This window comes from Hetaerina americana, unplaced genomic scaffold, assembly GCF_022747635.1.
Source record: "Hetaerina americana unplaced genomic scaffold, ioHetAmer1.1.p SCAF_7, whole genome shotgun sequence".
In the NCBI taxonomy this organism is placed as follows: Eukaryota; Metazoa; Arthropoda; class Insecta; order Odonata; family Calopterygidae; genus Hetaerina; species Hetaerina americana.
Genome location: NW_027287316.1, coordinates 46,637,242 through 46,781,420, shown reverse-complemented (window position 1 = coordinate 46,781,420; position 144,179 = coordinate 46,637,242). Strand labels below are relative to the sequence as shown.

The 144,179-nt window shown below is 36.8% G+C and overlaps 5 protein-coding genes across 9 annotated transcripts; 3 read left to right on the top strand and 2 right to left on the bottom strand.

Moving 5' to 3' along the window:
- The first annotated feature begins 47,700 nt into the window (after positions 1-47,700).
- RIOK1 (RIO kinase 1) lies at positions 47,701-70,874 on the top strand. The gene is made up of 9 exons (XM_071595535.1): positions 47,701-47,840; positions 47,914-48,300; positions 48,369-48,620; positions 50,278-50,464; positions 56,094-56,212; positions 64,261-64,364; positions 65,981-66,186; positions 67,388-67,645; positions 69,923-70,874. The coding sequence occupies exons 1-9, from the start codon at positions 47,785-47,787 to the stop codon at positions 70,031-70,033; spliced, it is 1,680 nt and encodes a 559-aa protein (XP_071451636.1). The 5' UTR covers positions 47,701-47,784; the 3' UTR covers positions 70,034-70,874.
- A 7,013-nt stretch (positions 70,875-77,887) lies between these two features.
- On the bottom strand, positions 77,888-80,184 carry Uev1A (Ubiquitin-conjugating enzyme variant 1A). The gene is made up of 4 exons (XM_071595823.1): positions 80,152-80,184; positions 79,592-79,734; positions 79,374-79,499; positions 77,888-79,150 (listed from the first exon to the last, which is right to left on the bottom strand). Exons 1-4 carry the CDS (start codon positions 80,174-80,176, stop codon positions 79,010-79,012), a joined length of 435 nt encoding a protein of 144 aa, XP_071451924.1. The 5' UTR covers positions 80,177-80,184; the 3' UTR covers positions 77,888-79,009.
- Positions 80,185-80,255: 71 nt separating this feature from the next.
- On the top strand, positions 80,256-96,724 carry Art7 (arginine methyltransferase 7). Of its 4 annotated transcripts, none has more exons than XM_071595815.1 (11): positions 80,257-80,571; positions 80,661-80,809; positions 80,889-81,038; positions 81,131-81,352; positions 81,547-81,782; positions 83,514-83,725; positions 85,580-85,727; positions 87,634-88,018; positions 88,880-89,116; positions 89,352-89,509; positions 96,135-96,724. In XM_071595815.1, exons 2-11 carry the CDS (start codon positions 80,684-80,686, stop codon positions 96,379-96,381), a joined length of 2,121 nt encoding a protein of 706 aa, XP_071451916.1. In that variant the 5' UTR covers positions 80,257-80,571; positions 80,661-80,683; the 3' UTR covers positions 96,382-96,724. The 4 variants fall into 4 exon arrangements, with proteins under 4 accessions (XP_071451918.1, XP_071451917.1, XP_071451916.1 ...); XM_071595814.1 differs by having other exon boundaries at positions 80,647-80,809; XM_071595817.1 differs by having other exon boundaries at positions 80,256-80,809; positions 80,895-81,038; positions 96,135-96,662.
- A 279-nt stretch (positions 96,725-97,003) lies between these two features.
- Positions 97,004-115,964, bottom strand: LOC139696926 (E3 ubiquitin-protein ligase RNF8-like). The gene is made up of 11 exons (XM_071595819.1): positions 115,686-115,964; positions 115,493-115,606; positions 115,029-115,207; positions 114,745-114,937; positions 112,605-112,724; positions 111,988-112,144; positions 111,221-111,477; positions 109,085-109,289; positions 108,686-108,824; positions 102,396-102,493; positions 97,004-97,804 (listed from the first exon to the last, which is right to left on the bottom strand). Exons 1-11 carry the CDS (start codon positions 115,764-115,766, stop codon positions 97,746-97,748), a joined length of 1,602 nt encoding a protein of 533 aa, XP_071451920.1. The 5' UTR covers positions 115,767-115,964; the 3' UTR covers positions 97,004-97,745.
- A 65-nt stretch (positions 115,965-116,029) lies between these two features.
- On the top strand, positions 116,030-137,606 carry LOC139696927 (alanyl-tRNA editing protein Aarsd1-B). Of its 2 annotated transcripts, XM_071595822.1 has the most exons (12): positions 116,030-116,074; positions 116,154-116,286; positions 116,545-116,673; positions 118,777-118,936; positions 122,079-122,171; positions 123,589-123,719; positions 127,085-127,350; positions 128,249-128,315; positions 131,017-131,108; positions 131,386-131,440; positions 135,293-135,387; positions 137,298-137,606. In XM_071595822.1, the coding sequence occupies exons 2-12, from the start codon at positions 116,248-116,250 to the stop codon at positions 137,440-137,442; spliced, it is 1,272 nt and encodes a 423-aa protein (XP_071451923.1). In that variant the 5' UTR covers positions 116,030-116,074; positions 116,154-116,247; the 3' UTR covers positions 137,443-137,606. The 2 variants fall into 2 exon arrangements, with proteins under 2 accessions (XP_071451923.1, XP_071451922.1); XM_071595821.1 differs by having other exon boundaries at positions 116,036-116,286.
- The last annotated feature ends 6,573 nt before the right edge of the window (positions 137,607-144,179 follow it).

Sequence of the window (144,179 nt, the reverse complement as noted above, 5' to 3'; positions counted from 1 at the left end):
GCGGCAAGTAAGTTAACTGCCAAACTATTTGGTAGTCCGTTTCTTGAAATCAATTTACGAGTCCTCCGCAAGTAGCCGTAAATAAAATTTGACTCTTAAATTGGCATTTTGTGATATGTAGTGGCATGATGTGTGGTAGATGTACTATTTTAATCAGAAGATTCCGCATGTTCCATAAAAACAAGACCCTATGACATTGAGAAACGGGCTACAGGGATCTCATAGCTCCACCGAGATAAAACCCCATTGTCATAATTCAATAAGCGTGATCACGACGTAGCATGTTGGTGAGCCTGTACATAGTATGTGTCTCCCGTTCAGGCTGCCCAAACCATTGGGAATAACCTTAATGTTAATTGCATGTATTGTAAAGAATTCCTTTAATTCAAATTCTGAGTAATGAAGAATGCTGAAGAATTGTTTTTTATCTCCAATCCTTGTGTCTGGCTGGCGTTTCACTTTTCAGAGTGCGAGAATTTGGTAACTATAATCGAATTACGATAATAGTTTGCTAGAAAACCACAGATCTTGCCATGACCAGAACTAACCGCAACGTTCTGATATTTTTTTCACAGTTTTGATTTAATTATCTTAGATTTTCCATAATTGTTCGATATAATTTCTCAAGGGAAACATTCATAATATTCAAACCATAACCTCAACCTCATTTATTTCCATTGCTTGTCAGCCGGCAACTGGGTTTTTCTAATGCCAACATATTGTCGTGTGGTGGCTCGCTGTTATTCTAAAAAAACTCTAAGCGATTTAAATTATCCAGGTAACAGGAAAATTCCTTTATTAAAGTCGCATTACAGTGATCCAAAGAGAATTAGCTTTAGAAAATGATAATGGGCCATTAAAGCTACATGAATAATATATTTGATTTTAAAATGAGTGGCTAATAAAATTGAATCACTTATGATAAATGCTCTGTGATGAGTTTTTCAATGAAGAGTCCAAGCAGAAAATGTTTGTATATACTTGGTAGGGTTGAGTCCTTAAAGTATTTTTATAGAAGTGTAATTAACTGCTATATATGGGCCCCCACATTCGTCAAATATTCTGGAAAGTAAAGAGATATCTGCGATTTATATCTGCGAAAATTTTTGGTAAAACCTATTTCGTTAAAAATATCCCTCTAATTCCTGAACGCCTACACTGGGGGTTTTTAAGAAATCAGAATGTCAATTAGAGAATTTATAGTCTATATAGTATACTCGCATATGAGATTCGTTCAGTTATTTGTGGGCCAGCTTATATTAACCAATCGGATCAAGAGCGTAAACTTATCGAAGTGTATGTAAGAGCTAGTGCATTTCTGGATTATTTTTTACCCTGAGTAATATATTATAGCAAAGTCCTGAAAGTTACCCACTCCGAATCCAATCCTTTAGACCCCTTTTCGATTCCCACAAAATATATGATTGCTTTTCTATCTGTGGTAATATTTGTGCATCGTGGCTTGGCTTGCAGTGCACGATATGACTCTAGATTTAGGACATTCTTGAAATTAATTTCGTTATAATAAAAATTTTTCCATAAAATTTATTTAAAATATTTTAACATCGAACCACAAATTATTTTTTCGAACGAACTCTTGCCATAATTCACCCTCATGATACAGTTAACATGAGTAATGCCTTCCTCTTGCGTGAGGCTCTTTCGTTGAAATCAGCATGTTCTTTTGGCTTGAGCACTTACATGAAAACGATTACAATTAGTCAGTTTGAGGCATGGTCGCCCACTATTTAGCGATCAGCTCCATAATCGGAAAGTGTTTGGATACGTACGAGTGGCTCATATTAACAGAAAACTCATATCAATTTCGTCGTACTTTTATATTGTCTACTCTAGACTGCTTTTATTGATGAGAAACTCCCACGAACTCGCTTTAGATTTGAAACAAGATTTCCTGTATCATTTGGTAGGTGAATGATATTGGACTAATCAAAATAACATTTTGAATTGCGGCATTATGAATTGTCACCTCCAACGTTCCGGTAATGTTAGGCTAGGATTCTGTTAATTAACTGTTCAATATTCAACCGTAACGATGGTGGCAAGTGTTTTTCACTTTTTTAAATTATTCAATATAGATGCACAAATTTCTGAATAGCGAAGTGAAAAGTAATGAAAATTACTTGAAAGCCTATTGGTTTAAACATATAACAAGGGATAAAAGTCACATGATAGATACAGTTGTAAGCTACTGCGGAATTTGGGTACTGATCTGCTCCTCCATCCGGTATATTTCAATCGCTGAACTTTAACCTACCAAAGAGTATTACGTTGGTTTGGTAAATTATTTGATTGCTGTCGAGAAAAAATATACTTTGGACAAGCAGGAGAGTGCTTCCATTAAAAGAAATTACATAGTGATAATGCTTGTTTAAAGTCAAAGGGATATTCGGTGATCATGTATTTGCGCTGCCTTATTTTTTTTACACAGAAATAAGGTATTTATTTCTGGTCATTGAAAAGGTCAGATCCAATATGGAATGCATCGTAAAAACGCCAACCTAAATTCTTGCGTATCCTTTCTCCAAACGAGGTTATTCTCGGTAGCCGTCGAGTACCGTAGCAGCTAATAAAATCGTTGGCTTGATCTCTGCGTAAAGAGTTTTGAGATTTTAATTCCCCTTCCGAAACGGGATAAGTAGTATAGGCAACTTTCCACGCTAAGATTCTGGAATGCTTGGGTGGAGGAGTGTATGGTGGTCACTACCATCTTCTATCCGCTGATCTTAATGTTCCGTGAACTTCACTACGGGGTTCAGGAAACGTGTATTGTCACATCATTGCAAGTGCTAATTGATTAATTTTACTGCTTAATTAACGTCAAGTTATACGTGATCTGTTTCATTTAATTATATAGATACATGGAAAGTATTGGGTTTCATCTAAATTTTGTGAAGTCTGGCAGTAGTTACCATTTCAGTGTTTGAGGACAGACTTCAGTGCGACTTTCTCTGCGAAAATAGGTATATATGTACTTGCTTGAGAATTGATCAAGTATAAAAATATATGAGAGTTGCAAACTTGATTGCTTTTTCTGTCTGCAGAGAATTTATTCAGCTTATTTTTAGATATCATTCGAACTCCTGTCCATAAATATGTAACCACGCGCTTCCCTGGCACAATTTCGATGCTAGATTGTCGGAGCATAGGTCGTGTACAACTGGCTTAAAATATCAACCTTGGAACTTCTGTCCGCCATCTATTTTTGTCTCTCGCTCATGAATACTCATTATTTAATGAAATGGTACGTCAACCGCAGAACTGCGAGCTTTTCCTTCCTTTGGAGGATTTGGAATTTGAAAACAAGAACGTTGAAATGACGTAAGGCGAAAGCAATTCCACTCCTATTCAAACCTTGTGAGATTCTTCAAACTCCTTGTTAACGGACACTATTATTCACTTCGGCTATGTCGAGAGACGTCACATGCTGTCGCAGATCCCCATGACAGGAGTGTCACATAGTAAATCATTCATGAGCTCCAGCTATGCAAACGAAAGTGATGGCATCATGCAATGATTTCATGCCTAAAGTGAGATTCGAAGCGTTGCCTAATGAGGAAGAGAACTTTCAGTCATTCCCCGGTTGAACTGGTTATACGCGTTTAAGGGAGATCATGGGAAAAAAAATTACCTGTCCACACCGATGAAAGCCTTAATCTGATGACACCCAAACGATTTCATCCTATTACTCCTTTTCCCATCGAAGAAAATTGACCCACTGCGCTTGGCAAAGAATCCATCGTGGAATCTTTCACAGAGATGAAAATATCGCTCCTCACAAAATAATTGGTTTGATCGACAAGTATTTGGGTGAAAAAAATATAATTTTTCGTTTTCCTTCTTAACTGTGGCCAGACAATATGTGTGTAAATACTCATTCTCGTTATTTAACTTTTTAACGCAATCACTTTTGATGCAGTACCCATTATGAAGGGTGCCCTAACTTTCCTTGGATTGAAAAATATGGTGCATGTTTTACTCACCCATTCAGATTAAATGAGCCGTGAAAAATATGCGTTTTAGTGTGCCGTAATCATCGATGCCCGTGCACATGTTTCTTCGAAATAATAGAGAAACGAGTTCAGATTGTAACAGAAATGAAAGGGGAGTAGGTACGTATGTCTACTGTCGACATTACCGAATCGAACTCGGCCTAATTTTCATTTCCCTGTTACGTAAGCTCTCATTCACCATGGGCCGCCCACGCCCATTCCACCAGTGTAATCGGATTTTAATTATATTTTTATCACTACAGGAAAGGCGACGGCTTATCTCTGTCAGTGATGAAAATGGAATGGTAGTTTCTATTAAATAAATAAATGCTGATAGTTCAGGCAGTTCTATCAGCGTAAAATCTATTTAAAATGTTATAATTAAACCTATGTATGCATGTAGGCGTACAATGTACAGTCCATGTATGCTATACAAGTATGTCACCTTACGTTTTGGGGAAAAATTTATTTCCTTTGACCTACATTTCCCTTACCCTCGTCCTACATTGACCTCAAAAGATGTGTTAGCCTTAAGTATATCCTGAATAAACATACATTCCAATATTAAGGGAATCATTTAAACGTAAAAATGTTGCACTGAATTAAGTTAAAGGTAGAAACTAAAAATGTTTTGGCCACAGTGTTTTAACCATCAACAAATAGAAAATAAACGCACGGGATACAAAAAGTGCTGCCAGATATGATAAAATGAAAATATGAAATTGTGCATAGAGGTAAAAAATTTACGAGAATAAAATGCTATCGGTGTAAGAAAAGAAATAATTGGCGTTATTAGAAGGTATAAACTAAGTGAATACCGAAAAAATTCAGTTAAAAGACATGCTAGATGTTTGAATCGAGATTCAATACGAAATAACGTAAGAGAGAAGGAATAAAAAGTCATACCATGACATATTTGTAAGAGGCAAGGGTGAAGATAGTTCATTTATATTCGTGAACCACTCATCGGAGTAAATTCCTCTCGTATATTACTTGCGTCTGTATTCGGATTGCCGCCATATATCAATCTTTTACTGGTGAGTATTGACGATGTTTCCAAGGATTTATTGTGAGTAGAATGAATATAGGGACTAGTATTCCTTCAAGGAAAATATTAATCTAAGAATTTACTCAATCAAACTTCATATCAGGTATTAGCTATGACTACGCGAATACTTACTTTTGAAAAATATGCATCGTTTTATCAAAAAGGAGGTCGGTCCGATATAGTATGTATGAGAGAGGATGGAGCTCACCTCTTGTCTAGTTCAATGACATCATAAAACTATGCTAACAGTGGAGAGTACACTTTCCCGCTGCTTTCACCTGTTCTCGATTGAATTAATTAAAGGTATTGATGCTAAATATTGGAATATGAGGATTAGATCTGGTTGGCTCGACAATAATGAGCATTTAAACATCTACGATTTCTTAACTTACTTTTTTTTCGTTTTTGGAACGGAAATATCTGTAAATCATATTTTCTTATTGATTGACCACAAAATTCTGTTAGCTGAATTGGTGTGGTTGGTATCAATTATAATAAACTCCGATTAAATTAAACTAGATAAAGTAAAGGCTGGACAAGTTTGGCCTAAAGTTAACACATTCAGGATTCGGCTACAATCCGTGAACTCCTCTCCACAAGCGTCTTTTGTGGTCCGATCTAAAAACCAGGGTGACCATTTAGTAGGATATTTGACATGAAAATCTGGAAAAGGAGGTATACAGGACTCGAGAATTATCGATTAGGACGATGTTACTTTTACTTGTGAGATCAGTTCGTGTTTGCCGTAGGTCATCATCACTCGTGAGAGTCTTGGCAAACACCGAAGTTGGACCGACTTCGGTGATAAACATGGCAAGTGAGACAATGAGGGAAGATTCAAAGAAAAACGGCTTGCCAGAATCGAATCACTCGGGAGAAAAATCAGGAAGAAAAGATGACATGTGCATCGAAAAAAATGCGGAATCGGAAAACATGAAGTGAGTGTTCACTCCAAAAACCCTTTCGAGGGTGTGTTACACTCCACTCCGTGAACCGACCACTTCTCTCTGGTTTCCTAATTTTCTTTCCCACTTTCCCAAAATTCATAAATAATTCAATAATATTTCCCCAGTTTATTTTCAATGTTCACTACTCTCCGAACATGCCGCAAGATTTTTTAAAACCCACATTCCTCGATTCAAATTAAATATTTCTTAATAGAATATAACTGTCCTTTTAAATCTTATCCCCACTCCTCTTACCTATGAGCTCCACTCTGAGAAAGGACTCGAAGGAATTTAGCAAGAAGCAAGATACCTGAATGGAGATTTACGATCCTTAGGCCGAGAAAAGTGATGGTCCATAACCTTTAATGGTTCCTCACTATATCATCGGTCTACATTACGCCAATCGTTTCCAAAGTGTCTGCATGGCTTTCCCCCCTTAGCTTTCCCCTCCCCTTTTAAAGAATAAAAGGTCAAGGTACTTACTCTGGCCTCAAGGGCGGATGGTGACCTCAAGAAGTGGCCGAGTCTCACTGGAATTTTGAATGGAGTTCAATGTTGTCAGTTGATTGAGATGTATACTAGAGGAGCGAATTCGAAATGTTTATTACTTTTGGTTTCCCATATTTCCCAGGGTCTAGGGTTAAAATATTATGGACGTATTTTTAAGGACAAATATTCTTATAAATTCTTAGCGATTTCATTCGGCTTTAAAATTTTCTTCTCCACTGATCGATGGTTTGGATTACATGTGTGGTCATTGAGTGCCGAGCGCCGCCCGCATCGTTGTAGGTTTACGTCACGTGCAATATGGACAGTGCATTCTAATATCAGAGGAATTTATAATTCGGTTTCTTCAGAAGTAATCAATTTCGCTTTTTATTCGCCATTGCTTAATAGAAATTTATTTTCAAAATATTTTTATTCTTATTGTTCGGAAATTTGGTACTTAGAATTTGAACTTGAGCTTGTTGAAAGCTGGCAATTCATCATATTGTTTCAGAAACTTGATCTTTCAGGAAAGAATTGAAGCTTTGATTGAAGGCCTGTGAGACTAAATCCGAACTGAAAAGGATGAGAAGGGTTAAAATGGTTACGGGAAGTTGATGTTGAAATGTAGAGGATGACGAAGTGGGTGTAGGGGTGGGTAGGCATCCTACTGCCTATTGGCAACTAGCGGGATTTTGAAAGATGTGATAAAATGAGCAGTTTTCGGTAATCAGAGGAGAGTAAGAAAGTGAATACGCATTTTGGACTCAGGAAAATAGTCGGCACCTGCGTATAAGAATCTCGCGGATTAATGGAATTAATGGAAAGGATTAATGTGGGGTAAATTGTGTATATATTGTGCTGGAGCGCATCAGAAAATGCCCACGTGTTATTGTAAACATTGCAAATTGCCTGTGCAGTGTAGAAGTGGGACGCAGATAGTCGGCAAACATCCTGCTGAGGAACATTCTAACGCTGATTACCTCCTGGAAGACCCGAGGAGTGTCTGAAGTCCAAGTACGCGCTTCAGCAGTGGAATGCTCTTCTGTGATGGATCCCTGAGTCTTCTCTCACCATTCGTTGCCACTGCTACTATCATTCATTAGTGTTTCCAATCCCAAGATGGGTAGCTGCGGCCGTTTAGTCTTATCTACAGGTATTCTCTCCCATGACGCTCCATTCTTTCCTATTCCACGTTAATAAATTTACTCCTTGATATTTCTCTAATCTTTGTCATAATTTATTTTAAGTGTTTGTCTCTTGGTGTTGCTCTCATAGGGTTCTCACCAATTTCCATAAAAATAAATAGATTTAAGATGCCATATTTTCCACAAATGATAAGGAGACAGAAGAACATTGTCCAACCGCGGTGGGTGTAAAAAATATTCGGTTCCAACTTAGTCTTGTGTGTATTAACCCCCTGCCACACACCCTAGCGGTGGCATTCATGGTACTGAGATATCTAAAAAGAACTAAAATGTCTCTTAGATTTATTACATATTCAATGCCTTATAATTTTTCCAGTCTGTTTCATCTTCCCCATATGTTATTCCGAAACGTCTTACCAGAGAATTTCATAAAGATGTATTTCCGCCCCAAATCACCTTACTAATTCAAAGCAATGTGTACCATTTTTAATAGCTCTTCATAAAGGTAGAAAAAAAGTTTCATAAACATTGGTAAGTTAGTGAAATGATAATTTGATGCAATGCATCCAAATTCAAGTTAAATTAATGGACTTGTAAACATTCAGTGATAGTATTGGCCTCCTCATGCATGAAATAATAAACGTATGCAATATTTTTCACGGCACTGCAAGATATTTATTTAAGCTTAAGTGTAATACCTTGAGAGATGAGAAATTATAGGTTTCCGTCGATCCCAGGTTTGCTGTTGAAGCTATATTTCAATCCTAATCCTTCATTCGCCTGTTACCTACCATACCGGGAGCTTGACAACGTGACTGCCTTCTCGTTTTGACCATGCGTTTCAGTCTCTTGCTTGCCGAAACGTTGTTGACCTTTATTGTGTCGTCGGAAAGTATCAGTCGGATTTCTCACTTTTCTTCCTTCGGATCTGAGAATGCCCATGAGACTAAAGAAACGTTTTTTTTTACCCCCCTCGGCTACCGGCGCGCTTGCGCGACCGTGAGAGGGGTTTTTCTTGAATCATTTTCTTCCAATGATAAGTCTGCTTTCATTTTGTGTCCGTGAGGCCCAGATCTGCGACCCGACGGCACTGAAAAAGATGAAGGTGGGTGTGATAATGGATGGCGTGTGCATAGTGCGCGTGCGCGGATTGTGTCGGGTGGGGAGTGTTCGGAATTCAGTTGAAGTTTCCAAGGAAAGCAAGGAATTTGATCATTTCTCTGAGGGATTCAGAAGCTTTGGAGGACTGGTCCTTCAAGTATTCAAGTGTGCTTTCGAGGCAACCCCTAAGTTGGATCGAACTTCAATACACCGTGTGATAAATCACTCTTTGCTGGAGCCTCCGTAGCTTAAACACCTGCGACCATCTAGTTATTTACAGAAATGTATTAAACACTGCCGGAATCTTGAAATAATCTTGAACCTTGGGATATGTATTTGTAATCTTCTGATACTAAGAAACTTAAATAGTGGGCGTGGGTTCATATGAATGAAAAAAAAAACGTTTGACGCCAGTTCATTTTAAATTGGTGCAGAATGGACTGGTCTGTCGTCTTTATTTTAGAGCTCTAACAACGATCACAATATGTGTTTTCAGGACAGTGAATCATGTCTCATCCATAGACTTGTAAGATAATGCGATATCATGCTGATAAAGGGAAATATTTGTAGAGCATTTGTGGTTCGAGCGCGTGGCGGTGCCGAGGTGTCTAGTGCCGACCTAATCGTCATAAGCGCACACTATGCTCTTGAAATCGGTAGTTGTTTATTGAGCCTACTTCGCGTATGACCTAATAAGGTCTAAGGAGAACTTAATATCGAAATGTTCTTGGTGAATTTCACAACAGAAGAGCTAACTAGCTAGCTTTTGTCGTTTTACTTAGCAGATTCGTAATAGCAATGGGCTCCCGTCCCCGCTCCCGCCTCCAAAGTGAGTCGTAAAATATACATGATAGAAAGTTGAAAATAATATCAAAAGTGAAAATGTTAACTTTAATATTTGCATTTCTACGACACATTGCGGATTATTCGAATCTGACGCTTTCTCCTTGAATCATTTGAAGTATGTCATTTCAGGACTTTAGTAACTATTATCATCATTCTATGCTTAGATATTTTTTCAAAATGTATATTATTTAACCGTTTTCATTACTCTTTCTTTATGAATTTGATTGCTTACTGTTTCCCAAAAATGGTTCGCTTGGTAAGTAAACGCACGGCAATTTCACTATGGCTTTGGAAATGGTGCTAAAATCATTATGTTCTAGGGGACGTGTCAATGAAAATAGCATTAACCACAAAATAACTTTCAGCATAAATGATTATAATGACAAGCATGCGATTTCTGTGGATACTTCGATCTTTCCGCCAGGTCGCTGTTTCTTGCATTCTCTTGAGCGTTGCAGCGTAGATGACGAAATAATCAAACCAACCTGCAAGGCCACTGGGGAGCTACGACATTTTTATCATCACTGCATACGTTGCATAAAGTAATCTTTCACCTGTGCGCTGGGGTTGGTGTATGATGATGGAACAGCCGGATATCGCCTTCGAAGTATTTAATTTTTCGTTTCTTGGGAATAATTTATCAGTGTTGATGTGCTCATGAGTGCTGAAGATTATAGCTGTATGATTTTCAAATAGATTGCTGGCAAGTTAGATTTTTAAGACCGCCGTTGTCTTATCTCAGTAAATTATGTGGATTAATGACCTTAAACATTGTTTAGTCCACTTGCATGTTCATTCATTCCCGCGATTAATTTTAATTGAAATATAATGCGTCATATTTTTGGGTGAAAATCGACTTTTCAAAACAGTAATAATTTTAATGGTTTATAATCTGGATCTTAAATCTAAATTTAAATGGTATGTTATTATTTTTAAGAAAATATAGAATAGAGCACTTAGCGTCGATGAACTGATGTCGATGTGCCCAGTCCCCTCGATGTTTGGCCCAGTTACCACTCGAACTCTGTCGTAAATTCAGTTAAAACTTTTATGCAAAATTGATTATAATTTAATGTTTTGAAATTTATTGATGCCAAAGACTAGTTTAGTTTATCTTTCGTTTAAATTTTCAAGTGGTTTTTCAGCAACATCTTTCAAATTTCAAACAATATACCTCTCCTACTATTTCTGTGAACCATTCCCATAAATCTCTGGGCTTCGTTTCTGTTTCCGCGTCACGTTTAGAACGAAATTATCTCTTCGATCATCGCGAACAGTTAATGGCGCACTATATTCTTATTTCACGTGCTATCTATTTATATCACGTCCCGCCACTCGAAACGGTTGAGACCACGCCACGGTTCGGTGCGCTCTTTTTATGTTTGGCAGTACTACCTCTTGATGCATAAGGCCGCGTTTGGCCCCCAACTCAATCCTTCAAGGAGGGAGAGCGATGAAATACACGGTGTGAAACTGTCTGGTCGCCCGGAAGCGGGTAAATGATACCGTATTTCGGGGCGCAGGAGACGTCCTTGGGGAGCATAAGCACACCGATTTCTTTTTCTCCATCACAGCGTTGAAATTCGATGGGAAATTCTTTTCTTTCCCACCCAATGCCGCATGCAATCAGTACGCATGAGTATAAATTAGCTATATTTTTTAATTGGAAATCTATCAAGGTGTATCATTACAACTTAGAGGGGTCAATTTCTTGAAGCTGCAAACCTTTGCAGTTCGCTTATATATGTAAAGTTTTATAACAACAATATAACTGTTATAACACTTGTGACGTCTACTTTTCACCTTAATTGTGATTTTAATATTTAATTCACGATTGTTTTAGAGTACTTATAAACTTTAGGCGTGGACCCCGGATAATTAGAGGAATAAGATGCTGGGAAACTGTCTTTCGCGTAAATTGCGACATTTCAAATTTTCCTATCCGATCATTGGTAAAGCCATTTCTGATTGAATGTAATGCCAAATAAAAATGTCTGACCAATCATCTTGACCAGGTATTATGGCTTGTTTCCCAGAAAAAAATTTCACCTCACTCGCAACCATAGTACTGTACTTGCAAATTGAGTAAGATTTAAAATAAAAAACATTCTGTCGTTCGCGGCGATTTTTTCCTGTGAATAGTAATCGTAGTTTATGTAATTTGTCCTTCATCAGCACCTTTACACTGCTGATTTCTCCGTGACAATGCCCTGATTCGCAAGGCTAATTATTGATTTTGAGTGAATAGAGCAAAGTTATGTATCATTAAACGAATAGCTATTAACGATTTAAATTGGCTACCGTATGCGTTATAACTCTTTGTGATGCGTGCAGTGACCAATTAAAATTCATTTAAGTTTACGTGAAACACTTCGAATTGGATTGCAGCCTTTGAAACTTGTTTCATGAAAGCGAAACGCTACACCCACGGAGGAAAGCCCTGCATGTTAGTGAAACTGTCCGCTGTTGAAATCATTTGCTCGATCCCTATGAAATTAATTCATTTAACCGAGTCCTAATTTAATTTTCTCACATATTGAGGCGTGGGCTTTAATTAATTCTCCGTAAGAACTTATGCTACACTCACCGGTGGTCATACCTTTTCCTTCTTGGTGAAAGTCCGGCTAATTGAAATATTTGAGACCCAATAAGAATTAACAAGGAAACTCCTGTCCCTTAAACTTTCGTCTGCATACTGCTTTTCTCCAACCTGCCGGGATTTTTGGAATTTTTACTCAAATGTTCTTTCTTTTAGGTGAATTTCCCGGGGATATACTTATGAACGCAAAACTTTTAGTTTGTTTTATTCGAGTGTATTTATCAACTGGAATCCTACGCTCGAGGGCACAGGCTGGGATTAATCAACGGGAGGGCGAATGCTGTTGGGCCATCTACCTTCAAGATGTCAGATATCTCAATGATCCTGTTCCCATAACTTACGTTAGCTGTAACAAGCCATTAGCTTTTTGAGCAGTAGCTAACAATTAATGATACACGTATGTTCGAAAACTTATTTTGAAGCTCTTTGAGGGTACAGTATATTTCAATTCAACCATCGAGACAGTATAGTTGCCGTAGTGAACTAATTGCCAACTAAAACATAATAAACATAATAACCGATGTAATAATTAATGCTTTATTTCAATTAGGTGGGAAATTATGCCATCCAAGACTTATCCATCGATTTTTTCTGAATGGAATTAATTCTTTATCCTTCCTTAACTAACGAATTCAGGTCGTATTGTACTCTTCGTCGAAATTTGGGGTGATTGCGACCCGGCACATGCGCAGTCCGATGTAAGGGAACCGATGCCCCATCCCATTTAGCTACCCCTTTAAAAATACGATTTGTAGTAGTAGTAGTAGAAGTATTTAGGGAAAGCGACCGACAGCTGAGGTCATTTGCGCCATTGGGGATGGACAGGAAAGGATGAAGGGTCGAGAGAAACCCGGCGTCGGCATTAGCCTGTTCTTTCCGCAGCTTAACATCCCATCCGACGGACGACGTACCCACTGAAAGTGCCCTCCACAAAGCACCTCAAGTAGGGGTCGAGATACCACTGAAAAATATTCAACACCGCCGGGATTTGAACCCGGGCCCTCTGGATGGAAAGCCAGTACGATAACCATCGCAAAATCTCGATCATCAATACGATTTGTCTTTTTGAGCAAATCCTACTTGATGAACATCACAGTTTCAGGTTTAACTTTATGGAATTCCTTCATTATGAGCGTACAATGAAGAAAAAAATCGAGAAACTTTACACTTCCACAGTAACGATGTAATATTTCACGACCATGGTCTTGAAATATTAAATCGTTATTGTGGAAGTGAAAATTTTCTCTATTTTTTACCCTCATAAATCCAACTTGCCTGAATATTTAAAAAATATACGGCACCTTCGAATTCAATCTGAATGATATGCCGCGAAGACTATCAATATGGGAGCCCCGCCCCAAAGGCCGTATTCTACTCCGCATAAATGTCAACGGGCTACTAGACTTGCCCTCCTATAACAAAATAGAACCTACTTTATTCCACTTTCTCTGGCTCTAATATATTTAGAAATTTTCGGACACCATGCGGACTCTTGTGGACTCAAGAGATCTCGTCCACCGCCCGCCGAGTTTCGCTCCTACCTAACCAATGCTCAGGGAATTTAATTTTCTTTCATCACCATTGTAAGTACCCAACAGTACTATTATTTGCATAGATTATGCATCACAATTTACTATCATGATTAGCCGATTCGCCAATTGCAACGGGAAATGAAATGAAGACTACTGCAAAATATTTCCCCCCACTCCTCTCTTCTGTCAAGAGTAAATTATTTAGATGTTTCTGTGTTTAGGATGAAGCATCTTGAAATGCTAATAGTTTTTGGGGTAACTAGTTGGAATCGCTTCGTTCGTTTTAGTATAAATGAAAAAAAAACTCTTTAGATACTATTTCCAATCCCCTCCCATCATTTTTTCTTTTTTCAATTTCCATCCCTCAAGACATTTTGATAAATAAGATTGTGCGATTTACCTGCTGATTTCTCGAGTCGACAAAAGCCGCGTCAAGAGTCAAAATATTTCATTTTACCAAGCTGCGGGTTGTGTTTTTTTTCGTTTGAACGCTAAGAGAATTTGACGCCACGAAATCCGTAGTAACCCTTCAATTATCGCTCCCGAAAGGTGCAAAGAAGCAAATGGGACTGGGAGTCATGGAAAGCGTAAGGTGAGCTCGGTCGGCGGGAGCCCTTGTTGCATTCCATGGCCTCCACCCAATAATTAATTGCAAGGAAAGGACGATAAGCAACGGTATCCAAGGAGAAAGAAACACTCGCAAGAAAGCCTGTGGACACGACTCGCAATCTATTCGCCTGCCGTGTAACCTTCACTCACATCCAGCGCGGGATTTTTGCTGTATTTATTTTATTATTTGATTGCTAGTCCTCACTTTTTCTGTGTCGAGTTTTCACCGGCGCTGTATTTGATGGCGTCACACAAGGAAGCGGGAGAATGAGGAGATCTGTTAGCTACAAAATTTCTTGGGATGGCAGATTTTATCGTGAAGTTGTCGCCCGAGTAACAGGTGTTTCCCTTGGCAACAAGATCGTTGGCAAATTATTGGTTTTAGCTGCTCGGTCTGGAAGCCGAGTAGACAAGGAATCGTACTGCTCCACGTTCCACTGTTCGTTCCCATTGCCCAGGACTTCACAACTGCGCTGTATCATGAGGATCAATGATCATCTTAGTGGAAGACATTGAAATGTGATGGTGCGTTCATGGAAAGACGGCTGGGATTGGTTGTTTCGGAAGACTTGAGAGTTAATTCTATAAAAATAGCTTGAATATGGCTCATTGTTTCACGAAACATGCTTAAATTTGACATGATCGATTATTAAATGAGGTCGAAATAATTCTTATCAATGGCAATTTGATAGCTAGTTTCTGGAGTGTCATCTCCTCATGTACGGCGTTCGCCCGAAAACTACAAATTGAAAAGATTGCGATCACATTCTATGCTGGCATAATTCGAGCAACTATGTTGTTATCTTCTCAGTGGAGAAGTACTCCGTTAATGTCCCGTTTTATGTGATCCCCGGTTTCTCAACTCGCGGCGCTCGCGGCGATCGAGATTGGTTCGTAGCTCACCGGGCAATGCGAAGTTCGCGCGTTCGAATCCCGCTTCTAGCGTGGTGGTTACCTTGTAATTCAATGAACTTTTTCCGAGTTGAGATTGACGGTAAATGAGACCTCAAAGCAGTCGGAGCACCTTACAAAAAACCATCCGTCCGGATCGGAGTTGTAAAACTTCCCTCTTGCCTTCCCTTGGACTTTCCGGACCCACGCACGCATGTGTGCAGACCAATCCACCTGATGCTCATACTACATTGATCAAAAAGTTCCCGGAATAACCACCGTGTGGCGCTCCCATCGTTCCGATTTGAGTTCTGTTTTTTTTGTTAAATTGGTACATCTGTTGTTGATATTCCCTTTAAATCTTAGTGTCATAACTTGACATTTGCAAAAGTTACGGTCGGTTTTCGGTATTTCCTCCGCTATTTCTCTGATGGTTAATTTGCGGTTATTGACCAACATTTCTTTTACTTTATCAATTTTTTCACCGACTTTCGATGTCGATGGTCTGCCACTGCGTTCATCATCTTCGATTGACTCACGACCACTTCTGAACCGCTCGTGCCACTGGTAAACGACCGTTTTTTTTAGAGAATCGTTGCCGAAACACTTTTCCAACATTTCCAACGTCCGTGCGCCACTAAATCCGTTTTTTACGCAAAATTTAATACAAGTTCGTTGTTGCAAATTTAAATCCATTTCTGCAATTGTAAAAAATCGCCAACACACACAGAGATAGATGTACTCTTGGCTACGTAACTTTTGCAAATGTCAAGTTATGACACTAAGATTTAAAGGGAATATCAACAACAGATGTACCAATTTAACAAAAAAAACAGAACTCAAATCGGAACGATGGGAGCGCCACGCGGTGGTTATTCCGGGAACTTTTTGATCAAGGTAGTATTCTCCTCCTTGACCTCGCTCCAATCGCATTCTTCCGTCGTTATTTTGGGGAAGGATGAATAAAATTGATTTTTTCACGAAATGGGACCGTGGTGAGTTGGCCTTCTCTTTTTTCCCCATCCTCTTAGGCTCCTTGCATATTTTTGATTCCCTAAAACGCGAGGTAACCTCCTTCCTTCGGTTCGTTCTCCTGGTTCATTCTAACGTCCAATGTCTTGGAATCCGCATTTCCTCCAATGATTAAAAGTCGTAGATGAATTTTCTGGTGGCAAGAGGTTTGATTTATTAATTAATTGAAGGTAAACCCTGGAAACTATAATACAATTCTCTGGTTTTCAATTGAACTTGTAAAATGTACTATATTTTGCAATAGGCAGTTCAAAAATTACTTTTATATTAAAATATTTGCTTTGAATAGTGAGTTTTTTAATTGAAAATATGCCCATGTGAAATACATTAGTCGAATGAAAGTATTATTTTAGTTTTGATTGAACACATGATTAGACCGTACTATTCCTATTCAATTGAAATCTCACTTAGGAGACATCAGTATGATTTTCGCGCCACTCTAAAAATCATTCGGTGCCATGATGGGAAAAAAGTGATCCAAGTCGAAATTTAGATATAACTTTTTAGTCTCCAATCAGCTGAGAAAAATTTCCTCAAATAAAATATAGTAGTGCAAAAGATGGATTTATTTTTATCATTCTTTCTCTCCCTAATGTAAGAAGGGACCATTAGGTCTCAATTTCGACCAAATAAAGACCTCTATCTATCTATCTAACGCATTCTCCTGTCTTGTATTTCAACTTCATGAACTGATATAACTTAGAATTCAATCAGCATTTGCAGAATTGTGCGCAAAAAATGTTAGTATAGCAATATGTGCCCATCATAATTTACTAGTGACGAATTAAACGTTATTAATGATATTTTATATTTATTAAGTTATTTTTTTTATAATATCTGTGTGATTTCTTCTCCGAGAGATGAAGAAGCTGTTTCGACGTGAGATTTCACGCGTGTAACTATACTTTCGTTCAATTAACTTGAGAGATGTTTCCAAAGCTAATTCTCATGAAAAATATAATCCGTAATGGTTCCTTCGTGATTTTTATTTTTTCCAGATCATTGAAAAACGTATTGCTTTCAATTCATCTGATAATGGAAGCTTCAAAAACTTCCCCAAGTGCTTTCTCGCATGAGTGCTATTTGACGCGCTGGTGAAGGAAACGCCGACGAAACACAAACCTAAAGGAACCTCAGGCCTTTTAACACATATAGTATGATGTAAAAAAAACGAGTTCTTCAGCGAAACAAATTTATTTTATGGACTAGGCAAGCGATAAAAATCCTGTTTGAAAAATTATATTATCATATTCCCCCCCTAACTTAGCGTCTACGAGGCCGAATCCACGTACTACTTAATGGGACGAATCTTCCGATTCGAGCAGTAAATAACTGAATTGACTAAGAACGCTTTCCTTCTCGATAGGTCAAGGTTTCCCGTCAACTTTGTCAGGTTGCCATTCAAAAAATAAAAATAATTTTTCGTGCATAATTATGATGGGGAGGAGGCGACCAGATAGTGGATCAGTGCCAGGATAATCACACGTTCATCACGAATTTTTGGAAACGGAAAGTTGTTTCCACAAAAAGAGTCCAGCAATTGGGAAATCGCGGAGAATTTTAGCGAGGAGAAACTTTCCGTGCACGGGGAAAAAAAGAAGGGAAGAGGAGAGGCAAAATATCGTTGGTTAGAAGGATACAAAGTATTTACTTATTCTTTTATGCTATATGTTTTATTTGGAGGCATGAATTCTAAACATAGACGTTTACTTCAGTTGCGCGGTTGTCTTTTTTCGGTCAAAAGATAAGGTGGGCCTCTTAGAAAGCCACTGGCCAAAGTTCCCAGTGTTGATGCTCTGTAGCAGTTAATAAAAACTTGCCCGCACTATTCTCCCTTGTAGTTCCATTATATGTATCGATCGCTATGTACGTTTATCTATTTGAAAACGATTTTTCAGTGCTCATTGCCCTTGGAGTTTGTCCTGTTTAGCAATTAGGCTATATGCGTCGCTTTTTTGGGAGGCATCGAGATATTTAATCATGAAAACTAATAATTGCGAGCTATATTGATGCCGTGTATTATTATTGATACAACAGAGTGACCACCCTTTTGGGATGAAGTCGGGTATTGGTCAATTTATTCAAAAATTTGAAAAAAATGGGCGATTTTTTAAAAAAAGTCTGGAATGCTATATTCGAATCGGGAATTCTCGTTGAGGGCAATGTTTCGTCAAGTTACGAGATCTTTTCTTGCTTGTCGTAGGCCTTATATTGTAAGTACGCAATAAAGCTTTATCACAAACCGAAATTATGGCCATACCTACAACAGAGATACATACTAGTGCCACGTGAATGATGAGGAATAATGATTCACGTAAAAAAGAGTCGATGATATTCCGATAACTTCGGAGGAAAATCGTAAAAAAAGGACGGGATGTTATTAGGGAAAACGGAAAAAATTTCGGGAATGTAATCCATGAAAGGAGTCGCCACTCTATTTAAGCTTGACATTGGTTAGATGTAATTTGGTACACTTCTTGTGAACCACGATTCAAATACTTGTGCTAATGAATCATTTCCCCGACATGAAAACCTCGAAATATAAAGCCATCGAATAATGATTTGGAAGTAATCGATCAAGTGTCCTCGAGTCGCCCCCTCTCATTATCGCAGTTGTGACGCGCGAGGGATTGCGTTCAGGGTCGCAACGTAATTTAATATTTTCATTCGGTGGGAAATTTTTGGGGGATAGACTTCCTTATGTGCGAAACGGACCTCGCCCATTCCGCCCAAAGTTCTTGACGCGTGCCAGCAGCGCCTTTGAAATACATTTCAATATCGAATAATTAGTCATGCTCGCTTGCAGCATGTGAATTGTTTCACCCTTTCCCTCCTTGAAAAAAAATCAGGCCTTGCCCCCGTTTCAGGGCCGTGTGCCACTCCTGGAAAAACGAAAATGCCCTTTGGAAGGAATCCAATCGAAATTTAAACCGTCCCGCCCCGGGAAGCGGACACCGGACTTGTAAATTGATCCGCACGTGTGTTGGAGGGGGTGCTCTTGAATGCGGAAGTGGAAGCAATAATGAAGATCAACAAATAAATAAATAAAAGACGCACTCTTGTAGTTCGTGGTGAGAAAAGTTTCGAAATCGCTCGAAGAGCATAGCAGCACTGCGGCGCTGCGCCAAAATGAAGTTGAGAAAGAAACTCCCTCCAGTTGGTGGGCTTGAGAGAAGGGGGAAGGGAAAAAGGACTTGAAAAACGATGGAGACCCAATTTCCTCCAGAACGAAAAGGTGGATAGGCCTTTCGCATGGAGACGGAGGAATTCGAGACGTTCTTAATGGCATCTGAAAGTGTCGCAATCTTCTTAAAGCAGTCGCCGGCTACAAATTCCTTTCGCTGCCCAAAACGCCGAAAGGGTGGACACTTAAACGTGGCTTTGGATCCATCACCGCTTGTTACTAAGTTGTTTATGCAAATGGGTTTCTATTTTTCGTTGGACAGTTATTTTTAAGACAAGGAGCAAGTGACGTGCCATCCTTCTAATGGAATTAAAAGAAACATACATATTGAATTATTTATATATATTATATGCAAACACACACACATACACACATATATATATGTTATATATATATATATATATATATATATATATAATATATATTACACACACACATATATATATATGTATATGTATATATATATATATGTATATATTATGTAATCAACCCGAAGTTCGGTGTAGTTGGTGATGGTAGAGTTCACCCCGAACGAAGCCCTATACAGCGTGTGAAGTTCACACATTAGGGTAGGGGGGCCAGTTCCTTTCCCTGTGCCGGTTATGGTTTCTCAGGAAGATCTGGTACCCGAAAAATCACTTTAGCTTGGGTGGAGCTGCAGGTGCCCAGGAAATCGAAGCCGGGACCCTCCGGTTAGCAGTCCAACGCTCTACCCCCTGGACTACCGCGACCCACTATATATATATATATATATATATATATATATATATATATATATATATATATATATATATGAAGGGAGAGAGAGCCAGAAATTAAAGAACAATTAAGAAACTGTTGCTGACTAACGTTAGAAATCGTTATGTAATAACAGGAAGTTGAAGAACGCTGTGTCGAAGGACCACGAAAAACCGGCCACCCACACGACCCATTCGTGAGTATGCTGATAGATATCAGTGCCGAAGGGAAAATGACGTTTAAATGGGGGGGAAATGTCCTATCGCCTTGTCTACTACAACGCTCCCAAGAAATTTATCTATGGTTTTAATTAACGAATGAAGATAAAATATTCTCCTGCCCTTCAATTATTCAAATAAAAAGTAATTATATTCGATTATTTCAGGCTTAACTTTGTGGAAGTCCATTATCACTGAAGTAAAAAGGCAATACATCTCTCCACAAAATATTTTATTAGATACGATTAGTTTCAACGCATCGGCGTCATCCTCAGGTACGATGCGTAGGATGACGCCGATGCGTTGAAACTTGTTGTGCCTAATAAAACATTTGGTGGAAGGATACATTGTTTTTTACTTCGGTAAAAAGAAATTGGTGACTTCAGAGCGAGGAACTATCACAGGAAAGGACTTTCTTGGAACAGGATATAATCACAGATATTTATTTGCTGTTGTTGCTATGTTATCGGTATCACTACCATTACGAAGTTTCCTCTCTGACAGAGTTAATAATCACGGATCTTCCGACTTAGTCCCAAGGATTCGTGGTACCACTGATCGTAGCGTATCTTGCAATGCTTGATTCCATTGTGAAAAAAATTAGAAGAAGGGGGAAAGAAGGCTTTGGGATTTTCCTGAAGAATGCTGTGAGTAAAGTCTCCGCTGGTCTTCTGCCAAATTAAGAACTATGTTGCCGTCGCTTCATTGGCCGGCTCTGCCATCTTTCTCAGAGTGGGTCAATATCGGGATTAAAGGCTGAGGGTATATCGTATAGCACCGACATGGTAGATTTTGGCCCGATAACACCCTAAAGACGATGCCACAGTTGGGCATTGAAATGTCGGCGGATGGTAACCTGACCTAGTTTAGGACCCGCGAAGACATCACTCAAAATGGCGACAGTTTTTTGTTATCCTTGCGATTATAACGATATAATGCGAACGTTGTAAATATCTTAAAACTTTGTGAGATGTGTGTAAGTCATTTTACCTAAGACGAACTGAGCCAATCCAAATATTCATAAATGATAATTATGAAGTGCGAAACACTGTAAGAAAGCCAGAATGACAATCTTAATCAGTTCAGAGTTCTGTTTGATAGAGCTTGCCTTGTACTTGCAATAAGCCCCACGGCGTGTAAAATTCTCTTAGCATGGGTGTCAGTTCCTTTGCCTATGTCACCTGCGGTTTCCCTGGTAGATAGGATACCTAAAATCACACAAGGTGCTCAGAGTTGTCAGAATTTGAACCCTGGCCTTCCGATCGCTGACCCAACGTTCCATTCAATAAGCTAACGCGACCTCCGTAATGTGGACAAATTTACCGAAGTAAATACTTGGCTGAAAACGCATCATCTGAGAAAGGGTAATAGAAAGGTTTTGGCAAAATAAAATTCGCTACTGTTGGTATATACTGAGAATTCTGAAATTTATATGGAAAACTTTCGAAAGTAAATCAACTTCATTAACGAAAACCAGCTTCGACCGCTGATCATCTCTTGAAAATATATGCTACATCAGTTGGTTGGCGTGGAAGTCATCTCACCGTATCACTTCAAGCTCATTAGTTCATTGGCCAAACCACATAGCGTATTTTGCCGAAACTTAATTACGTATGAGGTTTCCAGCGGCTATAATTAGTTGTCGCACCTCCTCGCGATGGGCGGCTGGTACCCTTGTTGTCCGCGCAACCCTCCCCACGCGCAGCAGCGTAAACAGGTGTGTGACCGATTGCTCGCTTTAGTTTTATTTCCGCGGTTTAATGACTGCGTTTCTCGCATGACCAGACAAAAGGTTTCGCTGCGGCATTCTGGGGCACGTCCTCGGCGACAGTATTCGGACCGAAAGAGCTACGTCGGGAGGCGTCCTTGTACTGCCCCGAGACGAGTCTGGTTTGCCCGGTGGGTCCGCTTTTCGAGGTGTTATGGGTGGGGAGTTCGGGCATTGAAGGAGGTGGGGGTTGGGAAAACCATCGCGCCCACAGAAAGGTCCCCACTCAAGGGTCCTCGCCCACCGAAGCACGTTGGTCCCCACGGATAATATTTCGCCGGTCCCTTCCCGACCCGATCCCCCGACCTCGGCCTACTTCAGGAGAGAATGAAGGGCGACAGTTTAATTAATTTTCGCCGAATCCAAAAAAGTTAAAGGAATCAAATGGGGTTGGTTCTGAGGGGGGGGGGAGGGTCCATCGATCCGTTCGCTTGGGCGCCCCTGGACGGCGCTTGTTGCACTCGCAAGCCGCAGCTCGGGTTGTTGGGCAATAGCGGCCGCTGCGCGAGAGGCGACGGACTAGATTCCAGAGACTGGATGAATTACAAGCAGTCGTGACCAAATTGCTTTAGCGACACGAACCCCCGCGCCTTCCTTGGGCGTCAGCTTCCTTTAACGTTGCATCTAAATTTCCTTAATTCTTAACTCCTAAGTGTCGTTTGTATCGTCGTCGTAATTGAGTGTTTTTTGTAGCTGTCCTGTTCAAATTTCTTTGACAAAAATTAGGAACATGTAGTCGACTTCTCCCAGTCTCCCCATTTTACTCTTTCTCGAGAAATACGATATTATTTGTAGTAGTTCTACTTTCTATTTCTCTAGCCTTTCGGCTTCTTTTAACCAAATTTCCACTTAATTTTAGAGGACTGGATTAAACACCGCAGCAGCTCCTTGGATGGAAGATTTTAGTAGGAAACAAGTACAAGTAGAAGACAAGAATCTCTCTCTCATTTTTGGTGGTGATGATCATAGAATTACTTACCCTGAAATATACCTTGCAATACTATCACTGCAATTATCAAGATGTCTAAGTTATGAGTATTTTTGGAAGATATCATTGAATTTTGAAGACACTGAAAAATACAAAAAATAATTCGTAGAGGGATAAGTTATTATGGTCTTCTTTCCTTGAAATTTACTCGTTAAAATATTTAAGGACATTTTTATTGTCCAATTATCTACAATTCGAAAAAATAAATAGTTCATTTTATTTTTCTTTCACTTTTTTTATTATTTCCTCTAGTGTTATAGATCAGAGGGAAGATTTAGACAGTCTCTGAAAACTATTACACCACCTAATCTCGCGATTCACTTACTCACCACGTAAAATTTAGACTTTAAATACTTGCTCCTCCAGATCCTGGCTGTTTAAACCTTCTTATTATCCCTCAAAATGCCTATATTTTTTTATTTGTCTCCATTTACTCAGAGTAGTAATTCTATCACATCCTGCTATATCCCACTAAGATTTAAAGATGCCTCATTCTTGTATATCCCCTATTTTGTATCTTTCGTGATGTATTCACCAACGTCATCTCTCCCTTAACTTTCCCTAACATGTCTTCGTTTGCCTTCGTCTCGTTTCATCTTCTTATTTTCTTCCTTCTTCGACGCTTTTTCTGAAATATTCTTTCTGGAAGAGTAACATTTATGAACCCTGCGCTCATCATGAAACCATGACTAAGATTCATATCATATGTCTTTTCTTTGCACTGCTTGTGTGCTTACATTCTATCCATCCTTTTTGACATTGTTTGTGATAACGCAATTCTTCTCCTAGTGTTTATTCGGCTATGACAATTTTTCCCACCCGCTATGTTGCCCGAAATCAGGAATCCTACTCTCATTTATGTCCTCCTACACACTGTGATGTCACAGTCTTCTAACTTAACCTTCCAATATTCGGAGAACTACATCACTTCCGTTTTAATAATAATTTATTTTTATACCAAAGCTCTGTTTGTGTTACACGCCCAAAGATGACTGAAATTCCGTTGCTAATTGACCGTTAAGAAGTTTTAAATTGAGATCGGATAGCATCTAAAAATTAGGTAAAAAATACTTTTTTTATCTTTCTTGATGGAAAATGCATGTTTTCTTTTATGAAGTACTGTTTGAAATACATTAGGATTCGAAGAGAAATTAGTAAAAATATAAAATTACACTGAACCGAGAAAATAGGAATAATAATAAAAATTAATAAATCACTACAAAAATACATAAATAACTCTTCATTATTCTCGCAGAATAAGCCTTACGGTATAGGACAATGGACAAACCGAACAATTAAGATTATAATTTAAAATCACCATTTTATATTTATAGTATCTTTTTTAAGCTGATTCGGAATCAATCCAAGTTGTGGTAGTTTCATTTGTGATACTGCTGTGAGAACATTGGCCTCAAAAACAGGACACTTCCGGACCGTCCAAGAATCTAAGTGTTTGAAGCCAACATTTTCGAGACCGTGCTGGTATTCTTCCTTTCCCCTCCTAGAAAACGAACAGTGAACCTTAACTTTGTGGCACGTTTTTTCTTTCCTTTTCTTGACGGAACACGCTACATATCATGCTGATCAGCCCGAGAGTTGGAGCCAATAACACGAAGACACCCGTCCTTCTGGGCTCCAGGCACGTCCGGGACGTGTCCGAGGGATTTCTAAAAAAAACTACCTTCTCTGCATCGAACAATCTAATCCCGTCTAAAATCCAACGGGAACACCATAGCAATTCAATGTTTGCCTCGTGGATGGCATTTGCACTGGTTTTTAACCCCTCCTTCTGACTTTCGTCTCAAATTATCTATCTCAGGGTACTCCTAAACCTTTTGATTAGCTTATATAATTAATGCATGGACAAATTGTTAGCGCTTTCCCAAAATACCGATCTTTGAAAAACATAATTTAATCTATGAATGAAGAATTCTGAAAGTTTAACTTGTTCTCATATCATTCAGTAGTGAGTGCTATTATAGTATAAATCGTTTATAGTAAGTAGACGTAAAACTAAAAACGCAAATCCCAGTGGTTTTATTTGTTAAAAATAAATCAATGTCTCAACAGAAATCAATCCTTTGAAATGATATAAAAATTCAATTTTAATAGAAAAAATAATATTCAAATTTCAAAGTCCGATTAGGCTTCGAAAAATACAAAAGTTAAAGCTTGAATTGGCATTGCAAAAATCTTTGCTCGGGAAATATTTAACTAGCTAGTGGTTGTGTTGTAAACTTATTTTATATATTTATATTTCTCATGGATCTTAGTGGTTAAATTTAAATAATTAATGATTGGATAAACTGTTATTCTTGCGAACTATTAAAAGTAGAAGTATGGCCCTATTTGTGTAAGAACCCTCAAAAACAGGAGACTATGTAAGACTGTGAAATGTGTCAAGGGAAAAAGAATTATTCGCGGATGGTGAAATTAGTATAAGGGCGTAAGTTTGCTAAAATAAGTTCAAATCAGGCTCATGTAACTTTCCCAAGTTCTTAAGAGTACGGCGTGATGAATGTATATGAGCGGTCCATTTTCAACTCTGACGACGGACACGAAATAGTCAAAAAGTGCTCAGCATGGAAGCATATAATAACCAATTCTATACGGTATAAAACATTACATTTCCAACTGCCGAGGTGTGAATTGTAAGAAACGTCTGCGGATTTGTTTTTACGATCTTGCTTCAAGAGCGTTCGCCTTATCTTCTTGCCGAAAAAAGTGAATGAAACCCGAGAAAAAGATATATATATATATATATATATATATATATATATATATATATATATATATATATTCAGGCCATAAAAATGGTTTATAAGGTCATAAGATTTTATTATATGGTATTAAACGTTTCTTCGAAGAAATGTAGATATAAATGAGAGACGAGGGAACAGTTCCATTTTTCATTTTAGTATAAAATTATTTTTATTGTATTATATTATTTATACTATTGCTCCATTTTTGTGGAAATGAAGTACCTTTCGTTCTAAGCACTATTGTATTGGATCTAAGTGCTTTATAAATCTCCGTTATCGACCAAATAATTCTTGCTGTGCTTTTAACTGCCTTGTTGCCGTTTATTGAAATAATCATTCACATGCTTGTCAGTTTAATGTAGACTCATATCTAAAATACAATACTAAAATACAAAGTTTGCTCCAATGCATCATCCCTAATCCTTGTAACTTAAAAAAAACTTATGACAATTTTTTTAATAATGGCAATTAACATTGATAAAAAAATATGTATTGGTCCAGGGGATAACGGAAATCTGCATCAGGGCATTAAAATAGGATTAGTTGGGTTTAGTGCATAAATTCATTGGATCTGTGATTCCAAAAATTTCGTGTACAAAGAAAACAGAGTGGAAACGTTGAACATTTTTACAATACCATCTTAAATATTGAAAGATTTGTCAGTACAATATTGAAATAGTGCAATAGTGCCTTTCGAGCATATCTGAACAACTGAGCAAGTGCACTCTTTTTTACCTAAATGGCCCAATTACAAGACCGAACAATACTCTGGGGGAAGAAAAATCCACTAAGGCGGAAATCGATACTGAAACCAAGAAATCAACAGAGGGGGACTACAGTCTCCGCCATCGAGATCAGCGGCTTTCATTTTAACTCTCTAGTCTCTAAGGAAGCGATTAGTGGATCCGGAAAGGAAATAACAATGGACGAGTTAAAAATAATGATGACACAACGTCATTACTGTTGCTAGGGATTTGAAGAGATTTTATCTTACGAGACAAATGGTCGTCATTTGCCCCCAAGCAATTCGAAAAGGCGTGGTCGAAGCCTGGGAAAATGGGGTGCACGGTTTGTTTTCACTTTCGAAAACGATCTTCACGTAAATCCTCGCGGCCGTCTCGCGTCAGCTGTTTTCGGTGACATTTACGGAGTAGATCGCAATGGTTATTCCTCACGGCATTCCTGCCTCATTTCCTTCATGGTCGCAAGCAGGTATTTCCGTTGGAATTCTTTCCCATTCTCCTCCTATTCCTCCCGCTTCACCGATCGCCCGCGGAGAGCGGTCATCGCTTGCGGACGGTTTTGCCTCTTGCCCGTATTGCGTTCAGTGAGCATCACGGACATCGTGTATTTAGGTAAATACCATATCTTAATTAGCATCAACATGGGAACAGAAATTTGTGAGCAAGGAGAAAAATTTATATAAACAAGGAAGAAGACTGTTTTAAGTTTTTGCCGAGCGCTTAGGAGTCTAAAGACTAGCGTTGGGATCTCTTTCGAACAATAGATATGCATACGTTGTGATAAAATCAGTTTTTTGTTTTACTGAGTTTAGGTGAGAAATATTTCATAATCGTTCACTTCAAGGAACATTTCTATTTACATTGCACTGCCTTAATGATTGGTTTATAACTCAATACGTTTTGTGTGCAATCGTTAATTGTCACATTAGTGTTAGACGGCGTATGCTAAGACAGCATATGCCAAGCACGCGTTTCAATTTTAGCGCTTTGTTTTTTTTTAATTTTACCGATGAAACTATAAAATGGCTATTCTCCCCGTAAAACATTTTGTGGCAAAAATTTAAAAAAATTGATTGCACATAATTCCTTTCAGGCTTAATTATTAATTACTTATGATTAATAATTATGATAAGGGGCTGCGCACTGGAACCTGTCTTTACTACCACTGGAAAATAGTTTCTCAAAAGAAAATCTATAGAAAAAGCGTCTTTAAGTTAATTATCCAATTTGTTGACAAGGGGATACGGAAGTTAGCCTTATGAAGACTTGACCGACTGATGACTATTTTCAAGTCATTTCGTTCCTGTTTTAGTTATTTATTGAGGTTTAGATGTTCATCGGACTTCCACATTTAGGTGGATAAATATTTACTACAACCACATTTTATTTTCGCGAGTATCTTTGCTGCGAACCATACATTTTTTACTTGGAAGGAGAAGAAAGCAATGAGGAAACACAAATCGAGGAAATTCAATTACATTAAAACGTCACGGAACTAATACCAGGGTAATAAACGAGTCAATTTCGTATTTTGGTCTGCTCTTGATTGTCTCCACCTAGTATTTCCTTTCGATGAGCTTAAAATTTCAAATTAATTTGCGATTTCAAGAAAAAGTGGATTAAAATAATGAACCACATTTTCAATTTACGCATCAGATGAAATTAATTAAATGTTTCTAATGCATGAGTAAAATTCACCAGATCTGTTCAAAAGAATTTCTTGTAGCCAGAACAATAAACTTGTGAACATTAACAGCACAAAATGTCTACATAATCCGTTGTTCGTTTAGAGGGAGTCATCTTCGAGGGTCGAGGAGAAGCTTGTTGTGGCTATTTCTCCCGATGCGAATTCAGTACCTAATGGAAATATTTTGGTTCATGGTTCTCTAAGTTCCGATGGTATCCCGCACCATAATCTACCATCGCCAGAAAACATGATAAGACAGAATTAAATCAATTTCTTCAAATCTGGAATCGAACTCGTGAGTCTAAGGTTAGCCTTCCTAACGTTCACTGGACTCACCGTGCAAGTTAGAAACGAACAGAATATTCAGCTATACAAGTAATGAGTCCCGAAAATCAGCGAGTTGTTTGAGGAATATTCTGTGACTTCGTACCTGTATTTTATTCAGTGAATTTCCTTTTCTGCCCTTGAGGAGATTGTCTTTCAGTCGCATGAGGTCACCTCCGAAGAAAAATATCAAGGCTCCTCCAATGAGCCTGCAGCTGCGACACACCCCTCCGGAGAGTATGACGAGACTGGGCTGCACATTTTAAATATATTTTTTTACCTATTGAATCTTTCATAATATTGCGTGGTAGGTGAAGGTTTGTGGTTCTATTGTACGTGTATGAATCACTATAAATATTAAACGTGTGCTCATGTATGATGTATGCCTAATTTATTGAATATGGATAAAAAGGGTGAAGGCAAAAAATGAGAGACCTCGCAGCTCTTTATTATAAAATGAAAATCGTATTTTCTAAATCGATGTACACGTGAACACCCCAAATGCTCTTCTTTTTCTCAAGATTCATCGAAGGGGAAATAAATCTATCAGTCTTAGTGCCTAAATAACTTAGGAACACGATGGTATTGTAATTATTCAAGTACTGAACAATGTTAGTGGTATTATTTATGTTAAATCTACTTCTCACGGAGATTTTATCTCTCTTAGTTTTTGCAAAATTACTTTTGTTAGTTGGGTTGCCTCTTGATATTCGTCCTTGATTTATTTTTCTCTAATGGAGTCATTTCAGATTATGTCTCTGGTTGTCATCGGAGACTGTTGAAGCCTAGTAGTGCAATGCTTTATCGATACTTAAACTCACGTGCTCAATTTCGTAGTAGATGCTTGAGATTCAAGCTGAGCCTGTTAAACTGAAAAAAAATGTGTAACCCTCGTTGTGGGAAGTGTTTTGACATTGTTTCCATGAACGCACTCGTCGGTTGTGACTCTTGAAAAGCAACTTACTCAGGTGCTATTCGTCAGTTGTTTTCCGTCAAACCCAAAAGAAAAAGTTCAGCATTTAAAAGCTTATTCTTGAGAGGTGTCTTTCCTGGAGAAAGGGTTAAAATAATCCGAAAAAAACCCTAAATTAAACACGTTTTCAGGTTTAAAAAATGTTTTCCGATGGAGAAGTATAAAGAAGATTTTCCACAACCGATTTTCCTGGCACTAATTCATCCAGGCCAGTTAATGAACAAACCTTTCGCTTTCTAGTTCTCACGCCAGGTTACTTTTTTCTGTGGCAATCATTCGCCTCTATGTGGAAAATTAGAAGAAAAAATATCAAGACCTTCAACCTTTTCGAAAGACAATATTTGAGGGGAGTAAATCGATAATACGTGATCATAACGGGTCGAGAAATAATTTTCCTCATTAATATTACGAAATGGATAATTTTCTTTCGCGGTGAAGCTCTCTTACACAATGGAAAGAAACTGAACATGCTTTCGTTAGGACCTTCTCACAGTGCCGTTTTTACCTTTACCCCTGCGCAATTCATCGCTAAAACCTTCGATGTCTAATCTCCAAAGCCCGAAACGGGAGACCGATTTCATCCCGCACGTAAGATAAATGTTGATGTCACAACAATACTGTTAATAAAAGCATCTGTTGCAAGGGTATCCAATCGTGACCCAAGCTGATGATGTACATTTAAGGCATTATTTTCCACTCCGTGGAAGTCGAATCGATGAAAAAGGTTTGAGGAAAGAGAATGGCGCCCGAGGCGAATTTATGATTTAAATATATTTATGATTTTTTAAATGCATGAGCGAAAAAAGTGTTACCAAACGGCTATACATGGACAGATTTCCAAGTGTAGACATAAAGAATAGGCAGATAATTTGAATGAAGATGAGGCAGATAATTAATAAAGAAGAGGCAGATAATTCGTAATAACCAAAGAAGATAATTCACATAGAGTGTAGTTTTGTAGTAGCAATAGTTATTAGGGTAGGCGACAGACAGCTGAGATACATTAGGGACGGGTGAGTAATTTGGTAGGGGTAGGATTCTCAAGGAATGGGGAAGTGGTGGAGAGAAACCCGACGTCGGCATTAACACACTCTCACACGAAAGGCGCCAAGGGATTCAAAAACAAGCATCCTGCAGACGGACATCTTACTCCACTTTGAGTGCTCTCCAAATAGTACCCTAACCAGGGTTCGAGATGCCGTTGGAAAATCCTACCACCGAAGAGATTCGAACCCAGACTCCCAGGTTGAGAAGCCCCTATACTAGCCATCACTCCACACAGATCAGAAAGTGGTTCTGTATTGGTCAGAATCGTAGTCACTGAAACAATTGTATGAACTGGGACTGAAAGATTCCAAAAGGTATGTTTGGACAATGATGGAAACTAATTAGCTGGAAAGTGAAGATGCAAAATTAGAAGCCCCTTATGGCAGGAATAAAGAAATTTGTTAGAGTTACTTGAAGAAGAAAAAAAGTGAAGATAAAATAAATTAAAAGTACGGTATATTTTAAGGTATGATAGAATGGAGAAAATTAGTAGTTTCCCGGACCCGTAATCGTACCCGAGCCTTCTGGTCAGTAGCCAAGCGCTCTACTCACTAGACTACCACGCCCATTTTCGTTCATCCTTGTCAAATATAAATGAGACGCTATGAAAATGCCACTCGTGTTGGTCGTACAGAACTGCTTGACATGTAATTCGTTCTGTTTCAATAGAGCAACACTGTAGTAGCGTAATGTTTGCACTTTCTGGTCAGATGGGTATCCGAACTGTAATTTGAGATCATTAGAGTCGCAAAATATGTTCAATAGATGAGTTATGAATTGGCTAACATATTATTCTAAAACACCATCCATTTCCGTCGAAACAAAAATCTTCACAACGTCGAGAACAGCGCGAGAAAGCGTTGTGCTCTTCACAATCCACCAGGACCTGCCCACGCAAGCATTCGAGAGCTAGCGATAGGTCATGCTCCTTTAAGGCAAATGATGGCTCTAAATTGCACGCTACGCCTTTGTTTTGTTTGCCTCAGCGCATTTGTAACCGGAGGAAATATCTCGAATGGTGAGAATTTGAAAAAAATAAACTCTTTGGTTGTATCCTGCAACAAAAATTACTGCTCCGTCCCCTTTTTTTCGGCCTGGTCATGCAAACCACTCTTTGGCAATAAGGCAATCATTCCCCGAAGGGATCGGCAATGGGAAAGTGTTTTCGCTCCGGAGGTCGAAACGAGGCCTGGCTACATTCCCTCCTCTCTTGCCCCCCTTGAGCGATATTATCTTCGCGGAAATTGTTCGTTCCAACGGCGGGGACACGCCCATCGTGGCGTTTGACTGCCCATCAAGCTCAGTTTCTCGGTCAAGTCCTGATGTTTCGCTTCGGGATTGATGGGAGACAACGGCGTGGATACCCCGGCGTGTTAAAATCATTCATCACCGCGGAAATGAATCCATTATGGCGAAATTATTTCGCGCCCCGATCCGAAAGTATGCCCTCAATGGTTATGTGAAGGAGATACTATTTTTATATTGTACTCACGCGAAATATGTTGTTCATTCTGTTTGGAAGACAAACAATTGATTCAGAGGATCTTCCAAGACGCTTTTTCTCATGAACGGTTTCCATGTTGACAAATGCGACCCGCCATTATCCCCAAATTCATTCCAATGATTCGTGAACGCTGAATCCCGTAGTGAACATCAATAGGAAAGTTAGTAACGCTACACTGCCAATTTAGTGTTGATTGAGACGCACGAAACAAATCATATGCACATGGAAGAGAATAGACTGGGTAGTTTTGCTAATTAGGGTAATTAAGTTGGAATGGTAACAGTCAATAGTCTGAAGACATTGACGTAACTTTACCAGTCTTAATCAATATAAGATATTGAAATGGAAGGTGAAAAAGTTGTTAAAATGTAGAGAAAAAAGGGTATGAAAGATGACTACGACGTAGATTCGCACCTCTTTCATGTGTGTATCATTGAACTAATTCAAATTTCATTAATTGAAATCAATCATCTCCATTTATTTGTGTCATTAAGTAAATTCTCTTTTTTTTAAAGTTTGAGCTGATGCTCGACCTCCACGTTCATGGCATTTCTTCGGTTCTGCGAGTTCCCTTCTACTTCTCAACAGATAACTTAAAAAAAAGTCTTGGTTACGTTGCAAATAATATTTTTTGTTGCTTTAACTCTTTAAATCTATGGTGTCATGAGTTTTATTTCGCAATATCATACCGGTTTCATGTTACTTTGTAAGAGGAAAAAAAATTTTAGCTGCGAAAATGAATCATATAATAATTGTCCTTTCGCTAATTCATTACGGACTCATAAAATACTACGAAAAATGACGTTGAAAAGAATTGCGTCAATGAGGCGATTGAATTGTTGTAAATTATTTAATTCGCATGTCTATATGAATAATATCCCTGAATTTACTGTCAATTAGCAAGTATTTAATCACATTATCTCTCAGCGTCATCCTATTTTACGACTCATAAATTAAGGAGTTAGTCACAATTATATAATACAAACTAGAAGACTTATAAAAGAAAAGATTCATATCAGTTTAAAGCGGAGGATAAATGTGTAAAACAAAAAAACATACACTCTCAATTCATCAAATTTGATGTATGAACTACTTGAATTGCTGATTTTCCGATTATTACAGTCTTTCCAGCACAGTGCCAATTTACTGTCGAGATAAGCTTGCACCTGCTGGTGTTTCTCTCCTTGGAGCGAGGAGCTAATTTCGCAGCAAAAATCAATGTCCTAAAAGCCATTTCACGTGACCTGTATCGGCGTTCTGTCATTAATAGAACTTAGTGGAAATTGATACGGGGATACTTGGTGAAATATAGCCTTATGCCATCCCTTGTTGAGTGAAGAGAGCTTTAGAACTTTTAGACTCCATCCCTCGCCGAAGAATGGAGTCCTATCTGGTTTCTTATACTCCACATTACTTTACGAGAAGCATTCATAAGAGCAGGCTTCCGAAAAAGTCGAAAGATTATGCGCTCTATCATTGATTCCGACACATCTTACCACCTGCAGCGTTGATAGAGGTCCATGGATTCTGACGATGTTGGCGAATTCGCATCCCCTTGGAACCAAATAAACCGTATAAGGTTTATTAGGTTCCCTTCATACGGATTAATTCGGATTATCCTCTCCTTTCTGCAGCGAGATCGAATAAAAAGGAAGTTAAAGAGCGCGTTTTCCTCCGGAGGGACGTTCGCAAAATTTAAATCCTCGACTCGTTTTCCTTCGTGCGTAAATTGACGTTTTAAAACATTAAAGAGATTCTCGTCAGGGTATTTAAATGCGTTTAATTTCCACCCAGGAGTTAGTTCATTTTAGTAGACCTTTAAAATTCACGGTTAAATCCCAGTATTTGGGTGTGGCTCGGACTCTCAGAAACCTCATGCTAGTGGTAGGATGTGTATGATTATTATGAGCTTAGGGGAAGAAAATGTTCCAACTAAATGTAAAATGGATTATGTGAAATTACATCTACTACTTAGCCATATATCTATATATATAAACCATAAACACAGTAATCAACCCGAAGATCGGTTTAGTAGGTGATGGTAGAGATCACCCAGTACTAAGCCCTTTACGGCGTGTGAAATTCACACATCAGGGTAGGGGGGCCAGTTCCTTTCCCTATGCCGGTTATGGTTTCCCAGGAAGACCTGGTACCCGAAAAATCAGTTCAGCTTGGGTGGAGCTGCAGGTGCCCAGAGTGCCTTGCCCGGGAATCGAACCCGGGACCCTCCGGTCATCAGTCCAACGCTCTACCCACTGGACTACCGCGACCCATATATATATATAATTATTAATATAACCATTATATATATATATTATATTTATTTCTATTCACACATTTTATATGTGCATATTGCATTCCACAGGCCTCTTACGCTTTGAGTGCCAATTATATGTTGATGAGTCGGACTCCGTGCTCAGAGATTACTCACGACAAAGAGCTCAGTAATTTTATAGTTCATGGAATGCGCAAGACACTAAATCTTAAAATACTCTCTCCATCACCAATCCCAGATGATATGAAGGTTGTTTAGACGGTCAATGGTAATATCTGACTTTGTAATGAACCTTACTGCGTGTAAATTTCACACTTCCAGGGTAGGAGGGCTAGTGTGTTTTTTACAGTGCTTATATATGCCCGAATTATTTCAAATATCTGACTTTTAATAATATCCCTGGGAAATTTAATCGTCAATAGTTTCCCTAGTTAGTAGCCACTTTTAAATTAGTTGTATCCAGATGAAATGTTAACCGTAAATGTCACATACTATCAACAAGAATCATCTATTCTAATCGAAGGAGATTTATATATCGGCAGTCGTGAGTGAAGACTCAATAAATTCAATACATAGTGATACAGTTCCTAAAGTGAACTCATGAACCAATGGAAAATAAAAAGAAATACCAAACTTAAAATCTATTCTAACGTATGTAAAGGTGTAATTTTAGGGGATCTTCTCCCTTTGGTAGATTCATAACAGCTAAAACTTCAATGTGAATATAAGGGGAGTATAAAATAGGTACTTAGAATAATTTCTTATTTTAATAGTGAATTTATTTTTATTTATTATATTATTATTTGGGTATTAATTTATATTTTAGGATCCTTAAAATAATTATAACTGCCTATGACCATGGGGCACGTTAACAACGGCGTGTACGTCCCAGGTTATAGCTGATCTGACCGCGTCCCCAAGGGCTTTTACGACCTTTTTTTAGTCACCTTTCTCTCAGGATCTTACCTAGAATTCAAGCCTGTCGGAAGCTTTATTATTGAAACAACAAGACATTTTACGAGCTTCGTGGTCGCATCCCATAAGCGGAAAAAATATTTGTACCTCCCGTATTTGCTCACCGTTTTGCGAATAAAATGTGGCAATCGGTATAAATATAGAGAATTATGGCCATGCAAGTATTTTAAATGTGTTTAACATCTCGAGAAACGTAGTAAAAGTAAAAACAAAAACCATTCCCTCAGTCCACCTAAAACAGTCCCGCAAAATTTTGTGCAGATGGGAATTCAAATATGGATTTAAAGGGTTTTTCTTCTCAGCTTTCTTTCGAATATGTTCATCGATTACCAATCCTCCCGCCCACCCTTTCCCTTCCCGACGTCATCCCATGCCGCTCTCCAACGTCGAGTCGCGAGTGCCCAAGTTAGGAGAGTACTGCCTCAACCGCCTCCACCGAGGTGGCGAACGGCCTCCCCTGCGGGAGCGAAGGCTCTCGAAAATGATAGCGCCGACGGCCAAAAATTTCCTCGACGTCCGCGCGGTGCACTTTCACCGTTTTCGATGTGGAGGAGAGAGGGAAAGATTGAATAAAAAAAGTCCAGGTCCACATTCTTTTTTGCTTTTCTCAACGGGTGCGAGAGAAGTAAATCACGTTCTACAATGCCAGTCAAAGAAAGCGTAGACGGGAGACTGTAAAAAAACATAGTTTATGATAATGAGGATGCACTCACGTAGCATTGCAATTCGCCGAGCGGCCAAACGAAACGCTTGATTGAAGGAAGTTACCATCGGGGAGCAGCGGCGTTGGATGGATTTGTCTCGACGACCTTGGGGTGAAAGCGAGTAGGTAGGCGTTGGTGGTGGAGGGTGGGGGGTGGACCAAGGAAAGGAGGGAGAGAAATGAGACTACCGTTACCACGGACATGCGAGCGAAGTTGTGTCGGTGGTTGTTTGGATCGAGATGCGCGGTCGTTTATTTCACGAGGGTACTGTGAGGAAAGACCTGGATTGGTGACCAGGCGAAGGAGGGTTGATACCGTTCATGTGTTGTTTGCTTGGAATGACTGGGTGAAACTGATGTTGGAACTGCCGTGTCATTCACGGGCATATGCCCAAGCGACGGAAGTTCAAAATCAATATTACCAGTGCTTCTGAACAGGATGTTAGGGAATTCAAACAGTCTCCGTTATCCCAATGAGTTTAATTTCTATTCCCGATGATGATCAACATCATTTTCTCTTGCCATAGTCCTAGGCAAATGTTGTGAATCGCAGATTTATGTACTCTTAAGGGATATGATATTATTCTTGAATCTTCTTCTGCGGCAAATAATTATAGATCCCCCAAAGTGGTGAAGCTAGTCGGAGTAGATTTATTTTGTGATTCTGCCGCCGAGGTCTTATTGTGAGAGTTATTACTATGGTATCTTAAAATACACGCACTTCCTGACCTGGTTATCCATACCCCATTAGTGCCTTCCTTGAGACGTCAAATAATGAAATCTCTTCCATGAAAATCGCATAGCATTAAACTTTTTCGAAGTGAGAACGAATTTAACTTATTTCGTACCCATTACTTTGCCATGGTTCATGCCGTCGCGTGACTATACGGAATTAACTTGGAAGAGGCATTAATAAATGGCGCAAGTATTGGAAATCGAAGAAACTGAGACAAATGAGAAAGATACTAAGTGCATTCTTCATTTAGTAGATGGCATCGCAGCCATAACAGAAAATTGAGAAGACAGAAAGGCATCCTCAAACACAATGGACTGAGTACTTGAATAAGGATATAAGATGAAAACAAGTAGGAAAAATAATTTTAGTTTGATCACAGAATAGAAGAGCTGAAAGGAAATGCTTGGGCTACGAGAAGGGAAATTAGAACAGGTGGAATCTTTCACCTACCTTCGGAGCAGCAAAACGTGGTGCAAACGAAGTTGAACGGAAGTCAAGTGTACTTAGCCTAAGAAGGTTTTAATTATGAAGAGGTAAGTACTCATGCTCAAAGGAGTCATGGTTACCACAAAAAGTAGTACATCAGAATATTTGCGAGGAATATGGCGTTCTACATGTATGTCTTGGGGACATCAACCATTGTAAAATCGAATCAGAATAAAATTGGAGCATACGAATCTTAGAGCTGGAACAATGCTCAAGATCGAGAAGATAGATAAAATGAGGAACGAGAAAGTATGGAGAAGAGTGGAAGGAAATAAATGCCATATGGAGCGACCTACGGAAAAGTGTAACTGTATAAATCTCCCACACCTTGAGACGAAATGGAATTATTGGGATCATAAGAGAGGGGAAGTTCCCACGAAGAAAACCCAAAGACAGATATATGAGCCAAATAAAGAGAAACAAATGGCGAAAGAGCCATCAGGACCTACGAGGAGAGAATTCGGCTTAATGTGGAATTAGGAAGGATTGAAGCGTTGGATAGGGGAGAATGGAATGCTGAAGTCGATCAGTATTCGGATTTAAGTATTAATGATGACGAGGAAATGGTCTATTGTCGAGAGCTGTCGGATGGCAAATTAAAATATTCTGCGTTTGCCTCTAGAATTTTCCTCTGGAACTATCAAAGTCTACACTGTGTGATTTTTCTGAGACCTATCTAGGACACGATAGGTGGCGTATGTAAATGAGCGGAAATTCTCTACCTGAATGAAATTTTGTCTGGCGTGGAGAGTTGAACTAGTTTAGCTCTCCCCTGGCTCAGTAAATCAAACATTTTATTCCATTTATTGGTTGATTCCATTGTATGTAGCAATTCCATCATATTCAATGCATTGGTCGAAGTGGAAATTGAAGTTTACAAAGAACACTTAAATATTTCATGCTACCCCAAATTTCAATTTGTCTTTCCTTTTCGATAAGAACAACAGATTAAGTACACAGTGTTTTGAATTACCCTTCAGATTACTTTACGATACGTGAGCAGACTCCAAAATAAAACGGAATTTGGAAAATTGCTTAAAGAAACGAAAATACTGAGGTATATCATGGAAATTTCTAGAACTCGCGATGTGGAAATAAATCTGCCGTGTATAGTAGTCCTAATAAGCACAGATTGGTGATTTTACTTTTTTTTTTCATGTCGTGAAAAGCATAGAAGGGAAATTCAAGTTCTTCATAAAATCAAAAGATATCGGATTCAGTTCAAATCTATAGGGTGTATTCTTTCAAGATCCATTTTTCAATCTATTATTGTATCTATCATTATACTGATGCATCTTTCTTTTAATGATGGTACTTGTTTGTGTGTGTTTGGGTATTTTCAAATAACATAGGTTCTGTTTTTTTTGTTACTCATGGGTGAGGATCATGAAGTTTACCATGGGTTGAGTTTAAGGTATTTGATCGAAGTAAATGGAATGAAAATGAATCGCAGAAAGTAATGCTAATGATTTTTTTTAATTTTCTCCCTTCAATCCTTCCCCCTTCGATCTCTCTCTTAATACCTTCCTCGAGTTTTACTCGAGTTGACCTTATTTTGATCTCTCTTAAGCCCTTGGGGAAACCCACTCTCAAAGGTCATTTTCGCTGACTCTTTCGGTGTGGTATGCTGATAATCTCGATAGGGGGAAGACATTTTAAAGCGGTATGCCACTTGAGTATCTCCAGGAGAAAACATTGAACTATGGTACTTTCTCCACCTTACATAAGTGCTCATTCCTTGGAATTTTCTACAGAAAAAACCTTTCAAGTTTGAAACAGAGAACGGAAAATTATAAGAGTATTGAGAAGATTGCTAAATTATTGCTTCTCTTTGTTTTCCGTTCATTAAATTCGGCTGCGAGAAGAACTTAATCTCATTATGTGCTTTCTTACTGCATACATCATTGAAAATCTTTGCATGCCCGTCGAAGACCTTTAGATAGTTCTCAAAATACGTGTAGACCAGGATATGAGCTATGTATCGCTCACTATCTGGGATAACTCTCAGAACAACAGATATTTTCTATATTTGCATCAATTTCGAGACAAATCTAAATGTGTTAGTCTAATAAAAGTACTTTCTCATTTAATTTCACTTCAGAAGGTCAATGAATTACGTGGTTTAGCCGATTTTTAGGGACATGCTTCAAACCCGGGTCTCCGGTCGACCCAGTTAGCTCGCTGTACACACAAGTCGCGGGTTCGGATTCCTCCAAGAGCAAGCAAGTTTTGTTGTCCTGAAAAGCTTTTTCTCTTCGGTATTTTTTTGAGGCGTACCGAAAACCTCAATCCTATTAAGCTCCTCACTTGTAATGTATGGAATGAGTGTTTGTGTGCTAATACTTCGAGCATGTTCTAAATGTTTCCTCTCTCTCTGTCTTCACGCCAGGTTACTCTTCTGTCTCTCCGCCACGCTCGCGCTGGCGGCTTCCCAAGAGGTGAACGATGGCTACGAAGACGACGGCGCCGCCGACGAGAGATTCGACTCCCGCCCCGCACCACCCGCAGCCGCCCCTAGGCGCCCGGGTCTCCCCGCCGGCCCCCGCAAGTCCCCGCTCTCCCGCTCGAGGCCGACCCCATCGACGACCCCGCCTCCCCCTCCACCCCCCGTCGAAGAGTTCAATGAGGACTACGCTGCCGAGGAACAAGAGTCCGCGGAGGAGGAGGCGGCCGTCACGGAGCCTTCGACCAAGAAGCCCCTGATCCGGGGCGGAGTCCGGCCCTTCCGTAGCAACCAGGACCTCCTGGAGATCCTCAAGCGGCGGAGGCTCAACGTCAAGGTGTCCACTCATGCCCCAGAGGACAAGGATGATGCGACCCCCGCCCCCGCACCCACGGCCTCCTCTCGAAAGAGGTACAATGGCAACGGGAGGGTCGCGGCCAAGACGCCGGCTCCCGAGGAGCAGGAGGAGCAGCCCAAGGCCGGAGTTTCCCGGCCAAGGAGCGGCAGGAGGTTCTCGAGTCCAAGGGGCAGGGTAGCGACCGAGGAGGTGGAGGAGTCACAGCCGGTGGCGGTGGAGGAACCGAGGACCCGATCGGGAAGGAGAAGGTTCTAGGAGCCGGGCGCGTGGTGAAGGGGGGGAGAAGGGGAAGATGTGAGGAAGACATGTTGCAGGAATGTGAAGGAGACATGTTGCATAGACAATATCACGCGGAAAACATGAACGGAAGGCTTTCGGGCACCTCTCAAGGCGTTCCCACCCTGATCAGACCCTCTCCTCTGGACGAAATGACTCTCCGACGATCTCTCCGATCTCTTAAAAGTGCTCACAGAATAAGCATAAGAGCTGCACTTTCATATCCTTTGTGTTAGCAGTGGTAAAGCGGGTTACTCTTTTAACCCGGCTTTCTCCAAAAATAAAGAACATCACAATAAGGAAGGTTTGTAGCCTATGGCTTTGTATGTCATGACGTTAAATATAGATCTCCCCTCAACATTGAGACAACGGATTGAAGGGGTCCGATTGAATGAGTCATTTAAACTCCGTTTGTCATGCAACTCTCTTTGAAATGCGAGTGTTATTTAGTAGATGGGGAAGCTGCAGGACTGGTGCAAATTTAGGATGTCACCTACCTAGCCAATTGCAATGCCTCCTGGCTGCATACAGTCCGAAGTATGACAGCTTTCCAATGTTTGAGAGCTGATCATATTCTCAAAAGATATGGATTTCAGATCGCGAAAGACCTGGCACAAGCCTACGGAGCGTCAGGAACACTCCACTTGCAGCATGAAAAAGCTTGTAAAATTTAACACTTTAAAAATGATTGCACTGCACAACCCTACATATTTGGCCCTTAAATATCAAATTGCGGCACTGCCTCGTTCCGAATGCAAAGCATTCAGGATATATTTTAATTTTTTTTACAAATACTGCAATAAATGTCCCCGCCTAGCTTCTATACCCCTCCATTTCAAAGATAATTTCATGATAGACTAGAGCATAACTAGGATTATCGTTTTGAGTAACCATTTAGGCTTTTTTTTTAGCCATAATGGGAATTTTTCAACTCGGATCTGTTAAATTGGGTTAAGACGTTCGGTCAATAGCACCAGTCCAGTTACGTCTTCAATGCTGCATTCAATAGTTTACAGTTGTACCATAGATGCATGCTGGAGTGGTCCATTGTTTGAGTTTTATCACTCTGGCGATAATACTTGAGACCATTCACGAAAAATGGATGTACTGCAGCTTATAAAAACTGGATTAGATAGAGAATTTGTTGTACATATGAACTCGTGTATATTTGCCTTACTTTAAAATAAGCAGCAAGTTTTAAAACAAAAAAATAATAAATAAGTTACCTCTCTCCTGTCATCAGATTAACCTACCCGGTAGTATGTTGCAATGTTACCCAGTGGGGTTTGATTCTGAAAAGAAACTGTCACTAACATGCCTCTTCACCTAAATATTATCTAAAACTGTGATGTTAAACATCACTTTTGGTAAGCATCTGGCTTGATCTTCCAACGCCGGCGTACAATAAGAGACAAGGCTTTACAATGTATTGCCTTCATCACATGTAGGGCGATATTTGCTTATCACGAAAAAAAATTCTTTCATATCAAGTCAGATCATTGTTAGTTATGATTTTTTCATTTGAATTAAATGTTTTTAAGACACTATGCAAAAAGGCTTTAAAAATTCTATTCCTAAATCCGCATGTGAATTAATAGGCGTTAGGCACCTTCGAAACTGTGAGTAGGCAAAACTTGAAGTTTGATGTGACAAACATCTTCAGTGCGACAAACGGAATATCTTAGAATCTGGAAAAAAGACCACGTAAACGATTTCAAATGAGCATTTGGAACTATGATAAATATGGGTAAAATATTCCAATAAAAATCAATCAGACATACAGCATTTGATTCTTCATCGTTGTTACACGTTCCCTAATGTCTTCGATCTTCAGACCGATGGAATCCAGGAAAGAAGGGAAGCCATCCTTACTTGCACGGAAATCGAAATGCTTTTCTCCCGGAATGAGCCCTCGAGGGGTTATCCAACCGAGTGCGAGCATCTTGTTTGTGCTTGCACTGGTTGCACGTGTGGACGGCATCTTCGCCCACCTTCCAAGTCAATCGCCCCCGGAGGTGGTGTCATCCTTCCCTCCGAGAAGGCATTCGTTTCCGCGCGACGGTCACAGAGGGAGAGAGAGATGGTGAAAGTTCACGATCTCCTTGGGGAACTTCTCAAAAGATTCCTCCCTCCCTGGCAGACACAGGTCCCATCCCTCCAACCTCTCCCTCCAGGCTCGCATAACCTTTCGCCTCTTGTTTGCCTGAGTGAGGGCAACTGCAACTGGGGAGATCTTCTGTCGGCCAGATATTCTGGAGCGCGTAGTCGTAGGAACAGAGGAATGCGTCTTCTTAATCCTCACACAGTGATCCATCCGCCCGTGATTTATCTGAAATTTTTCATTCGATTGCTTCACAAAAATTCCGTCTTTTGCCAGTTCGTCAGGGCTCAAGATTTTGGGATTTCAGATCCCGAATCGCGAAGATTTTGCCGAATCGTAATCCAATCTCAACATGAGGAACGCTTGGGAACATTCAGGGGCCGCGATTTCACCACTCTTTAGCATAACGAGGGATGAAATTTTTTAAGTCCAATGCGGTGTGGTGGTTTTCCTTGTAGAAAATAAATTCTTTGTACATATCTATGCTATGGAATTAGTGTGATAATTGAGTGAAACTCAGCTGAAATTTAGCTGGAAGTAAGATGGTCAGTATTATGGCATCGCGGCCATAAACTGCTCCAGCGAATGAGTTCTAGTACTGCAGTGCAAAAGAAAAACTACAGGGGATAACCTCACCATCACTTCGTTCAAAAGGCTTAGGCAACGCAAAACCGCCAGGTCTTCCGCATCCATCCAGGAAGTAACGAAAGGCAGCGTTTGAAACCAGCGCCCCATGACATCCATTAGAATTTCAAAGCGTTCTCCCCTTTTTTGTGCTTTAACCATCTAATGTAATATTTTTTCGTATTCTATTTCTTCAAATATTGAAGGAAAAAGCAAAACTGAGAATTATCATGCCCTCAAATTTACATACAATATCAATTCACCTCTCCGCAGTCTTTATCCGACTTTCGGATAATTAAGTTGACTATTCGAACTCCGATATGCCTGACTGATGGTAGATGGAAAACAAATGCGGAAGTTGTTGCACTCGGACCTGAAGTATGTCGTAATTAAGGTACCGGCTTGTTATTTCGGTGGTCACAGAAATGGGTGAAAAGAGACTTTTTATAACCATTCGCTGTGCTCCTTCGCTATTTTTAACAGTCTTTTGGTAACCTATTTTAGCGTTTCCACCCGGCATTACCCCCGTTTTGAATAAGCGATCAAGGACCTAATATTCTATATTCTTTCTTTCTTTGTCGGCCGAAAATGATAGCTGCTCTTGGGTTGCATTCCCTTTGATAAAATATGCTTTGGTTTTTCAATCGCTGCTCTGAAGAAATCTTTTCGTACCGCCAGACAGTCACCTCAAATGAGACATGGTGAAACAAAAGGTTGCACTTGGAAAAAATTCTTTGTGAACTGACCAAGAATGCTTTCCTAAATAGTCACAAAAAATATTCTAATTCCATGTAATTTCGAAAAAAACTAATACCTGTTTTACTGATTAAAAAAAATCAAAATCTTGTATGTATTTTTTCACTTTCTAGCATCAATGAAAAAACATCATTATCTACAACCAAAGTTTGGACTGGATTGCTTGCTGCATACAAAATTTCATGAATTTTAAAAATATAAATATATTTGCCAATAGAAATCCAGATAAAACTAACGACTTCCTTTAAAACTCAATCACACTGATGCCTGATTGACCTCGAGGGAGGAGAGGCAAGATAAATTCATTAGGCATTAAATAGTTAGGCAAGGTAAATTCATTTCAGGAAATAGCTCACTCTCTTAAATAGCCCCAAAACTTCCCATCTCGTTATCCTAATTGGAAAACTTCGATTACCATAGTCTAAGCCTTTATCGGAGAATGAACTATTACCAGAGTAGTTATCGTGAACTCAAAACATAAATCACGATCATTTTGGAGTACATTACCATCTTTACTCCGAATCGAGTAAAAACTGAAAGAAAAGTCCCGAGTAATTCCCTAAATTTACGCGTTTACAAAATGACCGTCTATCCCAGTTGTATCTACTTAATGAAAATTCATTTCGAGTTTCTCAGCCTTCCGTCCCTAGTTTTATTCAGTGTACGATGTTATTGTTGACTCAAGTGGAGTGAGCATGAAGAAGGTGGACATTTGCCGCAGCCGAAAGCCACGCTGTCCCAACGCACAAATGGTCATCCGTTATTCGGTTCTGCTGCTGGAGAGAATAAAGAATCATGGTGCAGGTGATGGTCCAATCAATCTCGACCAGTAAAGGACTTTGTCGTCACTGGGAGTCTTGTGCACCTTCGAGTGGCGTCTTCATTTTAATTTGTTTTTGAAAATGGTGGATTGCTCAATGAAAACTAAAAATATATATTGTCATTTTTTTTCAATAAATAAATTAAATATTATTAATCTGACCATTTTTTCCTCCAGACGATACCTCATTCGGGTATATTCTCCTTACCTCCTGACATGGGAATTCTCCAACCACCTTTCCTCTCTTTGTGAAGTGAGTTGTGAATGCGCAACGCTCATTCTCCTCACATGGCTACTCTTCGTCGTCATGATTTTTATGCAGAAATATGTCAATACCATGATTAAAAAGAGGTAAATTTAATGCCCTTCCTAGTATGAAATTGTTGCTGGCACTGTTTCAAAATTTCACCGAGATTGTTACTTTCGAACCCGAAGATTCCTAGTAGCCCTCAACTCCTCCCTATTCCTGAGAAAGGCTGCACAGGAGGCGGGGGCGAAGGCCTTCTTATTTCATCAACAAGAGAATAGCTTGCACCTACTGCCCGTGTAGAGATGTCGCCATAGCTCTCGCATCATTAGCAATTCCTCCAATTACATTATGATTTCCCCCAATTGGATCCGCTTTCTCGTTCCACTTAAACATTTCATGACGACTAGGAAACGCCACGACCTCGCGCAACGCTACATTTGGGCGTACATTCTCACTAAATTTTTTTCTCGAGCTCCATTTTCGTGACTGTTTAACGCTTTATCTCACGAGACATGGTGGAATGCATGAGGAAATAATGGAGCTGGAATGATTGCTTAGAGGAAAGCAGGTGATTGGAGGGTTATTCGAAAAACAAGGCACCAGTCTCCAGAGTAGTGCTCTTGTCTAAGATTTTACAACACGTTCTCAGTATTACCCTTATGTAAGTGGCATGAGGGCGAGGGACATAGACACCAGGCCACCTGCCAAAAGCGTTTGGTATGCGAAACCCCTTTTTAGAAGAACATAAAAGAATATAATGCATTCCCTCCTCAGCCTCACATAAAATACTATGGTCGTTAAGTGTGAATCTGCTTAGTCCACGCACGATTTTGCTCAACCACTGTTCTCGTGCTGTACAAGTTAATAAAGGTTTACAGCATACGCAGTTCTAGCTACAAGTCTAGGACTAATTCTATTTCCAGTGAGCAATTTTTTATTTCAGGTGGATTGGATTAAATAGCAAATGAAGGTATCACGGGTGTCATGCCCCTCTCAACACCGAGTTACTGGCCTTACTTTGATGCACTTTCATTATGACATTGAGTCCGATAAGAAAGGAATTATCAGTAAATTTGTTACTTGTAACAGGAGATTTCTTGATGCCCTGCAGTAAATTATAAAATAATAAAATTTTGAAAAATATTGGGGATATCTAGTATAGCGGCATGTGATCAATGAATAATGAGAAATATGACTTTTATCCAATTTTTTTAAATTTATTCATCAAAATGTTCCGTAGACCGGAAGTTTTTACTCTACCATCACAAGAGAACTTTTGAATTCATTGCTTACCTAATAATTTAGTCTTCGGCCACGAGACCTCTTAGGGTTCGGATTTGGTGCGATGGCTAGTGTACTAGCATCCTACAAGGAGGGTCCATTTTCGAATTCCGGCGATGGCAGGATTTTTCAGTGGTATCCCGATCACTACTTGGAATGCTATGCGTAGAGCACTTTAGTTGACTAAGCTGTCAGATGGGATGGTGGTCGCCTTGTAGTCTTCAATTTAGAGTTGGCTAATGCGGACACCGGATTACTCTTCCACCCTTTCTCCAATCCCTGACATTCCTACCTCAACCAAACTACCCATCTATCTGTTATTTCGCGTATGACATGAGCTGTTGGTCGCTTCCTTTAATAACTAATTATAATAACGGGATCTCGTCCATACGGAGTGAATGATTTCCGCATCCTTTTCAGGCGAATGTAAAAATCTTCGCTAAAGATCATTCAGTAAGAAAATCTCATACACGGCATTTTGAAATTCGATCGGTTACTGGTTGACTTTTTTCACGGTGATAATGCAGAGTGTGCGGGTTTGGCCCGCTGGTTAGAAAGTTATTCATTATAAGGCATGCCATACTCCAGTGTACGCACGTGGGAGGCCAAAGAATGATTCTCACTCTTTCTCCTCTGCTAGCAGTGGACAACCACTTCTCATGTAATTTTAAAGATTCAATTTAAAGCACTTTCATTTCTCAAACGGTAACCAGACATTTTTCAGGGACGTATAGGCAAAGGAGCAGATATATTTTTGGAATAAGTAGGTTTTTTATTTTAGCTTAGTAAAATCAATGCGCATTTTAATATATCTGTGATGAATTAAACTATAAATGAATTGAATTCAACTAATTGCAGCTATATCATTGTGCTTCAAAATGTTGGAGTCTTGTAAAAGAATTAAGTGTTTCCTAATAAAAAGAGTTGAGAATCAGAAGTGGCATTTTAACTGCAACAGAATGCCAGTCAGAACCTGACACCCTGGGAAAAATTAGCCTGAAATGTAATTTATACTTCGCACAGATTCAAATACGACTTAATCACACTAGAAATGCTTGTAACATGTTTCTGTTCACGTCTCTTGAGTTCTGTATTTGTGTGTCAAAGTTTACGCCATTGTGCTTACGTTCTGTTAGTGTGACATTGGAAAAAATTAGCATCTTTATATGAAACTCATTCATGCCAGTTTTAAAAAAACGCTAGCCTGAAATAAGGATAAGTACCCATTAAAGTAGGAACATATAGTGAAAAGTTTTAATTTATTTATTCGTTATCCATAACAGGGGAAATTTTGATAAAGATATACTTACTGTAACGGCTGCACATTTAAGAGCACAACCAAATTTTGAATTGCCCGCTCCTGTTATGAAGCCGGCGAGTCGACAGTCACTTTGTCCTCAGAGGATTTTCCAATATTGGTAGTCAGTTGTTTTTTTCTTTAAATGTTGTTCATCGTGTCAGCCCAATTTTTTGGTGTATTGAGTTGTAACTAGCACATTAATTTTAAAAACTAAAATGAAATCTAATTACGAAGTGATTGAAGGGCAGTTTAGTGATGCAGAAGATTCTGAGTGAGTAATATTATTACCATTGTAATTACTTAAATTTTGGAATTTTCTTCAATGATATTTACTCTCTTTGTAGAGTACACGCAAGCGGTGCACACACCAAAGTTTCGAGCCTAAAAAAATTATCTATCTCTGAAAAAAGTCACATAATTAAACCCCTGCCTTACAACGAGCCTGTTGCAATCGAGGAAGGATTGTATGATGACGCTGAATATGATAGTGACGATGACTTCGAAAGTGAAGAGGAATGGGAGGTTACAAGAAATGGAATATCTATGGTGAAAAATGCTCAACGGCCTAACAGTCAGAGTGCGAGTAAAAAAATTTCCAGCTATCAACCAACAGAAAATCTTATGAAGAAGTATTCAAGCAAGATAAATGTGGATCAGTATGAAGTGTCGTCCTTATCCAACAACGCGACCAACCGCCTCATTCAAAGTGGAAAACGTGCAGAGACAGAAAGGTTTGTGTTTATTATGCCTGCTGAGAAAGTTAAAATGATCAAAATCAAACGGAAAATATTTCTTCCAGGAATCGTCGAAAAGATAAAGGCGATCGAGCTACTGCTGAGCAAGTTATGGACCCACGAACTCGAATGATACTTTTTAAATTGCTGTCACGGGGCACAATATTGGGGGTAAATGGTTGCATTTCCACCGGAAAGGAGGCGAATGTATACCATGCAAAAGGGGGACAGCCTGATGAAGATTTAGCCATTAAAATTTATAAAACCTCTATCCTAATCTTCAAAGATCGAGACAAATATGTTGGTGGAGAATACAGGTATGTCACCCTGGTACACTGGACATTGAAATCTTCATATGAAAAGTATAATAAATAAGTAATGAAGGAATGACATATGTTAAGTATACCTTCATTTTGCCCTTATCCTAAAGTTATGAATATGACTCTTGGAGCTAAATGATTTTAAAAATGACGGAGTTGTAAAACTAATAATTTCATCGATTTTCTTCATTCAGATATAAATTAGCTGTTCTCAAAAATATTTTTGTTTGCCTCTCTTAATTCTTGTAATGTAATTTTTTTACCATGATAGGTAATTTGCTTGTTAACTGACTTTATATGTTTGTATTTGATAATTTCAATAATTTTTATAATATTTTGTGTAATTATTTTGGTCGTAGCTGTGCCAATCCATACATTTATTTCTTTGGTAAATAGCTTTTACATTTTTATTTCCGCAAAGATTTTGCGTTTTACAATGAAATTTAAAATGCAGATATTGTAAGGTTGAATTTAGGTAAAGATTCAGTAGTACATCCAAAATGTCGTCTTGAAGGCCCTAGTACAAAATTTATAATTTAAATAATTGATTTGAAACTTCTCTGAGTTGCTAGTTCATAGATAGTGGAAATGTAAGAGTAGGATATAGACTTGTCTCAGATATGTTGTCTTACGGGTTATTCCACAAATATTACTGAAATCTTCCCCTCCCAATGCTTGTTTATATTAAAACGATATTAATGTTTCAATAATACCTATTATCATGGTCACATTCTATTACTGTGAAGAGTTTCATGAAAATTCCACAGGGAATAGTTCAGTTGATTCTTATTTGCATCATGCATACAGTGATTAATATTTCACGTGTAATTCAATGGAATCTTCCACAGCATAGGCTCAACCTTTGGGTTCTTTATTTTTTTCTTTTTGTCAATGCAGTTGTATTCTTATAGCGTGTGAACTTAGGATTTTTCAAGCTATTTGTAAACCAGATAACTTCAGGCGTCACTTTGTGGAAACGATACATATTGCAAAAGAAACACTTGGTTTTTTCACATAAAATATTTATTCACGACCTAGGTTTCGACGCTGAGCGTCGAAACCTAGGTCGTGAATAAATATTTTATGTGGAAAAACCAAGTGTTTCTTTTGCAATATTTGTAAACCAATTAGCCTAGTATAAATTGAGTAGAAATGATTTCCAAAATGCACAATTTTTCTATTAATTTATGATTCAGGAAATGAAGGTAAGAATACTAGCTATTTATTTGGGGATTTTTATCGAGATGTAACTCCTACCTTTAGGAGGTATCTTAAACACAGAAAGATTTAAATTTAATTGAATCCCAGTGATATAAATAAAATATATTACAGCTATATAAATTTCAAACGATCACTTAAAATCAGTGGTGGGATGAAACACGCCAAGTGTAGTCAAAATCTGAGCTGATGGCTTTCATGGCTTGTTTATCTTTTACATGGAGTGAACCTGATTTGGCCGGTTATTACTTTTTGAACCCCTGAAAAGAACCTGTTTTGCAACTTAAGGACATCTTTTGTAATTACCTTTGAAAATATGAATACTAAATCATTTTAATACCAAAAAAGTAGCTTTAACCTCTTTTTGAATCTACCCAGAAATTTGCCTCCTGTGCTAATTTAATTTTATTGTTGCTTTATCATCCTTATTGGAAAGGTTTCGGCATGGATACTGCAGGCACAATCCTCGTAAGATGGTAAGAACATGGGCCGAGAAGGAAATGCGCAACCTTGTTCGCATGCACACAGCTGGGTTACCTTGCCCAAAGCCAATTCTTCTTCGGGGTCATGTATTATTAATGGGATTTCTTGGTACCTCAGGTTGGCCATCTCCAAGATTAAAGGTTGGTATTGCCCTGTTGTGTAATATTTCCATGACTAGAATGTAATGAATTTAAGATTTTTAGTTGGCACTGTTTTTCTTTGAGATTTTATTTTTAGGTCATTGAATTAGTGATCAAGTGTGCCCCTAATCTTTGTACACCTGAGTACATCCCTTTGCTGAACATTTGGACATAAATAGTATCCATAATACATATTATCAGTAATATTATTTGTAATTACATGTTGCAACTGGAAATAGATGAGTCAGTAATGGGATTAAAAGTGATATCAATACTGAAAATATTAATGTGGTGAATTTTTTTTCCAATCATAACTTGAAAGTTGCTTAATACATTTCATTTGTTAATAATTCCAATGCTCTAGTAAGTATGTGTGATATAGTGATTAAAGATTGGAGTAATTTTTATATGATCACACGTTGTTCAACGTTTGAGTTTGTTTTGATTTATTGACATAGGATAATCTTGTATCTGACTGCAAAAATTTTAGAGTTTAAAAATCATTTGCCTTGACTGGAATCCGGGTTCAAATCCCTAGTCAAGATGAATGATTTTTACTCTCTGAAATTATTGCATTGTAATGAACATTAAGCGGATGACTCTTAAAAGTTACTGTCCTGGCAACTCCAACAGTTTCTTAGAGCTTGCATGTGAGGTTTAATTCAGCTTAATAAAGTATGTATTTAAATTTTAATTATGATGTACAAAGAGAAAGCCCTATCAACCAGCTCACTCTATCTATAGGTAAATGGCAATGCAAATGTTAGCCTTCTGTTGATCTGCTATTCATTTTTACTGCTATCTGCCTACAAGTTCAGAAAGGTTTTTCCTTTACATCCAGCTCAAAAATTGGTGTCATTTGTAATTGAATGGATTTCTCTTTTTTTATTGATTGATAATCCAGCCGCTTGTAAATATTCTTCTTCGAAGGATTGGCAGTTCAAACATCATTCAAGTTTTTGAAAGGTACCTGTCAAAAGATGATTAAGAATTCAATAACTTTCATCCCATTTCATGGGAGAAGTGGAAATTATCCTCAGATAGGAAATAATGCCTGTTTGTAACATGTATGGAGAAGAATGGAAAGAAAACAACATTTATGGAAAGCATTAAGAAACAAAGAAGTGCTGGGTATGACAGGGCATAGTAAGGAAGAGAGAAGGTTTTTGGGTGAAATTCAAAAAAAAGGCAAGAAAATTTGACTGGTGAGATATTGAAAACTAGTGGAATGCTAAAAAGCCTGATAGATGGGAGGATGTTGGAAAATTGAGGAAAAGATTAGATAAGTTGGACAGAATGATGAGATGTAGAAAGTATGTGGAATGAAAAATGGTTCATTAATGGAGTTATTAAATAGTAAGGTAGAATGTTGTGCTATAATTGTTGTCATGTTAAGTGAGGCTTGAGGCTGTTTGAAACAAGGCAAATTGTGCAAGTTCCTTTAAATGATCATGTGCATGAAGATAATGCCCTGTTTTGTACTAAAAATTCCATGAATCGAATTTCATTCCCATGATCAGGCGATCATGATTAGAGCAAGTTCTAATTTTGATCACATGACCTTGTGATTGATGAGCTCATGGGAGTGTGTGATGTTTGGTGTGACATAACTTTGACTCTGTTCTTAAAAGTTCATATTGTCAATATTTGTAATAAAACTGAACCATATTAATGCTAATGGATATCATGTAGTTAAAATGCAATTATTTTAATGTGATGGTTCAGCATGCCTCCTTTGGGGTTACTTAAATTTAACGAGAAAAATGTCATCTATTTTTTTAAGTTTGGTGCCAACCTGCATGTGTGTGTGTGTGTGTGTGTTTGTTAATGTTATGTTGAGAACTACGTGTGTTTACAAGTGTCAGGTGGTTGACCTATGGATTTACAAAATAACCTGCAGCAATGAATGCTTTTAAGTGTTGTGGCATATTGCTCTTTTCAACGTGTGTGTAGAAAAAAATGATAAATGGGGAAAATAGTTAACAAGGTGTAGGAAGAAGTGGAGATGGGGATGAAAGTTTGTGGGGACTTCATATTGTCAGCTACAGGTGTAGGTTTGCAGGTGATCAGGCCTTATTCAGCCGTGCACTTACAAGAATTGCTGAGGACATCAGAAATACAGTGTGATAGGGATCGCATGAGAAATAAAAGACAAAGTTTATGCAGTTTTTAAGAAAGAATGAATCTAATTTAAACTTTAAAAAAAGGATGTCCTTCACTAGAAGAGGTAGGACATTTTGTCTATCTCAGAAGTGTTATGGGCCAAAATGGTGATGGTAATAGGAACGTCATCATCTTCTAAAGGCCGAGCCTTGTTGTTGCAGCCATTGGTTTCTGTCCATTGCTGTTCTTTTCAGTTGATTGTAGGTTTTATTCTCATAGTATTTTTTATATCATCTATAAATTTCTTTCTTGGCCTTCCTCTGCATTTTTTTCCTGTTATTTCCCCTCCATTATATTTCCCAGGAAGTTGTTATGTCTGAGAACCTGTCCAGCAAATTTAATTCTCTTTTTCTCCATCTTGCTCTTGTTATTCTTCTCCAAATTCACGCTTCCATTGCTTCCCACCAAGCGTTTTCCCTCTTTCTCAATGTCAAAGTTTCGTATCCATATCATAATGCACTCCAAATAATCGTTTTTGCATAAGAAGAATTGTTAGAGCCAAAGAAGCTTTTGCAAGGAGGAAGGAATTGATGATGGGTAAATCAAGTCAGGATGTTAAGAAAAGACTCGTGTATGTCATGGGAGCATGGTCATTGAAGGAAGGTGATAGGCATAGATGGGAGGCTTTTGAAATGTAGGTGTGGAGAAGGATGAAAAAGATGAAATAAAAAAGAAAGAATTCTAACAAAGAAGTACAAAGCATGGTGGGAGAGGATAGAGAATTGTTGCAAGAAATCCAAATGAGACAGGGAAGATGCGTGCAGAACATTTTGGTTGGCTGCAATATCTTGAAGACTGTGACAGATGGGAGGGTTTTAGGCAAGGGAGGAAGTGGTAGGAATAGGGTAAGCATTTTGTACAAAATGAAGGGAAAAAGGAAGTGTGTGGAATTGAAGAATGGTTTATTGTAATGGGGGAGATGAGGTTTTGATATGTAGGGAGAGATATAGAAATGTATTGTGGCTTCGCTTAGTCTGTGTCTATACTAAGTCTACCTTTTACAGTAGAATACTTAATAGCAATATTATGAATGTTATACCAGTGCACATACAAATATATGATGTGAATTCTTGTTTCATTTAGTTCCTTGCAACATTGCATGAATGTGTGTCATTATTATTGAGATAATTATGTGAACAAGTTTTGTCCTGAAAGTTATGTCAGTAAGTCTATTAAAAATCATTTATTGAACTTTTCACTGCAAGTGTTTAAAAATCTTAAAATTTGGCTCCTTTTGCATCGGTACATTGGTTCCAGCGGGATTTCCTGCTCTCAAATGTGTTGGAGTAGGCCTCCTTCAGAATGTCCTTTAATGCCGCGGTGCAAGCTGTTTTGTCCCAAAATACTTGTCTTTCAGGGGTGTTTGGAGACGTGGAAACAAAAAAAAGTCAGAGGGGAGCAGTCTTGTCACCTATAAAGACATTTTCCAAACATTTGGAATCACGTTTGTACTGTCGAGGTTTTCTTGGCACGTTTCAACGTGGTATGACTTTTGGTCGTCTGTAAGCACTTTTGGAACCGTTTTTGTGCACACTTTCCACATGCCGATGTGGTTTGAAATGATCTCTTAAACTCGAGTGTTCAGAATGTTTAACATGTCAGCCATTAAATAAGCCCTTAATCTTCGGTCTGAGTTCAACAGTTCCCTCACTCACATCACATTGTCGGTGGTGGTGGTCATGGATGGCCATCCACGACCGCGCGTTCCTCGTCGTCAATCTCTTCCCGGCCTTCCAAAACGACCTTGTGCCTTAGCTGGGTCCCCCGTTATCAGTGTTAACTGATCCGATCGCGGTTCGACGTACAGTTGCTTCACAATAAAATCACTGACATAACTTTCAGGACATACATTGTATGCTTCATAATCAATTATAAGATAATATTTGTGATAACATTTATCCTAAAAAGCTGCAAACTTCTGATGTGGGTTTCTTCATGCCCAAGTTGTGACCTATCCCATCTGGATACAAAAGTTGATGTGCATCTTGGAGGGCAGACCAAGAAAATTATTAATTGGTGTGATTGAAGAAACTCAAATGACAAGGAATAATATCAGTTGTCTCAGAATTAATGGAAGGGATGTGTTTGTCGAAGACAAACGAAGTTTTTGAGAATGGGACAATGAAAGAGCAAAGTATTATGATGGGATGAGAAATTAAAATGATTTGGTGATTGTTCTTGATCTGAAGCAGAAATATGTTGTATACTGTATAATACAGTTTATTTATCAGGTAATGATTTCAATTAATTTTCAAATGAATTCATGCATCATCAGTTGCAATATAATACCTTTTGTGACACACCTTTTAGAAGTTTAACAGTACCAAGATACTTGACCTTTTGAAAATCCAACTTCTAATTGCTAGACTTATATGAGTAACAATTACCTTATACTGGTCTTTTCAATACATGTATCACTTCCTAGAAAATTAAATTTTCAATTATCCGTACAATAATATCTAAAAAAGATAATTAAATGCCTGAGATATCGTTAAGGACTTATTGAAGTTGATTTGTTGCAAAAACTGCTAATATGACAACTAAGAAAATAAGTCTATGCCTTGCATAAGAAAATATAATAAGTATCCTAGGAAGCATGATTATTTGTCAAATTCAAAGAGTAAAGCAAACTAATATATCTTATTGCTAAGCATTCAGTTAATTTGAAAGTTAAAGAACTTATTGCCAGAAATGTTGTCATTTATACCTATTTCTGGACCCTTGAATAATATTTGGCTGCTTATAAAGTGTTGCAGTTTCTGCTTCAAAACTTGAGAGACAATTAAAAAAAAAAAACATCCATGGATTATAGTAGTGAACTGCTGCTGTAAAGCCTGTTTAGCTCTCTGTTTTGATTTGGTGGTGTGTTTGCCCTCTACGTTTGTTTTTGCCTTAAAATAATCTATTCATGGGAGAAATTAATTATGATGCCAAATAATTGTGTTTAAGAGTAAAATATCAGTAATGCAGTTACCAAAAGTTAGCTTTTCATTGATAATGTCAAATCCTTGATTGTACTGATTTTCTTGATTATCATCAAGAATTGTCCCAATATCTTTTTAGCATAATGAAAATGATTTTTCAATGCACCCTTCTAAATTTCAGCTAAATGTACTGTAATTGGACTTCAGGTAAAAGAAAATATATACCGTGGGTTTATCTTGATTAAAACCTGACTTTTCGTTTCTTTAAATGAATGCCATTTACAACTAGACTAAAATTTAACAATTAATATAGGCCTATCTGTGTGTAATGAAATATTGCTTCTCAACTGTCATGCATATGTCTGCAGCTTAGTTGTCTCATTTCCAATGTTTGAATAGGCACTGTTTGGTATACGTTTATTTTAAAGGAGAAATATCTAATATTTTTAAATAGTGAATGTCATGCACCTCTTGTGTTTAAGTTTGTTCCGATTTTTTCATTCCATTATGAAAACTTATTCCCTTAATTTTTACTGTACTAGGATGTAGAACTTTCCACTTCCAAGGCCCGAGAAATTTACAGGGAATGTGTGGTCATATTATGGAGGATGTACAATCAATGTAAATTAGTCCATGCAGATCTGAGTGAATTCAACTTACTGTAAGTATGAATAAACATTATTCCCAGCTATTGGCAAATCTAGTTAAAATAATTTTTCATCAATATTTATTCTTATTGTGATAAATGCAAGTTTTAGGTGTAGCTGCGATAAGTGAATAACTGATTGAAGCACTTTTCCACTTGATAAAATTTTTATTTTACGACCGGGTTTCGATGTATTACATCATCATCAGGCCAAAATAAAAATTTTATCAAGTGGAAAAGTGCTTCAATCAGTCATTCATTATGTTCGACTTCCACCACATCATGCCCGAAGCTACTCAATTGACTGTGATAAGGGATTGTAAACTTTGAAAACATCAGGGTTACCAGTATCAGAAATTTCCTTCCAAATATAGAGGTTTTCAATGTCTGAGTGGATAAAATGTTTCATCTGGAGTAAGAGGGATGTTTCTTTGAAAACTGTACAAAGAAAAGCTTTAATTGTGAAGATCAGCTTCCTTATATACAAACATTCTTAGGAGAATGGTTTAATTTAAACAATTTTTTACTCTCCGTACTTTCCCATTATCATTTCCCTGGCATTCATTAACCCTGAGAATTCCATATTCTTCTTTAAGGCAAGGAAATGTATAGTTTTACTTTGCTACAAAGAAGTAGTAAACTATTCACACTGCATTGTTTCAATTGGTTATTATTAATGACAAATATGAATCAGTAACAACGATCCTTTGTCAATATTCATCCTTTGTTTGCTCCTGGCTACGTGATGGGTTTAACTTTCTGACAATATATTCTGCTATTCACTTGAAAATAGTTCTGTGTTCTTGTAAAACTATAATTCCACACTAATTAAAAATAGCTGAAAAATGGAAAAAAACATACTTTAAAGATTGCTAAGAAATGCAAATTATTTGCAAAGAATGAAAAAGGAAAGTTCATTTGTTTCCTAATCGCAGCCTTTTATTTTCTTGAATCATTTTGATTAATTTGAAATGGATCCATTTATAACACAACCATATTTCCTGTATATTTCGATTATTTGTGATTGATTTATCCATAGCATAGATAATCGAGTGTTTACTATACATACTTAAGTTAATATTGCCAAACAAGAATTTTCAAAATTTCATTAATCTCTGTCTTTAAATTACTCCCTAACTTAATGTTACTGCATATAATTATCATTACCATTGTCTCTGAGTTTAAAATAAGTCAATCCTTTGGCCTGATATTATCAGCTTAAGGTGACAGCATAAAATAGGATATTTCTTCTTATTCCTTGACACAAAAATTATCATATTGGACCTTCAAATAGTTAAACCCACCAACATGGAAATAAAATTATCATTTAATCTTTTCTTGCTAATATTTTGTTCATTCTTTCTTGGGAAAGAAATATTTTTATTTGGCATGCATGTATAATTCTTCAGCATTGTGAATATTTTAAGATGCTCTGAACTTTGGATTTGGTGTTTCTGCATACATTTTGGGCAATGGTCTTGATGTAGTGAAAGGGCTTTTGCATTGCAGTGGCCCTTAAGGCTTTAAATGTCTGGGACTATGCTAATTGCTTCTGGTGAGGTTGCTCTTGTTGAGTAGATCAAAGGTTAGGAACCAGAAGAAAGTTAGTTAAAACAGCTCCTGTTCCATGGCTACAAAGAGGTCTGATTCCAGTGGGGTGACCATTTAAATGATGCCAGGTTAAAAACATTATTGAGAATGATGGTAGGAAACTACTTGATATATCTTTCTGATGGCAATATGGACTCACTGGCTTTGTTGTCATGGCTGGCAGTGGGGAAGCAAGTCCTGTTCATCATCACACATGACCCATTCAAAACCAAGCTGACAACAGTGGAAGAGTCGCATGAAGACTGCAACTGTTATAAAAGGCACATGGAGTGCTTGGATGATTTCAAGATCAGGGGAGTTAGAAAACATGAAGGAAAAAAATGAGGATGAAATCTTGATGCATTGGATTTGTTTGAGGTAAAATAGAGAGAAATTGGGGATTGCAGGGGAGATATTTGACGAATAATCTATATTGAGTTTCAGATCTGTGTGTGATCCAGATATACATTACAACTAGTAATTACCTGAAGGAATGACCCGGTAGTATTCATGATCAATTAGAAGAAATGATGGGGAAAGTGCTGGGAAGGTAGTATCAATTAGTGTTGGGGGATTGGATTGCAATATTAGGTGAAAGTACAAATGGGAGAAATAAAATTATGATTGGCCTGTCTCAACGCCTGCGAAAGAAAAATTTTAAATGATACTGTACTTATGATTCAGGGTTGATAAGTGTAACAGGGAACAATGTAAAAGGGGACTAACAGATGTAATACAATGATGAAGACATAATGCTGCAATCAAGCAGCTTCATTTGACATACCTAATTACACATATTATTGCAAGCAAGACTTTTTTGTCAGTTTTGTTAGAATTTAGCTAGATGAACTTGAACTCTGAGGAAAAATACCAGATTCAGACTTTCTTTGCATAATAGTGGAAAAGTTTTGCACCATATTCTCAATAGCATTACAATTCCCCTTCCTTTTTATCCACCTAAACTAAGGTTGGATGTGGAAAACCTGTGACATGTGGAGCAATTATTTTGGCATGCAGAGCTGGGAGGAAAGGTACTATAGGCAATTCCACAGTGATTTTAGTTTACAGGTATGAACAGCAATCAAAATTTATCCAACTAAGTTGCAGATGGGCGACTTAGAAGAGTGCCATATTAGTTAGAGGCCACTGACATCGAAACAATCTCATTCACTTCCAATCGTCAAACATCTATTTTCTCTGAACACTTGGAGAATCAACAATAAAAAAAACCATAAACACAGTAATCAACCCAAATGCCAGTTTGCTAGGAGATGGTAGAGTTCACCCAGTACTAAGCCTGACGGCATGTGAAATTCACACATCAGGGTAGGGGGGCCAGTTCCTTTCCCTGTGACAGGCAGGTTCACCAGGAAGACCTGGTACCCAAAAAATCACACAGCTTTGGTGGAGCTAAGGGTACCCAGAGAGGCTTGCCCCAGGATCGAACCCAGGCCCTCCGGTCAGTAGTTCAACACTCTACCATCGCACTACTGCGACCTACGAATCAACAATATTAATTGCAAACATAACTTTATTCCTCTAGCAAGAGGCAATTTTAGATTCCAAATAGAAGACATTCTAATAAATAAATAACTGATTGAGATTTTTTAAATTAATTACCTTTGTTATAAGCTCCAATAAAACATTTAAACTTAAAAAAAATTGTGGAAGCAAATTAAAAAATAATTGGTTTTAATTATCAAAACTTTCTATGCCTCTCAGAGACACGAAGTAATCGACACCTCTATCTCATGTGATCGATTGGAATGTGAGTCAGGAGATGACTTATTTAAAAAAAATTGGCAATTAAATGACATTATGTTCACCAACCCCAGCCAAGGTACTTAATTTTCCCAGCTATTATGCACCCTTCTATTGATGAGAGTCCTCAAATTCCACTGCTTTACTCTTATTTAGGATTTACTCATTCAGTCCAAGCAATATTTTCTTTTCATTTTCCCTGAAATGTTGAATAATTCTGTGGGGATATTTTCCATTCCTTCTGACTTGTTCAACTCCATTTCACATAGTGCTGCTCTATCCCACTACCAAGTACTCCTACATCCAAGCTTTCCTTTTTATAGCCCATTCTCTTTCTATTTATTACCTAAGCAGTTCGCTCTCTTTAACCTTAAGTTTTTTAATGTGCTCTCTCCACTATCCCTGAATCTCTTCAAGCTCCAATGATTTCTTTCCTGTCTTATCTCATTGGTCTACAGCCGGGAACCTTCAAGAGTTGATGATTCTCTTAATAATGTTTAACCATGATGTAATCCAGCTGGTATCAACCACTTTCTCCCAGGAATGTGTTTGTTGCTATCAAACTATTTCTCCAGCAAAACATGAACGCTTTCTCTCACTTATCACTCCTTATTACACTCTCACCCCCCTCTCTCACCCGCCCCTCCTCTCCCTCATGTATGGTATATAAATGGACTGCATCTTGATTAATTTGTACCTGATGATGACGCTTGAGCGTTGAAACTGGTTGTACGTGAATAAAAGACAGTGGGAAGATACATTGTATTCTTCATTTAATTAAAATAAATTTCCACAAAGTTGAGCCGGAAACAATTGAATATCAACCCTATTCATTATCAACAGCATCCTGAAGAATATCCGAGAAAGTTGTGTTACTGTGGTAAAACAATAATATTGGGTGTGTATAATGACACCACACTTTGACTTTGTCAACAAAATAGTAAAAAACCTGCCAAAATATTCAAAGATTGTATTGTAACATCGAACAAAGCTTTCAAAGAGGTACTGTGAAGTTGTCTTTTTAAATGCTGCACATGAATTTCCTTTTGTAGTGCACAAAATGTACGTTGAAAAATTTTTTCTTTTCAACAATTTTTTCTTCTTTCACAAATGTGTATTCAGAAATAAAGACCTAAAAGCAATTAATTTTAGATGCTGTGTGAATACATTTTCATTGGTTAGATTGTTGTGAATGAAACAGTTAACTTTAAGATTATAGTTTAGAATTTTTTGATGAATGCATTGAATTTGGCAATTCTAGCATTTTTTAAAATAATTACTGATATATTCATCTAAAATGATCTACTTAATTTGAATACATAAATTCATATGTTAAGAACATGTCAAATTTCTTCAGGTTAAGTTGAGCCTAGATTAAGAAGCTTTTAGATGTGGGTATGGAAAAGAATTGAGGAAGTAAGTTGGACAGAATGGAAGACAAACAATGAAATTCTGTTCATGGTAGAAGGAGATAGAGATTTGCTTGGTGAAATCTGAAGTCGGAAGAAGTAGGTGGAGAAAATATTGAGAGATAGTGGAATGTTGAAGACCATGATAGAAGGGAAAATATTTGAAAAAGCAGGTGGTAATGGAAGAAAGAAGATAGCTTTTTTCAGTGGCATGAGAGTAGATAGGAAGAACTAAAGGAGAAAATAATATAGGGCAAACAACAGTAAGTCCACAAGAAACAGAATACTTAATAAGGGCCAGAACTTTTTCTCATTTTGAAGTTTCTTGGGAAAATCGTAAGTCCCATTGTAAATTATTTGTGTTTTCAAAATGTTTGCTTGCAGTTTGGAGGGGGTTGTATGGAAATGATGAGATATAAAAACTATGAAATGAGATCTTACTTCTTTACTGTATCCAAGGAAATATCCCAAATTCATCATTATATTGCCACTCTTAACTCCATCACAACATATCAGTGTAAGATTTGAAAGCAGAATATGTCACTCAAGGATTCTATTAAAAGTGTGAAGATTATGATGGGAGGGATGATAGGATTTTTTAACCTAATGGATGCCTTATGATGCCAGGTTGAATTCCAGAAATGATCATTTCTGGAATTATGAAAATTGAGGTTGAACTTGAATGAGGTTGACTCCTCTCTTCCGAACAATTTGCACTGAACTCAGTTCAAGGATCTGGGTTTGTCTTCAGATGCCTGTCCACGCCCATACTCCCCATTGATGACTGCCTTCTTTTCACATTTGAATCCTGCATCTCTTCTACGGTGAGACAGCTACACTGCTATTCTACAGAGTGTTAGTCACAATCTGTTTTTCTTCTCCCCATATTTTGGGTCGGTACATGCATTCAGAAATTCATTGGGGCTTCCCCAACTACCATTTGGGTAGTTGCAGGAATGTTATGCTGCTTCTGGAAGTGTTAATGACTGGTATGTTGTTCTCACTCCATTCTATGTGATGCAAGTTATCATCACCACATCAATTGTGGCCATGATCAATAGCATTTCAAGGGTGCAGATTTAACTGAGAGTCCTCAATGTGAAACTGCAGTCATAACATTCATCTTAACCATCCTGCTGGAATATCTTTTAAGGGAGTGCCATTACCCTTCTCAGTATGGTCCAAGATGACTATCAATACAGGTCAAGTCTAGGGACAATCCTTATTAGAGGTTCCTCATGCAAAATTGTGAGAGATATGTCAAAAGATTGGTAAACCAAATTATTTGGTAACGATAGAGTGTGGAGTTAAATTTTTAGGAGTCAAGCTGCTACACTCTAAATTTTTTACTAAGCATAGATCATAAGCAGTCTAGAAATGAAATATTTTTTTAGCCGTCCTAAGAATGGATTTGGATATTGTGTAGTTTTTCAGATTAAAATGGTCGACACTCAGCTGCCTACTGTGGGAGCTAATAAATACAATTAAGCTTGTTATCCACTTGCTAAACATGTAATTATACTTTTTCGTGTTTCTTTGGATAGTAGGTTGAATTAACTATGTGAAAATTGTATTCAAATAAAATCTTTCGCCCAGGGAGGGTGCTGTTTTTGATATGGTGTAGAAGGATAAAAAAAAGCTTTTTTTTAATGTAAAATTCTAAAGTCAAATATATAAAGCTCTGAGATAAATAAATAAACCGAGGCCTGTGATACAGAATTTGTAAACAAATGAATTTCTCCAGAAGGAATTGATTTGTTTGAAAATTCATTTTTATTCATTATTCAAGCTCTCCAAGTTGATAGCATAGTGAATGGTAAAATTTTCATCAGCCTGAACTCGATTATTTTTCATTTGTGGTCTTTGAAAATGAACTGAAATTGCATTTCACCTTGATTTTTCCCTTTTTTATGGTATTCTATTGTTAAAAGCCATTGGAAAAATTGTTATCAATAATTTTGTGCTATGTTTAATATAAATCTGAAACTTTCAGAATCTGTCGAATGCACTTATCTCTGGCATGTACAGGACTAAAGTAATGCAGTTTCCAAGTTCTGCGATTTTAAATCCAAAGTTAGCATGTTCCGAATTGCCCAACGTGGCTGCTAATTTCATGATTATGCCAATATTTTGGATTTCTGAAAAGGGAACTTTTTTCAATGCAGCTGGAAAAGTCAGGGAAATAAAAAAAATCCAGAGTCGGCAACAGGGATATAATATGAAAATCAGAGTAAACTGAACCCTTAATGTACAGAAATGGGAAGCAACAGGAAAGAAATGAAAGCAAGTGGAATCTTGCACCTACTGTTGCATGTGATGGAAGGAGTTAGATGGACATTAGTGCTGAGATAACCTCAAGCTAAGTTGTTTACCATGAAGAGGTGTTTACTATGCTACGAGAAAATATGTTCTAAAATTAGATAGTAATATGTGAAAGCATTAGTATAGTGTGTGGCAATCTATGGATCAGAAATATGAGCCATTGCAAAATTGGACCTTGCTTGGGCAGTCTCTGGCAGTAGTCTGATTCGTTTAGTCATTTGAGGGTTTCAGGTATGTGTCCACGGAGAAGGGTAAAACATTAGGTCCCCTTTCCCCCTGTGACTGTCTCTCTTTCCATACCTTTCTTTTCATATCCCTCCATTGTCAGTGGTTGGTGGAGCCTGAATCATTGTCATTGATCATGCAGAGAGAACTAATATCCAATAGGATTTCAATTACCCTGCCATCTCTTTCTCACTTCCTTGCCCTCTCTGAGTGTAGCCAGAGTTTTCCCCACTTATCACCTACAAAGGCTGCCACAAGTTTCAAGAAAAACTTACAAGTCCAGTTCTAGCTTCTAATGTGGTGGAAGCATCACATTGAGAAAACAATAAAGGACAAAATCATAAGGACAGATAAAGTAAGACACATGCAGGAGAGTAGAAGATAAATAGGCAATGCGGAACATTATAATGAAAATCAGGTTCATTGGGCCTACCGTGTGATGCATAATGGATTTATTAGAAATGTAATAGAGGGGAAGGCCCCATGAGTAAGGCTAAGGGACAGACTTGTAGGCCCAGCCAAGGGGGATTTAAGATGGAAGAGCTATCAGGGTATGTGGTGTTTGATAGGGAGTAATGGAGAGCCGCATTAAATCAGTCTTAAAATTTAAATAATAATGGTGGAGGGAATTTCCCTATGGATCAGAGACCCCAAAAACTATTGTTTTTAAAATATAATTTGTTAGATTTGATTTTAATTTCAATGAAAACGTCTGAAGATGGATGTTCAATTTCATTTGCTTTTTTTGTCCTCAAGGTATCATGAAGGGAGAGCTTATGTAATTGACGTATCCCAGTCTGTGGAGCATGATCATCCAAATGCTTTGGAGTTCCTTCGTAAAGATTGCACAAATATTACAGGTAAAAATTAATGAGTTTGAAGTTTTCAAAGACAAGTTTGTTTTTGTTAACATGCCATTGAAGAGTATTAATTTAGTGAAAGGTGTTCAAATATATTTTTGTGTGGAGTTTTGTAAATGCATTCTACTATTTATGTTAGCAGTTTCTGCTTTTTATCAGTTAAACCTTTTTTAATGTCAAATTTGAATTTTTTTTAAGTGCAGCAAGAAGAAAGGAAAAAAGATTAAAAGTTACTGCTGCGGCATCTCCCGCAGTATCTTGGAATTTATTAATTCAATGTCTTAAAAGGGTCGCTTCCATGTTTTCACAAAATATTAGGCTTGCTTTTCTATATTACAGTGTATGTACAGTGATGTCCAGTAATGCTGAACTAAGTCCAATTCTTAAACAATTCATATTTGATGATTCCATATTAGACTTTTTCCATATATTCCCGAATTTTTGCCCTGAATGTGGCATTCCAACATATTGCATTACTTGCATTTGGAAAAAATATTAATTCCATATAATAAATTATAATATTGCATAATATTTTATACTTTTGGGTGTTTAATATTGTAGAAAACTGAAAAAGGACAGGTTTATAAATGCCTTTAAAAATAAAGGTTTATTATTAAATGAGAGAAATGTAAACAACTATTATTTTTCTGCTCAACTACCATTATTTTTCATACATTGTTCTACCCTATTTTCATTGCAATGGTCAAGTTATTTGTTTCATATCAAATCAAATTAAGAATCAATCATGGGAGATATGTAATTTCTACCGATTCTTTCATCTTAGGCATTAATATATTCCAAAACTAGCAGTGCTAAAAACAGGAAAAATGTAGTATCAGTGGTTATAAAAATTCTTAAAGTCTAATGCATAAGATACTTGCAATGCTGCCAAATGCACAATTATGTCTGTATAAATATATAGTATTTTTTGTGGAAAATCAATTAGAGTTTGTAAATTTGTGCCAATGGTTCTAACCTTATTCAGCTTCAATCAGCCACATTACAAGATCCTCTTTTCCATAACCATAAGGCAGAATGTACTGTAACATATAGCAATTCTTATTCCGTTCAGATAGTCATTTTTTCCTGTAACTCGCTAGTTTTCAGATGAGAGTATCATCTTCCTGGATAATCAATCTGCGTCACTGAAGTGACAGTAATTGATGTGGGACTTTTGAAAATTATCAAACTGAATCTGCAAGAGGAATATAAATATTAAGTCAGAGATTCTGGATTTTGACTTATATTTGGACCTGTAGCAGTATTACATTAAAAACAAATATAAATATTTGAGAATACTGCTTTCCAAAGCTTTATTTTTTTAGTATTTTGGTACATTGTTCATTATACCTCATTTGGAATAATACATAGTTGACTACTTTTAACATTACAAAGACAATGTGCTGCTCTCATGTAATTTCATCTGCATGTTGGCAAATTTATGCATTACTTGTCACTGAATACAATTTTACTTTCTGTATGAATGCGGTGCCTGTCATGTGGTTTTTTTTCTAATACTATCCTTGTTTGTGTTGTATGTGTTAACCGTCTTTGAAAAATGTTCATAGTAAATTATAATTTTTACGATAAGTGTTTCTTGTGATGTTGACCTACAGAATTTTTCCGCAAGAAGGATGTGGCTGTGATGTTGGTTCGAGAGCTGTTTGATTTTGTAACTGACCCCACAGTGAAAAGTGAGAATATGGAAGAATGTCTGGATAGGCTTTCTGAAAGAGCAGCTACCAGGCCTGAAGATGATGCTAGTGTGCTTGTAGATGAAGAAGTTTTCAAGAAGTCTTTCATACCAAAAAGAATGGATGAGGTGAGTGGCTCTGAGGATGGTTTATGCCATCGTCAGATATTAGGGGAGATGTCTCACTGGTCTCTGTTGGTAAGAGTAATTGTTCCACGAGATGTACTTTCTCATTGTATTGATCCTTAAGTTGGCTATAATATTGCTTCCTTCAAGTTTATGATGTTATTTCTTATTCTGAAATTGAGATTACTAATTATTCCTAGGAAACTAAATTTGTTACCTAGTATAGTGAGAGCTACCTGAACAGCCATTTCCGCTACATGGTAACCTCCTAAGTGGCCAATTTTTTCTGGAACCTAGCATATTTCCTGCCTAAGTCATCGTAAATTTCTCCATTTCCAGTGGGAACCTCCTTCAGAGGCCAACTGCAAATAATTCTCATATTCAGCTACCGGCTTCATTTTAAGCAAAGAATACTCATCATAGGATCATTACAAAATCAGCTAAACCTAGCCTTATATTATGTTGGAAGAACCAGGGAAATTATCTAGTCCTATCTTCAATTTCACATGTTGATAATTTTCTTCCTGCTTGTTATGGAGAGGTAGAGAGCCTGGAGTGCCCACACACACAAGTGGATAAAACTATGTGCTTGAAGCAACCATCTCTGTGGAAATGTTTCATTTGAGTAATACATGATACTCATAGTAGGATCTCATCCACAAGCCAGTCCTAATTGTCTCTTTATACGTAAAGCAAGTCCTTTTAGGCAGTACAGCATGAATGTAAGAGCCTTCTTTGTAGGCCATTACTAATACCTTCCTGGAAATTTCCTTAATCTAGTTAGTTCATTGTTAAAATTGCAATGGTAAATTCCTAATCTCTTCCCTAGTAAAATCTTTACTTCAGCCGTGTTTAATAGATACTTATAAAAAAATTTGGTCTTCACCTTATGATATATCTTCACAATGGAGCATCTTGAACAGTAAAAATTATACTTGGAATGGCCATGTGGTTGGAGCATTTCAGTCCAATATACCAGGAAATGATGAAAAAATTTAAATTCTCAGTTCTGCTTGTCTCATTAAGGTAATACTTAACGACAGGCTCTCTACCTCTACCATGCAAATTAATGATTAATTAAATTTGTTTTTATGCATCTTGGCATGTATATGTGACCAAAAATGTAATATTTTTATTAGTATTTTAGTGTCTTAATGGATTTAATTGTATTAATGCTATGAATTTTTTTTCACTTGATCAATAGGTTGTACATTTTGAACGAGATATAAACCAAGCAAAGTCTGGGCAAGGGGAAAGGCTAGTTTACGATACAATCTTTGGATTGAAAGGAGATTTGTCTAGTCCTAGAATGAACCCCGAAATTCTCAGCGAGTCTGGTGACAGTAACCCAGATGAAGAAGACTCAAATTCTGATGACTCCCTAAGCCAAGGGGAAGAGGGAGGTTCTGGGAAGTTTGTAAATAGTGCTCGGCCTAGAAATGAATCCCCTGAGAGCAAAAAGGTAAAAGTTCATGGCATGTTGATTTTGGATCAAATATTAGTGTTTGAAATGGATTTAATTGTAAACCTAGGTGTATAAGATTCCACCATATGAGTGAAAAGTGATTCTATTTTGTCAATGAGATTCAGATTTTGTAGTATTAGATTGGCCATATTATAAAAGATATCAATATACTGTATAAATATCCTTGTGCAAATTTAAATTTCAAAATATTTTTAATAGTTTTCTTTATCTTTGGGTTAAATTATAATGATTAGCATAGTGTGAGCTTTGTGAAAGAAAATTAATACATACGATAAAGAAACTTTTTGGTAATCCTTAATGATGAGGGTAAATAAGAAACTTTACACTTCCACTATAAAGGTTTAATATTTTACGGCCATGGTTTCGATGCTGTGCATCATCGAAGCCATGGTCATGAAATATTAAATCTTTTTTGTTGGAGTGTAAAGTTTCTTTTTTAGCTTCATAAAAGATGTGTATTTTAACTCTCGACTTAAGTAAATGATTGTCCTTATATAAAAGTTAAACTAAAGTCGACAAGAGAGGTGTCTGTTGATTAGTAATGAATAGGCTGACCTTGTATTAAAATATTATTTTGGATGCTAATCTTCTGGGAATAATGTTAAGTGTATACATTTTATAGTAAAAGTTTTAAAAAGCAAGTACATATTTTAAATAAAATTTCTCTAATTATTTATTTGAAATCGCTGCTTCCTGCTAAGATTATGACTTAAATTAGTTAAATCATTACAGTACTTGGTCTGTTCAAAATGTTCCCAAACTTCAATAGGTTATGTTTTAATCCACTTGGAGGCATTGTGTCCGCAGCAAACTTCTTGAATAACTGCCTTCAACCACTTTGTTGATATCTTTTTTGTTCATTAGTTATGGCCACTTATGTGAAAGGGTACTTTTGGAGTGCGGCAAAAAATTATATCCATGAAAATGAGCTCTTTGGATGAGCAATGTTGCTCTGTGAAATTCGGCATGAAACTCTGCAAATCCTTCTCAGAAACTTTTGAGTTGATTGCCTAGGCTTATGGTGAGGATGCTATGAAACGTACCGTGTGTTATGAGTGGTTTTCCTGGTTCGCAAAGGGGCGGCAATCGGTGAAAGACGACAAGCTTTCCGGAAGACCATCAACGTCGACTGATGATCGCCACATCAAGAAAGTGAATCATGTCATTCATGAAAATCGATATTTGACTGTCAGGGAACTTGCAGAAGAGTGTGGCATCTTGATTGGTTCGTGCTTTGAAATCCTGGCTGAAAATTTGAGGATTCATTGAGTCACCACCAAATTCATGTCTCACCTGATGACAGCAGATCAGAAAAGACATTGAGTTTGCCTGTCCAGAACTGTTTGATCGAGCTGATAAGGATGAATTCTTCTTGTACAGGATCATAGTAACAGGTAATGAATCATGGGTTTATGGATATGACATCGAAACAAAAGTAAAATCTCCACAATGGATTGTTGAAATATCCCCCAGTCCCAAAAAAGCTCAAGAAGTTCCCTCGAATGTCAAGGTAATATTGACTGTATTTCGTTGCAAATGGGGTGGTGCATCAAGAATACCTACTTGAAGGTCAGGCAGCCAACACGGAGTCCTATCTGGGATTAATGAAATGCCTAAGAGAGAGAATCAGGTGAAAACGGCCCAAACTTTGAAGGAGTGGCAAGTGGTTTTTCCACCATGGCAACGTGCTGGTTGATTTATCTCTCAGAATTCATGAGTGTTTAGCCAAATACAAGACCATTATGATTCTACACCCAACCTTCTCACCAAACCAGGCCCCATGTGACTTTTTCCTGATCTTCAAATTAAAAACCCTGCTTAAAGGAAAAAGATTTGCCACTATTCCAATCAAGAAAAATTCAACTGAGGAACTTATGAGCATTCCAGGACTGTTTCAAAAAGTGAAAACACTGTTGGGATAAGTGTGTATGTTAGGTGGGGAAGAGACTACTTTGAATGAACCCTGGCCAGTAAGTGAAGTATATTTTTTGTAATAAAAAAGTGGGGGAAATATTTGAACAGACTTCATATTTATAATTTTTGAACTGAAACAATTCCTTTTTATCATTTAAATAAATCATGATATGGTATTATTCACTTCTGCTGTAAAAAATGTAATTCTTCCCTGTGTAATTTACATTTTATGTGTAAAAAGATAATGACAGCCTAATTACATTTTAAATTTAATGTGTGTTTGTTCTTTAAGACTAAACAGACTTCACATAGTTTCTTTCTTTTGTTTCAATTCCACAGAAAAGGAAAAATGCTATCAAGGCAGAAAAAGCAGAGAAGCGGAAAACGAAAATGAAGAAGCACATTAAAAAACAAAAAGAAAAGGCAACAAGAAGTCATCATAAGAAATGATGTATACTTGAGTATTCCTGTTAAAGATTTTATAAATTATTTTATGAAATGATTTATTTGTGACCTTCAATAAATGAGTAATTCATTTATTTATAATTTTGCTGACATGTCAGTCGATAAATTGTTTTAGAAGTTTAGGGCTATATTTTGCTCAAGTTCATTGTTCGCCCCATGAGTTTTTGTTAAATGAACATATTTGGACAAAATGTTACCATTAAATTAATTAAAATACCAGATACTTAAAATAGCTTGGGTACAGTAATTCTAGGTAATAAGTACTGAAGTTAGTTTGACCGGCCTATTCTGGTTTTGAATTGAAATACTAATGAAGCACTTTAGTGTATAACATGATGCTACAAACATTTGAAATATTTCCTCAATTTTCAATATCTTGTAGTGCTGAAAGTACCTATTTACATAATTCTCTTCCTAGATCCCTTCAAAGTAGGGCAACTGAAGTGTAATTATCTGAATACCTAGAAATGACCAAGTAGGCCAAATCAAACTAAGGTTGTATACCTGTTGTTTGTGGAATTTGAGAACATAGAAAATCCTATGTAACTGAATTGTACTCTACCATGAATTTTTACCTAATCTCATTTTTAAATATCCATTAGTTATTTATGCATAATGGTACAAATTTTACGAATGATCTTAAACAATGAAATCATGAAGTCAAGTGGGATAAACACCACTTATTTTTAAAATGTTAACTTGCCTAATGTATTGTTGCATCAGCAAATGATGCAGAGTGATGGGACCTATTAACTACCTTAGTGTTTACTAGGAATGAAATAAAATATTCCTTATCCAACTTTGAAGCACTAAAAAAATTTTAAAATCTCAGCATACTTGTATTTTATTACTTGTCCAATTAGAGTGTAGTTACATTTTACCCTAACTAGGTTCAACAAGTCCAAGGATCCATACCTACCGATCTTTGTTAGATGAAATTTTATGTGAGGGTCGTTCAGAAAGTAGTGGTAATAACAGTACAAAGCTTAAAAACATTCATCGCTAAAGGTTATTTTTTGTAAATCCATATGTACTTACTTGTTTTACATAGTTCTTAATATTATTATTGACACTTTTTCAGCCAGAGACAAGGGGTAGTACGCCCATGCTGTAGAAATTGGTTGCCTGTGCTTTCCGGAAACCCATTTCAGTTCCACAACACAGTTATTATTACTTTTCTAGTTGATCTCCTTTTAATTTTGAATTTCTTTGTTTTGGGGAAAATGTATGGCACCTTGAGAAAATCTTGCCTACTCGTAGGTGTGTGGTGGTATTTCTCTGACAGACAGAGACAAAATTGCTATTGTATTTGAAATTATTCAATCCTGAAGAATTCTGCATTCTCGGGTTACACCGCATCGTTGTTTAATTCTGACAACAGTTTCGCCTAAGTTGCATTTGGCGTCTTCAGGTCGAAGATGAGGGACTTGGAATTTTGCCACCCTTATATAGGTGTTCCCGTCTAGTGGCTGCTCGCTGATTGGTCCATTCCCGAAGAACTCTCTTCCACGCGTTGTGGAGATGGTAGCCTCCATCTCTGTTAATGTTCTCCGGGTTTTTTGCGATCTCAATTGCTTCTCTTATTATTATTGCTTCAAAATTCCGAAAGACCTATACGAAGGGGACTACCAAGTACCCTGTTCATGTGGGAAAGCCTACATTGGGGAAACATGCCGCTCAATGAAAGTTCAGATGAAGGAACACCTCCGGGCAACAACAAATAAGCAGTTTCACCTGTCGGCCATTTCAGAACATCAATGGAGTGAACCCGGTCACGAGATCTTATTCCAAAAAGCAAACATTATAGCCAAGGAGAGTAGATACTACCCACGATTAATTAGAGAAGCAATTGAGATGCAAAAAACCCGGAGAACATTAACGGAGATGAAGGCTACCATCTCCACAACGCGTGGAAGAGAGTTCTCTGGGAACGGACCAATCAGCGAGCAGCCACTAGACGGGACCACCTGTATAAGGGTGGCAAAATTCCAAGTCCCTCATCTTCGACCTGAAGACGCCAAATGCAACTTCGGCGAAACTGTTGTCTGAATCAAACAACGACGCGGTGAAACCCGAGAATGAAAAATTCTTCAAACCACCACCAGGAAAACCTACGCAGCCATCTATTCAATCCTGTTTGTCTTAGAGGAAATACTTCATTAATCAGGCCCCCATATACTAAAAATGATAATTGCAACACCTCTTTATGTTTGTCAAACTGGGAGGAATTTTAAGACATGAACCAAAGAACACACTTGGTGTCCCAAAAATCAAAATTTCAATTCCCTCTTTGCAAAACACCTCATAGATTTCAAATAACAGCAATTTTGTCCCCGAAATACTGCATATCCTTCCTAAAAGATTAAAAATGGACACTCTTGAGCAAATCAAGATTAGAAGGCTATTGGCAGGCACGAAAATGATTCTTCGTAACGAGAAATTACTCACATCCCTCTCCTCTCCTTTCTGAGAAACTCACCTTGACAGTAAACAAATTCCATCATTCAGCGTATCCGTTCCCCGCCACCCCACCCCACATCACAACCAAGGCATCGCCACCTTCTCTTTTCTCTTACCTAAATAACCGTGACTCCCACTATAAACATCCCATCCTTTTACATTCACCCCCTCTACTAAACTATATATTCAACTGTTGCATGTGAACAAAATATGTACCTGATGATAGCACAAGTCGGTGAAATGCATTATCTAAAAAATGAAGTCTATGGAAAAGAACAAAATCTTTTAATATGGAAAAGACAGTGCTTCAGCCATTCAATTTTTTAATATTGGCCTCAGTTGGCAGTCTTTTCTTTCACAAAATAATTTGTAGTAGACAAGTATTTGGAATCAGTTACCTGCAGGTACATGACTCATGAGTCAAAACCTGCATCATTATTAAAACTTTTTATTTTGTGGGAATGTGCCAAATCTTCTTTTTTTTAATTAAAATTCCTTTTACCACATCTAGCCAGAAACTGTTAATCTTGCAGTTTGGTATTTTAGTGGATTTAGGGTTTTAGGTGGTAGAGAATAGGCTGAGAGAAATCTTAATTAATTCATCACATAGGTGACACCTTGAGGAACAATTCTCTAGTACATGACGAAGGACAGAATTCTTAAGATCCTCTTAACATAAGTCACCTCACAATTTAACACCTTATCAGATGGTCAGACAGATATGGTAATTCCAGAGAATACTGAAAGCTTTCTGTTATTTAACCAATATTAAACTTTAATTATCAACCATATAGAAAATTGAGTCATTTTGGGTAAAAATCTAGGGTTGACATTAAAATAATGCTGAACAACAATAGTCTACAATCGACCAAAAATTAAAAGAGCCTCAGCAAGAGCACACTGTTCTGTATTTTGATACAGGAAGACCAACTGCTTGAGTTATGAAGATCACCACCATTACTTATCTCATAGGGCAATACCTAATATTTGGAGGAAAAGAATTTGGAGCATACATATCAAGTTTAAAATATTTATTTACACATTCTTTACTCTTAAACATTACACTATCCATCAGAATGCCCCGCTGACAAGTATCAATGTGAAACCTCAACTAACTCTTATGAAACAACTATACATATTTCGTTCACTGCTTCACGTAGCATTTGAGTAAGATTTAATTATGAGAAATTGGTTATTTTATTTCTTATTGAGTCCAATGTTGTGTATGGAATGAGCCATGCAACTAGCATTTCTACCGCAGTAGTGTAAGTACTTATTTATTAGAACAAATTAGAATTATGTAGTACTCTTTCAAACTGTCAAAATAAATAGTTCTGCCCTTATTTATTTTACTCCAGCCTCCAAAAAAGTCTGAGAACTCTGATGTGGCATAGTAACCAAGCAGTGCTGTTTAGTTCACCATAATATTCTGCAGAAGAGAACTGCTGTGGAACTCTTGGAAAAGTTTTTCTTCTGTGTAGAAATTACTCTCAATTCTAATGAAGCTTCGGTAACCTCATTAAGTAAGTGCAATCTTAAATTTTCAGTTAGCAGTAGTACCTAATGGATTTTAAAATTATTCAATGCATAAAGCCGACACAAAGCCAAATTTAATCATGGATTACACCAAATAAAATGCATACCTGTTGAGTACTACCAGCCAGATTAGCCCTGTTCAAATAGAATTGAGCATTGAAGTGGATGAGCTCAACTTGATCCCTGAAAGCATTTTTTCTATAGAAAGGGTAAGGTTAGAAGCACTATCAACTGAGAAAATATGATAAAGAAGGGTTTATTCTGTCTGTAAAATATGACATTTAAAATGATATAATGGCAGCATTAAGTAGTGGGATAGGAGTGTGTAAATTCAGAACTCTATACTGTGGTATTGACAGATTATATTAATATTATTAGAAATGTGAGGATATGAAACTTTGGTTAAACGTAATTAATAATTATTATAAGTAGCACTGTTTTTCTTCCCCTTCCATGGACAAGCTTGATTTGGTGGAAATGCTTATGCAATCCATTGATCTTTGCAATGACGGGGACAATTATATTTGTTTCTGGTATAGTAACCCGAAAAGTGGATGAAGGGGGTGTTGACCGGCAGTGGGATGTTGAAGACTGTGATAGAGGGTAGAATGTTGGGCAAAAGAGGAAAGGGAAGGAACAGGATAGGGATGTTGGACGGGATGAAGGGCGGAAGAAAGTACTCAAGAGATGAAGAGGGACCTGGTGTAGAGTAGAATTTAGGGTTGTGTTTTGTTAGTAGTCACAAAATATTTGTTTGGTAGTTGTGTCCATCGAAAAACCTACCTTACCCGGTAGATTACCTTAAAAAAAACCCATGCTGAATAGGTTGAAGGGAGAGTGAATTTATTCTACAGTGATACTGTTGCAAAGACAGCTGATCCCAGTGTGGTGGACATTTATGTTGTGTTCCGATCGAAACATTGGGGAAAGCAAATGGAAATCATGTCAATGAGATATTCCATGAAAGCATGAAGAGCACCATATTGCTGATGAATTTTGATAATACAGGACAGCCCGTTGCACTAGATGCTCCGGCTAGCAGTGAGTTGGCAAGGCATCCACTTTCATCATCACACATCCTTGCACAGCTTAGTAGGGAGTAATGGGAAAGACACTGAAGTGGACCACAGTGGTTAGGATGAAGACATGAAATATTAGAACAATATTTAGGAGAGGGAAGTTAGTAGATGAGAGAAATGGAGTGTAGAAATGTGATGTCCAATGAATCATTGCTTCTATAACCTAGGTCTGTATTTCATTGTAGAGGTCTGTGATGTATTTTCTTGCTAATTACGAGGGTGGGCTGTAAACTAATGCACACATGCTTGTAGACCACAAACAAAATGACCTTCAGAAGCACTCCTGGTGGCATGTGGAATTAACATTCCCCCTCAACACGCTTGCACAAGTTTGAGGTCCTGCCATTAATGTTAGATAGCTTCTGATCAAAAAAATTTTGGTGGCTATTTTTCTGCCTTGATTATCTCTTACTGCAAGATATTTCATGTCTTATCTTCTCTCATAATTCAATGGTGTTAGCACTTAATCTTATTTTATGTGGCTGCATTTGCCATTGGATATCACAGCTCAGTGGTATAAATGATGATTTAACTAGCAGTGTTCCTCTGACTTAAATTGTGGTAGAGCGTTTTTTTCATAATTGATTCATGCAATATCACTTTTCTAAAAAAGAATTAATTCCACAAAGAGAAATCTATTGTAATCTACCCCCCAAAATCTCTCTCGGAATGCCTCAATACTTGAACTCCCAACACTGTTGGGTCCTCCAACTGTCGGTGGTATGGCTTCACTGGTTTCTTGCAACCTAGTATTTCTGTGTATTTGTCTAATGAGTCCACCATTATTTGCCTGAACCAATTCCACGTGTAAATGTTGTGAGTCAATTTTCATGATCTAATGTGGCTCTACTTGAGCCCACTACCAGGCTGAAATCATTTCCAGTAAAACACACTGATGCTGATAGCCCATGTGAAATATACAAGAGTGTTAACTGAAGCATAATTCAATAAGTGTTCACTTCCAAATGAGAAATCCATTACAGTGAGAAACTTGAATTTGAGGAACACTAAGCATTTCCTCAGCAACAAATGTACAGGTGACTTCCTTATCAGCAGTGGAATTTCTCTGGTCCACTCCCATTGGTTTTGCAAGTATTTTATGAGAAAGGCCCACTATTACCAAGCTATTTTGCAAAATAAAAATGGTCCCTATTTGCCATATTTGTAGGCTCCCCATTAAGAATGTCTTCAAAATGTTGCTTCATAATTTTATCAAGTGAAACATGTTCTACTTGAACCCTTTTATGAGTGGACCTCTGCTCCCACAAATAAGGATAGTGATTCTGTAACCTCACAAACTTATGGTAAAGAGTTTTCATTTTTACATTCAACAATGATATGAGGAATCCATTACCAGTCACAACTAAAAATCTGTGTTGTGGCTTCAACAATAAATTTGCTTTCTTACTTCTTTAGCCCATCTACTCTCTCTATAAAATAAGAATAAGACAGAAAAGTAAACCTGTAGAAAAGTGGTAGGTATCAGGAGTCAACATATTAGCAAAGTCAATTCATTCTTTCAAGGTATTCTACCTATTAAAGACATGTCTGTAGAAGAACCCAAACATCTATTCTACATATTATTGAGCCAAGTCAATAGCTGATTTAAAATTAACATTAACTGAGCCACAACAAAAAAGTTACATACTTTCTTTGGCATTCAGATTAGTTAAATGACAACATTTCAACAAAACTTAATAACTGCAGTGTGATATGCTCATAAAAGTATTTCCTGTTAAGCATACAAACAAATTTATGGATTGAAAATGTCAATAGAATGCACATTCCTCCCATCTCACTAAAAATATTATTATACACGAGCCTTATGCTTTTCATCATGTTCTGACTAACATAATAATGGCAGGATATATTCATCTTTCAAAGATGAATGAATGAAAAAAGCACTGCATGAGCAGCCAGGCAAAAGATCCACAAAAAATTTACCTTCCCAAAAAATGATATTAAACAATAAGACTAACAGTGGAGAAAAATCTAGATAAGTACCAAAAAATGTGTCCACATGGTAAAGAATAAAATGAACATTATTAGTCTTTTGAAACTTTAATGGTTATCCCATTTTAACAATTCACTGGCACTAAGTAATGAGTCCAGAAGCAAAAGTATATATATGTATAGTGAAATTAATACGTGGTCAATGGCCCAACAAAGGGGCAGGATTTCCCAATGACACAATCTATGTCAACAGAAACAACACCATTCCCAAATCAAAATAATGTCACTTTCGTGACCAGTTGAGGAATCATGAGTTAAACACTGTACACAATTTGAACACAAGCGTTAGTTTTCATGTAACTGAGCTAGTTCCTTGTGGCAACATTACACGTCACTCTACCAGTAACCACTTATTTGGCTTCAAGTGGTTACAGAAGCCAAACTATACAATCCCCAAAGCTGTGGCCTGGGAGGCTGTATGAGTATTAATTATCCTTGAACATTAAAGAATACCTTTAACCTGTTTCATTTCTGACATAATATCGCATTTCTTAATCAGATTTTACATCTTCACTCATACAAAATACAAGATACAATGGTAACCAATACAATTCCTAAGCAAAAATTTACAAAAATAAACCTGGAATAAGTAAGCTTAAAATTAGGACTTCTCACTATCACCCTTCAAAACAGTTATGGCAAAAAGAAAGAGTACAAAGCTAACTGTAAGCTCAAAGTGATACTTAACAGTTGACCTCTGGGATTATGAACCAACTTGGATTGATGTACAGAATAAAACCATTAGACTGACTTGTGTTAAACCAGACTTTAATATTTTTTGCATTTTATTCAGTAATACATCAGTACACTGATTCAACGCCACTATCACACCCAGTGCTAAATAATGAGGGGCAAAACCAAGTTAGTCCAAAAACACCCTCATTATTATCTCAAGCTGAAAGTGAGGAGCCCTTAATGTGATCCTGAGGGCAAATCACCCAGCAAGAAAACAACCAAGGTTGAGAGACTTGCCAAAATAGTTATGATATGAGCATGTATGCCAAACAGCATTTCATTCCTCTCCTGTAGTAAGATCTTATACACCAGCAAAATAATGTACTGAATCCTATTTGCATATATTTACATTAAAAGCAATAGATATTGTTTGCCACAATTTTCACTCGATTCTCTTGATAGCAAGGATTTGAGTCGCGAACTACAAAAAGCAATGTCCAAAAAGTGAAATCCTTGTAGATTTCTTCTTATCTTCAGCCTGCTTCAGTCTCCCCATCTGCTTAAAAAATATTCAAAAGTCACAATTTCTTCTTTCACTATGTTTAATTACCAATTACCTCCTCAATCTACCACGCAATGAGCAAGCACCCAGCTACAGGGGAGACTGCTTTAAAGTGATAGGAATGCTTTCAGGTCCTTATGGAAGTAATCATGGATATGCCAAAAGAAACGAATATTGCAGGATGAACTTAAAAATATATATTCCAAAAAATGGTGGAAACTGAGTGCCATTAATGGTGTTGTGTGCACAAATTACTAAAAAATACACCATCCATGATAAAGGCAGGGAAAGAGGCACAAATTATCTTGAGTAATTAAATATTGATTCCTCTCATGGCCTTTGGCTTAAAATCATAATTTATTCAACCTAGGGACATACTCCCATAAATACATTCCTTTTTTTTAAATAACACACCGCATTTTGAAAGGGATTCCATTCGGAGGGCGGTACCGAGACGGCAATGGAACGCAAAAAAAAGGGCGGTGCTGCAAGCGACGGCACATCCGAACCTTCCATCACTGCCAGCTTAACCACCACATCACCATTCCCTCACATTAGGCTTCACGCCCGAAGCCTCCCCCTGCCGCGTGACCCGCCCTCCATCCGCGGCCGTGGAAGAAGGCGGTGGGCGCCCAACTAGAACGAGCTACCCTCAGGCGGCTGGGATAGCTTCATATTCTCCTTCAGGGTCATAAGCCTTCGTAATTCTTGCAAAACCGTCTTGATGGTATAATCCCTTTGCCAGCGGGAGAGAATTGGAACCGCCCTATTGTCAACCTTAAATTCAACGTAAAAGATTCACTCATGAGGGACATACTCATCTGAACACTGTATTTCAATAATACACTCTATAATAACAACCATATCTAAATCACATCAATGTCGCTGCAATCCAATTAGGCAGGGATCACATGGTCTTAGCCATTAGGCACAGAAATTTAACGGTAACTTCAAAATATCTTGGTTAAGGAAAATAATGGTTCCCAAATAAATAACTTACCACTCCAGTAGAATTGTTGACACAACTCATATTGATCCTAGATATGAACTTCAAGCTCGGAGGATCATCTGGATACCGCTCCCCGCAGTCAATTTTTAAGCTATACATTCTATTTTCATATGGGGTCTGCAAAAAACGATATTTTAAATTATTGTGAATCGAAGAGATCACGTTTGTCTTCGGAATATTCAGAATACTATAATTTCTAAAACTCTTACTCTTGGTGGCCCAATTATCATCCCTGTCCAATGTGTTAGAGTCATGTCATCATCACTTTCAAGTCCCCAGCTGATGGTGCCATCGCCAACACCCTTTTGGCCTTGCTCCAACTCTTCCAACAGACGAAAATTCCGGGGAACCACTAACAAAAACACACAATAAAATTCTGTTCAACACCACAGAAGGTAAATTTTCAAATTTTAACGATCATCAGGCGTGTAGATAAAGGCGCAGCTAAGATTAAATTCACTAAGGGATCATCTGATGCAGCGTAGCACCTTATTTACAGATATACCTCAAGAAATCCACACAACTCATAGTCATCAAAATTACTGAGCTGATGACGGACAAAATATTGTATTATTAGAAAAATGGCGGGTGCGGCGTACACCGGTACGGTAGATTAGAAAGATGACCATCGGTTTAGCGTCAGCAATGCGAATTCCTTAAAATTTAGTTCTTTTAATGTATTTCTCATATTCAAACGCTCCTTCTGTACAAAATAGTTTCAGTTAATTAAATAAATTGTTATGAGTAAGAAGGAAAATTAAGTACTAACCCACTCCTCCAGTGGAAGTCGCCATGCTGCGCACTGGTCATGAAGTAATAGGTAATCGTTGACAGTTTTATGAGTGTCGTTTTATTCTAATTTACTAATAAAGAATTAATTTATTGCAAAATAAATTGTTTAATATATTTTAAAGGAAGGAAAAATAGCCATAAATGATGTTTGAATTTTTTTTGTATTTGTTAATTTGCGGCGAGTTCGGGTATCCGGCATGGGGGCATCGGCATGTCAGACACAACCGGTGGCTACGAAAATGTTTCTCTAATTTTCCCCGTGTTCATGACTAAACGTCAGTGAAAAATTCTGACACTGTTCTTTTCTGTAAAGACAAGCTTGTTGTATGCAGGTGTTGAGTTGACATTTTCCGAGTGTGATTTTGTCAACATATATAAAAACACAAAGAGCGGAATAGTAAGTGCTTCAGTTTATATTTCAGATACATTTTGGCATTGGATATTTGTAAAACCTGGCCGCGATATTAAATAGGTTGTTACCAACAGCTTTTAAGTCGTATGCGCGGCACATGTTTAAAATGAAATATAATCCAGTTCTTGGCAAAATGGAATGGGAGTTAATCGATGAAGATTATGATTATCATCAAGAAGTCGCTAGGTCAGGTTATGCTGACATGCTCCATGATAGCGAAAGGGTATGAAATGTTACAATATATTGTTAATGCAACATTACTGTTTTGATTTTTAAGTTCCAAACGCACTTTAAATTACTAGAATCAGAAATATCACGTCGCTGTTAAAGCTGCTGTGCAGAAAATGCATGAATTGGGGAAGTCTGCTCATGTTCTTGATATCGGGACCGGAACAGGTCTCTTAGCAATGATGGCAGCCAACTGTGGAGCTGACTCTGTGGTTGCATGTGAGGTATGTCTCTGTGTATCGTAGGAGGGGAGATTTTGTTCCCTTTCATTATTAGCCCCAAATCTGTAGTTTTGATTGAATTAATAATGTTTTAGGCATTTCCACCAATGGCAAAGTGTGCCAGGAGAATAATAAATGGCAATGAGATGGCTGGGAAAATACAAATAATTCCTAAGAGATCAACTGAAATAATTGTTGGAAAAGATGGAGATATGAAGCACCGAGCCAACATATTGGTGACAGAAGTATTTGATACAGAATTAATTGGAGAGGGTGCAATTAATACTTTCAACCATGCCCACAAGGAGTTGCTGGAGGTAGGTTGTTGCTGTAGCTTAGTTGGTTTTTATTTATCAAGTTATCTAATCATTTTTGAAACAATATATATGTGCTTCCGCTCGTCTAGTATTTAAAATTTGTTTTTGCGAATGAAAGGATTGTTTAAAAATAAAGTTATTTGGTGATGGAAAGTCTCTATAATATAATGGTTCTAAATTCCATATTCTTGTAGGAAGACTGTATTGTCATCCCATCCAGAGCAACTATATATGCACAGGTAGTAGAGAGTCCTTTGGCCTTAGCCTGGAATCAACCCTCTTCATGGGGTGTCAAAGGTCAGAAAGTTTTAGTTTCTCCTCCACCAGAAACTATCTCTTGCCCAGGTGCGCCTGCTGTTCATGACATCCAGCTGAGCCAACTTGGAGAATTAAATTTTCTAAGCATCATACCACCAACGCCAGTCCTGAGGTCTGAGAAGCAAATTGATAGTGCTATGTTGCCTTTATAATTTTAAATGATAAGTTACTGGAACATAGATACCCAAGTCCAGATATTGACTTATAGTGTAATGAAAAAGTGCTTATTTTAGACTTCCCAATGGTTATTATTTTCTCATCTTTATTATTTTTCTGAAATTTTCGTTCCAAGAATTAGTTTTGTGATGAATAGTGTCCTTTTGAGGAAACAGCTGTGTTTACTAATCTCAGAGTCTGTCACGTCTTTTGTTTGATATCCTCATTTTAAGTTACTTGCAGAAATAGGTTTTCATGGCTGCAATCTTAGTTTACTTTTTCATAGTTATCTCGTGTGTTTGCAGAGAATGCTCCTAGAATTGGCAACTTTTGTTCCTTTTTTTTCTCTCAGAATTTTACATCCCTTGTTTTTTGTACATTAAATGTGTTCCTCTACATGCCTTTCCCTTTTTTCGTATGGGAACTAACACTGACCTGACCGAATCTTCAAGCCAAGTTCCTCCCACTACTAAACTAATTAGAAACTAGTCATTAAATTAAAATGATTTCCAAACCCCTTAAGTGATTCCAGGAGAATGTTATCTGCACGCATGACCTTATTTGATTTTAGTTCCCGTATTGTCCTTCTGTCTTACCCTCAAGAATGCCGGGACCTAAGTATCCTCATCTATGTCATATTCTATTTCTATGTCTAACCTTGCTAGCCAAATGTCTTTACCATACAGTTTTTCTATGTATTCCTTCCAGCTCACTTGAATCTTTTCTGTTTCAAGTAGTATTTTACCCAACTTATCTGTAACTGTTGACACAGATTTTCCCATCGTACTTCCCAATAGTGTTTTAACCTTCTTCTTGTTAGGAGAAACAAATTACTTACTTGGTAGTTTTGTCCATCCAAAACCTACCTTAACCATTATGTTAATTTAGAACACTTGATAATAAAAATGCTTTCTCTTTTCTCTGCTTAACCTCCACTATCTTTACCTCAGAAACCGCGAAAAATGACCCACCAATGTTCCAATATTTTCCAAAATGAGTGCTATATTCACAATTCCTTGCCTCCCTTCACAACTGACCAATTCTCTCCAATCCCTTGCTACTCCCTCATGCACATCCCATAATATGCCAATTTAACTGCAAGCTCTGCCCCTCCAATGCTGGACAATGAACCACCCCCACAACATCCACAGCAAAAATTACCTTACCTCTTGCACAACGACAGCCTCTTTACCTGTTCCCAAGGATGCCTCCCTCCACAATGTTTCCCATAATGACTATTAGTATGTTTCAATTATTGCCCACACCCCCTGCTCCCCTCAGAGCCACCATTAAAGCTCAAAATCCTTGAGGCAGTGTAAATTTGGCCCCTAGGAACACGTTTGAATCTGGGCTTAAACTGTGCTGTCTCAGGGGTGCCCTCCATCTTGACCATCACTCTTACAGCTCACGCCCCTAAGCCACCCTCTTCGCTCCCCTTCCTCCTCTCCTGCCCCCCCTCCCATCCTGCATTATCTATTCTCTCAGTCATCTTCCTTCCATTGAAAAGGGAGTGTGCCACAAAATTTTTCTAAAAAATGGAACCATGTCCCTTTTTTGTTTATTAGTGCTTCATGCCATTGCTGCCCCGGTGAATGTACTTATATTCATATTTTTGGACTTTTTTCATGTATATAACTATGTGTGTGCATCTGTGTTGATTGTCAAAAATATTTCTGTATTAATTTAGGTTTGATTGGTCTGGAAAATCAGGTCAAATTCCTTATGATTTCTCCAAGTCTATTGAAGTAAAGGCTGATGCTTCTGGGGAAGCACAAGCTGTTTTTATGTGGTGGGATCTGGAAATGGATGAAGAAGGGGAAGTAATTTTAAGCTGTGCTCCCTATTGGTCACATCCTTCCTATCAGCGGGATAAAAATAAGCAGATGCCGCAAGAATGTGGTAAGATATTTGTATAAGTTACAGAATTTCCTCATATGTATCTGGAAAACTGGGAAGACCTGGAATAGTCTGGAAATTTTATTTTCAGTATGGCATTCCAGTAAAGTCCAATTAATTTACAAAAATTGCCTTGAGAAAATTGAAAAGTTTCCTTACCTGAATGTCTTTCAGTTGCATATACTACCTTGATCAAAAATTTCCCGGAATTTATTCAGAAAATTAAAAATACAAGTTTATTCATTTAAATCTATATTGTCCCCTTCAAAGTAATCCCCATCGACTGCAACACACTTATGCCAGCGCTTGATCCAATCCTCGAAACATTTTTTATATTCGGTTTTCGGTATGTCCATCAGTGCTTCCTGCGATTTTTCCATTACTTCCTCTCGGCTGCTAAAACGCGTTCCCCGTAATGGTTTTTTAACTCGATTGAACAGAAAGAAGTCACAGGGAGCCAAATCAGGTGAATTCGGTGGCTGTTGGATGGTATTTGTTGCATTTTTCGTCAAAAAATTACAAATAATGATAGCACTGTGCGACGGTGCGTTATCATGGTGCAAAATCCACGAGTTTTCTGCCCACATTTCTGGTCTCTTTCGGCGAATTGCTTCACGCAAACGTCTCATAACGCCCAAATAATACTCTTTGTTTACTGTCTGGCCTTCTGGCAAAAATTCATGATGCACTACACCGTTGTAATCCATGAAAACCGTCAGCATTGCCTTCTTTTTTGACTGAAAACGACGTGGTTTTTTTGGTCTCGGCTCATTTGGTGAACGCCATTCACTTGCCTGATGTCTGGATTGCGTGTCGTACTCATAAACCCACGTCTCGTCTCCAGTAATGATCCTTTTGATGAATGTGGGATCGGATTCAGCCTCGCAAATCATGTCTTTTGCGACGTCAACACGGTCTCTTTTTTGCATGAAATTGAGGTCTTTTGGCACCAACTTTGCTGCTACACGACGGAAACCCAAATCATTAACCACAATGTCTTGGGCGGATCCATAGGCAATGTTCAAGTCCTCCGCTATTCCTCTGATGGTTAATTTGCGGTTATTGACCAACATTTCTTTTACTTTATCAATTTTTTCACCGACTTTCGATGTCGATGGTCTGCCACTGCGTTCATCATCTTCGATTGACTCACGACCACTTCTGAACCACTCGTGCCACTGGTAAACGACCGTTTTTTTAGAGAATCGTTGCCGAAACACTTTTCCAACATTTCCAACGTCCGTGCGCCACTAAATCCGTTTTTTACGCAAAATTTAATACAAGTTCATTGTTGCAAATTTAAATCCATTTCTGCAATTGTAAAAAATCGCCAACACACACAGAGATAGGTGTACTCTTGGCTACGTAACTTTTGCAAATGTCAAGTTATGATACTAAGATTTAAAGGGAATATCAACAACAGATGTACCAATTTAACAAAAAAAACAGAACTCAAATCGGAACGATGGGAGCGCCACACGGTGGTTATTCCGGGAACTTTTTGATCAAGGTAGTAATTCAAAATATTTCCAGTTTTTCATGAAAGAAGGCCGGGGCTTTTGTAGTGAAATAAACAAAAGTGCTCGTTTGCAATAATGTGTGTGCTCAGAACTTTACAAATGAAGGTTCTTAATTGTTCAATCTTATAATTCCAAATAAAGTGCATGTATTTTAGATTTATAATTATTCATATTGGATGATTTCCTAAATTTATCATAGAAATGCATTTCATTGCCTTTCTTTCAATGATTGCTGAATTATCTTCGTGTAAATCTTCTATAGTAGCAGTTTTTATGGAAGGTGACCAAGGCGCCGGTGGTTTTTATGGAAATATTGTTGATATTGCATTTTTTTCAGATTTGCCATGGCGTGATCATTGGATGCAAGCCATCTATTATTTTCCTTCTGAAGTCACACTTCACAAAGGAGAGACTGTTACTCTCAAGGCAAATCATGATGAGTATTCCCTCTGGTTTGAACTCATTAAAGACAAAAGCCCTGCAAGGTAAATAACTTCACTGAAGTATTTTCTTGTAATTTCCAATTAGCCATTTTGGTTGGAATTAAGGAAGACAGAAAGTATGCGGAGCTAAAGAATGAGTTATTGTTATTTTTAGAATGGGGTCTAAGGATAATTTGTGTCTTGAAAGTTAGGGCTTGCAGTGCAGTAATGTGTTATGTCTATTGGTCCATCAAAAACCGGCTGTGACTCAGTCAAATACTGCTTATAATAATGAGTATTCCATTTTAATTTGCTAATAATGGAAACTACTGACATTGCCTAAAAATTGGATTATTTTGGATTAAAATGTTGAAATTCAGGAGATTAATATGTTTAAGAAATCATATCTAGAACAAACTCATTTGCATTGTTAATGTGTGTGTATATTGGAGTAACTGATTTTCTACTTATAAATATCCTCTTAGTATCCCATTCATATGCATAATGTACTTATGTTCAGTTTTTAAAATAATATTTCTGTATTTATTTCCCCAAGTAACTTATAAAATTGATTAGTCAATTGGTCCAGTTGAAGCGTTTTGATAAGAAAGGAATTTCCCTGGAGGAAAAGAATTTTCCTACCTATCATTGAGTGCTGAATTTAATTTGCCCATTTGAGAGATGCTAAAATGGTTGCAGAAAGAATTTAATACAAGCTTATGTTAACCTGTTAGCTGATATGAGTACAAATCATTAAATTTTTAGTAACAAATAAGTAAAAAAATTGCACCAGAAAACTAATGCTGTAGTAATTTGGATCCCGTTCATCTCTAAACTCCTTAGAGAGGAAAAATTTTATTTAGAGTATACATAATTTAATAAGCGGGTGCTACTTATTGGCTAGGGTCAAAAGTTTCTCGGAAATCTAAGGTGTATGTTTTGGTGAATTGATGTGAAATATTACAGACTACTCCTTATTTGGGTAGATTACTGTGGTTGGTTAGAATCCAGATATTTTTTTGCTGATTCGAGAGTGTATATGTGAAGTAATATCCTCCAAGTTTGAGAAGAAGGCATGACTGGCTATGTGCCTATGTATCACTGCATGGTCGGCAAATAGACAAAGATTACTGGAAACTTGGCCGTGTTGAAAGCCATGCTGACAGTCTTCTAAAGAGACTTAGCTCGATATGTTTTCTAATTTGCATTATTCATTTCACTGGTTCTGGTAACATTTTCCTCTTAAACTATTATGGTCCTTTTTACTCTCATATTGTACCTAATATATTGTTTTGGGGTTTTTCCCCTCAATTCGTTTCCATGTTTAAACTGCACAAGAAGATTTTATTGCAGAAAGCCAATGTCTTGTGTGATGGTCCCTAAGTCTTCCCCTTTTCAGGAATATTCTATAGCACCAGTGAATACCTTTCTTGTTGCTAATGTTGTTCATTCCCATTTGACATGTCCTATGCCAAACGTGCAGTTTTTCTTTTATACTATCTGGTCCCTGGACAAATAACTTATTATTATTTTCCTTAAATTCGAAATATTTTTGAAAAAAATAAATTCTTTTCGATCCAATTTAATTTTGATACCATAAAGCAAGTTTCAATATTTTTACTATTCAGGAGCCCATCACTGTTATGTCTGTTGCATTGAGGCAGTGCAAATGATCCTATTTGCCACTCACTAGTTCTTGCATTTTTAATGCTTCTGCATGTTTTGGTCAATATCATTTTCATTCCTTGCAAATTCAACTTATGTGCCATATGGATAGTCTCCCTCAGGTGTTCTTACTATGTATAATGTATGTAAATTGCATAACTAACTCGTATTCTTAAAATGTATTCATTTTGTAGCCTGAATATTTTTCTGGCAAGACTGAGATTATAAGTTAAAGTAGTTCACATTTCCATCACTATGACATGTTTCATTTGTGAATTAATGATGGTGTTTGTTTTCTTTTTAGTAGTGAAAAGCAGCTGCATCCCATTTGCACCTGTGGGCTACATGCTTCTTTCAGTAGAACTCGGATTGGAGCTCTTAATGATGAAAACAGAAGGACAAAATATGCCTCTGCAATTAGCCAACATCTCTCAAAGCTTCCTTCAACTGGCAGTGGTGAAAGTGACATTACAGCAATTCTTTGTTTGAGTGAAGGGTCATTGTTAGGGCTTTTAACAGCTAGGATGGCTGAAAAAGCTTTTGGTGGACGGAAATGTAAGGTTGTGTGTGAGGATAGAAACTCTAGATCCAAGAAGATTTGGGACACGTTTGTCCTTACCAATCAACTTGGTGATTCCGTAAAAATTTTGGAAGAAGTTGGTAATGTGGATGATTTAGGTGGAGTGAAGGTAAGAGATTTTATATTAAATTATGTAACTGACCATTATGTCTGAATAAACTCATAATGGAATCATTCCCCATGGTTTCATTGTAATGTGTGTTAATGCCATATGCAGATACACATCTTTTGTGTGGTGTCATGTATTGGGACATCAAGGCTAACAAAGAGTATTGATTGAAATTAAATTTAAAACGCTTCGCTTTTCCACGTAAAAAACTTTTATTTACGACCTAGGTTTCGTTATGGTATAACATCATCAGACCTTATCACCAGGTCTGATGATGTTATACCATAACGAAACCTAGGTCGTAAATAAAAGTTTTTATGTGGAAAAGCGAAGTGTTTTAAATTTAATTTCAATATGAAGAATTTCCACCAAGTGACGTCAGAAACTGTTTTATTTATAAAGAGTATTGATGATTATTTAGAATGAGTATGCTCATTATATCATGCCGTCCTCCCTTAATATCATATTAATTTCAAAATGCTTTGTTTTATGATCAGAGAACATACCATGATATTTGAATGTGATTGGGTAATGACTTGCAGTGTAGTTAGTGTAGATCCCTGACATATGAGGAAGAAAATTGTTTTTACAGAAGTTCATACTGTCTTCAATAACTTCAGCTTGTAAAAATTTTTGAAGAATCAACCTTGTATCTTGCTTTGGTTATATTTTAATAGATGTTGCATCCCCTAGTTAATCTTTCATATAGATAGCGCAAAGTATTTTACATGGCTTCGCATGTTGTCTGATTGTTGATCTCTTGTGTGTATAATTTTTAATTAGTTTGTTGTGTTTCACGTATTGCCAATATTTTTTTGGAACTCTGGAATAATGTCTCATGAGTACTTTTATTTTCCTTAGGCTAGTATGGTATTGGGCGAGCCACACTTCTGCAGTTCTCTTCTGCCATGGCACAACTTACATTTCTGGTACCGCAAGGCTCAGCTGTCACACCTATTGCACCCTGATGCACTGATAATGCCTGTTGGGGCATCTATATGGGCAATGGCTGTTCAATTCAAAGATCTCTGGAAGATTCGTGCTCCTGTGCATTGTGTGGAGGGGTTTAAAGTGGAAGATTTTGATCAGTTAATTGAGGTAAATATATTACTGGAATGTTTATATTGTCAGTGACTTGGTTGATCTCTAAATATAAGCTATTATATCTGCAAATTTTTTTCAGAGAAAAATTTTAGGAAGTTTTGTGGTTAATAATCCCAAGTCATTCAAACTTTAATTTAAAATCCAAGGAATTTTTAATTGTGTGAAAATTCAAAAACAGCCATGTTTCATCTAATTTCACATCTATTTTTTCTCAATTTCTTCCATGTAGTCATCAAGATCTATTGGAGATGAACTTCTGGAGCCACAACCACTCTGGGAATATCCTTGTAAGGCTGTTAGTTTGCCTCACAAATTGTTTCAATTTGATTTTCAAAAAACTGTTCCAGAAGATTCCATGGTTGCAAGAGGAGTTTTTAATGTAGAAAGGTATGTGTAGAGCCTTTATATATCATATTTAATGTGGATAATTTTCAGATTGTTTTATACATCTCTGTGAAAGACCATGATTATTCAGGAAAGTATTTAAGCTTTAGGTGGAGTTAATCCTTCTCATGGAGTTTTACATGTTGAAGGCCTAAATGGTATTTATATGGACCTGGGAGCATAAAAAAGGCAGAGCTGAATTAGGGCTCGATATATTGTTTAATCTGTTTTTGAAATTATATAATTAGAGGGGCAAAAACCTTTTAATTGTACAGATAATTCTTGTCACCTCAGTTCTACACTCATTTTCATTATGGAATTGGAAGGAGTTCGTGGACTAAACAATGCAAATAAAATGTGTGAAATGCTATCATGATATGATTTGATGATATGTTCACAATGGTATTGATCATAATGTGGAAATGAAATGTGTGTGAAGATCATTCTCAAAACTTAGCTATAATCAGTTGGTACTAGAGTGTTTAATAATATTACATATAACCATGCTCCCCCTAATGTTACATAGTCATTTACATTGGAACATCAATGTTGTAAATTAAGTTGTGCAATTCTACTGCTCACTCTGTGAAGGATGCCTCCAGAGTTGAAAACCACTAAATCTGTTTCAGAATGAACATCAAATCTTAATTATTCCATTCATATATTATTATTATTATTACCTTTTATTTGCCCAGAGATCACAATACAAAAATACCAGGTGGGTGAAGTATGTACATGATATAAGGCACGTCAATGAGGAGCAAAGACACAGGCTCAGTTAAGATACATAAAAGAATAGATGCTCATAGTTACATAAGTGTTTGGTACAAACCCATGAACATCGGCTGTAACATGCACATACAATATCAAATTCAGAAAAATCATTGATCACAAACATGAATCAGACCATTACCATTGCTAGAAACTAAAAGTATGAACTTACTGGTCGGGAATATTGTTGAGATATTCATCAACCGAGTAAAACATATTGCGTTGTAGATATCTTTTTAGTTTATGCCTGAATACGGCAGTTCCCTGTGTATCCTTGATACTTTTGGGTAGTTTGTTAAATAATCTGATGCCCATTTCATTGGGTCCTAATTTCAATGCTTTAGTTCTTATATTCCCATAATGGAAGTCATTCCTGCCTCTGGTGTAATGATGATGATAGGCAGAGTTAAGAGAATAGTTGCCGATGTTATTTTTTATATATAGAATTAAAAACATAATGTAGATGCATGGGAGTGGTAGCAAATTTAATTCATGGAAAATAGGCCTTGATGGAGCATTGTAAGGTTTCCTGGCGATGATTCTAATAGCTTTCTTTTGCATTTTAAAGATGGTTTGAGAAATAGCAGCTGATCCCCATAATATTATACTGTAGGTTATATTTGAGTAAATTTCCCCATAGTACAAATTGAGTAGTACAGTTTTACTTGTAGTTTCATACAGGTGTCTTAATAAGTAGCAAGTTGAACTGAGCTTGTGTTGGAGGGCTTTTACATGAGTATCCCAAGAAATATTTGCACATAGAGAAATACCTAGAAATTTGCATTCTGTCACACGCTCAATTGATAGGTCATTGATTTTTACCAGCAGATCATCTGATATGTTCTTATTGTGTGTAAAGTTTACTATTTTACTTTTATTTACATTTAAGTCTAGAAGGTTGTCTGTACACCACTTGTTTATAGCAAGTGTGACAGACTTAGCTTTTTCCACAAGGCTGGGATATGTTTGTGTTGATATTATTATATTAGTGTCGTCAGCGTACAACACTGGTATTATTCCATCATTATTTGGTAAGCAGTTAGGTAGGTCATTGATGTAAATCAGAAAGAGGAGTGGCCCAAGGGTTGAGCCTTGTGGAACACCTTTGTTAACTTGGTATGCTTCGGATGAATATTTTGACCCATCAACTGATAACACTACTTTTTGAGTGCGATTATGAATAAAGGACTTCAACTAGTTTAAAGGACTTCCTCTAATTCCTATTCTATTGAGTTTAATTAGTAGTCTATTGTGGTTTACATTATCAAAAGCCTTTGACAAGTCAAAAAACATTCCAAGAGTTTTGCGTTTAGCATCTAATGAATTAAGTATGCTGTCGATTGCCTGACATATGGCAGTTGTGGTAGACCTTTCCGATCTAAATCCATGCTGAGAATTAGAAAGTAGGAAGTTTTTTTCGAGATAAGATGCTATTTGCATATACATGGCTTTTTCGAATATTTTAGCAAATGTATTTTGGACGGCTATTGGTCTGTAGTTATTCAAATCATTTACACAGCCATGGTTTTTATAAATGGGCACTACTTTTGATTCTTTTAATTGGGATGGGAAAATCCCTTGTATCAAAGATTCATTAATTAAAAATAAAAGGGGTGCTTTTATGGCTTCAAAACAATGATGAACAACTTTACCAGGAATTTCATCTGGGCCAGTACTGGATTTGTTTCTGAGTGAGGAGACAATAGTTTTTAGATTGGTTTCAGAACAGGGCTTGGCAAACATTGACGATGGTGCATTTGCTAAAAGCACATTGGCTGGAGAAGTAGTTAGGCAAGGAGCTGATACGTAGTATTTGTTAAATTTATTAGCTAGAGATGAATAGCTAATGGCAGTGTTATTTTCAGGGTTACAAAGTTTTGGGAGAGTGAGTTGTGGATTTTTCTTACCTCTACAGTCATTAATTATTTCCCATGCAGTTTTGGACTTGTTATTGGAATTAAGTAACATATTATCATTATAGGTTCTTTTCGTGGTAGAAATCAGTTTACGGTAATACTTTTGAAATTCCTTATAGAGTAACCTTTGTTCATGATTGTTTGAACTTTTACTGGAGATAGCAAGTTTTTTAAGGATAGTTGAGTAATAACGGATCTCATCAGTTAGCCATGGCTTACATTTAGTTCTATGAAATATTTTATGATGTGTTACTGGGAAACACATTTCAAAATTGTGTTTGAAAATTGAATAAAAGTAATTGAAACCTTCGTCTACTGACTTAAGGTCATAGACATTGTCCCAGTTTTGGGACTGAAGAAGGAGCAGAAAATGCTGCATATTTCCATGAGTGAGAGACCGCCTTGGGTAAGTTTTATCATTTGGACTATCCATTGGTTGGTTAGTATCAATACTTATTTTCACCATGCAATGGTCTGTTATACCTAGGTCGCAAACAGTTGTGACTACTTTTTCATGGTTAAAGTTGGTCACAGCGTAATCAATTAGGGTGGCAGATGTGGGAGTGACTCTGGTAGGATTATTGTTAAAACATTCCATGCCATAAGTTTTGAACAGATTCAACAATTCTGATCTGTGAGGGGAGTCAACTAAGAGATTACAGTTGAGATCGCCGTTCAGCACGAGTATCCTGTTGCTTGCATATAAGGAGCAAATGAGTTGGTCCAGTTTTTTAATGAATGAATGAAAATCACCAGTTGGTGATCTATAGATGGAGATGAGCACAAGCAATCCCACTGGAGTTTCATGGAAACACACTGCACATTCAAAGGTTTTTTCTTCCTTCACAGGCACGTGAACTGAGTTAATAGTCCCCTTTATTCTGCTATGCACGAAAATGGCCACACCTCCATTTTTATACGTGGCCCGGCAGAATGACGACACTAGGGAGTAATTTGAGAGTGAAATAACCTTAAGTTCTTCGTATTTTAACCAATGCTCTGTAATACACAAAAAGTCTGGTTCACACTCGTTCATAGCCACTTCAAGCAGGTTTACTTTGTTCCTAAGGCACTGAATATTTACTTGCGCGATTGTTAATGGCTGTCTAACTTTGACTAACCCTTTGCGGAGGTCAGGCGGGCCTTCAGAAAAAAAAACCTACTGACACAAACATGTTTCGGCCAAAAGTCGGGACTTTCCACGACATCTTTTAAGTCTTCACCGACCGATACACGAAAAGAGGTATAGGTGCCTCTAGATACCTTTAACTGCTCGATCTCAAAGCACTTGCCAGGTATTTTACTTGATACATACTTTTTAACTGCTTCGATTGACGTGTCTTCTTTGAATCGCCAAGCGTGTATGTGGATCATTTTCGGCAGCCCGACTAAATCACTGTCCAAGTTTGACGTCCCCACAATTGGCTTTGGCCGAGGTTTCCGTTTATATGAGACCATGGTGTAGCCCTCGTCGTCTTCTTTCCTCATGTTGCATGCAGTGGTATGCGGTTCCACAGGTGGTGGCTGTACATTTCCTTTGCGAGCAACGGAAGAGTACGGCAGCGTCACCTTAGGAGCACGCTCTTTATTATTAGTATTATTATCAGTAGCTCCGACTTGAGAATAATTAAACCGTTCCATGTTACTTTTCTTCTCTTTCACAGTTTTCACGGGAAGTTGCGATCGCTCACTTTCCAATGAGTTGGTGATCGATATCTTGACGTCACCCGGTATTTCCCTCGGTTTCTCATGCGTTTTCAGTGGACTCGTTTTTAGAATGGCGATTTCCTTTGACTGGTCATTTATTAATTTCAAACAGTCCTTGAGCTTGACCTGTAGATCTGTCACAATATGTAGGACTTCGTCTTGTTTACACTCAATTTTTTTAATTGTGTCACATGGACCAAACAAACACTTTTCACATCGATAGAGTAATTGCGAGTTGTTGGCTATGGAATTCGCCACTGATTCCGTAAGACCAACACATCCGTAATGGAAAAATGACTTACAGCCAAAACCACATTCCAAATATAGCTGGTTTTCGGGAATATTTTTGGAGCAAATATCACACTTATTATCGGAAGTCGCCATCTTGAAAAATTCTATTATAAAGATTAGGTTAACATTACCTTGAAACTCTTCGAGGGAAGCCTTTCACCTATTAATTGTCAATAAAATGACTACTATCAATTCATCATTAGCCTTTGTGTTCACTCTGATTTAGGCTTTGGGATTTCTAAATGGATGACATTTCATGTGTCACTTTTCACATTTTCTTTTTGTAGACATGTTTATTATTACTTAATTTTCTGAAATAAATCAGCAAACAACCTAAGGCCACATGAAAATAGAATAAAACATGCTATTTTGATACGTATGAAGAGGTTTGGTATGAAAAACAAGTTTTTGTACGTTGGATGAAATTTTCATTTTTTTTAATGTTTCATATTCCATATAATCATTACAAAGGAGCATACATCTGCTCTGAAGTAGCTTATGTGAAGTTGAATTATCGCAGCACTAAGAGGCCCTTACGCCTGCAATGTTCGCTTGGTCTGCAATCGTCTATTGTAATAACTTAACATGATTAGGCTATGTGAGGTGAAATACTTTTGATGATAAGATTTCTTTGTCCTCTTATATTGTATCCAACATTAAATTCTTGTATGTTCAATAACTATTAAACATTTAAAAGCCATTCAGTTTGGCATTTTCACACTTACTATACACTTTGTGAAAACCAAATTTTTACAAAAGCTCGTCATTTATTCTTTTTTAACTGGTGGTATAACTTTTGCATGGTTGTGGATCAGATGGGCAAGTCAGTACAGGCGATCCCCGAATTGCATAATTAATGGGCTCCAATGCCCACTGTGCAAGTTGAAAATTACCCGAATTATAATGCTAGAGTAAGAAAAACATAGCGAATTGGTCATGGCCAAGTTCATGCAGTACACTGTTAAATTCAAGAAATTATACATACAGGGCACAGCGCTTAAACCTGGACAAATGAAACTTTTGTTTAAAAGCAAATTTATTTTAAAAAAATACAAATGAAAATGTAAACCCTTTTGCATGCAAATAGTGGTGTCTGTCAAGAGTAACATTACTCAATGTAAACCCCTTCAGCTGCAATGATCACCTCCAATTTTGTCCTGAATCGATCGCATGCACTCTTTTCATCATCACAGCATTATCCATATTTGTGAATACTGCTACGATAGTGGTGCGTAGAGATGCGACATTAGTGTGCCTCGTCTTATTGGTAACTCTTTCAACTACTCTCCAAACATAATAGTCGAGGGGGTTCAAGTCCGGGCTATTCGGGGGCCAGAACTCCTTTGACCAGAATATGTCAATGTTATCTCAGGGCCATTTTTGGACTAAATTACTTGTATGAGCTGGTGTACCATCCTGTTATAAGACATAATGTCTCCCCGAGGCCACAGTTACATGGTTTCAAAACATTCTTCAAAATTTGCAGATAGACATATTTTGTGATAGTTGATCCCTTTTCAAAGAAATGTGGCGACATGATATACTCTCACTGGACACTACACCTAGGATGTAAACACTATCCAGAAATTTTGTTCGCGCAACAATCGGGACATCCTTTTGGTCGTGGGCGAGCCAGGGAGCATTTCTCAGGTTGATCTTTGCATCAACGGTGAATATTTTTTCATCAGAAAAGGATCTGATTCGCCCTACCGCTTCATTTTGAGGTTTGACTGTTTACTAGATGCCTATAGCTTTCAAAAATGCCTGCCAATAGCGACCTCCAGTGGGACTACGATATGGCAGGAAATTCAAATTGAAATTTGTCCGGAGATAACCAACCGCTGCGCCTTCTAGATTTTACAGTTGGAACTTATGATAGATCTAAATACTTCTGTTTTATTATCCTTAAACCACAACTACATTTGATTTTTTTTGTCTTTCAGCAATTGCAAAGAGTGTAATGGCATAGCAGTTTGGGTGGACTGGCACCTTGATGGAACCTCAGAAAATATAATATCTACAGGACCTGTTGGATTACCTGAATTGGGTAAATTTATTGCATGGGACATGTATACACGACAAGGAGTGAGGTTAATTACACCTACTTTATTGCCCATTAATTTTGAGGCACGATTCATGCCAAGGAAGTGTGATCTCTCTCTGTCCCTTCAAGCTGAAGTATCAACATAATTTAGTGAGTTACTATCAATAATTATTTACTTCGTTTTAAGATTTAAGAAGAAAAAAATATTCCGTTGTAAGTTGTTACATGTGGTTACATGGCTCTCAATAGTAATTGTATACTTCATGGTTTATGCTTTGAAGAAATCTGCATTGTATGGTGAGCTTTTAAACGTCAAAGAAAAATATTTTTTATGAGGTAAGATTAAATGATTTTAACAAAAAATGGCTGTCATATTTACAATAAATTTTCACAGGAAAACTCCCTAAACCTTGGATCTCCATTCAAACAATATTTTATTAGGCGTTATATATTTTTATTATTACAATCATAAAAACAAATAATCACAATTGTACATCTTTTCATGAAATGTAATTTCGGCAGGGAGTCTCAAATGATATTTAAATTAGAGTTATATTTTCTTCTTTTTTATCACTGGACCTATCTTCCTCATTAGCAATTGGTGAAACATTGACATCATTGAACCTCTTTCATTGCATAGGCAACCTTGAGTTGCTTTTCACATCAAGTACCTATGTCACAAAATGCAGTCAGGGTATTTATAGTTGATTCAAAACTTGCCTAGTCCATGATTTCTTTGTAAAAATTTTTACGAGTGATAGAATAAAAGGGAAAAAATTATATTTACCATTATTTATTACATGCAGTTAAATGGTATAAAATTTTTCATAAAAATATTTCTGATGGTTCTTTTATGCCAGAAGAAACATTATTTTGCAAACCTTAAAAATGTATTTACTGTAAGGTTATTTTTTTGTTGGCATTAGCCTGCCTTTCCCTTGATTCAGCTACCATGAAACTCCATGATTGGGTATTTTAAAACAAGAAGACATCAAATACATCTTATAGACACACACATGGAATGATGATTGGAAGAAAAGACATTATATTAATCACATATCTGACACAGTTGATCATTATGGACTCCAATCTGTAACATAGTTATTATCTTATCACGTCAAACTAATGTGCCATAGATAATTACAAAAATTATATACACACTTATCTCTAAGTAAATCATTTGAGCTAATATTAGCCAATCAATGGATCTTGGGAGTCAAGACCTATTTTTTTATCCAAAACAATTCTCAATGAAAATAGGAACATGCCATCAGCCAAAACATAGGATTAACTCCTTAAGCATGTGAATATGAGAATCTTGAGTATCCAAGTTCCCTGACTATAAGGTTACTAAATGCATTACTTTCCGAATGAAATTATGCCATTAGGTACAATTACCATATAATCAGGGGATCCTGAAAAGAAAAGACTTTGACAATTCTTAAGTTATCATCAATAAAGGTCAATCTCATTTACATCTTTTTAACACCACTTGAGTATTTTTTTAAGATCATGCTGCATTGCCCCTTGCGTTGAATGGGCATCCTCCTGCCCAGTGCCCTCTTCTCCCTGGTGGAAAGAAAATTGGAATGCTAATATCAATGTCACCCTTGCATATGTGCTAACCAATTGTACAGAATTTACACTTGGAGAATCACACTATTGTGGTTGAATATCACCACAGAGTTGTGATGCCTGAAGAGAATTTTCCACTCTCAACCTAGCCTTTATTGTCAGCCTTAATTTCATTAAAGTCTTGTCTTTCTTTATCTTTGCTTTTAAAGTTGAGGCTATCTTTCTGTCTTTTAGTTGCGAGGATCTTCAAATATGAGCTTTCAAAGGCATAGATAATCATAAAAAAATTGTACATAGTTTTTTGACTTCTTACAAAATCTTCTCAGGTTGTTTTTATGCAAGGTTTTTTCATTTTATTACAAATGGGCATGATGAGGGAATGAATGATTGAGGGCACACTGGAAGACTTCACCACAATTGGTAATCCGGTTTCAGACCTTCCTTCTAAAGAGCACAAAAATTACCTCTTCCTCTGCTACTCCTTTTTAAATGTTCCCATCAAACAACTTGAATATCTCATCGGCCAGATGCCTTATTGAGACCATATTTAAGAGTAAGTAAATAAATCATGTACAAGAGTAGAGTAAGTAAATCAGGTACGAGGGTAATTAGAAAATTTCTCGGAATAGAATAGAAATAAACAACTTACCTCCATGAAACTTTTTTATTTTTCAAAGTAGTCTCCCTGTTTACTAATGCTTTTCGGTCCAGCAATGTTCCTAGTCTTGATCCCATCTTAAAAATGAGATTCCTTCAGGCTTGGAAAATTCCTGTCGACTTCAGCTGTTAGTTCTTCATTGAAGACAATCTCTGTCCACCAAGGAAAATTTTGAGATTGGAGAGAGATGGAAATCTTGTGGAGCCAAATAAGGCAGGTGTAGCAACAATTCCTATCTTAGATCACGTATTTTTGCCATGGCAATGACACTTGTGTGAGTGAGCAGTGTCTTGATGAAAGGTGACCTCCTTCCTTGCCAAACCTGGCCTTTTTTCATGTATCTTTCGCTTTAGTTTGTCCAGGATGTGAGCATAGTATTGTCCAGTAATTGTTTGACAGTGGGAAGATAATCTATCAGCAAAATCCCTTTCACGTTCCAGAAAACAGGCCATCACTTTTCCTGCCGACTATTGCATTTGCTTTCTTTGGTGGTGGTGAATCGACATGTTTCCACTGCTTTGACTTCTGTTTTGTCTCTTAAGTATAGTGGTGGACCCCAGTTTCATTTGAGGTCACTAACTGGTGGAGAATATCTTGTTGGTTGCTCTTAAAATGTCAAACATTGTTCGGAAATTTACATCCTGATGCATTTGTGATCCTGTGTAAAGAGTCATAGCACCCATCTAGGAGGATCATTTTCTCATATCCAAGTCCACCTTTAAAATTTGACATGCCCATTCAAATGATATCCCTAAAGCTTCAGCGAATTCTTGCACTTTCATATGGGTGATTCACCACGACCATTTTACGCACTTTGGCAATGTCTGGGTTAGTGGCACGTTTTGGCTGACCACTACCTGGAGCATTGTCTAGGCTGTCCCAACCAAACTTAAACTCAATTGTCCACTTGGCAACAGTTGAATAGGAAGGAGTAGAGTGTTCTTAAAGTCAGTGTGAATTTCCTTTGCTTTTATACCTTTCTTAACGAAGTACGAGGGTCATCCGGAAAGTAGTACCCGTTCGTGAAATAAAGACACAAAAGTAAATATTAACAAACATAAAAAATTTTATTTGAAAGAGGATACTTTAAACTACTTCTCAACATAATCTCCAAGCAAATTAAGGCATTTGTCATAACGTGTGACAAGTTTCTGTATTCCTGCTGCATAGTCCTTCGCCGCCAGCTCATTGAAATACGCGAGGGACCCATCTTGCACAAATTTTTGCATAATGCAGATGGTGTTTAACAATTTCATGAACAATTGTTCGAGAAACATTGGGAAAATGCTCACAGATGTCATCAATTGTGACGCGCCGATCGTTCCTCACGAATTCGTCAACTGAGCTCACCAGTTGGTCTGTAATGACAGACGGTCTCCCCGAACGCTCATCGTCGTGTGTGTTCCCCCTCCCCATGTTGAAGTTGTGACACCACCGCCGAACAGACGACTCGTCCATTACATTGTCTCCATACACCTCCTTTAATTGGCGATGAATATCACATGGGCGAACGTTTCTTGCATTGAGGAATTTAATCACTGCCCTCACTTCACAACTGGCGGCGTTCTCAATTTTTTTAAACATTGTAAACAATCACAGAAACAACACAGGCAATGCTAGCGTCACGCAACTTGGCTCAGAGAAGGCAGACAAGCCACTGAAGCTATCTGACCTCGTCCAGCGGCTACTTGCGTCATCAGCACTTCATGCGGCACGAACGGGTACTACTTTCCGGATGACCCTCGTATTTAATCACTGTTGAAATCTCAATTTCTTCCATCACCACAAATCACTACATGGGAACAACAAATGAGAGGCGTCCACACCACAGATCTCTTCCCATAGCACTAACACGTCATGCATCTACTCATAAAGGATTAGCTATTACTGCATGAGAAATTCCTTGACTGACATCTGGTGGTGATTCTGAGAACCTTTCTAACTACCCTCGTACAAGCAACACTGCACTGAGTTATGGTATCTTTCTTCCACACTGCCCTACCAACTTCTGCTTTGCTCCACTGTCTTTCAATACATTTCTCAAACTCACGATTCTGCTCATATTTGCAATATCCTTGAGCTGATTGTGAAATACTAGTTGGTGTCAAGCCATATGACTGGTTAACCCTAAGTTAAAGTACTACCTATCAGTTTCATCTATCATTTTCCCTCAAACAAAAAATGCCTTCACTCCCAACTTCTTGTGGCATGCCATTTGCTGTTATAATTTAAGGTTTGACTTTTCTTCAAATTGGGAATAGCCTTCTTTACCATATAGCTATGTGTCTCTGGTTTTTCTGCAATTGTTAACACTTAAGAACTCTTTTTACCACTATATTCTATTGTTTCAGGCTTCACTTCGTGGAAGTATTTAATATCCATTACTAAAAAGAAAGAAAGACTCGTACTTTTCCACAGATTTTATTATACGGTACAATGCGTTTCACCGACTTGCGGCATCATCAGGTACAAATTTGCAAAACAGACAGAGCAAGCATATATACCCTCAGGACAGAGTGGGGGCGGGGAGGGTTGGAAGGATTTGAGAGGGGTGGGGGCTCGCAGGTGCGTTGATGGATTGTTTTGACCATTTCCAGGCTAGTTTTTCTGAGAGGAGTGGGGAGGGGTATGGGAACAATTGCTCATTACAAAGTGTCGTGTTGGGGTTTACCAAGTGCCTTCTAATCTCTAATTGCTCGAGAGCGTCCATTTTTAATCCTTTTGGGAGTGTGTGTAATATCTCTGGGACAAAGTCACTGCTGTGGTTGAATTCTAGTAAATGCTTGGCGAAGAGAGAGTTGTTATTCTGATTTTTGTGACACCTAGCGTGTTCCTTGACTCTTAACTTGATATTCCTGCCGGTCTGACCGACATAAACGCTGTTGCAATCCTCGCATTTCAGTTTATAAATGCCTGATTTGAGAAGGCTATCCTGGGTGTCTTTTCCATTGGCTAGAAGTTTGGAGAGGGTTATGGGTGGGTAGAAGGCTGCTTTGAGTGAGGTGGGTAGGCAGTTGGAAATCCTATATGAAAGATCTCCCAGATACGGGATCGAGCACCACTTAAAATCTTTAGATACTGCGGGCTGTGATACGAAAATGCTTTTTATGGCCATTGCTTTTTGTTTTTTCCGTAGTAATGTGTCAACTAGTTTGGGGTTGAAACCATTGTTGGTAGCTATATTAGTGATATTCACGAGTTCAATTTTGAAGTTTTGGGGGGAAAGGGGGATGTGTAGGAGGCGGTGGATCATGGAGTGGAGGGCTGCGTGTTTGTGAGAAAAGTGGTGTGCGGAATCATTAGAAATTATATGGTCTGTATATGTGGGTTTCCTATAAATTGCAAATTCGTGTCTATTATCCCTAATTGTGATTGTCAAGTCGAGGAAGTTGATGGTGCCGTTGACGTCTTTTTCCATGGAGAAGGAGATATTCCGATGAAGAGTGTTTAGGGAATTAAGTAAGGAGTTTAACTGTCGGTTGGTTCCGGTCCATAGGCATAGTATATCGTCAACGTAACGAAACCAATAGCCCACATTTTTGTTATGCTGATTGTCAGCATTAAAAAGATGTTCTTCTACAGAATTGAGGAAGACTTCGGCTAGGAAGGGGGACAGTGGGGAACCCATAGCTAACCCATCCGTTTGGCTGTAAAGGGTGTGGTTGAAACTAAAATAATTCTGGTTAACTGTCATTTTGATGAGGGGGACCAATTCGTCTGAGATATTTTGGGCAATGGTGGAATCCTTGAGTAGTTCCGTAGTAGTAGTAGTAGTTGTACTGTATAATAAAATCTGTGGAAAAGTACGAGTCTTTCTTTCTTTTTAGTAATGGATATCTTTTTACCACTTTCACCCGGCAGTTTAATCCATATGCACATTTATGATAGTACAAAAAAGGACCAACGTTGAAAACAATTACAACTTACCACAAATAAAACATGCTCCAAAGCCACCATAATGATGTGCTGGGCCAGGTTGAGCATCAATTGTCATAGAGTATAACTCTTCTCCTGGGCCGATAAATCTGCACATGAAATTTTAAATGTGCAAGTAGAATTTCAAGGGCATTGCAAAATCAAAGTAAATATTTTTTCATGCAAACCAATCATCTCACTAACAAAATTATCATGAAGTTAAGCTAAAATCACTTTGTCATGAATCGATTCACCTGAAATATCGCCATCATTAAATCAACAAATGTCTGATATGTATTAATTATGTATATTCAGTATTTTAATCCACGAATCTTGTTCACCAAACATACCCCAGAGATATTCAATTTTTTGTCTAAAAACTAAAATAGCTGACCAAAGTCCATGAAAATCAGTGAGTGAAATTGAAATGAATGCTAAAGACAACATAAAATGTACATATTGTGGTTCAGTTGGGTTTGAAAACAATCTATTTTTACTGAAAGTTCGTGATTGCCCAACAGTGAAATATCAACAGATTTTAAGTAATATACCTTGATATTACTTCCCCTCAATATTAATTAGAATGTAAACAGGGTTTTGATTACCTTGTTTCATAGGTAAGAAATATTTCGGAATTAGTTAATGATTGTATCAATTTTTTAGACTGGTGGCCAAATGGATAACCCTTGCATAAGCCATGGAATTTAAGATTTGGCAAAAGATAGTAATTTTCTTTGTTTCAGAAGACTTTCACCCTAAGAATATGAGTACAAAATACCCAAAATAAGTGCATCAATATTCATGCATTTGTATTTCCTGAACACTAGCCATACAAATGCAGAAAGGTGTTATGGCATGGTTGATATTCATCTAGACACTTAAAAAAAGTCTCCAATGCAAGGGAATGGGATGGTACTATGGCAAAGACACTGGCTTCCCATCCCAAGGGCCCAGGCTCAAATCCTGGTAGTGTCAGGATATTTCAGTGGTATCCTTATCCTTATTTGCAGTGCTTTGCGGAGAGCACTTCAAATGTGGAGTACACCATCTGTTGGATGGGATGCTATATTGTGGACCCCTTGGCATCTTCCATGAGTAGGCTAATGCAATTTCTATCCAACCTTCCTCTATTCCCTGAACATCCTACTGCTTCCATGTTACCCAACTATCCTTTATGGCAAAAATTAACTCGGCTGTCTGTTATATCCCCTTATACTATTACTGCTCCAATGCAGTCATTTTAAAATTACAAAGAAGGTTATCTATCGGCAGTAAGTGCAATTTTTATAAAGGTAAAACATCAAATTTTGAAAACTACATATTTCATCAATTCTTTGTCTACCCATTAATATATATGTATAAGCTACAAGATAAGATGCTGCAATAACTGCACATGTAAATTTAGCAGAGTCCATTGAATTACATCAGGGATATTATGAAATAAAAATGGTTAGTAAAATATGTTTAAAATGAATATTTATATTTAATCATAAACCATATAGTAGCTGGCCACCCTGAATAAAGTAAAATAAAAATAAAATAAACGTTATTGGTCCCAGGACTTAAGGAAGTAAAATATAGGACAAGTCAGAAAACAAACAATCAGCTGTTTGTGTTCCAAAGACTCCAGAAACTCTTCCACACTACAGGCACCTGTATAACAGCATTTATCCATCAGAAAATGCTTGAGGTATTTCTTAATGTACCCCTAGAGGGAGCAGATTATATGCCTGGTGGGAGACATTTGAAAATTTTCATTGCCACATTAGACTCTTAATTATACATAGCAGAAGAGTGGCAGAATAAATGTTGATATTCATCTAGATGCTTAAAAAAGTCTCCAATGTAAGGGAATGGGATGGTACTGGGGAAAAGGCACTGGCTGGCATCAACAGTCAATTGAGTATTATGCCCATGTACTTGAGTATTGGTGATAAGTTTTTTCATATTATCCTTAACATACAAACATAAGTAATGAATATACTGACAAAGCAAAGTTAGGATTTTCAATTCTTTAAAATAAGGTTTCCAAGTTTGCCATGGGGGTATTTTTGCTATGTACCTAATATATCTCTTTAGCATTATAAAAACTCTGCGGAAGCCAGGTGATGCTCCCCAGAAAATAATTCTGTAGCTAATATGTGACTGAAAGTTGCCATAGTGAACCATGTTTGGTAAATTTAAATCTACAATGTTCGTAAGATTTCATAGAATAAATCCACTTTTTGCCTAAGTGAAACATAGGCCATTGGTATCGATCCCCCAGTTTAAGGACTCTTCAATAGACAAACCTAAAAACTTAGTGCTGTGTACCCTTTCAATGGGTAGGCCTTTTAAGCAGAGGTCTGACTGAGGCACTTCACTCCTTTTTTTTTAATTTAATATTATTTGTTTTTCGTACATCGACAGAGAGTTAACGTTAAACCATTTTCCAAGAGCAATATTGAGCTATCAAGCTTAGCTTGCAATAAGTAGCGGCCCTTGTGGTTCATTGCCAGAGTTGTATCATCTGCATACAGGACTATGTTGCCATTCTCAATATATCTAGGTAAATCATTGATTTACCTAGATATATTGAGAATGGCAACATAGTTCTGTATGCAGATGATACAACTCTGGCGATGAACCACAAGGGCCGCTGTAGTAGAAATAATAAAGGCTCAAGAATGCTACATTGTGGTACCCAGAGACTTATTGTTTCTATGGGTGATAAGGGATTTATCATGATGTTGTTGACCCCAATGCCAGAAACTTCCCCCATCTGTTTCCTGTCCTTTAAATAAGATCAAGGCCATTTATGGGCATTCACCTGATTCCATAACATTAACATTTACTTGCAAGAATTTCATGATCCACAGTATCAAATGCACATGAAAGAGCATTGAATACACCAACAGAATATTCCTTCGAGTCTCAAGAAGTGTCATGATCTTTTTTTTTAAAGAAAATGCAAGAGGTACCTTTGGTAATTGGTACCTTTTCCCTCTTGGAATTCAAATTGTTCCATACTTTAAATGTTACTTTCAAAGATATATTTCATAAGCCTGTCTCTTATTAAGGACTCAAAGATATTAGAAAAATTAGTCAATAGGGACATTGGTCAGCAATTGTTAATATCATCCCCATCCCCTTTTTTATGAATAAGTTTTATCTTTGCTATACTACCTTGATCAAAAAGTTCCCGGAATAACCACCGTGTGGCGCTCCCATCGTTCCGATTTGAGTTCTGTTTTTTTTGTTAAATTGGTACATCTGTTGTTGATATTCCCTTTAAATCTTAGTGTCATAACTTGACATTTGCAAAAGTTACGTAGCCAAGAGTACATCTATCTCTGTGTGTGTTGGCGATTTTTTACAATTGCAGAAATGGATTTAAATTTGCAACAATGAACTTGTATTAAATTTTGCGTAAAAAACGGATTTAGTGGCGCACGGACGTTGGAAATGTTGGAAAAGTGTTTCGGCAACGATTCTCTAAAAAAAAACGGTCGTTTACCAGTGGCACGAGCGGTTCAGAAGTGGTCGTGAGTCATTCGAAGATGATGAACGCAGTGGCAGACCATCGACATCGAAAGTCGGTGAAAAAATTGATAAAGTAAAAGAAATGTTGGTCAATAACCGCAAATTAACCATCAGAGAAATAGCGGAGGACTTGAACATTGCCTATGGATCCGCCCAAGACATTGTGGTTAATGATTTGGGTTTCCGTCGTGTAGCATGCCAAAAGACCTCAATTTCATGCAAAAAAGAGACCATGTTGACGTCGCAAAAGACATGATTTGCGAGGCTGAATCCGATCCCACATTCATCAAAAGGATCATTACTGGAGACGAGACGTGGGTTTATGAGTACGACACGCAATCCAGACATCAGGCAAGTGAATGGCGTTCACCAAATGAGCCGAGACCAAAAAAACCACGTCGTTTTCAGTCAAAAAAGAAGGCAATGCTGACGGTTTTCATGGATTACAACGGTGTAGTGCATCATGAATTTTTGCCAGAAGGCCAGACAGTAAACAAAGAGTATTATTTGGGCGTTATGAGACGTTTGCGTGAAGCAATTCGCCGAAAGAGACCAGAAATGTGGGCAGAAAACTCGTGGATTTTGCACCATGATAACGCACCGTCGCACAGTGCTATCATTATTCGTAATTTTTTGACGAAAAATGCAACAAATACCATCCAACAGCCACCGAATTCACCTGATTTGGCTCCCTGTGACTTCTTTCTGTTCAATCGAGTTAAAAAACCATTACGGGGAACGCGTTTTAGCAGCCGAGAGGAAGTAATGGAAAAATCGCAGGAAGCACTGATGGACATACCGAAAACCGAATATAAAAAATGTTTCGAGGATTGGATCAAGCGCTGGCATAAGTGTGTTGCAGTCGATGGGGATTACTTTGAAGGGGACAATATAGATTTAGATGAATAAACTTGTATTTTTAATTTTCTGAATAAATTCCGGGAAATTTTTGATCAAGGTAGTATTTTAGATAGTCTGGAAACTTGCTTTTTGTGAAGGATTATATTTTTTATATTTCATTATAAGTGTTGAGGATTTACTTATTGCCTAAGAGCATTTTTTGATAATTATATAGTGGGGATATCGTCGATTCTGACTGACAGGTTCACTTTTAAGGCTCATGGTGCACGTCAAAACCTAATCCTCTGTTGCAAGAAAGAGGACCATGGAAGATGTCACAAAAGAAATAAAAGTTTGTCAATTTTTTTGACCAATCAGTGAAATATACTTTTAATTAGTTCATAAAATTCTGGCTATAAAAAAACCTAGACTTGATTTTTTGGCTTTGTTTAATATTCTTCGTTTTTTTCAAGCCTTTTAAAATTTACAAGAGCAATGCAGATTTAGAATGTCACTTGACAACAAATGTGTGTGAGTGGATACTTTTGATACCGCACATGGGCTTACTAATATGATTATCACCATAACAGCATTTAGGTAAATGTAAATTAATAATTTCATTCCTAGCTTCGTTTTTATTAATGAAGTTTAAGCTATGGGAGGAACCAAGACTATTTGATGACACAATGGATATTTTGTCCAGAAAAAATTGAACTGACCTTCAAAGAGGTAAATTCTTCCTTTAATAAATTATAATTATGCATGTATTTTTATGCCCTGTACTTTCCTAGGACTACAAAAATTAACTTTCAACTTTTAATTTACCTACTAACGTTTTCCCTTTAAAAAATCCCATGCCAGCGTGTGGTTATGGTAGCTTAGTGGATTACGGTTTTGATCAATGCTTTGAGAGCCTGGGTTCAAATCTAGGTAACTCTAGACTCTAAGCTCCTTATCTTTAATCAATGTGTGATTTTCCAGGGCAACCATGGGGCAAAAGACTGGCGTGAATTTCAATACTCTCTCCCATCAAGCCATCCTTCAGGATGATTAATGTGGTTATAAGGTTTGACCAATCTACACTTTGCTTCCCTCCCTCTAAAGGAGGAGGCTACAGTAAATGTTAAGAGGGCAATTAAAAGTTAAACATATGGCAATAAGTACAGTCAAATAGGATAATAAAATTTGGATTATAGGATGATTTTATACTTAATGAGAATTGTTTATTATTTAATGAAGTTATCACCTCTTAATTTGGATTCCATATAGGATCCTCTCCCTTGTTTGGTCTTGGAACTAATTCTGTCATCCACTAAGTCGAAGTCTAAAGATATGAGGATTACCCAAATGAAACGTGAAGCAACAAGTGTCCTAGATCACAGTGATTTCTTATGTAGAATAGATTATATATTTGTTGTTCATCCCTTATTGTTTCATGTATCAATGAAGACTAGATTTGGGTTTTGCTATGGCCTGCATGTCTTCAACAACAAATGGTCTTCAACTACATTTTTATCTCCACGAATTCCTGATTTGCATGCCAAACCCTCAACATTTCCTTAGAAAATTTGGCCCTTCATCCATATTTTTTAAGAAAATTGAAAGACTTTTTCCAAACAGAGTGGCCCAAGAAAAACCCATCATGGGGAAACAATCTATGATTAGTCAAAATGCCAGACATACAATCTATGATTAGTCAAAATGCCAGACATACAATCTATGATTAGTCAAAATACCAGACATGCAATCATTTCAAGTTTTCATTGCTTTCATATGGTCTCGGATTCCTACATACCAGACACTTCTATTGCTTCGACACTGAATGAATTCACTGAAGTTCCAACATGCTTGTTTTCTTTATTTCTGAATGTAACAGTTCCATGCAGGAATCAATTATTTCCCCATATTATATTTGCTTATGAAATTATAGTTGAACTCACATAACTTCTTGACCCTCTGCTGCAGCTGGGGCTCGTGAAGTAGTAGGTTGAGGTACCCCCATCAAGTTGGGTGCAGCATGTCTTCCCTTTTTCCTCTTCCCTTTGCTCTTATGTTGCTGAGCTGATAAAAGCACCATTGCTATAATGGAGAAATTACCCTTCAAATGCACTGCAAAGCAGCCACAAATTTTAACTGACACAAAAGACAAAAATTAAAGGTGGTTTATTCCATACAAGCGGTTTGGTAGGGTAAATTTTCATCTTGAAATCCTCTGCAATCAATGGGGAAGCATGAAACTAATCATATGTATTTCTATGCTATTGATAATAAACAAAACATCTGTAGTAGAAAAATATTCGCACCAATAAGAATTAAAAATGACTACTTCCTCATCTTACCTTTCCGTTCCTCCACCAGCTCCGATCTACGATGTTTCATTTCATCTGACAAATTGTTCACTATTCTGTCAATGAAGCTATCTAAAACAATTGAGCGATTTTCTGTAATTATGGGTGTTCGGCAAATAGGGCAAATGTTCTTCTTTTTCTTCCATTCTTGGAGGCAATAGTGGCAAGCTGTATGAGTACAGTTCAACGTTGTTGCCTGAAATATATGTACACATATACCATCACATGATGTCCAATTTAGGTAAAGCATAGTAGTTGTTAATTGGGGAGTGATCTACAACAGAGGTAATTTGTACAGTTAGGGATAGGTGAGTAATTTCATAACATTAAAAAAATTGTAATTGATAACTGGTTATTAAAAAAAAAACATTTCATAGTTTAAGTCTTCTACTGAGTGTTGCTTCTAAGAAAATTATTGCAAGATGCAAAGTTTGCACAATTTCAAATACCTATACTTATGAGATGGAACTTATGTCATCCACATTCGCAAGACAGTATGAGAAGTCATTTTGACAGAACTGGAAAGTTGGCACAGACAATCAATCAATGGGCATTGAAGTACAGATTTTTTTGAACACCATAATCTCAAAGTTGTTGAAAATCTTTTGAGTTGTTTTCCAGAAAATGTTTCGTAAACCATTCCTGGCAAAACTATCTCTGAAATTCTGGACAATATTTTATTGCCCACAATCTGGATGATGTGGCTTTGTTTTAGGAGTGAGGCACAAACTATTGACTATTTTGAAAATGCAAAACCATGTGCATTTTATTCTGTTACTGAGTTTATAGGAAATCATTGACATGATATTGGGGGAAATATTTTGAGCAATTCTGTGCACAATTACTGCAATTGTGGTGCATATTAGTTAGCTCAGTTTAGGAACGAGACAAACTATTAGCATTATAGAAAATGTAGTCTAATATACTTAATTAATTTTTTGAACAAAAACCAGAATATATTTCAAGATAGCTGGTGGACAAGCATAATTATTAAGTATGTGATCCGAAAAAACATTAAAAATTATTGTTGGATTGGTTTTCTAACAAGTTGTTACTTTAAAGCTTCCATGAAACTAAAGTTTTTTCTTTTAAATTTTGTAGTTTCATTTTTGATTCGGCATTAGTTTTTAGGTAATAAATATTTGAAAATAAGGTCTGGCTTTCTTTGACTATTGTATTTTTGATACTATGCAAACATTGGGAGATTTCAGGTGCTAGAGTACAAACAGGGAATTCAAGCAACTATCTAGTTTGGTGAATTCTTTGCGTTTTATTGCTGCTATATTTATTATGAAATGAAAGCAGGGGACAAATATATGTAATTTACTTTTATAAATAAATATAAAAAAGTGGTAGACCCCTCGTGAAGCATTTAATTAATTTATTTTAGCATCTTTTCCATGAGGGTTCCACGGTCATTATACTCCAAAAAAGTTGGCCGAAAATTTTGAACTGATTGTCATGAAAATTTACAAATGGTAGTTTAAGAGGGACCTCTTTTCAAATATGATATAAATAGTGGGAGAATCAAAATGGGTGAAAGAGTATTTAATATGCAGAAGCTATGACCCTCCTATAATTAGTAACATGCATGATGGCTGATAATAGTGGAGCCAATAAATGGATTGTTGTTAGAACCACACAGTATCTGGATAGTTTTAGAGACTTGAAAGTATCTGGCCAACCTACTGACATTGGTCATCTGACATTTTTAACCCCTCAGACACTGCTTGGGGGCGATCAAGTGGTTCATTATAATGTCCACGTCTCTTACCATGAGAATCCACCACTGCTTTACTTACTATGAATTATATTGATAGTTGATTTTGGTCTTAGCACATATTTTAGTAAAAAGCCCTAAATTCTGTCACCAACTTGAATCTTTATGAATAAATTAAATACTCTAGGAAAAAACTAACTTCAAATTGACGGGAAACTATGTAGGGAAATGCGCACAAAAAATATAGAATGATAGCAATTTAACATAGTATCATGGATGCAAAGGCTGGACACACTACATGGTTCCACATTCTGAACAACTGGAAGAGAGCTGTGCCCTTGGAAAATGTCATACAATCTTAAATTTTTCATGTGTGCATTCTTCCATAAGTATAGGCAATCACTAACCTTAACAAAGAGTTCATTGCAGATACTACACTGAAGTTCCATTTCAATTAAGTTGGAAAATTCAGCAAGAGCCTCTCGTTTTGCCTTCAATGTACTCTCAGTCTCCTTCATTTTGGCCTTCTCTGCTTCTTCTAATTCTTTCTCCAGGAGACACCTTTTCCCTTCAGCATTTGTTAAATCACACTTCACACGACACAACTCATCCTCAAGAGATTTCAGTTTCTCCGCACAAGCACCTTCAGTTTGCTCTTTTTCACCTGATTTACATGAGGGTACAAAATGCAAGAGGAAAATTTGTGAGCATTCTTGTCTTTTTTTTCCGGACAGTCACACAAAATCAAAGGAGACAAAAAATGGACTACTTCCTTGAGGAACAGGGTAAGACTATTTGATTGAGTGTAAAAGGTAGTTTTAAATTTCTAAAAGCTTGAATAACAGCCTATCGTTCTTCTCTCATATGAGATCTCAAAGCAAGGTTTTGCATCCGAGTAACAGAATGGTTGATAGGCATTTACTCATAAAACCAAGTATCTTTGTTCCATCAAGGATCTACAGAGCTCTTTAAATAAAACAACAGAATATTGACCAGCCCATGGCCACTTGGCTTCTGAGAGATAGCACATATGATAAGTATTTATATTGGTCATTTAAATTGGCTTAATATAAGAGGCCTACTTCGTGGTTATCGAGCAGGGGATCATCAAAGAGTAAATTGGTTGATGAAATGTAATGTTATGATAAATGAATATTTATTAGTGCATACTCACGCCTAATGTCACTCTCAATTTTTTTTCTACTTTCCAACAAACTTTGCAATTCTAACTCGAGAGTCTCTCTCATACTTAATTCTTTTTCTAAAACTTCATTTTTGAGTTCTGCAATCATTTTTTGGGCTGCAACGGCTTGCTCCTGTCTTAATAGCTCCTGAAAAGTTACATATAAATAATATGGAACTATTTTCATAAAAAGCACAGAAATATCTACTGATGATAGTACTAGTCATTAAAGGAAGCATATCATAATAAAACTCTTATGATATCAGCCATTAAACTGTGGTTTAAGAATTTATTTAGCATCAGAGTACTGCCAGAAAAAACATTCACGCTTGTATTTTTTTACAATACGAGAAGCTATTTCATTTTTGAAATGTTTTTTAATTCTTCCCAGTAGTTCAGCATTTTTTTAAATATAGCATTTCTTACCACTGATTTCTTTATAATTCTAGCTCACCTTCAAGATTTAAGTATGAGTTTTCAAAAGCATTAAATCTTAATAAGAATAAATACTTATTAATAATTTACATCGCTGATAACACTTTATCAACATTGTTTCCTGATGGCAATTCATAAAACAATAAACTGAGATATTTATAGGTGAACATTACCAATTTTTTATTCTCCTCGTCGATCAGCTTTAGTTTTTCATTGAGTGCTTGCTGTTCCTTCTCCTTTGACGATAGTAAGTTCTCCATTTCCTTCAGTTTCTGCTCAAGAGCATTTTTCTCCTACAGAATAAGTGAAATAATAATTGTTGTGAAAATCAAATTATTGCAAACATCAAAATAATCCCTGCCTGCAGTCTGAAAGCAGAGAAGAATTGCAGAATGAAAACAGAGCAGACTTGCAACATACAAGCCACAAGTATTCTGTCCCTTTGCCACATCCAGGATGCTTACATTCTTCCATCCCCTTAACATTTACAACCATGCTGCAGGTAACCTCACCTCCAATGGTTTTGAGCATGACTATCTCAAGACATATCCTCTTCGGAGTCTTCATCAGGCAATTTAACAGCAATGATAATCATAATAAAGCTTTAAATTTGTAACTATCAACATTTAGCTTTTAATAGCTTACGGGCATTAGATGCCTAATTTTTTCTTGACTTTTAGGGGCACAGAAATTTTCCATATTGATTTCACAATATTGTTGAACTTTTGAAATGATCATAAAAGCACCAGGAAGTATTTTAACGTGATTTCCTCAGTTAACCAGCTTTTAATATACAGGTAGACAGGCTATTTCCTTTCATAAAACATAAATGAAAGAACTTTATTTGATAATCCAGAAGAATATGGCTAATTATGAATGTGAAGAAAGTGACGGTATATTTCTAAATAATGTATGTCACGAAAGTCGACCAAGGGTTTTACAATTTCAGAAGAGACTAGCCAATTCAGAGGTGAAGCCAAGGAGTTTTTACATTGTGACCATAGCAAGTGATATCCTGATCAAAAATTGATTTGCTGAAGAGAATGCGAAAACATGGTATAAAGGGCACTTGCTCATTGCATCACACATTTCTTATAGCCTCTTCTACACCATACCATACTTAGACAGCAAACTTATAATAAAATACAATAAAAAATATTTCATGACATATTAGAATAATGATGATCCCACACAAAGAAGAGGAAAAATAAATCATTATTAAATATGATATCAAGTTTTGATGTGATTGACTTCCCAGATGATGAAAACATGTTTCGTAATTTTTTATCATAATGACATCTCATACTACTGTTTGAAACATTATCATACAATAGTTGGCTGCTCTCTATGTGACATCACATTTTCTGTAAATTACCTCTTCTTAAGTTACTCTTTTCTTTTTTCATTTAAGGTGAGTTGGAAAGTAAGTCATGAGTCATTACCACTTTGGTGTCATCAACGAACAGGTTTACATGATATGAAGTACCTATACACAATTTATTGCATCCATCAACTGCTGTATCATCAATATCTTTTCTAGGAATTCCTGGACATTTTATCCATTTTACAGCAAATATCGTTAATCTTATGGCCTCTTGATTATACCACCAATCTTTTGAATAGGGAATCTCTCTTCACTATTTAAGACCATTAGCTGGTAAAATAAATAAATTCATTACCGGGAAAAGTTTTCAAAGATTAATTTGATAGTGTAAGGTGTATACCACTTCCTTACAGTGAATCTTTCATTTTATTCGTTCCATATGTACTTTTGAAAAGGCCAATCTCCAGGGATTTAAGTCTGTTAAGCCATGAAAACTTTACAGGGAAACAAGGTCATTAAATAATTTCTACTATTACGTTATCCGAGTGGTATATTCTAGAGGTACAGGGTTATGAAACTTCATCTTTCACAGTTGGATAAGCAGAAAATAAGATGGACATAGAGGAAGAATAATTACTACATGGAGGGAGAAGAGAGGATGAAATTTGAAAAAGGCAGAACAACTGGGCTGAGGAAAAATGAGAAAGTGGTATGACGAAGGCCAAAATAAAAGGAAGAATTTTGGTGAAAATGAAAGAGAATCACATTTTGGGGAACACATGAAGGAACATATGAATAACTGAAGGAGATAATAGGGAAAGTTTTCTTCAACACGAAGATTTAATGGCATAGTTGCAATAGTTAAAATTATCTTTTTTTTAATGTTGTTGGATGAAAACAATGAACATTGGGAAAACTAATATCTGTTCCCCAGACTATCAACCTCGCTCTCTTTAAATTATGTTATTAATATGTAAATGTATACTTACACACTGTAATTCACTCTCGATTCTTTTCTTTTCATCTTCATACTGGAGCTTAACTTCCTCTTTTTCCTGCATAACTTTCTGTAATTGTGTATTCAAATCATCATTCTCTTTTTTCAGCTGAACTTCTTCTCTTTCAATGTTTTGACTAACAATGCAGTCATCATAAGTATCAGCTGAGAGGTTTCTTGTCTCACTAAATGATAAGATTTGCAAAAAAAAGTGTTGTTAAGTGGACTGAACAAATTTTAATGAATGAAATCATCAGCAGCTAATGATAAACCTACCTGTTCGAACTTTCGTCAATTCTTGCACGTTTAGACACAAGGTTGTCATGACTTGGAAATATGCAGAATTTGTAGGAAAATTCACTTTGAGGGCCTAACTGAATCACATCATTATCCCTAATCTTACATGATTCATCCACGGCTAAAGTTTGTCCACCAACGATGGTTCCAAATTGACTCTGTGGAGATTATAAGGAAAATCAGTGAAGTAACAACGCAACACTTTAAATACAATTGACGTGCAGAATAACATCACCATTTGATTATTAATACAGTAACTGCATTTAAGTTGAAACCATGGAATGCACAAAAAATGAAACTATTGACTTGGGGTCTACATGAGGCAAAATTATAACGATACTGTCACATCTATAATCCAAACAATGGGTTTCCAGCGAATGTATTGTAATATTGTTCCCAAGCGTGAAAGCTCACGAAAGTAGTTAGGGGTAAAAATAACTCGCCTCATTCTTAAGGATCCACTCATTGTTCGAAGAAAAAATAACGCAATGGTTTCGAGAGACGGAGACCTTGGTAAGGCACAAGTTTGCTTTCTTCGATCGACCGATCCTGAATTGCTGAGAATATGAAACATAAACATTATTATTTGCTATACGGGGTTTGCAACATATCAGAATATTGTTATGCAATGCATACCTCTGACGAATTTATTTTTTTCCGTATCGATTCACCTTCTGGACCAACCTGAATCAAATACGCATAGCACGTTGATTCCATATCTAATGTTTTCTTATGTGTTTAATGTGTCAACTTCCAAGAAGTATCTTATATTCCAAGATAATCCATAATTCGCTATCGCAACTTATCACCTAATACTACTGGTTAGAGACGGTCATTTTATCAGTTTATCCCCGATTTAGTGAATACCTGTCCCAAATGACAATAAAAATGTCCGGAGACAGAACACTCTTTCAAAATTTGTAAACAAAAATTTGCAAACACGCAAACATCGACGTAGCGTAAGTCGTACGCTAGGCTCCCTCCGATTGGAGTGTCATACTGGTCTGCTTGTGGGGGTTTTGAAAGTACTTCACTCCACATAAAAATAATATTAATGAGTAGCACTGTAAAAAGGACCAGTGAAAATAATTTTCAAACTTCCAGATCACAATATTGTCGGTCACACTCGATTGAAACAAGTGAGCTGATTTCGGCACAAATTTTTCTACTCAATCCTGTTACAATAAGTGCTTGAAAAATGATTTTATATTGTCAGAAAGACAGTTTCAAAACAGAGGTATGCAGATCTTTGTGGTATTTTTAGGACCGCTGTGTGTGCTTAATATTCATTGACAAAATTAATTACTATTTGCACCACTATATTGGATTACAATAAATCCCCATTTTATTACGCTGTCTTGCGTATGTAAATGTATTATTTTAGAGTTATTTGCTACTCAATATTAATCATTCATCGTGGTTAAATATCTGATATTTTTAATTTCTTGTTTCATCTTTTGACACAAGTAATGTGATTCAAATTCTTTACTCTTAGTTCACCTCCGTTGTGAAGTCATGTAATGAATCCACAGCCACCATACAAGCTAACGGCAAGAAGGAATTAATCAGAACGTATGAAGTGCTGCTAGAGGACACAATTCTTTTCCCTGAAGGTGGAGGACAGGTATCGAAAACTTGACCATTTTAAAGTTCTAATTCTGTCATTTTAAAGGCTGTATTTTTACTATCTGATCTGAGCCAAAATATTTGGACAATGTCCTTGTTATGACAATACTGTCATCGTTTTATGGTGAACTTACTAAAACTTGAAAATAAAAAGTATTGATTTTTAAGCGGTTCAGGATGTATCCTTTAGTTGCTACAGGATAACTCCAGAGAGAATGGGGAATAGAACACTATTTAGGATAAACTTCAGTTAAAGCTAAACAAATTTACAGTTTTATCTTTTGTCTCTCTTCATGTAAAACACAACTCTTTACTTAGCACTTTCTAAGGAAAATCCATTTATGTTTATATTTGCTAATTAGAAGTGGTGAATTTATGGGTTTGTTTTGAAATGAGTCAAGTTATGTGATTTTTTTCTTACCTTCTTCATTGGAAACAATAGGCAGCACATGGAAAAAAATGGCTCCCCTACTCTGATGTGTAAATTTTGCATGCTGTTGAGCATACAGTTGAATTATATCTTCACCTATCAAACCATCATTCAGTATGATTAGAATGGTGTTGATACTTATAACTATTAAGTCTGGTATGTTAGAACTAAAATTCGTTCATACTAACACGCTAAAATCCGAACTAAATAATTCAATTGTTATCCTAGTGGTATTCAGTAATTTATCAAGTTATTACCTGAAATGATATCTTCTTGGGTCAAAACAGTATCCTTGCAAATGGTGACCTATATGAAATGAAATACTGATGTTGGAGTTTCAATCTTTTTGATTAATCTAATTGGAGTATAATTTGAGTGTAGATTTGAGGTGATGTGAGCATTTCATTGAGTTGATTTTCTTATAGGGATTCTATGGGCACGAGTTGAGGAGATGGTTGTGGTTATTGTCAGGGATTTGTCAATCAACAATGCTTAGTCAGGAACTAAGCATTGTTGATTGATTACTCTTGGTCCGCTGATAATCAACAACATTGTACAATGATTATCCGCAAAGTTCCCTCATTTTATTTGCAAAGTTTATTTTCAGTTTTCATACCATCCACATGCTCAGCTTCCACTTCCACCCAGGGTTAATAATGCTTCCTTGGAAATGGCCGACTGTGAGAAAACCCTAACCCTTTAGTTTCTATTCCTTCCCCCCCTTCCTCACCCTTATAATCCCAGAATGAAATGAATGTAATTTTCCCAGAGCTCTCCACTAAATCAGGTTTTATATTACTGACATTTTGAAGTCTAACTCATCCATCTCCCTCAAATCATAAGTTCGCCAAGTGCATGTACATGAAATTGGGCATCAAAGTAATGGCACTGGAAAATCTGACCCATTTGACAACCAAAGAAAGCTTTTCATCTGTATCATTTTGTTTAGAATAAAAAAATGATACCGCAAATCATGGGAGAATTATATATCCAAAGAACAGCATCAGTTTATTTTCACAGTTTTTCTCTGAAAAATCGCTAATATTTGAAGTTTCTAGTCACCCCAACCTTTCTTAAATTTGGGAAATAGTTGAGGCTGATACTTTGTGGAAATTCATTTGTAAAGCATGAAGGGAGAATCAAAATGACTTTGAGTTTCCACAGGAAAGAATGTATTGCTGATGACTAGTTTAGTTACACTGTAGCATCATCTGGATTCCTACATTTCTCTCTAATCTATTTCAGATGATGCCATAATTTGGTGAGGCCAGTCAACAGTAATTAATTCTTTCCTGTGGAAATGTAAAACCCTTGTGATTTTCCCTTCATGCTTTACTTTCTTGAATTTACCATCCAACGATAAGCATTTATAATTGAGGAATCAGTTTAGGAAACATTCACGCGATCTTCACTATTATTTACTGCTGAAGATTATGCTTTTAGTTCTGTTCCTTCAATGACTTGGTCTAGATTCCCAACGAGGGCAGCAGTTTTTCATTTCAGAAATTTTTCCTCGTAAATATGTCATCAGACCTAGCCGTTTAAACAGAAAGCCTTGAATGATGAAAGATAGACAGTATATCTATTATGTTATTTAAATGAAATGTATATTTTTTTAACTGTCATTGAATGTTTCTTTAACTTTTCTTCATTCGTTTTTTCCGACTGCAGCCAAGTGATCATGGTTGGCTTGATGGTGAGGAAGTATTGCAGTTAGAAAGAAGAGGAGATGATGTTGTGCACATAACCAGACAACCATTTACAGTTGGCCAAGCAGTGAAGCAAACAGTTGATTGGAAATTGCGGTTTGACAGAATGCAACAGCACACTGGTACGCAAATAATTGCTGTATTTGACAGCGAATAGAACACTTTTTCCTCCCTAAAAATGCTCCTAAAATATAGGGTGCATCTTTAAAGCTGATAATCAAAATTATGTGTGTCAAAACTGGTTTCTATTAATATATTGTTTTAAGTAATCAATTGCATTGTTTTTGCAGAAGAGTGATTTCGAATTAATCTGTCCATATTTTTATCTGTTCCATAAAAATGATAAGTTCCGGGATATACCTTTCGATTAATTCTGAAAGAGACAGCATAAAGTAAAATTAGATCATATCCACTGAAATCTAAAATTAGAATTTCTCCAATGTGTGTGTGCATGTTTTATTCAATGATGCGGGATCAAGATGGTGCGGGGGCTAACGTACTGGCTTCCCACCCAGAGGTATATCCCGGCAGTGTTGAATATTTTTCAGAGGTATCTCGATCCCTACTTGAGGTGCTTTGTGGAGGGCACTTTGACTAAGTACGCCGTCCGTCGGATGTGACGTTAAGCTGTTGACCCCTTGGCGCCTTTCGTAAAGAGGAGGCTAATGCCGACGCCGGGTTTCTCTCCGCCCTTCATCCTTTCCTGCCCATCCCCTATGGCGCAAATGACCTCAGCTGTCGGTCGCCTCCCCTAAATACTACTACTACTTCAATTATGCGAAAATATATTAAAAATTATGTATTCCACTCAGTTGTAAATGGTGTAATGGGTGCAACTCCCTACTTAAAGCCAATTCTACGTACTTTGGCAATTATGTCCGCATTATTCATAATTGTATGAGTTTTAGTCAAGCACTCTTGACTCTTATAAGCGAATATATGGTTCAAAATGGGGTTGATTAGGAAGTATCCAGAATAACCATTGATGACAGGAGTCTGTTTCATATGCGCAATCATGGATAATTTCAATCGCATCGGCGAAAACATGTGAACAGCAGGGTGTTACTTTGTTTTCCAAAACTGGAATGCACTTTTAAATGAAACATTTTTTTAAATCATCGACATTATTTTATGTTGAGATTCCATGGCAGAGCATGGCTAAAAAAGAATGCAGATTCCGCTATGGTATTGCATTCATGTATTAATTTACGTATGCCAAAGAACACGGAAACAGCAGCAGAAAGGATTTTTGAATCACCGCTGAATGACAACCTTGGCAAAGACAGGAAGAGGGACTACGAAAAGCTATTTGCAGTTTATACAAGCTGCGATATGGAATTGCAACATGGCCGGTAGTAGAGGAAGAATTAAAAACTTGGGTTTGAAAAGAATAAGAAAACAATTTGAACTTTCATAAATAGGAAATAGGTCCTACTGATGTTCGATATACCCTCAAATAAAACATAAATTCGTAAGGTGCAGAAAGTATATTTGTTAAAACGTATGAACTCAAGAAAATTCATTACACAGTCATTTTGTCTTGCTGTGCTAATGGAACAAAATTGCTGCTTCTTTTTATTTGTAAAAGTAAAACCCTGCCTAATGAAAAACTGCTTACAGGTGCTTTTTGCTCACGTTTGTAAGTGCTGGATGGTTGAAAGGGGGATGCAGTTTTGGCTATAAAAGGTGTGATATTGGCATCCTGAAACCTCCCTTGCTAGTATGGGCCCAGTTTCGGGGGTTACAGAATGCTGTGAATATTGTGAAATAATGTGAAAAATTATATTAACCAATTAAAAAGCTTGTGTAGCTGTAATTCCAGGTGATATGACGAGCCAGTTTCAATCCTTAAATGTTTGCATTATTAATCCATTTATAGAATTAATGAAGAAGGAAATGATTTTGAAGTGACACCTTAAGGAGGGGGAGAGAGCCTAGCATTTCACAGATTTGTGATTGGGTCAAAACTTAATGGAATGGTGTGAAATGTGAGACAGTTGTAAAATCAATCAATTAATGTGGAATTATAAAGGTACATGTTGGCACAGATGATGATTTGTCATGCGAAGACTCAATTTCTGAAGAAGAGGCGTCAATGGATTCATTTAGTGCCTGAAATGGACTTATTGGTTTTGAGATTGATGATGAAAAGGCACCTAACTAATATAGCTACTGGTTAATTTTATAGGCATAAAAAACTAAAAAATTAGAAGTATAAGTCATAGTGGAAATTCATGAAAAACGTAGAAATTTTTTTCTTAAAATGCATATGGAAAAAGGGTTTTATATGCTGATAAATATGATAATTTTTCCAACATTCACGTGGTTTTTCAAACTTTTGAGAATTTTAATTATAATCTCAAACGGGCTGATCCAGAAACTTGACTTGGGGGCTGAGGAGATACAAAAACATAAATTTAGGGCACTTGTTGCAGTTATGAAGTAGCTGTGATTAAACAAGTAATTTTCATGTGAAATTGTAAAATCTGGCATATTCATAGAAGGCAAGTAGACCTGATATTTAAAATGCAAATTTCCAGAAGATATATTCCATTGAGAGACCTCCATATAGAGCTGCCCGTACTATCAATGGTTGTGAGGATAAATTCAAACTTTCCCTTACAAGAATTGACAAATTCATTTCTTTCTAAGCAATTTTGCTGGACCAATAGGCCACATGGCATATTACTCACCCAGAGGAGGACATACTTGCCTTCGATTCAGATTTTTATGACTCAAATAGATATTAAAAAAATCTCAAATAAAATGGTTGTCCATTGAATCCCAGCATTCTGATTTCTTTCAAATCCAAATAATACTTGTATCAAATATAAGATTTTTTTAATGATCTTAAATAAAAATTTAAAAAAGCATATATAGGAAGAGCATCTGTGCATTTAATCATTGTATCTGCAAAGTACATAATTTATAAACTGTTATTATAATTGTCTTTAAACGTTTAATAAAAGTTTTCTGTTTCAGTCAACCAAAGAAATGAGTTGCGGAATCAGAGATAAAAATCATTCAAAAATATTTAGCCTGTAAGAAGTGACCTATAGGCAATAGAAAACACATTGGTTAAATATAATTAAATGCAGCTGTTGAAAATGCTGTTTTTTCGCCCATAAAATTGGTATTTAAAAAATTTCAGCTCAAAAATTCTCAGCCAAACAAGACATTATTCTGGATAATCATAACTGTCAGATATTGTTGAAGGTTATATTTTTAACTTATTTAATAGAATACATTTTAATTGTATTGCAGGACAGCATCTAATCACCGCTATTGCTGACAAACACTTTGGCTATAGTACAACATCATGGTGGTTAGGAGATAAAGTTTGTCATATAGAACTTGGTAAGTGTTACAGCCACATCTCTGTGCCTCTTGAATGAATTCCTATTCAACATGAATCTTAACAGATAATTAGAGTGTCATAATCATCTCTGGTTATCCATCCTAAAATTGATTTAATGCTCCTCTCATGAATTTTTCTGCCTGTAAATCTCGTAATTTCTACAGCTTTCTTCTCTTTGGCATCTGTTATTGTATGTTCCATGTATTTCATCCCGGATATTCTTCCTCGATAACCTTTCCCACTCACTTATCCCTCTCCATATTTGTTCATTAGGCCATTTTCTCTCAAAGTATGTCCAATTAAATTATCTCTTCTTTTTATTAGACTTCGTTCTTCTACCACTCTTTGTAGAAACTTTTTGTCAATTAACTGTTTATCAGTCTCTGGTAGTGCTTCTAGTCTTCCGAATTTCTGTTGCTTTGATTGCCCTTGCCTCACTATCAAGGAGGATCATGGTCCAGATATAGTGTATTACACAATGCAAGTAAAATTCAGCTAACCCAATTATGTAATTTTCTGTCAATACGAGGGGATCAAGATGGTGAGATGGCTATCGTACTGGCTTCCCACCCAGAAGGCCCGGGTTCAAATCCCAGCAGTGTTGAATATTTTTCAGTGGTATCTCAATCCCTACTTGAGGTGCTTTGTGGAGGGCACTTTGAGTGAGTACACCGTCCGTTGGATGGGACGTTAAGCTGCAGACCCCTTGGCGCCTTTTGTAAAGAGCAGGCCAATGCTGACACCAGGTTTCTCTCCACCCTTCATCCTTTTCTGTCCATCCCTAATGGCGCAAATGACCTCAGCTGTCGGTCGCCTCCCCTAAACACTACTACTACTACTACTGGTAATACGTGTGTAGAAAACCCATATTTTTTATGTACCTCCTTAAATTTGGCATTAATTAGTATATAAGATTTATTGATAGTTTATTTAGAATATTATCCTAAATATATGATAATCATATGTAGTATTGTGTATTGATAACTATCAAGCATTGAATTTCATTAGTGTTCAATGCAAACCAACAGCAAACATAGTACATAATGGGTTTGCAGTTCATAAAAATCAGTACTTCTCAAATGCATCCCGGTAACATTGTTTATCTATGTATGTATCTCTTATCACCCTAGCCAAATTTCACGTCAAGCTGTCTGAGACCATCCACTGGCTTAATTTTAGGTTCTAGTCTGTGAGTTATAACTGTACCTGATTTATTGTTTATGACTGAATTAGATAGTAACTTCTTAAAGTTTTAGAGTTTAGTTTTAGTTCCAACATTGAACTTAGGAGAGGAATAGGATTTCAAACTTTTAATACCACTCAATAGTTTAGTACAATGGGTTTAATATATGTGTATTTTAGTGAACTTCATTAAATGATTATTGATTGATGGTCAATTCATTTTCTGATAATCAGAGTCAGCCAATGGAAATGTAATGACGGATGCAGAAATGAAAGATTTAGAGAATATGGTGAATGCAAAAATCAGAGAAGCTACCCCTATATCTGTCAATGTTTACGAGGAAGGGGATCCTCACCTAACAACTGTAAGTAAATCTTGGAAAGGTTTTACTGTTTGTTTTATTCCATGCCCTCAAGCGGTCTCCGTTTGTATGTCTACAATTTCAATGAGCCACTTGGTCACCATCTTCAGAACAAGCCAAACAGGACTAAGTTTGGCCTGGAGATGATGGCTGCGTTGTCATTGAAACAACAGCTATCAACTACCCCTCACTTGCCATTGACATCCAAGAAGACTTAATCTAATTGTAGAGCTCTTGAATTCATTTGAGTTGGTGGTCTACTGAGAGCAATGGGAAACAGTTTAGTAGTCAATTGTAAGTATTGATGTATTATACAAATGCTAAAAGAGTGGTTTTTATTATGTATTTAATTTTTGTTGAACATAGGTGAGCACTTTCGTTTTAATGTTTGAACTTCATCCAGATTCCTCCTTAATAGGAATGCATGTTTTCCATTAGGTTAAATACACTGCAATTATTTTTAGGTATTTTATTGCTGCATTTGAATGTATAAAGCAACAATCTGATGTCTGATAACGTCAATTCATGATATTCTGCAGCAACTAGAATAACATATATTTGTGTTATTAACGTTTTTTCCATTTAGAGAAGAAATAGAAAGTATGAAACATGAAATTGCATGGTATGTAGACTATTTGCCATACTAGACCGCAATTTTTGCACTTTTCTTTAATAGGAATTACCTATCCCAGAATTTTACGGACTCCATTTCCAAAAATAATTATGCACATAGCATTTACATGCATAAGTATTTATTTTTCCTTGAATTGCAATTGTTACCTAGGATTGGAGAATTGGTAGATTTTAGCATCACATTCTTAACTATGGTTTCTAATTCTCTTAACCATTCATAAACTAAAAATGTAATCTACCTCTTGCCTTTCCCAAGGTTTAATGAGCAAAATTTTTTATATTTGAAATACTGCTACAAGGAAAAGACATATTAAAGAAAAATATGAAATAACTTAATTTTTGCTAGGATTGGGTCTTTTTTGATATTCATCAGCAAATATAAGTGATTCCAGAAGAACTCCTTTTATAAAGGCTTGCATTTAATCCATAAATGCATTGCCTTTGTGTAAACTTAGTCTGTCACCTCTATCTAAGATTCATTATTTCACAAGGAATTGTAAGGGTTGCCGGAAAAAATGGCGATTCCACTCAGTAATCGGCTGTAGTTCTGTAGTTATAGTAACCAGATGCCAAATACTCTTTACTTCATATTTTTTTTTAATCCTGTAAAAGAAAGAATGGAGGTACTTTCTAATATTAAAATTATATTAATTGTACTAATTACTTGTTAAATACCCAGATTCTTTTTCTTTCCCTTCTCACTATTTGCTTGAGTGAATATAATTTTGTTTTCAAAGGATTGATACTCTATTGATAAAGAAATTTTACTTCCATGGGATGGCAAGTAGAATTCAATTTTTTGACCGAGTATTCATCTATACTGTAAAAACATTTTAGGATTAATAACTTCCTAAGTTCAATTTTAAAAAGAGTCACAATGGAATTATTTTTCAGGTCCATTGGCAGTTTATTATAAATAAGTGAGGCTATGTGGTGGGGGCCTTTCTTAGAGATAGGGAGTGGTTGATTTTTCAGGTGCACATTCTCCCTTTGACGTGCCAAGTGATCATGCATGGTGGAAATCAAGCACTGATTCTTTTTTACAAGCAAAGAGCAGTGAAAGATGTTTATGCATGGCAGAGCCATTAATTTCAGTGCCTTAAATAGTGACTTTCCTTGGGTACTGATGGGAGCATTCACCATTGCTTTTATAGAAGTTTTTTTCATAGAAAATGCCTTCATCTCTGATCTAGAGCTCACCCAGAGGACAACTCCATAGGCCAGATAGGAATGAATTTTGACATTGTATACTAGTTTCAAAGTCTCAGGTGATGTAGTTATGGCTAGTTTCCTCATCATGTATGTCCCAGTGGTCAATTTATTCATTATTACATCAACCTGAGAATAGCAATCAAGATTTTCACTTGGAGATAATTCCAAAAATTTTGTGGAACTGGACCATTGAATGGATTTATGTGAATCTTTCTGAGATGATGACGTAAATTAGATGGATTTATTTTATTATGAAATTATAGAAATTGATAATAATAAAGAAGTAATTGTTTATTCTCATTCAATAAGAAGTTTTTAGACTTACATCAGTTTGACATGTTTGTCAGAGTATGACAAGCAGAAGTGTTAATATCTTAAACTGTGGATCCCTTTGTGCCTTTTGTTAAGAGTAGGCTAATGCCAATTCCGGGTTTCTCTCCAACCGTCATCCTTTCCTGTCCATCCTTAATGGTGGAAATGACCTTAGCTGTAGGTTGCTTCCCCTAAAACAATTGCAACAATCATACAATTTGAAGATCATAATGATAAAGCAATGCCATAAATCCCAATATTCATAAATTTGGTGTTGAGTATGATGTGATCTTTATTATCAAATGTTTAAGATAGGTCAAGAAAGATCTCAATTATCACTTTTTGATTAGGAAGCCCACAAATGATTGTTTTATCAAGTTGAAAGGTTGCAGTTATGGTTGACTTTCCCTTTATGAAGCTATGTTGGAAAAAATGAAAAAGATTGAAGTGGATTAAATAATTAACAACTTGATTGTAATGCAGCTTTTAAAAAATCCAAGAGATTGCAGAAATGATTGTAATGTGTCTATAATTTCCTGCTTCTCTGTATGATCCTTTTTTATGAATTGAAACTATCAGTAAGGTTTTGAGTGCAGTGTAAAAATGACCATTAGAGAGAGTCTGGTTAAAAATATCAGAGATAACCTTGGTTGCCATTTTAATGATTGGCATAGATACCCCATCGTGCCCTGTACACCATTTTTTTCAGAAGTTATTATGATATTTTCAACTTCTTTATGAGTGATGGTGCAGGAAATATTGAGTTTGGACAGATTTTTATATTGTAAATTGCTAGACTAGTGCTTTTCCCAATTTGGTAGAATTGATTGTTGAAGTGGTTTGCAATATCAACTTGTTTTGATACTGGAAAATGATTGGAATCTGAAGGAATTAAATTGTCATTCCTAAAGATGTATCTATTAAATAGGAGATGGTCACTGCAGAAGCATTGTGTCCACAGCTAAGTCGATGGTCACCAGTGATAGATGCCCTGATAGCTTGGATAGGGTGGCTTTGGTACCTCTATTATTGCCTCATCTCCTCTCTGTAACTTATTCACCCCACTTTCCTATTGCATTGGCATGATGGACACCTTTCTATGGACACTCTGGGCATGCATTAAAATTCTCTCTGCATCTCACAACCTGGATAAAAAAAATGTCAGTAATTCGTCATGAGTCATTTTTATGATCATATATTTGTCTCTGCAGGTGAGGACCAGAGGTCTCCCAGAAGGCTTTAAAGGTCCAGTGAGAGTGGTTACAATAACAGGAGTTGAGGATAACATGTGCTGTGGAACACACCTTTCACACCTTGGGCAGCTGCAAGCCATTAAACTTCTCTCGTTGGAGAGGGGGAAAGCACGAGGTGGGAAACCAAACCGGTCCTTTTTTCTGTACTTCCTTGCTGGTGAACGGGTCCTATCTCGTCTGGAGGAATCACTTCTGAGAGAATCACAGCTGACATCTTTATTAAAGTGAGTTAGAAGAACTACTACTTCTTGGCACTCACAAGTCTGCTAAAAAGAGCCAGAGTACAATTCAGACTTTTGATCCATATTTTGCTAATGTAATCTAAATTGGCAAAAGCCAATGAGAAAAATCCAGCTGCATTTGGTGAAATTTCTTGGTGGATATGTATAATGTTGTTATGGTTGCAGTTTGAAAAGATTTTTCTCATTCTCAGGATTAGTTTTTTGTACCCATAGAAAATATCAAACTTTTAAAAGTTGGTTATGTGTGATAAAGAAAAACTTGGCAATTAGTCACTGAATTATGAAATTTTCAACTGAAAGAGTTACCAGTTTATAATTTATTCTCCATTATTAGCCATTCATTTACAATGTTGGTTGACTACAATCTGCTATTCTTATCAATACACGGTGTGGTTTCTTCTCAGCAGAAAATTTCAGGTGTTTTAAATTGTAAATATTGGATCTGCTGTTTTTTTATCTTAGTGCACCATGTATGTAAACTCATATTAGCAAGATTATTTCCTACTGATCATGCTGCTACCTTGTACAACCAAACAAAATTAACGTCAGAAACGTTTGTGTCAGAAATGGCATTGCAAGCACGAATATGTACTTGTACTGTAGCACAGCCTTGAACATTGCATTTGCACCTAAAGTCATAGGTTTTTGTAACAATTTGATAATGCAAAGGTAGCTTTTGAGTGTCGCTACATATGGAACATATGGGGAAATACATTTTACTCAGTATTGCAGCAAAAATCTTCATACGTGAATTCATTTTAACAGAAGTGATGTGTAATACATCTCTAGACACTATTTCACCCTTAAGGATGTAGGGTATGCCTAAAGTGCTCAATGTTATGGTTTCAATTGTGTACTTATCTCTTCCTTGTTTTCTTAGGAATGCTCCTGCTGATCATGTTGACTTGGTGGATAAACTCCAGAAATCATTCAAGCAGTGCAGCAAGGTAAATATTTTTTTCCAAATATCCCTTTCAATTATCATGCTTTGACATTACTGCTTGTCCATTATGAATTTTTCATACGTAACTCAAAATCTAATGACAGGTTATCTGGAAAATGGATTCTAATTGTCCGAACTCAATTTTACAAGCTAATTAGACTGAAATTTTCAATTTGTTCACTCCCATAGAAACAGATGAAGTCAACTTCACCAATGGATATCCTTGGATGTCATAACAATGTCCGAGGGTCCCTTTCTTTTACAAAAGGAGTCGGAAGTTGGATGTTATTTGAAAAACCTCTGTGGAACCAAATGCCATCGATATTGTCAAAAATGATGTGCATCTATCAGCATAAAAGTTGTTAATGTCCTATTCCAATGTTCAGTCAACAACTTGCACGATTGATTTCTTATAAGTATTATTAGCACAAAAAATGAATTATTTTTTTTACTATTGAATCATTTCTTTTAGTCATGATAACAAGTAATTGCTTTATAGACTACAAATTAAATCAGATCACTGGGAAAACTCTTAAGAACCATTGATTTACGGATTTCGGGAGAATTTACTTGAGTGCAGTAATTTGTTCATTTTTAGATTCTTTAGGTATTTATCACTTGTGAGGATCTGTTAAACTTTGGCAATTCAATATTTTATCATGGGTTGTGATTGTCCTGGGGGTAGAGCGTTGAACTACTAACCGGAGGGCCCGGTTTCGATTCTTGAGCAAGCCTCTCTGGGCACCATCAGCTCAACTCAAGCTGTGTAATTTTTTGGGTACCAGATCCTGGAAAACCCTAACCGGCACAGGGAAAGGAACTGGCCCCCTACCCTGATGTGCAAATTTCACATACCATTGGGTTAGTACTGGGTGAACTCTATCATCACCTACCAAACCGACCTTTGGGTTGATTACGGTGTTTATGGCTATTTCTAACATTTTATCTTGATTTTAATGTTGCCAAAATTGATCAAGCATTGTTGTTTGTCCCTATCCAAGTATTAGCCTTAACCAAAGAGCACTGCAATATGATTGTTTTCCAACCCTCTACAAACAGTTTCACCCCAAACTGTTATTATCTGTACTGTTGCAATAGAGGTTAGCATGGAAATGGAAGTGCACACAGAGTAAGACATTTCAAAATCAGTCATGCATTGTATATATGTATATAATCTTCAGAACTAGTAGAGACACTTTTACTTACTCTTATCCTATAGGAAAGTACTTATCATAAGACCAAAAATCATGAATGTTGGGAAAGTATATTTTATACGAGGGTCATCCGGAAAGTAGTACCCGTTCGTGAAATAAAGACACAAAAGTAAATATTAACAAACATAAAAAATTTTATTTGAAAGAGGATACTTTAAACTACTTCTCAACATAATCTCCAAGCAAATTAAGGCATTTGTCATAACGTGTGACAAGTTTCTGTATTCCTGCTGCATAGTCCTTCGCCGCCAGCTCATTGAGATACGCGAGGGACCCATCTTGCACAAATTTTTGCATAATGCAGATGGTGTTTAACAATTTCATGAACAATTGTTCGAGAAACATTGGGAAAATGCTCACAGATGTCATCAATTGTGACGCGCCGATCGTTCCTCACGAATTCGTCAACTGAGCTCACCAGTTGGTCTGTAATGACAGACGGTCTCCCCGAACGCTCATCGTCGTGTGTGTTCCCCCTCCCCATGTTGAAGTTGCGACACCACCGCCGAACAGACGACTCGTCCATTACATTGTCTCCATACACCTCCTTTAATTGGCGATGAATATCACATGGGCGAACGTTTCTTGCATTGAGGAATTTAATCACTGCCCTCACTTCACAACTGGCGGCGTTCTCAATTTTTTTAAACATTGTAAACAATCACAGAAACAACACAGGCAATGCTAGCGTCACGCAACTTGGCTCAGAGAAGGCAGACAAGCCACTGAAGCTATCTGACCTCATCCAGCGGCTACTCGCGTCGTCAGCACTTCATGCGGCACGAACGGGTACTACTTTCCGGATGACCCTCGTAGTATAATACTATTCTCTAGGAAATTATTTTTGAAAAGACCAAAATTTATCAAGTTGAGAAACTAAATTTTACAATGTAATTACTTATGGTAATAGTAATTCATCTTCAATGGGATGAAATGTGATGTATCAGCTGCCTTATTTTATATTCAAAATGTCCATCCTTATGGGCAGTATATGTTTATGTGATATGATGTGCATGCAGACTTTTCGGCGAATTCTCTTAAACTATATTTCAATTATGGATTGGTTGACATTCTTTGATTCCACAAGGTTTGTTCATGTTCTAAATTTTACCAATATTTTTCTTGAAACTCGAAGTAAATAGAATATTTTGGTTGATCTCAACAGATTTTGGCTATCATTATGAAAACAAAAAAGAGATGGCTGAATGATAGAATGCATAGGTTTGCGTAGCTGCCAATAGAGTGAGAAGTTTTTTCATTTCTTAGTGTACAATAATGACTGTAACCATGCACTATTCCCACTTGTGTAGTTAAACACCCATTAAAATTCATTGTCGATTGAATGAGACGTATGGTGATGGTATTATGGATGTGAAAAATGTGCATTTGTTGGTATGAAGTTTCAAAGTAGGCCAACATCATGAGACAATGAACCTAAGAAGAACTTGTAGTTCTAAAATAAGATCAAACATTGTTACTTTGTGTTTCCAGAATCTTCAGACAGTCCTGAGAAATGTTGCTGTTATGGAGGCTGAGAAGTTTAAAATGTTGGATCCTAAGCCTAAGTTTTACTCTTTACACAGGTAAATCTCTAAATGCTGTTCTTCCCATTTTCATGCTCACAAAATAAGTTCATAAAATCAAAATGGTGTGTCGGCTTACTATTTAATATATTACTATTGTTTCCAATATTTACAATAAATCTATTGAAAGTCATTCATCTTAAATATTAATGATTGTTTAACATATTAGTTTTGTAAACATCTAAACATTTAAATGAGAAAAAAATTTAAATTACTCAATAATATGCTGTGGAAAAATTTTTCTGTATTTATTTATGACCACCATTTATTTTTATAGGAAGGAGGCAGAACCAGACTTCATGAGTGTGTTCCTCAGCGAGGTGGGGAAACAGGTAATAGGGTTTATTTATTTACACATGCATTTATTGATTATATTATGTACAGCATTGAGAATTAGCATCACTTATTTCAGTATTTTCTTAAGTTAATGATGGAGAATAATTGAATTGTCATAGCTGCAACTCACAGCAATGTGCATGTATTACACTTTTCAGTACTGCTAGGGTATTATTAATATAGAAGACTCGTGAACCATTTCTGGTCACAAACTCTGAAACACGAAGTGCTGGATTTTGTCAATGATATTTTTGGGGTTGAACCTTCAATAGAACAAACTTTCAGAAACATTTATTTACTGCTACATTGTTACTGCAAACCATGGCCGCACAGTCTAACAAGACACTAGATCTCTCGACAACATTCACCAAGGGGGCACTTATTTACATGCTGCACAAGGCATTTGGCAAGCAGAATACCCACTTTATGTCTATTTCCCTAACACCCTGGTCACCAAACCAATGATGAGCGATGTGTGAATTTAATTTGGAATTTATAAGTATTAAATTATGCTAATGAAAGTACTCAAATTCCTAATTTAATGTTAATTTAAAAAATATCACAATTTAAAAATACATGGTCTGTCCCACAAATAAATAGCATAAAGCATGCTTCCTGGAAGGTGTTGGAAGGAATATTGTTCAGGCATCTTATCAAAGCCTCTTTTATGTTATCCAGCATTCCTAAATGGTTGCCTTTGCTGCTCCTTTAAATTTTTGAGAATAAAAAGAAGTGCATTGGTGCAACATCAGGGCAGTTGAGGCAGTGTTTCCACCTTGTGCTTGCCAGGTACTTGGCTACTAGGAAGACGATGTGGGATGGCGTGATGTCATGGTGCAGCCTCCAGTTGGCAAAGATCTCCTTCCTGACACATTGCACTCTTTTCCACAGGCTTTCAAGGACTTCGTGTAAAACTTTCTGTTCACTGTCTGTTCCTGAGGCGAAAACTCTTGGTGAATAATTCCTTTTGAGTCTAAAAAGACAATGAGAAAAAGACTACTTATTTCTGGAATTGACCCTGTATATATATAAGTTATTTAAGAATGAGAAACAATATGTTAACTTTTAACTCCATTCAATTATGAAAATTCAAAATCATGTGTTGGAATCATTTAGCAGCATGTCTCTTTTAAAAATAACAACTCAGTAAAATAAAATAACCCTCAACATTTGAAGTAATGAATTTTTAGCAAAGAGTCATTATCATATAACATGTGCATAAAGGATTGCAACCATTGATGAGTGCAATGGAAAGTCAATGTGAGAGATATGGGATTAAAATACATGGTCCATTATGAAAGTAATGGGCATGATTTTATTGTGATGCGACTATCCATGGTAGCATGGTAAAATCAGTCAGGAAATGCGGTGTGTGGTCTTCCCTTTCAATGCAGTTGGTTGCCAGTTTGCTCCCAGCAGTCTGAGTGGAAAGAAGTGCCTTTGCGTGAAGTGTGTTTTTCGACTTTGTAACATGGCAGGAGGGAGGGCCCAGCCACACCTCCTTCATCATTACCAACTTTCTGGCCGCAGCACCACTCAGGTGGTCCCACAGCCCCATTACAGTCCCAACTTGGCTCTGTGCGACTTTTTATTGTTCCTCTGGCTGAAGAGAGAGGTGAAAGGAAAGCATTTAGAGACCGTGAAAAACATTTAAAAGCATGTCACAACATTCCTGCGAGACATTCCCATCAAGGAGTTTCGGGGTTCCTTCCAGGCAAGACAGACATGTCTCCGCAAGTGTATTAATGCTGGGGGAGAGTGTTTTGAACAACATTTCCCAGAGAATGCATATTAATTTTATTGTGGACCCGGCGAATGCAAATAAAATGAGAGTTATGAGGTTTTGAAGAAAGAGAAAGGCTAAGTGAAATATTAAAATAGGAGTTCATAAACTAGAGCAGGTGGAACAGTTTACCTATCTCCGAAGTGTTCTGGACCAAAATGTTCAAAGTAGTAGGGACATAAGATGGAGATGAATAATTGATCGAAACACTTTTCCAATTGATAGAAAAAGTTTTTTATTTTACGACTGGGTTTCGATGTATTATATCATCTGATGATGATGTAATACATGGAAACCCAGTCGTAAAATTAAAAAAAAAATTATCAAGTGGAAAAGTGCTTTGATCAGTTATTCATTATGTTCAACTTCTACCACATCACACCTGAAGCTACTCAATGAGATGGAGAATTGAATTAGGCAAAGAAGCTTTCAAAAGGAGGAGGAAATTGATAGCAGGGACGTTGTGTGGGGATGCTAAGAAAAGGCTCATCAAAAATTTGATACAGAGCGTGATTTTGTACAGTGGAGAAACATAGTCATTGACGGATGATGATAGGCGTATATTGGAGTCTTTTGAAATATGAGTGTGGAGGCGGATGGAGAAGGTGAAATGGACTAAAAGGAAAAAAAACAAGAAAGTGCTAGAAATGGTTGGGAAGGAGAGAGGATTGTTGGAGAAATCCAAAGGAGGAAAGAAAGATGGATGCAAAGCATTCTGATTGGTGATGGGTTGTTGAAGACATAGAATCTTAGGCTTATAAGTTAAGGGTTGGAATAGGATAACGATGTTGAATGGAAGGAAGTATGCAGAATGGAAGAGGTGTTAATTATAGTTTTTGGATTTCAGTTTGTGTTTGTTAGGAGTGGCAAGGGAAGAGGTCTCTGCACCATTTGGTAGCTTGCATCCATCCATAACTCACCATAATCAGTAAATAATTGTGTTTATTATAAATGACATTCAAGTGTGCTTACATATACATATATAGACACTGTGGTATGGTGGTTGTTTGAACAATCAGGGGAAGGTATTTGTACCATTGCTCAACCATTTAGTGAAACCATTCTCAAACTATTTAGGCACATTTGCACAATTACATCTGTGCGGCACCTGCATGTCTGAAAATCTAACCAAAAGTTTTCAAAGAATTGCAATATGTGGGATGGTAATTACGATTTGTTGTATGTAGCTAAAAAATCATTAATGTGGTCAAAATGATTCAAAAATCATGTTTGAAGGCCATTTTGTTGCCAAGTTTCAGCCAAGTATCACAGCTGTTGATTATATTTTTTTTGTCTTTCAAAAGAGTAAAATTAAATGTCATACTTTTAATTTCACATTGATTCCCATGCTGTTCTTATTGAGACCCAACATTGTTATCAAATGCGACTCTTGATTCCCTTCTTGAAATTTTTACTTTCTGCTGAGGTCACTGACAGAGGTCATATCCTGAACATTTCAAATTGGCAACTGGTACCAATACCTAAGGGGTGTATGCATCTGAGTCAGTCATTTGTAGGAGGAGAGGCACTTGATTCAGTGAGTGACGGAATGAGGCATATTTGTTTGTACTAATGTTTGTACAAGATGTCAACTCAGCTGGAAAACTTGGGAATTCTGACAATTACTTAATTTCTTAAAAAAATTGAAAAATATGGGGAACAAAAATTTGCATCTCAAATTTTAAATAATTAGAGATTTGAAAAAGGATGAGAATTTTAAAGGCAAAATGTGGTTGCGATATGAGAATCAGGAATCTCTGATGATAATGATTTTTCTTTTAGATATTTACGACAATTCCTGAAAAACACCATTGATATGATTTATCTGGTACAAATGGGGAAATTTTATTATATGAAAACAAAGAAATATTGTTTTACTAGATATCTTAACAGTAATTCTCTGATTCTGGCTCCGTTCTAAAATGTTTGCAAGACAGCATTTTTGAAGGATTTCATGAAAAATGAAAGCATATTTTTTGTTGCAATATTAATATAGGAAAAATTAGTGTGCTCTGAAACTCATTTTCTTTTCAAACTTGTCATTAATGGGATGATTATTTTTCAGGATGTTCTATTTTTCCTGACGACAGGAGACCCAACAGGGAGTGGTAATATGATATTGTATGGGGAGCCCAAACTTGTGGAGAAGCTAGGACCAATGTGAGTCATTATACATAGTTTATGCATAGCCAAGAATATTGTTAACTTCTGCGACCATACAGATATTGAAGGGTTTATGTCTGAAACAATTCATAAAATTATTTTTTATGCTGAATATAAATTAGTGCAGTCATATTCTCCGAAGATTTGATGCTTTCAGAATAATTTGTAACTAGATCATAATTTATTTAGTCAGGCTGTCAATAATTGCTAATGGTTATTAACATTACTAATCACTCATAATATATTGCAAATATTAATTAGCTCTAGAATTATATCCTTAGGATCCAATGAAGTGAATAGTTCTTTAAACATGCTCAGTTAAACCTTTTCCTTTTAATAATTCCTCACTCTAAGAGTCAACCTGCCATTTTTTTTGGTTTCTTTGTGAAATTCCTAATGCAGGTATTTATTATGGAGTGGTGATATGAATAACCATACATTTTAGGTTTTGGGTCGATTTAATTTATAATATGTGTTCACGAAAAATAAAAACTCTCATTTGGAATGATGAAACTATTATTTTAGAGATGTTTTCCAAAAAAACTTACTGTTACAAAAAAGGCTAGGGTAACAAATGAAGTTAAAGAAGCTGGCCAAAAACTCGAAGAGTTAGGTATGATAAAGAGACTAAGGGGTGTTCCTATCCTTGATGTTGATTACAAGAAGGCCAAAGAAGAATATGCTATCATTCTAAAACATCCTTAAAAAGCTAATTATAATTATTTTCTTGTAAATACTGAAAATAGGATTAGAGCTATGTGAGATATTGTAAACTGGGAAACTAAAAGAAACAGCGTGGAAAGTATAGAAAATTTAATGCTGAAAAATGAAAATGGTGACCAAATTTCTAATCCAGAATGTTTTGCTAAATTAAGAAATACTTCTCCACTCCACTTCGACCTGAAGACGCCTCCAGGACTGGGGGCGAAACAGTTGTCCACCAACTAAACTACGGGATGGTAATTCCCAGAAATCAGCATGGATTCATCAGATAGACGGCGCGGAAGCCTAAGGATTACTAACTCTTGAAGTTGAGTGCTTGGTAATCCAAAACCTGATAGGTATTACCATTTATATGTGAGACAGTTTGATGAGACAGCTATCCTGAGAAGCTATCCATTGTTTGTTGTGTCTTCTTCAATAACAAACAAACTGATTAGCAGAGTAAATGAATACTGGGACCATCTCAGAAAGGAGGCCGTTGGAAACCAACTTGAAGAAAGAAACTTCAACTGAAATATACCCTCAGCCAATAGTGGAAGCCATATAGGTCATGTGGGCATGAGCTATAGCCAATCAGAAATTACCTGAGCTTAAGTGGAGGATATTTTAGAATGGCAAAAATGATGACCTTGTAAACATAACACACAGCAAGACAGGGTTTTTGTTGTGTGCTATGTTTACAAAGTTTACTGTTCTTCCTTTTCTGTATCTATATGGCACAGTAGAAATAAAAGCCTTTTAACTGAACTGATCAACTGGTGTCAATGCGCTGAGGATGATGCCAGAGTTAGCCATCAAAATATCGACAGCTGAAAACCTTAACCAGTGAAAAATCTGCTAAGACCACTAGAGTCTGCTAATTGCTCTTAATTCCTACATTTTGGAGCTTAAATGCATTTGCAGGATATTCTTGAAAGGGTTGGGAAACTATTTTATGTGCACCAAATAGCACCCCTTCTACAATTTTCATGAACTTAGTGATCTAAAATAATTTCAGTCTAAAAATGTAAATTAATAAGTAAGATTTTGTAGCTTTCATAAGTATCCTTTGAAAGTTTGGAATAACTACCTCCTATGATTATTTTCAGTCAGCTATTCTGAGAATTGCATATTTTGCTGAGCACTCAAAAGATTGTTTTTGTTATTAATTGAGCATCTTTGCATAATATGTGCTTTATTTTCAGTGTCTGTGAAATTTTGGGTGGTAAAGGTGCTGGAAAAGGACAAAGATTTCAAGCCAAAGTATCCAATTTGAAGAAGAGACCAGATGCAGAAGCAGCAATTGAAAAATTTCTAGCTGTGCCTGTAGATGGCACAAATGAGGTATAATTATGACTGTGATAATGTAATTAAATTTTCATCGATAGGTAAGAGATGATGGACACTGATAGGAAGATGTAATGTGTTAACACTGGCATCCTAACGTAAGAATCAGATTTGTAAACGACTTCAGAATGTGGTTCCTGTTGGTTCAAATAAACCTTTGGGAGAGATGTATTTGTTTTATTCAAGTTGAAGGTTTAAAGATAATCCCTAATCATAGTTTCATTTCAAAATAATACTTGCATGCATATATGGGTCACAGTAAGCATAGGCATCATTCATTCTTAAAACCATATCTGAAATTGCTTAGTATTTCAATCTGAACCACTCAACTTCAGCCCTTCCCACATTTTCTAGTTTCTCCCCTATCTGTTGATTTTGTCATCAATGTCCAGAACATATTATCCACTTCTGGGCCATTCTTCAAATGGTCATTGTCTCTGATCCATAGAATGCCACTTTCCTCACAAATATTGTCATATACTGCCTCCTTATTTGTAATGCTATCTTCTTTAAGCATATTAATTGTCCCTTTTCTTGAATTATTCTCTTATTTGTACCTGCCAAGCTCCTTTTATCCCAATTTATAGTATGCTGCTTAATTGGTAAGTTTAAGTTGCCACTAGCTCTAAGGTCTCTCCTAACATCACAATTTTTACCTGCATCTTCTCTGCCCCACCCCACATTATTTATGCACAAAATTTTAGTTTTCTTTCCCTTAATTTTCATTGGCTATCGTTGAAGTACCTTTACAACCATTGAATTACCTAGATTCCTGCAGTCTTCTCGAGTCTCTCCTATGACTGCTTTACAATTTATGAACCAAGGTATTCTAATTTCTTTTCCATTCAAATTAATTCCTGTGATCCCCTTAATGTAACTTAATGTCATTGACGTAAAAGTGACGAGTTGTTGCCCGGAGTTCAACATAAAGAAATGTAATAGCGACTCGGAGGCATCTCTGTCTTTACCCCTATTTTAAAACTCTATGTGCTCCAATCAACAGATGGGACATTGAAATCTCCACCGATTATAATGCTGCAATCATTGTTTTGGGATGAGAAATTTTTGATTTTCTGATCTAGATTATTATAGAATTATCTTTGTCATCTGGCAGTCTGTAAAATGTGTATACATAGATTCTTTTGAATTCAGGACTTTTAAGCACCAAACACTGTCCAAGCTGTTACCTGGAAGCCCTGCTGAGGCAAGAATTCTTAACCACATTAAAGGCACCACCTTCAATTCTATTTACCCTGTCATTTCTGTAAGCCGAGAAGGATTTTGGAAAAATTTCACCATCTGCAATATCAGTAGATAACTAGCTTTTTAAAATTTGTGGTCTCTGGCATTACTTTATGGAAAAAACATAACAAAATGAAATGAAATTACTGACTTTGTAATTCCACACACTTTATTTGGAAGGTGACCCAGGTTTTGACGTTGAACGTCATCATCAGATGGCAGAATGATGTCAAAACCTGGGTCATGTTCTAAATAAAGTGTGTGAAATACAAAGTCAATGATTACATTTCAATAACCAGGTTTCTGTTCAAATAATGACACCTGCATCTGTGCTTTGAATAAAGTGATGATATTCAATGGTATAGTGATGTAACCCATGAAATGGGTTGCATCAGTAAACTCAATCAATTCCTTATTGGTGGGACTCCTTAACGTATTTATCCTCGAGGTCAATTTGATCGGTGATATAAGTAATGCAATGTAAATTATGTTGACATATATCGGATATTGAGAATCTGGGTAAAGAAAGTGCATATGTTATCTATGACAAACAACCAGCTATTAGTTGCAAATTTTTAAAAGATTAGTTCTAAACGTATTTAATATACCCATGGATTTTATAAACATATTCCGGCAATAACTGTTACATGCCTTGGGGAACTACTATCACCAGTGTCTCATATTCTGATCTTTTGAAAAATAATCTTCAGAAATCAATCAGATCAAAGGTACCCTAACATCTGACTGCAAGTGTCATTTTGCGACGTGATAATGCTGGACCTAATACTCCCCGTGCTACAGTTGCAACCATCACTGATCTTCACGTTGATACTCTTCCACATCCACCATACTCACTAGACCTCAATCTAGTGATTACCATATGTTTGGACCACTCACATAGGCAATAGGGGGGAGAGAAATTTTATTCTGATGAAGAGATGCACCAGGTAGTGCCGAGTGCCAGCGTACACGGCCGCAAGAATTTTTTTCCAGATGAATCTGTGCACAGCCTGTAAGCTCGAGGAAGTGCGCTGAGCATATGGCATGTACTATGTTGAAAAATGATGCACTTGTATTCCACTTTTGTTTTATAAATCACACACAAAAAAATATTTACCGTTTTCATTTTGACTCACCTACGTACTTATGGTTCAGAAAGGGGAGAGGTATGTGTGATGCTGTTATAGAAATGAGATTATTAACTGAAAGGAGCATAAAATACCATCAGGATGTATTCTTCCCTTTCATAGACTTTAAAAAGGCATTGTATGAAATAAATAGGTAGAATTAATTTATGTATTTCATAAAATAGGAGTAGATTGGAGTGATAGGTAGCATCCATAACATGTATGTTCATGTTTCTGACTGCTACATTCTTAATTAATGAAATGTGCTGTCAGTGCCAGATATTTTACAATAGTGTGAGAAGGCCAACCATCAGCACACTCCTCCTTAATCACTCAAAATATTTTATTATGAAATTTTTCTCTCTTTCAAGAATTTGTGGTAAAAAAATTCCCTGAGAGTAACTTTCTATCAGGTTAAATATAATTGGGATTGAGTATCTAAGTAATATTTCAAAACTATTTTCTTTCAATTGCTCTTAAGGATTGGTAGTTTTTTGCAATGAAACGAAAAATTTGCTCATCAATCTCTCTCCTCTTAGAAGTCCCCATTGGTTTGGTATTAAACTGACCTAATGTAAGTTATAACTGTCTTTTGAAGTAAATAACATTATAGTATTCATGCATGCCAATTAGATCTTTCATCTCCCTCGACAGTAAACATGTCCGTATAATGAAATAGCAAGGCTTGGAAATTATTTTGGTGTTTATTTATTTATTTATTGCTTTATTCATTATAAATTGTTTCAGCATGGGTTTCTCATTAACAAAAAAATGTGCATCAATTTTGTTAGTATACATTACTTGGAAAAAGAAAGTTATTTACATTACATAGGGGAATTTAACAAAAAAATACTGAGACTTTTCTTTCCATGGTGCCCAGAATTTATGTACACAGTACAAAGGTCTAATAAGCAGGTATACTTAAAGATTATGCTAAAAAGTATCTGATGGAGATACTTTCAAATCTGGAGGAAGCATGTTAAAAAATTTGGCTCCTTGATGGCATGGTCCTTCAACACTCAAATTAGACAATCTTGCCTTCTTGTGTATTTCCAGTTTAATATGTGTATCATGTTGATGGATATTTAGGTTTTGTTCGTATATAAGCATGTCATCCTTAACAATATGATTAGATAGTATGTATAAAGAGCAGCCAGTGGCATGATTTGCAGCTCATGAAAATGAGGCCTGTAGGAGTATCTGCAAGGTAAGTTTAAGATAGCTCTAATGGCCTGTTTCTGCACTTAAAAAATGTTTTGGCTACAGCTTGAGTCAACCCAGGATGGACCCCTGAGTAACACCTGCTTTAATCTCTTTTTCGACTGATTAGTAGTTTACTTTGTGATTTGTAGATTCATTAAGATGGGATATTTCAACTCCTTGATGTCTTTCCCTGAAGATATGATTGAAACATGCATTTGAGATGCCAAAAATACCATTTTTTTAAATTTCCTTAACTAAAGCTCATGATTTAAACTTTCAAAAGGCCTATTAAGGTTAAAGCATATCCTCTGGGATTGTCCATGGCATTGAGTACATTTGTTACTAATTCATATAGTGCTGTGGATGTTGATTTTCCTTTCCTAAAACCATGTTGTTGATTAGGAAAAACTTTTTCTAGGAATTTTATAATAGATTTTAACATAACCTTTTCAAAAATTTTAGGAAAACCAGGGATCAAACTTATTGGTCGGTAGTTTCCTATATTGTTCACATCACCCTTTTTGTGAATTGGTATAACTTTGCTCAACTTCAGGCGTGATGGTAAAATACCTTCAGACTGAGACAGGTTGCACAAATACACAATGGGCTTAGCAATTTGAGAGAGCAACTTAATTACTTTGTCTGCTATATCATCTCTCCCTGAACAAAGCTTATTGCTAAGAGTATGGCCTATGCTGATAATTTCATATCTGGTCACAGGATATAAATGTATGAAATGTGGAACTGTTGATGGATGGGTGACAAATTCAGAAATAGAAGTTAGATTCATGAAATTGGAAACAATTTTTCCTGGAGTCTCAGTGAAAATATTATTATAAGTATTTGCAATGACAGGATTTGATTGGACACCAACAATCATGAGTTCACAGTTTCTGTGAGGACTAATTTCATTTGTTTCCCTATCTATACTTTGCCAAGAAGTCTTGATTTTATTTTTTGAAATTATGATCAAATAAGATCATTATGAGATGATTTTGCTTTTGCAACAATTTCATCAAGAAATTTACTGCATTGTTTATATTTTTGTTTGAGCATTTCATTTTAAGATTTTTTGGCTAGCTGATGTAAATCTCCTTGTTTCTTGCTAAGGTTGATTATTTTACTTATTAGCCTGGTATGCATTTTGTTACCTATATTTGTGCCTTTGCATTTCTGAACTGTAAAATTTGTTTCAAAGTTAAAGTTGAGTTTGCAAAGAAATGCATCCATTTTGTCTTCAAAAGTATTTTTTGTATAAATCTCATTCCAATCTTCACTTTTAAAATCAAAACTTTGAAGCTGCTGTTGGTCGTCAAGAAAAGCTCTCAACTAAACTTAAAATTTATTACATTTTTAAATTGGTCGGCTCTAACATCAAGCAAAATCCCAATGTGCTCTGAGAAGGCAGAGTCCATGGTATTAAGATAATAATTATCTAAGTTAATCATGACCTGATATATTAAGTAATTCTTCAGGTAGTTGTTAACCAAGTTTCTTCAGTTACTATTGCATGAATGTTAAAGGAGTCCATAACCGACTGCATTTGCTTGACTTTTTCACTGTATATTTTAAGAAATTTACATGGAAGTCATCACATAACTCAATGCGAGTGGTAGTGTGATAAATATTCTCCATTTCAAATTGAAATTTCAATCAGGGAATATGCACAGACAGACAAGAGTCAATTTATGCATTGGTATTTGAGCCATCCAAGGTCAACTTGGATGTTGCGGATCGTAAAGACTTTCCTGAGGGAGGAGCTATTATGAGGGAAAAAAAATGGCCTGACGGCCACATTCTCAGGCCAGAAGGATTCACTCATTGACTCGCATTTATAAGAATCTGGGGTGAAAACATAGGAGGAACCCTTAGCTTCTAGTTTCATCACTTCCAGATCACTTTTTGCAATCTCTTCAGGAAAGATAATATATCATCTACGGAAATAGCAATCAGTTGCACTTTCGAAATGTGAATATAACACTTTTTTAAGTGCTGCTTAAAGACACTTTAACCATCTACTACCTAGTAATTGTGCTAATTACAAACTCATTGGCATTGTTCAAATCATCAGGGGTATTGCCCATCATTTTATAACCCGAAAATTGAGTGATTGGCCATAGAAAATCAATTGGCAGTACAAAGAATGAAATTTACACAAATTGCCATTGGGAGTTTCTAAATTAAATAAACAGTATTATATTTTTACACTACATTTCACTTTAGTGGGTAAATTTATCTTAGATGAATTAAATTGTTTTAAAGACGGGATTTTCAAAAAATGTAGCAATAGTTAATATAAATTCTGGAATTACACTGAAGACACATCTTATATAGCAAATAATCATTTATTTTATATGTATTTCCATCAAAAATTCAATTAAGTGCAACCTTTAATTAACAAAAGCTGATGAATTCTTAATTTTAAAACAGGCCTGCATAGCATCATTCTTCCTGATGTGTTGTCACAACAATGACCCCTTATGCTGCTGGTTCTAGTCGACTGTGGTTTGGTCGCTCTTTAACCTCTCACCATATTGGATTATTCCAAATAATAATCAATGCTGTCGATGCTCACCATATTGGATTAAAACGGGTCATCTATGGTGGAAGAATTTAAACTGCAGCACTGGAGTGAAAATTCATGTATTCAAGACATTTGATTTGCCTATATGCTCTGTACTATATACAATAAAGTGACTTCTCGAGGCGATTGCAGGAATTATTTTTTTGGGATCCTCAGAATTTTTCTCTCAATTATAGTTTTATGAATTTTCTGTGCATGGATTTTGCAAATAAACTTTTCTCATCAAACAGACTTTATTAATTTTCCGAACCTTGGCGATGGGATTCTTTATGGTTTTAGAATATTGACTTCATTTGCTTGTTTGCATGTTGAGCTTGATGATTCTGGCGAGCATCTGCCATGGCAAAATTAAAAATGGAATTCACATAATTGTGAAAAAAATAATAAATATATCTTCACATCTTTAAACATTGGGAAACTGCTCAATTTGAGCACTTTTGTACGTTTTAAAGTAAAAGGATACCTAAAGAACTACTGTAAGAAGTAGCTAAATTCAGAGTCAAATATTTAGCAAATGTGATTTGAGTAGGGTCTCAGAAACAATTATTCGATGAAAAAAGAAAAAGTACCTCGGTCCCTAAATT

What these genes read in the sequence shown, in the direction of transcription:
- RIOK1 (XM_071595535.1), top strand. Translation starts at nt 47,785, where the DNA reads ATGAAATCTAATTACGAAGTGATTGAAGGGCAGTTTAGTGATGCAGAA. An exon ending in TATGTTGGTGGAGAATACAG is followed by an intron (nt 48,621 to 50,277) that starts GTATGTCACCCT and finishes CTTATTGGAAAG; the next exon opens with GTTTCGGCATGGATACTGCA. An exon ending in TACCAAAAAGAATGGATGAG is followed by an intron (nt 66,187 to 67,387) that starts GTGAGTGGCTCT and finishes CTTGATCAATAG; the next exon opens with GTTGTACATTTTGAACGAGA.
- Uev1A (XM_071595823.1), bottom strand. Translation starts at nt 80,176, where the DNA reads ATGGCGACTTCCACTGGAGGAGTGG. An exon ending in GACTTCCACTGGAGGAGTGG is followed by an intron (nt 79,735 to 80,151) that starts GTTAGTACTTAA and finishes TGTTTTTGTTAG; the next exon opens with TGGTTCCCCGGAATTTTCGT. An exon ending in TGATAATTGGGCCACCAAGA is followed by an intron (nt 79,500 to 79,591) that starts GTAAGAGTTTTA and finishes CGTTTTTTGCAG; the next exon opens with ACCCCATATGAAAATAGAAT.
- Art7 (XM_071595815.1), top strand. Translation starts at nt 80,684, where the DNA reads ATGTTTAAAATGAAATATAATCCAGTTCTTGGCAAAATGGAATGGGAG. An exon ending in AAAGACAAAAGCCCTGCAAG is followed by an intron (nt 85,728 to 87,633) that starts GTAAATAACTTC and finishes TTTTCTTTTTAG; the next exon opens with TAGTGAAAAGCAGCTGCATC. An exon ending in ATGATTTAGGTGGAGTGAAG is followed by an intron (nt 88,019 to 88,879) that starts GTAAGAGATTTT and finishes TATTTTCCTTAG; the next exon opens with GCTAGTATGGTATTGGGCGA.
- LOC139696926 (XM_071595819.1), bottom strand. Translation starts at nt 115,766, where the DNA reads ATGGAATCAACGTGCTATGCGTATTTGATTCAGGTTGGTCCAGAAGGT. An exon ending in AGTGGATCCTTAAGAATGAG is followed by an intron (nt 115,208 to 115,492) that starts GCGAGTTATTTT and finishes TAATCTCCACAG; the next exon opens with AGTCAATTTGGAACCATCGT. An exon ending in GCAGAGGGTCAAGAAGTTAT is followed by an intron (nt 102,494 to 108,685) that starts GTGAGTTCAACT and finishes TTTCATGTGCAG; the next exon opens with ATTTATCGGCCCAGGAGAAG.
- LOC139696927 (XM_071595822.1), top strand. Translation starts at nt 116,248, where the DNA reads ATGATTTTATATTGTCAGAAAGACAGTTTCAAAACAGAG. An exon ending in AAGACAGTTTCAAAACAGAG is followed by an intron (nt 116,287 to 116,544) that starts GTATGCAGATCT and finishes CTTTACTCTTAG; the next exon opens with TTCACCTCCGTTGTGAAGTC. An exon ending in GGGATCCTCACCTAACAACT is followed by an intron (nt 123,720 to 127,084) that starts GTAAGTAAATCT and finishes TTGTCTCTGCAG; the next exon opens with GTGAGGACCAGAGGTCTCCC.